The 144,179-nt window shown below is 40.8% G+C and overlaps 1 long non-coding RNA gene across 1 annotated transcript; it reads right to left on the reverse strand.

The window, feature by feature from the left end:
• Window positions 1–64,958: 64,958 nt before the first annotated feature.
• Window positions 64,959–111,922, reverse strand: LOC106998392 (uncharacterized). Its single transcript, XR_001444842.3, has 3 exons — window positions 111,655–111,922; window positions 78,267–78,425; window positions 64,959–66,392 (listed from the first exon to the last, which is right to left on the reverse strand). It is a non-coding gene; the product is annotated as an uncharacterized LOC106998392 (long non-coding RNA).
• Between the last annotated feature and the right edge of the window lie 32,257 nt (window positions 111,923–144,179).

A 144,179-nucleotide genomic window follows, 5' to 3' on the forward strand; every position in this document is an offset into this window, starting at 1 on the left:
TAGGCTGAATAATTGTACTTAAATGAAGTTATATCCTATCTGTTGTCTCTGACCCATTCCTAAACATAGGGAATGTACTCAGATTCTGGATAGCCAAAATGAATGATCATATCTAAAATAATTATTATCAACTAATATACTGTGCTTGGTAAAGGAAGAGTCTTTAGGAGGATGTATTAGTTTCCTGTGATTGTTGATACAAATTGCCACAAGCTGGGTGGCTTCAAACAACAGTAATTTATTCTGTCATAGCTCTGAAGGCCAGAAGCCTGAAATCAAGGTGTCGGCAGGGCCTCGCTCGCTCTGGAGGTTCTAGGAAAGAAGCCAGTCTTTGCCTCTTCCAGCCTCGGCTGGCTGTTAGCTTTGCTGGACTTGTCGCCACTTTACTCCAACCTCTGCCTCTGTGGTCACATTGTCTCTTCCTCTCCCGCCTGTCTTCTTTGTCTCTTTTTTTTTTTTTTTTTCCTGAGATGGAGTCTCACTCTGTCACCCAGGTTGGAGTGCCGTGGCGAGATCTTGGCTCACTGCAACCTCCACGTCCTGGGTTCAAGCGATTCCCAAGTAGCTGGGATTACAGGTGTCTGCCACCATCCCTGGCTAATATTTTATATTTTTGGTAGAGATGGGGTTTCACCAGGTTGGCCAGGCTGGTTTCGAACTCCTGACCTCAAGTGATCCACCCACCTGGGCCTCCCAAAGTGCTGGAACTACAGGCATGAACCACCGCGCCCAGCCTCTGTTTTTCTCTTATAAGGACTTTTATCATTGGATTTAGGAGCCATCCAGATAATTCAGGATGATCTCATCATCCCAGGATTGTCAACGTAATTATATCTGCAAAGACCTTTTTTTTTTTTTAATAAGGTAACACTTATCGGTTCCAGGTGTTAAGACAGGAACATGTCTTTTGGGACCACCATTCAGACCAGCACAGAGGACTGTACATTCATTTAGATACAGGTTCATTAACTCCTCCAGGTGAGCTGGTTTATGAGGCTGTTTCCACTCTTTGGCAGTGATGCTCAGGGGCTGACAGTATGTCCCCCTGGACTTAGGAGGCTGAGGGATGGGGAAAGACACTGACAGGGTGGGAGGAAGCCAAGACAACCACCCTTATCTGTACACTGTTGCTCAGTGTATTTGAGAATAGATGCCAACTTTCTTTTTTTAATTTTAATTTTTATTTTAAGTTCCAGGATACATGTGCAGGATGTATAGGTTTGTTACATGGTAAACGTGAGCCATGGTGGTTTGCTGCACCTATCAATCCATCACCTAGGTATTAAGCCCGGAATGCATTAGCTATTTTTCCTGATGCTCTCCCTCCCCCACCCCATCCCCTGACAGGTCCCAGTGTGTGTTGCTCTCCTCCCTGTGTTTGTATGTTCTCATTGTTCAGCTCCCACTTATGAGTGAGAACATGCTATGTTCGGTCTTCTGTTTCTGCGTTTTGCTGAGGATAATGGCTTCCAGCTTCATCCATGTCCCAGATGTTAACTTTCAAAGTAGGTCCCACCTTTTCTTACTCTTTCCTTCTCTTTTGTTATGCATGTGTTTTAATTTTTTGTAGCTTTTTAACTTCCACTTCTTCATTTTAGAATTTCTCTTGTACATGCTGCCACGTATTACATGTTGGCATGTTTCACAGTGAGTTGACATGTTAACTTTCTCTTCCATATAGTGAAAGAAGGTCAGAGATACCCTATCCTCTGTATCCCTCTTCTCTGTATCCTCCTCCACAGTACACGGAACAATCCTCTACAGAGTATTTAATCCTGCTATTGTGCTAAAGCTTTGTTTATAATGGTGGAGGATCAGAGACGGTGTCTGTCAAGTTTGCTTCAGGAAACAATCATTTTTATTTGCCCAAAAAAGTTGAAAACATGTCCACACACAAAAAAACTGTACATGTTCATTTATAGCAGCTTTATTCATAATTGCCAAAACGTGGAAGCAGCCAAGTCTTTCAATTGGTGAATGGACACACAAACTTTGGTACATCCAGACAGTGGAACTTTGTTCAGCACTAAAAAGAAGTGAGCTATCAAGTCATGAAAAGACATAGAGGAAACTTCAAAGCATATTACTCAGTGAAAGAAGTCAGTCTGAAAGGGCTACATCCAGTGTGATTCTAACTATATGACATTCTGGAAAAGGCAAGATTATGAAGACAATAAAGAGATCAGTGGTTGCCAAAGGTTAGAAGGAAGGGAGAAATGAATAGATGAAGTGTGGAGAATTTTCAGGGCAATAAAACTATTCAGGAAGATAGTGAGATAGGCCGGGAGCAGTGGCTCATGCTTGTAATCCCAGCACTTTGGGAGGCCGAGGCTGGTGGCGTAGAAGTTTGAGACCAGCCTGGCCAACATAGTGAAAACCTGTCTCTACTAAAACTACAAAATTAGCCAGTTATGGGGGCACACGCCTGTAATCCCAGCTACTTGGGAGGCTGAGGCAGGAAAATCGCTTGAACCTGTGAGGCGGAGGTTGCAGTGAACCAAGGTCTCACCACTGCACTCCAGCCTGAGCAACAGAGTGAGACTCTGTCAAAAAAAAAATAATAATAATAAATAAATAAAGATAGTAAAATAGTGGATACTTATTATTATACATTTGTCAAAACTCATAGGTTGTGCACCACAAAGAATGAAGGATGACAAAGACTATAGACTTTAGCTGATAATGAAATGTCAATGTTGGTTCATCTATTGTAATCAACGTACCACTCTGCTGCAGGATGTTGATAGCAGCGGAGGCTGTGTGTGGCGAGGGGTCTAGGGAATATGTAAGAACTCTACTTCCTGCTCAACAGTGCTGTGAACCTACAACTACTCTAAAAAATAAAGTCTCTTTATATTTGTAAAAGTCTAACCATCTTTATTTTTCCTCCCAGAAATGTCAGGGATTCCTAATGACAATTCTCATCTCGGAGGTGTCTCAAGTAGATTTTGATCACCTTTTCTTTTCTCTCTTGAGGATAAAAACCAGGGTTGATATTCAGATCATGGGATAAAAAATATTTCTGGATTAAAAGGTGAAACTAAGAAGTCGTTAAACGAGCCCTTCTTCTGAAATGTTTGTTCTGGACAAACTGAGAATGTTGCCCTTTCGGTAGTGTTCATTGGAAAGGAGAGGGTAATTCACAGCCTGTCTCTTAAGGGCAGCCCGTGGAGGGAATAAAAATGCCTTCACATAGGTGTTACAAAGAAGGCTGTGTTCCCCTACAGGACGTGATTTCCATGGCTGCGGGGCAGAGTTCTACAGGGTTATTCTATGGTAACAGAATTTAGTGTTTGGCTTCCAAAAGTGACATCATACCCACCTAACTTTTGGTAAATCATGGGTTTGGTTAAGTTGCTTGCATTTCAAGACCATGAGGAAAAAAATGAAGGATAAAGTTGATTCCTTTTGATCCCAACCTGGTGCACACGGACAGAAATCAAATAGAAAAACCGCTGTCAGCAAGTAGTGAAAAAAATCAGGTTAAAAAAATAGACCATGAGAGAAGAAAATAGACAAGGAAATTCTATAAGGCTGGATGAGCGGCAGTCAGCCGCCTGCCAGGGCTTATCTCTTCTGCTCTCCTGTAAGTACTGCCATCCTCAGTAGGGTTGAATCAGGACTAAGTGGGCCTTTGCAACCTCCTGAATGCCTGAGACTCACTGAGTGGTCTCAAATAGCCCCACACACTCAGGTACTAACATACTTGCCAAGCCCAAGGCCATGCGAATCTGACAATTCTGACAACCATGACAAAAAAGGGATTTCTTCATCTTGTTCATTAGCTTTACACTTTTCAGATGAGCTTCAGAGATGACATCTTCATAATACAGATAAAGTGAGGAAGTGGGTCATTTAATAATATCTCAGGGCCATCACTGTGCTGGGTGCTGGGATAAATCAGGGACGACTTAGACACAGGTTACACTGTCGGAGACTCCAGGCCAGGTACAAAGTGGGACATACTCCCAAGGAACGATAATGGGAGGTGGAGAGGGGTAAATGCCGTAAGAAGCTCGAACGACAAACAGCAGGGGTGGGGATGATTCCCAGGTGAGGGAACAAAGGAGGTAGTATTTATAAAAGTTATTAAAAATTATTTTAGGCAAATAAAAAGCAAAAGGAGTCCTTGGAAAGTTTTTATTTCTTTTAAACCAGCTCTAGAAATGTTTCTTGTCTAACAGAACAGCCTGGCTCTTAAAGCCAGACCAGTAAGCGTTAATATGCAAATGCTGGCCAGGCACAGTGGCTCACACCTGTAATCCCAGGACTTTGGGAGACCGAGGCAGGCAGATCACGAGGTCAGGAGATGGAAACCATCCTGGCCAACATGGCGAAACCCTGTCTCTACTAAAAATACAAAAATTAGCTGTAATCCCGGCTACTCCAGAGGCTAAGGCACGAGAATTGCTTGAACCCAGGAGGCGGAGTTTACAGTGAGCTGGGATCACCCACTGTGCTCCAGCCTGGGTGATAGAGCAAGACTGAATCCCCCTCCCCGCCATCCAAAAAAAGGCAAATACTGGCCTTTAGAAGCTGGGTCCATCCAAACATGGCAATTCCCACGTGTTTTCTCTCTTTGCTTGGAGCCCCCCTCCCTCTGTCTCTGTACCAGGGAGCTTCTTCCTTCTTTCTTGCCTATTAAACTCTCCACTCCTTAAAACCACTCCACATGTCATAATATTAGTAGTCAATTTCAGAGGACAGGATTAGGTCTGTGGACAAGAGAGGTGGGAGGACAAATAGCATCCCAGGTGTCATTATATCACTAGCTCCAGTGGAGGAGACGTACCTATGTTTGAGTGTGAGGTGAAGTGGGGCTAATAGAGGAGCCTGGGAGACAGGAGGAAAGGCAGGTCTAGCCCTACAAGAGATCAGGCCTTGGGTGGGCACTGCAGAAATGGAGACAACAGGGTTCTACTGTACTTCCAAGAGGAAATTTGGTGAATAAGGGAAGGAGATAGGAAGAATGGCAAATAGGTAGTCTATGGTTGAATGAAGATTTTTTTTTTCTTTTAAGTTAGAAGAGTTGTAGCCCTGTGTGTAGGCTGAAAGGAAGATAAAAGGGGAAAGGGAGGGTTTGAAAACTAGAGTGGAGAATTGGTAGGGAAAACCACTAAGAGCACATAAAGACTTGAACAAGAATGCTCATAGCAGCTTTATCTGTAATAGCCTCAAACAGTAAACAAATAAAATATCTTTCAGAAAGGGAATGAGTGCATAAATTATGACATATTCATTCATACAACAAATGTTACAAAGCAAAGAAAAATCAAAATGATGATATTTTATGAATAACATGGATGAATCTCAAAGACATGATGCTGAGTAAAAGAAGTACAAAACTAAAATAGTTTAAACGCAAGAGTTGCCATTGCATGATTGCATTTATATGAAGTTTAAAAATAGTTAAAAATAACCTGTGGTGATAGAGGCCAGAATAACAGTCATCCCCAAAGAGGCAACTAACTGGGAAAATCCACAGTGGAGCCTTCTAGGTGCCAGGGATGCCATGTCATGGCTGGATGGTGGTAATGTAGGTGCATGCCTATGTCAAATCTCATCAAGTTCCCCATATAAGATTTGTAATTTATTCCTCAATAGAGAAAGAATGAGAGATAATAGAGAGAGGGAGAGAGAGAGAGTGGGGATAACTGGGACAGAGCAAACAGGTAGATGAGATGAGGAGGAAAGGAGGAGAAGGAAGGTGTAGATACACAGGGACTTGGAGGTAGAGGGAGGTAGAGTGAAGGCAAATTGCAGCGTTACTTCTGACTCCTTCACCCTCCATATGTGAGGAGATAAGTGCCTTACCTGGAGTGGTGGTGATGACAGATAGGAGGGGAAAGGTTGACTTTGCAAAGGAGTAATCTACAGGAAATGGTAACTGAGTGCGAGGCTCCAGGGAGGGGTTGGTGGGTATCCAAAGACAAGAAGGTGGACAAAGATGCTCCTGACTCCAGGACCTGAATAGATGCCTGAAATGGCATAGGATCCACTAGACAGTCACTAACTCACCTACCAGGGGCTTATCCCATTTATGGAACACAGGCACATGTCTAATTAATACGATCCAGTTCGTGACAGTCTAAGTCTTTATTCAGCTGCAGGTTCTAGCTGAATCACAAGGAGTGTTCAAGGTATTAAAGCAATATCTCTGGGAATATCTCAATTTAACATCCTCTCCATCTTACCCTTATTAAGACTGAACGGGATGGAATTTGGGCTTGCCCACATCCAGTTAAATGCAGTCACTCACAATGGAGTGGATGAAGGAGGACTATTCAATGGATGTTCAAAGGGTGTTGTTAACAATGGATTAACAAAGGAGGTTAACAATGGGTAACAAAGAGCCTGTTCCTCCCAATACTGATCTGTGAAGCCAACTCAGAAGCCCAGGGCAGAAAGCAAAGGTAGGGAGAGGCGGCAAGCCCACCTGGGCATGAGCTTCATCTTTCCTGGGTACCATCAGAAGAGTCCAGGGAAACAAAATTTGCTTGGTCATGCTGTACTGTTGGCCTCATGTCCTTGCTAAGACTCTTTGAGTTCCAGTCTGATGGTGGCCTCTCACAGGTAATAATGAGATGCAGAAATGTCAGCCACTTGGGAAAGTTCAGGAAAAATGGACTTTCAGGGATACTGGAGAACAAAGATGTTGTCCAGGGTATACTGGGCACTGCTTCATCATTTCCCACCGCAGATGAGGATGTGGTTTCACTGGTGCTAAGTACGGGTCAGACCCAGGAGAGCCTGATGCTTGTAAACAGTCCCTCAAATGGAAGTACATGGATTGTTAGTGTAAGTCTTTCCTGCAGACTGGGGTGAGCTGAGGCTAAAAGGACAGTGGCCAAACAAGTCCTGTGCTATTTTCTCAACTCTGTCAGGGTCCCATCTGCACGGAGGGCTGCCGGCAGCTGTGCATCAGAAGGGGGCCCAGGAGGGAAGGAGAAACCACATCAAGATGAATTGCACCTGCTCCTGTTTGGCATGTCCCCGTCTTTATCATTGGTATCCTGGCTAAGGGAGCTGGATTGTAGCATGTGCATGCTCATGGAACACGTGTGTGTTTGTGTGTTAGAGCTCTTTAGGGGGTCCATAACTCACTGAGGCAGTGCTAAGAAGGACTGTGATCACACTGCAGATGGAGGAGGGAGGTGGGCATGAAGGTGATGAGGGTGTGGGGGGAATCCAGGGACATAAAGAAGCATGAGATGCACCACTGGCCTTCAAGATATGTACAGCCTAATGTGGCCAAAAGGACAAAAACGTGAGGCAACGCAAGCCTGAGTGGTACAAAAAGAGGTGCTGAGAATTAAAGCAGTGAGGGAGACTGAAAGGGAGAGGGGAGCGAGAGAAGAGAGCAGAGAGAACTGCCAGCAAGTGTGATCTGAGAAGGAAGGCGTCATGATGAAAGGACACTTGATTTGAGTCTTGGAGGAAGCAGCTTGAGTTTAGGATAAGCAGACAAAAGGGAGAGCATTCCAGAAAAAAGAACTGGTAGGTACAAAGGCATGCAGGTGGGAGGTAAGCAGAACACCCAGGCACTGGGAAGGAGCAGAGGTTTCCCAAGCTGGGAGCTGCACCATGGCCAGTAGACTGTGTCTGGGAGAGTCCATATGCCACTCCATGTGTCAATCAGCCAGTAATCACTAAAGCACACCCAAAGGGTTTTATATATATGTGGAAGGCTGTGAGCTAAGTAGGAGGTGGAAAGATTAAGAAAACATTTTTAAAGGAGGGGTGAAACACAGCACAGAGATTTGCCAACTCAATACTGCATGTCTAATAAATGTAAAAAGGAAGACAGGGCACCCTTGCTGCCATATAGTCACTGTGCTTACAGAAGGAGCTGAGTCCTCCCCTCAAGCCCCTTCAAGCACAGCATAGCCATGGCGTCCAGCAATCATGAAGCTTGGATTCCCAATGGACAGATCTGGTTCAAATTCTGGTTCTGCAATTTTCCAGCCTGGTGACCCTTGGAAAATTGCTTGACCTCCCTTGAGCCTTAGGTTTGCATTTGGAAATGGGAATGCTATCATAGAACCAGGGTCGAAGAGCTGTTGTGAGGTTTGATGAATCTGTAATGAACCAAGCCCAGAGCCTGGTATGTGCTGAGCACTAAGTAAATGTTAACTATTTTTGTTTTTATTATAAGATAAAGGAGTGTTCTCTGCTTTTGCCACATGGGTACAAAAACTTGTATGACTTACAGAGCCCCTGTGGTAGAGAGTGCTAGTTGCCTACCCACATCCTTAGTAATTATCCCTCCATTTTATTCACTTTAACAGCACACCTATATCACACACACACACACACACATATACACGCAGACGCACGCACACACACATCCCTATTTTTCCCAGCTGGCCTTACAAGTAAGGGTTATTGTGTTCTGGCTAGTGAGATGTAAGCACTAGGGTGCCCTCTCTGAAGCTCTGTAAGTAGGCTAGTTCAGCAGGCACTTGCCATCTACCCTTCCCACGTCTCATCTTTCTTCCTGCCTGAATTAGAGATGTGATGGCTGAAGCTTCAGCATCCTGGTTGAATCATGTGACCATCTTAAGAATGGAATCCTTGGACTAAGGCTGAATTGACAGATGAAGGGCAGAAGGATAGATTATGCCTGAATCCCAGGTGATGATGAGACAGCATAATACTCTTAGGCTGGCTATCTCTTAACTTCTCATTACATGGTAAATATAAGCACCTGTATTGTTGAGGTCACTGTATCTTTGATACTCACTACTAATGGCAAATGATGCATTTCCCCTTGACCAAAAAATGTGATTAGAGGCTGGCCTGATTGATGATAGAATCTCTGTGTAGGCAACTGGTTCCTTCCCTGCCCTGTCCTCTCTTTTTCTCTCCTATGTTAATACACACCTACAGTGGACTGAATGGTGGCCCCAAAAAGATATGTCCTTGTCCTGATCCCTGGAACCTATGAATGTTACCTTATTTGGGAAAAGGGTCTGCAAATATAATTAGGTGCCAGGCACGGTGGCTCACGTCTGTAATCCCAGCACTTTGGGGGCCAAGATGGGTGGATCACCTGAGGTCAAAAATTTGAGACCCGCCTGGCCAACATGAAGAAACTCTGTCCCTACAAAAAATGCAAAAATTGGCCTGGTGACAACGTGGCGTGCACCTGTAATCCCAGCTACTTGGGAGACTGAGGCAGGAGAATCACTTGAACTGGGAGGTGGAGGTTGCAGTGAGTCAAGATTGCACCACTGCACTCCAACCTGGGCTACAGAGCAAGACTCCATCTCATATATATATATATATATGATATATATATATATATCTCATATATATTTATATATATAAAAAACATATTATATATTATATGTAAAATATATAACATATATAATATATAATATATATTATATATAACATATATAATATATAATATATATTATATATAACATATATAATATATAATATATATTATATATAACATATATATATATATTTTTAAGTAGTTAAGAATCATAAGATGCAGAGATCATCCTGGATCATCTGAATGGATCTTAATTTCAACAACAAGTATCCTTATAAAAGACACAAAGAAGAGAAGACAGACAGAAGAGAAAGAGACAATGTGACCACAGTCACAGAGATTGGAGGGTGCAGCTGATCCAGAAGCTGGAAGTGACAAAGATTGTCTTCTTCTCTAGAGCCCTCAGAGAGAGTGTGGCCCTGCCAACACCTTGATTTCAGGCTTGTGGCCTTCAGAACTATGAGAGAATACATTTCTGTTGTAAGCCACCCAGTTTGTGATCATTCGTGACGGCAACCATAGGAGCCTAATGCATGCCCATTGTTACACTGCATTCCAGGCTTGTGTTGGGGCTTCAAACCCTCTGTGACTGCTCAGTAAATTCTTCCCAAACCTGATGGATGTGTTCTCACGTCAGACACTCTCGGGCCAGACTGTTCTCCCTTCCTGAGGGAGAAAGAAGCAGTCCGATGACATCGACATTCCCTGCATATTCCTTTTGCAGACTCTGTAAACAGCTGTATTCCTGTGGTAGCTGCAAGCCAACCAAACATGGGAGAGTAAAACCATTTGTAACCATCTGGAGGACACAGCCAGATCCTCTTTGCTCTGAAATGCCTCTGAGTTCAGAAATCTAAACACATATTCCAGTTTGTCAAACTTCCTGAAGGACTGGGATATATTATATGGTTGCACAACACAGCTCGATGACTGCACTCACTGCCTGCATCTTCCTCCACCCCCATGCTAGGACCCATGTTAGGAGAGAAGGTGGGCTGCAGAGGGCTGGAGTCAGAGGATGGAAAACAGAGGAGCCTGGTGAGCAGGCTTAAGAATCAAGAACCTTCCACTGGGCTGTAGAAAGAAAACCTGTCATGCTCCTGTCATCAGAGCTAAAAAGCAGTATAGGGTGGTGGTTACATGTTGGTGCCAGTGGCCCCAGATTGCTAACCAGCTGTGTGTCTTTGACCAATTCAATCTCTAAGATCTGTTTTACTTATTTGCAAAATGGGGATAGTAACTACACCTACCTCTTAGAGTATTGTGCGGATTACGTGGGCTAAATGCATGAAAAGTACTTTGGGCAGTACCTGGTTCAAGGCAGGTATATATTCACAGAAACAGCTACTGTGAAACGCTCAGGAGAATCCATGATAAAGGCAGTAGTTCTTCCTAGCCACAGAAATCTGTCCACAATGCATCCGTTTCCTGTGAACGAGTTATTAAAAACTTCCACAACTTATCGTTGTATTTTTTTTTTAGTTTGTTTTTAAACAAACTAAACAGGGCTGGCCAAAGCCTCATACCACAAAATTCCTCCATGCCTTCACTCATGCCTCCAATTCCACTGCTAAAAGCTTCACCCTCTAGAATCAAGGGCGCTAAGCAAACTATCTGCAAAGGGCTAGAGAGTAAATATTCTTGGTTTTATAGGTTAATGTGGTCTTACATATTTTTCTCATTTTGAAAATTTATAACAATATTTAAAAAATATGAAACACATTTTTTTTTTAACTGGAGAGGGTAAGCAGGCGACATTTGACTCAAGAACCATAGTTTGCCAACCTGCGTTTAATGAGACTCAGTTTTCTGATTAAATTACCACCTGCATAAAAGAGGCTCTGGGAGGCGTCTGAGGGGGGAAGCGGTTTTCTGTGTTCTCTGCCTCTGTCTCTGTCAGGAGAGGAGAGATGGCAGTGATGGTCACAGAGGAAAGGACCCACTGAAGGGACTAAATGGCTGAAAGACATAAAACAGACCTGGATGCCTGAATCAAATCCCCACACTGTCTGACTCTGCCTGAAGCCAGCCTATTTCAAAGTATTGAACCATTAGGGAGGAACAAGTGAGATCTAGACTCACATCTGCACTTTGCAATGCCTTTCATTCCGCGACTCAGAGGTGCTGTCATTTTTCAGCAATCCAATCCAGCAAGATGCTCAGAAGTTAAAATGCTAAAATCTTATTTCACAAATCATTTATTCCCATTGACAGACTCTCTTCATACCATAACCTTTCATTACAAGCAGCAGAAGAAAGAGCTACAGTTCCACTCCGACAACAACAAAGAACCCCCTGGATGATAGAATGAGATCAGTAAATGCAGACACCATGGCCAGGAGACTCCCATCTGCGTTTGGCAGAAAACTGCCTTGTGAAGATGCTCGTCACTGGGTCCTGACAGATGAGACTTCACAGAGGAGAGAAGGAAAGGGCTGAAGTTTAATAAAATTGAGCCTGGAAGGAATGTAGGCTACTTCTTCATCAAAGAGATGAAGATGACAGATCAAGTTTTTCTTTAGCCAAAATATCGAAAAGAAAAAAATTACAAACATGCATAATAACATTTGGAATGATAATCCTTAATGGTTTCTACTATACTGAGGCATAAATCTCAAGGACTCCTTGTTTCCTGCTAAAAGTTCATTCTTTCCCTGCGTTTCTTTATATACAGTGTATTAGTCAGGTTTATCCAGCAAAACAGAACCAATAGTTACACACATGTGTAAGATGATTGTGATTGATGGATATATAAGATACTTATATATAAGAAAATCTATGCATTCTATTGGTGGGGTGTGTGTGTGTGTGTGTGTTTGTGGAGAGAGAGAGCGAGAGAGATAAAGAGAGACAGAGAGTTTTGTTTTACAGAAGAGGCTGGGTGCGGAGACTCATACCTGTAATCCCAGCACTTTGGGAGGCGAAGGCAGAAGGATCGCTTGAGCCCGGGAATTCAAGACCATCTTGGGGAAGACAGTGAAACTTCATCTCTACAAAATTAAAAATAAAAACAGCCAGGCGTGGTGGATGTCTGTGATCCCAGCCACATGGAAGGCTGAGACAGGAGAATTGCTTGGGCCCAGGAGGTTGAGGCTGCAATGAGCCATGTTCATGCCACTGCACTCCAGCCTCAGGGACAGAGTGAGACCTCGTCTCAAAAAACAAAACAAAACAAAACAACAACAACAACAACAACAACACAAAAAGACTCACACAATTGTGGGCTGGCAAATCTAAAATCTACAGGTGCCAGCCGGCTGGAAACCCAGGAAACAGTGGCTACTGCGGCTTGAGTCCAGAGTCAGTCTGCAAGCAGAATTCTCTCTCTCAGGTGATGTCAGTCTTTTTCTCATAAAGTCTTCAACTGATTGGATGAGGCCCACCCACATTATGGGTCTGCCTTACTTGAAGCCTACTAATTTAAATGTTAGTCTCATCTAAAATTATTTCATAGCAACAATATCTAGACTGGTATTTGACCAAATACCTGGGTACTACTATGGCTTAGCTAAATTGACACATAAAATTAACCATCATGCTCATCATCCTATTATTTTTCTTTGGCCTCCCCAAATAAGCCACAGGTACTAGATAATCAAATTGTGACTCTGTCATCCTTTACTAGAATGGCCAAAGAGAACAGCAATGGATTATCCCTAAATGGCATATCCTATCCATTAGAAAAGCACTTGGCTATAAGTGACAAAAATCAAAAACAATGAATTGAAAAGAAGAGTTTATTTTTCTCTCATATCAAGAAACCCAGTGAACCCATTACAGGTGCAGTGGCCCACACCTGTAATCCCAGCACTTTGGCAGGCCAAGAACAGAGAACTGCTTGAGCCCAGGGGTTTGAGACCAGCCTGGGAAACATGGCAGGACCCCATCTTCAAATAATAAAAATTAGCTGGGCATGGCAAAATCAGCCTGTAGTACCAGCTACTCAGGAAGCTGAGGTGGATCACTTGAGCTCAGGAGATTGAGGCTGTAGTGAGCCAGGATTGCACCACTGCACTCTAGCTGGGGTGACAGAGCAAGACCCTGTCAAAAAAAAAAAAAAAAGATAAAGAAACCCAGCAATGCCATAAGAGACCCACACTCTTTCTATCTTTTGCTTTGCTATCCTAATGTGTCAGATTTTCCCAACACATTTATTGTCTCATAGTTTCATATTAGCTGCAATAGCTCCAGATATCACAAACAAGTACTTCTCAGGCACATTGATGTTCCAAACAGAACTAGAGCATGACTGGCAAAAAAAAAAAAAAAAAAAAAAAAAAAAAGGCGGGGGTGGATATAATTATTGAGAGGGTAACTCAATAATCATATTGAGTGAATTATTGTAAACTGTCCTTGTCTGCCACAAGGACAGTTTACATTGATATTTACCTGGATTTGAAAAGTGTCTCTTGAATTATGCATTTAGTCATTCTTTCAGAAAAAATCTTCCATATGACGGTTTTGAGATACCATGTTGTGTAAGACAGTGCACTTACTCTTAAGAAAATTAAATCTGTACCGGAGTTTTCCAAGAACAAACCAGTTATTAGGAGAGAGGTGTTTAGAAGAGGAATACCGAATCCACCCTTCAGGTGGTGGAGAAACTGAGACGGCTTCCCAGAGGAGATGGTGGTAGAACAAAGATGGTGGAACAAAGGATGACTAGGAGTTGGCCTTGAGGATGAGGAGGCTGAAGTAAGGCAAAAGCCAAAGGTCCGAGGTATGAGAGTGTGCTATGCAAACCAGTCAGGGTCTCTCCAGGAAAACAGGCACCTCTTTAAGGATGTACAGCGCAGGGAATGGAAAGCAGGGGATTGGCTATACGGTAGAGAGAGTTGCTGAGAGTTAGCTTGTGTGATGAGGCAATGCAGAGATTAGCATCAAGAAGCAGGAAGCCACTACCGACTCTGCTAAAGCAAAAAAGAAGGAACCAGAAGCTGAACCACAGTGGACCTGTTTGGCAAGAGCTGGAACTACAGAGAAGACAGTCACTGCTGCAGAAATCACCCAAGGAAACAAGGAGAGAAATACCCTGGCTTCTCCCTTCTTTCTACCCTCCATTTTTTGCCAGTGTGTCTCCCTGGCCTAACCCAACCAGCTGGAAGTCTGAGACACAAGAGCCTGTGAACTGCAGCCTGCAAGGATCAGCCGTCGTGGACGAAAACACAGCAGGCAGAGGGAGGATGGATGCAGGGCAAACAGATCCAGGACCAGTACTGCACCTTTAGGGAACTGTGAGTATAACTAGTGTGCCATAATGACAGTCGTGTATAATAAGCCTTTACTAAATGCCAGAAATGATGCCAGATGTTTAGCATTTTCTGTGCATTAACCTATTTACTTAGTGTAGGTAAGGCACATAAAGAGGAGTGGGAGGAGATGACACTGCGATGTGGAATTAGAGCCAGGCTCACATAACAGAGGGCTCATGTGCCATGCCAACGGGTTTGCACTTTGTCCCAAAGGCACTTGGGAATCGGCGAAGGGTTGGAAGAACTATACAGTCCGAGTAGAATTTCCAAAATATCATTTTGTGATCGTGTCTGGTGTTGTGAGGATTGCTAATTCATCAAATAAATAATGGAGGTCTGATGAAGAAGAACTGGGAGTGGCACCAGCTTCCCTTCCTGTTCCCCTCCTCAGAACAAACAGCCTCACTGCTGAACACTTGTGTCATCTGTTGACATAACTCGGATCTTCGTTTACTTTAGCTCAACAAAACTGGAGTGGCAGACCTTTTTAAAACAAAATATTTATTACTAATCTATACAATAGTTACCATAGTTAATGTATTAATATATTACTCACCTCATTAATACACTTCCAGAAAAATCTACATCCTAGCAATGTTTTACAGAGTTTTTGCTCTATCTTCTAGTTTCTAAAAGCATATTATGGTCCTTTTAGTTTTCAACTTTTAAGACAAATCAGTGTCGTTTGTCACTGGGTTGTGGAGGTGGCAGTTGGAGCCAGAACCTCAGATTAACTTGAAGTGTTGACACAATGTTATCACAGAGCCAAGACTTATGGCCTTCAAAAGGACATTAAGAATTTCTCTCTTTCATAGATGAGAAAAGTGAGCCCACATAGATAAAGCGATTAGCCCAAGGATGTGAAAGTAATGAGTGGAGGTACGACTACAACCCAGACTCCCAAACCAGTACTCCTGCCACTCTTGGTGTTATTGCTAAAGTGTTCAGAGCTAATAAGAAGCTGTCATTTAAAACAATATTGCTCAGGTGGTAAAAATTCATCTCACGTTGAATTATGCAGAAAAGGCTCTGGAAATAGTTTTAGGGTGATACCAATTTCAGGCATGAGTCAGACTAGGGAGTCACTATTGTCATCAAGCCTAAGCCATGTGCTGTTTCTTGGAAGACCTTCTAGGCTGCTTTCATTCAGGCATGCTCAGCCAGGATGGAGCAAGGTTGTAACCAAAAGTCCCAGGCTCTCAACTCGTCAGCTCGGTATCTTCAGTGGAAAGGATGTATTTCTTTTCCAAGAATGTGAAAGTCTAGGTATTTTAGTTTGGGCCATGTGTCTGTTCTTGAACCAATCACTGTAGCCAAAGTGAATGGATGGTTCTGATTGGCCAGGTCTGGCTCCTCTGTCTGCACTAACTTCAGGGGACGGCCTCCACATCTCCATTGTGGAATTATATATTTGGAGAGTGAGGGTGGTAAGATTTCCTGAAGGAATATCAAAGTTCCATCAATGCGAAAAGGCTAAATGGGTACTGGGCAGGCACAAACAACTGAAATATACTCCAGACACTGAGACTTATGTCAAGTACAGTGGATTTCTAACATTGGCGAGGTTTTCCTATTGGCTATTATCTTGCTATAGGAAATAATCCCATTTGTGTAAAATGGACTTCTCTTGTGCAAAGTGCATGCCCCTACTACGAAATTCAGAGAAGCCAATTGTTCCACGACTTTTAGTCTGTGAAAAGATGATGATCCTGAGTTGAGGTAATATACCTCCACCACCCCCTATGGATCCATGACTGTTGCATCCTAAACAATTCTCTGGGAAACACTCTGTTAACAAGGAAGTTCTTGCCTCAGCTCCGCTTTATAGCCACTCTAGTTAAACAAACTGCATTTAGAATGCAAGGTGCTCAAGGAAGCTCAGAGAAAGGAGCTTGAAGTCAGGAGAGTTTGTCTTTTCAGAGCTCCCCCAAAGGAAACGGATCCAAATGAATCTGAGCATTGAAATGAAGAAGAATAAGCATGCATGTCAGCATCAGTGTATATTTGGCAGCTTCAGTGGACTTGTCATAATCTGTGACAAATTAGCAAAGCAAGTCAATCTCAGTGAGCAAAAACATACAGGATGTTGTTCCGTTGTAATTTAAGCTTTACTGCTCCTATTTGCTGCCTCTGCTCTTTTAGTTCAAAAGTGTATCAAGAATAGTCATGGAATTTTGACAAAGCATTGTTCATAGTTCATAGGCTTGTTTAAAAGCTACCATCTCCTCCTGGAGAGCAGAGATAAGTGGAGAACTTTGTAAGCATGTTTACAAGGGCAGAAACCATTTTTTTAATCCGAAAAAATAACTTGAACATATATGGCAAAAGCACTATTTAAAAGGTAAAGGGAAAATGACAAAAATTGAAGAAATATATAATGTATTAAAATCTGACAAAGAATACCTTTTATCTCTTTGATATACTGATTTCTTCCTTTTGGTGTATATTGCTGTGGGATTGCTGGATCATACAGTATTTCGTTTTTAGTTTTTGAGTAACTTCCATACTGTTCTCCATAAATGCTTGAGGCAATGGATAGCCCAATTGCCCTGATTTGATCATTACACACTGTATGCTTGTATTAAAACATTGCATGCACTCTATAAATATGTATAACTATGTGTACCAATAATAATTAAAAATAAAAATTTATTTTAAAAAGAATATATTTTATATACAAAGGGTTCTCACAAAGAAATAGATGAATACCACAACAGAAAAATGGGATAAAAGCATAAATAGCAAATTAATAAAAGAAAAAGAAATGGACAATATATATATGAAAAATTATTTGACCTCACTAATAAAGAAACAAAATTAACACAACAATGAGACACCACTTTTGCTGTATTGAATTAGCAAAAGACTGACAATACCCAGGGTTAGTCATGAGTATAAGAGAAGGGAGTATAGACTGATAAAACTTAGAGTGGGGGTTAAGTGTTGAGAAAGTTGCAATTGGGCAACACTCATTCTAAGAAGCCACATATCATACATATCTTTGACTCAACCCCTCTAAAAATTTATTCTAGGGAAATAAGTTAGGAAATATTTAACTACAGGGAGTTTATGATAAGAAAATACTGGAAATAAGGCCGGGCATGGTGGCTCACGCCTGTAATTCCAGCACTTTGGGAGACTGAAGCAGGCGGATCAATTGAGGTCAGGAGTTCAAGACCAGCCCGGCCAACATGGGAAAACCTAGTCTCTACTAAAAATATAAAAAATTAACTGAGCGTGATGGCACGCACCTGTAGTCCCAAATATTTAGGAGGCTAAGCCAGGAGAATCACTTGAACCCAGGAGGCAGAGGTTGCAGTGAACCGAGATCGCACCACTGCACTCCAGCTTGGGTGACATAATGAGACTCTGTCTCAAGAAAAAAAAACAAAAAAGAAAGAAAAAGAAAGAAAAAAGAAAGAAAAGAAAATACTGGAAATAACCAAGCTGTCCAATTGAAAAGTAGTGAAATATATTATGACACTTTCATTGCATGCATCATTAAGTGAGAACAGTATAAATAAGAGGTTAGTGTAATCTTCTATTTGGTTTTATATGAAAAGACTGAAGAATATTCAAGAAATGTTAACAGTGACTTTCTTTTTGCCCATTTGTAATTTCTAGTTTATCACAAATGAACTTAAACGGGAAATATAACATTAAAAAAGAAAGAAAAGGAATGTTAAACTGTCTAGGTTAATAGAGGCTTTTCTCTAGCATCTCTCTCTCCTTCTTCTGGGAAAAGGAATAGTACTTCTGCTCCTTTCTGGGATGCTTCCACAAATTCCTCAGGAAGATAGAACTGAAACATCCATTTGCCCTGCACAGAGAGGCTTCTGATTTAATGACGGGGATCTGTGCTTGGCTCCTCCTGAGTTTGAGAGAGTCTCTGAGCAGTGATAAGCAAACTTGCTCAAAAAGGAGACGTTTGATCTTTATGCCTAGACAAACAATTCTGAGGCTGAACTAAGGCTGGCTCACTGTATCAATGCTAAGGAAAAAAAACTTTTCACATGCAGTAGGCAAGATTTCTGTTTATTTTAGAAAGAAAATGTTTCTTGAATTCCCCACTGTCTTTGCACACAGATATTTATCAGCTTTTATGAAAAAAGAGAAAAAATAAAGAGAAGACAAAAGGAGTTCAATAAGCCCAATTTGTCTACAGACCCTATCTTGAGTATGTTTTAAGACTGCTACTTCCAATCTCCTTCTGAATTTTAAAACTTCTTGATAAGAGTCCTTTTTGGTATCTCTAGGTTTTTCGGGAAGAGAGACTTGCGCTGATTCAAGTCCTTTCATGTCTGACTGATAAAGCTGCATGTTTATTTCGATTCAGTCATACTGAATTTATGTTAAAAATTACATATTATGCCCTGCCCCTGATCAATGCATGCTCTCTTTCCCCATCTTCTTAAGCTCACTCTTAGACTTCCAAGGAGTTTAAGAGATGTGAATCAGAGCTCTGGGATGGAATAATAGAAAAGCAATATTTCTAAGGCCCAGGAGTAAATGGAATTGACATATTTTCAAATGCTTCTAGCTTCCTGAAACCCTCACTCCAACCTCAGTTCATCTTATTCGATTTCATTTTATTTCATCTCGCTCTGTTTCATTTTTCAACCTAGACCCTTCGTTTTTCTAATGGTGTCTCATGTGAATGGAATTGCAGTGCTATCCTCTCCCACCTGATGGATAATTTCCTGCATTGCACGTTGCAAGACAATCTGGTGAACACTCTTTCCTCCTGCTGAGCCAAAACATTTCATAATTCTTCAGTCTTTCACAAGAGGCTCCAGCTCAGAAGCTGCAGTGACTCAGAAAAGGATGAATGTTTCCTTTGGTCTTATCATCTTTTTGTTCTTTTAGTTTCTAAGTACATGTCTTGACCTTTATCTGGGACTGTTAGGTCTTGTTAAGTTCTGCTTCAGAAGTCAGGGGACTTTGTCTTCACAGCCCTCCACCTCATTGGTGACTTTATGTGACTCCAAAAAGGTCACTGAGAGTCAATGGACTTTGCTTTTAAAATATTTATTTATAGTATGACTCCCCCATATTTGTTTATAATATGACCTCAAAAAGTCCCATCAGGTGGGATGAGCACAGTATATGGAGTGTTCAGAAATCCTTCAAGGTCATTCCTTCCCCCAAACGTCCTTTCTTCTTTCTTTTTCTTTCTTTTTCCTTCTTTTTTTTGAGACGGAGTCTTGCTTGTCGCCCGGGCTGGACTGCAATGGCACCATCTTGGCTCACTGCAATCTCCGCCTCCCAGGTTCAGGCAATTCTCCTGCCTCAACCTCCCGAGTAGCTGGGATTACAGGCGCTCACTACCACACCCAGCTAATTTTTGTATTTTTAGTAGAGATGAGGTTTCATCATGTTGGCCAAGCTGGTGTCAAACTCCTGACGTCAGGTAATCTGCCCACCTCGGCCTCCCATAGTGTTGAGATTACAAGCGTGAGCCACCATGCCTGGCTCCAAACATCCTTTCACAGTTAGCTTAGCAGAACTTCAGCTAGGAAAGCAGACAGACACTTGACCTAATGGGGTGAATAATCGTTCCTTTCCCAGATCTAGGAGTCGGTTTTGTGAAAGAGTTATCACCCCACTCTTAGATTCTCACTAGCTTTCCCAAATATGTATTAAAATCTTTGCTTCCAGTTATAAAGAAATAGTGTCTTTTAAAAAAAACTTGGAAGGAATGGATAACATTTTAGGAGTAGAGAAAAGAGAAATCACAATGCCATAAAGAACTTCTGGAGGGTGATTTGTATGTTCTTTTTGTTTATTGTGGTGGTGATTTCACAGGTATATGTAACATATAAAAACTTAGCAAAGTTGACACTTTCAATGTGTGCAGTTGATTGTATGCCAGGCACACCTCAATAAAGCTGTTAAAACAAAACAAAACAAAAACCTATATCCAACATTTAGCTTTCTAGTCCAAGAGTCCCTTCTACTGCCTAGCATTGTTACTAATAAATACGTGTTTAAGTTTTAAACATTCCGTAAGGAAATAACGTTGGCTTAGGCAAAACTTTCCAAAGTGGTCCAGGGTCTTGCTTTATCCAACTATTTGGCCTACTTTCTGACTCTAAGAACTTAAAACCAGATTCTGTTTCTGAGAAAAGAGATTTAGGAGCAATTTGACATCGGAAAGATGACAAAGTGATAAAATACTATCAGAAATTATTTAAGACAAAGCTGTTTGCAGGAGACAGCTGTGAATTTACTCTTAAAGAAACTCTAAAATATTAAAGATTAGCTTGGCTACCATCTTAATTGTTATCATATGTTAACTTGTCACCAGTTTTTGTGGCCTGTGACTTAGGCAGTATTTATTAGTCAATTTTAAGGCTAAAATTTTGAACAAGGTTCTGTGGATTGGAATAGGAAATATGAAGCAAGAAAAGAGGAGTCAAATATCATCTAAATGGTGAGAAATTGTCTTTTCTCTCTATCAGAAGTACATGAGTTTTGCTAATTTATTTAGATAAAATGTTAGAACTATTTGCAGACAGGAACAGACCAACTGAGCACTTGTAGAGACTGGACATTCAGGAGTAACACTGGATTACATTCACTGGGAAGGGAATCACCTGTAGGGTTGTGGTCTACCACAAGATCTTTGTTCACTCTCTCCATGGTAGGGGCCCAGGAATGGGGTCAGGAGTTGTAAAGCAAATACATTTTCCACCTTATAATGGCTAATCTTATTTGTTTGCAATATGCTTGGTGCTCTATATGTGCTATTTTAACCTAAACCTCACACTTTGAAATAGGTATATTGTTCCCATTTTATAGAGGTACAACCAGAAGATGTGATACAACCTGTCCAAGGTCACACAATACTAATATGAATGCTAATAACAATAAACACCTATGTAGTATTTGCTGTGTGCCAGGGACTATACTGACTACTTTACATATATGGATACATTTACCCTCTCAAAAATCTTATGAGGTATGGAATACCATTATTCCCATTGGAGATGAGGAAACTGAAATAAGAAGAGGAAGAGTAACTTGCTCACGGTCACTGTCTTAGTCCATATTGTGTTGCTATAACAGAGCACCACAGATTGGGTAATTTATAAAGAAAAGAAACTTATTTCTCACAGTTTTGGAGGCTGGAAAGTCCAATATCAACCTGCTGGCATCTGGCAAGGGCCTTCTTGCTGCATCATCCCATGGCAGAAGGTAGAAGGGCAAGAGAGTACACAAGAGCAAGAGAAGGCTGAACTTACTTTTATAACAACCGACCCTGAAAATAATAAACCCACTCCGGCAACATTGACATTAATCCATTAATAAGGGTAGAGCTCTCATGGTCCAATCACCTCTTAACAGTCCCACCTCTTAAACAATCACAATGGCAATTAATTTCAACATGAAGAGGACATTCAAGCCATAGCAATCCCAGGTAAGTTGTAGAGTCTGTGTTTCATGAAACGTAACATTGTGCATCTTTTTAGTATATTGTAGGCACTCACTAAGTATATATGTAGGAGTGTGTGTGTGTGTGTGTGTGTGTGTGTGTGAGTTTTTTGGGTGTATAATTGGGAGAGTAGGCTCTGGCAACATAAATTTTATTTCCAGCCAAAATCTCCTATTTAGCTCAAATGATTAAAGCTGCATTAGAGTTGACCCTGACATGATGCTTATGTTTCTGCAAAGGTCACAGAATGCCCCATATGACACTAGAGAGTTTCTACTTACAGCTACCAACTCTCTTTGGCATACTGTGCCTATTCTCACTGCCCATCATTCTAGAAGGGCTGTTAATCACAGTGCTCACCTCTTGACTACAGGAGTGAGCCTGTGTTTTATGCCTGGCCAGTTGAAAACCTCCCCAGTGACCATGATGATTGGCCAAGCATTAAACACTTGAACAATGGAAATCAAGTAGATCCGTCCTTGGGATAATTTATTTTTATGCTTAGTGAGAGAACCCCAGTGATATGATTTGAATGTTTGTTCCCTTCAAATTGCATGTTAAAACGTGATCCCTAGTATTGGAGATAGGGCCTGGTGGAAGGTGTTTGATCATAGGGGCGGATCCCCCATGAATGGCTTAGCACCATTTCCTTGGTTATAAGTGAGTCCTTGCTCTATTAGTTCACGTGAGAGCTGCTTGTTTAAAAGGAGCTTGTCACCTTCTCCTCTGTCTCTTGCTCCCTCCCTCGTCATGTGACAAGCTGCCCCCTTTAGCTTCTGCCAGGACTGTAAGCTTTCTGAGGCCCTCGCCAGATGCAGATGCTGGCTTTATGCTTCATATACAGCCTGCAGAATGGCGAGCCAAATAAGCCTCTTTTCTTTATAAATTACCCAGTCTTATGTATTCCTTTATGGCAACACAAACAGACTATGACACTTGCTTTCCTCTGGGAATTTTCATTAGCAGTGATTATGCTTGAAACTGTTTGAGGCCATGCTCCTCTTCCCTCTGCCCCTGCCCATGGCAGAGATTCAACCATAATGGGAGAAACTGTGGCTCAAATGCCAGAGAAGCAGAAACAGATGGTGGGGACAGAGAAGGAAAGAGGGAGAGAGGGGGCAAATGACATCATTGAGTCTTAAGAGTTTCTCAGGCCCGCTCAACTCCTGAGTTTCCTAGTCATATGAACTAATACATTTCCTTCATTACTATGGTGGTTTTATTTGAGTTTCTTTCATTTGTTACCTTAAAAATACTGACATATATGAAATATTTTTCCCTTTTTAAAAAGTATTAAAACTATATCCACTCTAAATGCACTATTAACAATAAGAAGCATTACATGTATAATATTATGAGGGAAACATTATAATCCTTTAACTACTCATAGTGAGAATATTGCTCTTTTATTTGTAGGTGAGCCTTGGAAATGTAGCATCAATAGAAAGGAAATATGAATTTAAAAAAGTCAATATCATCCTCTCTATTGTAATCAAAACAGGGACAAATTAGAGCAGACATGATTTGGAAACAACTATTGAAATCCACTGGACTTTGGAATAAAAATAGATTCTTTATTATAGTTAACCGCCTTAGGCAAGAGATTAGACAGAATCAGTAAAAACCAGGGCAACAGGCCACCATTTTCACTAAACCAGAATACATTTGAGTGTTCCTTACAAAATTTGTCCCAATCACATAGATTTCAAAGACTGGGGACTCTGGAGCAGAGAAGTTTCCACAGAGTACTATTTACCTCCAGATGCCTCCCTTAACCCTCAAATACCCGAGTTCACCTTTAGGGGGTCATCCTTTTGGAGTAAACATTCCCTCTTTCTCTGATTTTCTTTTTAAAAAACATTTTTTGGCTGGGTAATATTACATCACTTTTATCTTAAGACAGTAATTTGATAGTGGTTAAATGCATAGATTTGTGCCAGACATCCTGGGCCAAACCCTGGCTGCACCATTTCTGAGCTATGCGTCTTTCCCTTTCTCCTTACTTTAACCCCCTCTCTCTGTACCTTATTCTCCTCCTCCGTAAAATGGGTATAATAATAGTCACATCAGAGGACGGTTGTGGTATTATAGGAGACAACACATGTATAGCTCTTAGCTCGGTGTCTGGCACATAGTACCTGCTTGATAAATGTCAGTTCCTATCCTGAGAGTGAGGCATCAAGGCTGTGTGGAAAGGGCATTGAGAAACCAGCCAGGAGCCCTGATGCTGAGCCTGCTTCTCCGAATGCTTTCCACGTGACCCTGACCAAACACACCTCAATGTCTCTCACCGATAAATGGCAATATTAATGCCCTCCATGTCTAGTTTCCAGTGGTGGCAAACATGAGACAGGTGTCTTGAGGATAATGTGAGGTCATCAAGATGAAAAAGGTTTGGAAAGAATAAATGGGTTTTTACAAATCATCAGATTCTCAGTGGAAAATTGTCTATTCACTCAACCAATATTTACCAAGTGCCTACCAGGTGCAAGGACCAAAAGACAGTTTGATTTTCAAGAAGCTGGTCAAACCTATGATGGAAGAAATTCAGAAGAGTGAGCAGGCAAGCTGGTTAAAAACAGGAAAAATGCCAGAAATGGGAGAGGAAGGAAAGACCAATCTCACCTTCTTCACATTTGTGCAACAGACTAACTCCACAGCGTTTTCCTGAGTCTTTCAGAGTGAGCAGCCTGGAGCCTGCTATAATGTGATCTGTTTCTCAAGCTGGCCTCAGCTGAAGTTAACTTGGTCACATATTTGTACACAGCTTAGTAGAGAAGCCATTCCCACAGTTCATGCCCATGGCTCTGATTTAATGCGAGCCGCTTTCCAAGAAGCAGAACTTGTTTTGAAAAGGTCCAAGATAATTTTCCGGGGAAGTTTGGAGTTTGGGCCACATTCTATCTCCTCCCACCCCCCAGGCCCACCAGTTTGTTGCAAGTCCTCTCTAGGTTTTCAATGGCACCCAGGCTTCAGTTAAAGGGTGGAAGGTGCCATTCCATGGTTCTGTTAGCTTCTGCTCACAGCATCGGTGTCTGGTTTCTCAGATTTTGCCTTCCTTTTAGCTGCTCTCCCTTTTTCTCCAGTTTCCACATAAACAAAGCCTTTAGGGGAAATGGGGCTAAGTGACATGAGAGCCATGGCCCCTTGAACACTTTTGTACAGGGAGTTTAATGGAGGCTTTTGAAGTTTTGTAAAGCAAAGTGAAAAACAACAGCTGCTCATCCTCTCTGAACCTCAATTAATAATGAGATATGCATTTTGTCATAAGGATAAACATAGTCTAAAATAGAGTATTGGAAAGACGCTTGTGAGAGAGACTTATCAGCAGGGGCAGAGGCAATGATACACATTGTTGGTTACACTGAGGCCAATAAGTGGGTGCAATGCTAATGTTGCCTTAGGAATAGACCTCCTTGCCCAAAGCCCCAGAAAAAGACGGGGTCTACAAATCCCTCATCTGCTAGGCATCTGGGCTTCCTAGGTAGGCTCTCCACTCAGCAAAGTCCACCTCCTTTTCACAACTAACTTTCTTAAAAATAAAAAACATGTATTCCAGAATTTATACTTCAGTGTGGAGGTTGTCTTCTTCAAAGTCACCACTCCAGTGGGGACATCATCTTGTCCATCAGAGCACTTGGAATTTGCTTTGGGAACAGGCCTGCAAGGAAAGGTTAAGTCTTGTGAACGTTCTCAATGGTGGCAAGCCAAACCTGGGCTTGAATCTTCAGAAAGATGCTTAGATTTGATAAATGAAGCATATGATGCATCATTTATCAAATGAGGGTTTAGAATGGGGTTTAGGATGGAAAAAACAAGGCACAAGTTAACATAACAAATAGCTAGTGTTGACTGAGGCAGGCCAGGTACTAACTCTAAGTGTTCTGGATGGATGATCTTATTTAATTCTCACAGTAACCCTGTGAGTTGGCTAGTATCACCTCTGCTTTACAGATCAGGAAACTGAGGTAAGGTACATTAAATAAGCACTCTCCAGTGACTAGAATGGGGAAAATAATCTGCTATTTTACAGGGTTTATCTTTATCATTCTAAAATGCTCAAAGAGCTGGGGACTGGGAATGAGGATCAGAGGCTTCTTCCTCTTAATTCATAAACCTCACAGCAGCCCACATTTAACTCTTTATATACCAAAAAATGTCAAAACATTAAACGAAGGTACCTTAAACAATGTGCCCAATGTTGCACAGATACCACTGATTCCAGAAGCCTTGCTCTTAAGTAAGTAAGAAGTACAGTGTCTCCCTGATTTACTTGAGTGACTTATACATTGCTGAATTGAGGAGTTATCAAAGGGACTTCCTGACTCAACCTCTTATTTTTTCACAGATCCATAAGGCCTGGAGTCTTACCATTAGAGTTAAGTCTCGGGCATTTTATTTGACAAGGGCTCCTATGGAAATCTCATATGTTAATTGGGAGAGTATTTATTTAAACATGCTTAGTAAATTCAAAAGACTCAGAGAGCAGAGAGAAGCATACATGGAAAATAAGACCAATGAATTTTGATGGTAGAAAAATAGCAAAAGACTCAAATGCTACAATTCCATGAGATGACAATAGTAGTGTAGTTACCTCATCCATCCATTCATCTGTCTGTCCACCCATCCATCCATTTATTCCACAAATGTTTATTGAAGGCTTGTGATGTTCCAGACATCATGCCAAAAACTGGCATACAGTGTTGAGCAAAAGCAGAGCAAGCCCCTCTGAGAGATGGGAGTCTAGTAGAAGAGAAATAAAATTTGAACTGTGACAGTGTCTGAGACAGAGAAGAACAAGGTGCTATGAGAACAGGTAACAAGATGCTGGAATGGCATGATCTGAGGGCACTGGGTGATTGAGAGTGGGGAGAAAAAGATGTCAAAAGAGAGGCAGGGAAGGAGCTTAGTGTGGTAGATGGTACTGAATGCTGAACAAAATTTAACTGGATCCCCAAGTTTAATTCTCCCTCCATGTTTGGTGATGGACCAGTGCGTACATGTGCAAACGGCTTTGGTCCATGAAGGAAGTTGTAATGGTCACGTAGCATGCTGTTATTCAGAAGTGAAAAAAATACAGTCATGCATCACCTAATGAAGGGGTACGTTCTGAGAAACACGTCTTTAGGTGGTTTCATCACTGTGCAAGCATCAGAGAATATAATGACACAAACCTAGGTGATATATAGCCTACTGCATACCCAGGCTATATGGAACAGCCTCTTGCTCCCAGGCTGTCAACCTGTACAGCATGTTATGGTATTGAATACTGTAGGCAGTTGTAACACAATGGTATTTATGCATCTAAACATAGAAAAGGCACAGTAAAAATTTTGTGTAAAAGATATTTAAATGGTACGCCTGTATATGACATTTGCCATGAATGAATCTTGCAGGACTGGAAGTTGCTCTGGGTGAGTCAGTGAGTAAGTGGTGAGTGAATGTGAAGGCCATTATCATACACTACTGTAGAAGTTATAAACACTGTACACTACACTTATAGAAAGGATTTTCTTTCTTCAATAATAAATTAACCTCAGCTGACTGGAGAACCTTTGTCATATATGGGGTTGGTTGTTGATCAAGACCTCATTACGCAGCGCATGACTGTAATGACTTAAACATTCACTCAGCTTTGACTGTTTTCCTCCTTAACTTCACTGCTACCTGTTGCTTCAACTCTCTTGACTTTGCTGCCTCATGTATAAGATGATGGTCAGATAAACAATGTCTCTAAGCTCCCTCAAGAATCTGCGTGTAGCTATGGGAAGAGTCCAGAGGGCTGTAGCCACTGCCTATCTTCGATTTTCCTGAGGATCTGCAGAACCTGAGCAACATCTGCAAAGCAGCACGATGACAGCAAAGGCATTTGGTCTAGGGTCAAAGATGGGGTGGAGGGAGCAGGGAGGCATTTCTTCCTTCTGCTTCTGGAGAAGGGAGAATCAGGCACCAAAGTCTCAATACTTCATAATCTAAAAACTGGGCTCATTTAACAGGGCCAGATCAATTCATTTTGGAAACATTCCAGAAGACAGGGTTTGCCTAGCAAATTTATAATATAAAGAGGAGGACAGTGCAAACAACTGCTAAGAGTGCAGGCAGGCATTAATTCATTAATAATGTTGATAATAGTTAATATTCATTGAGAATTTACTACGTGCTAATTGCTTCACATCTGCTTTCTCATTGGCTTCTTATATTAATTATAAGTAATAGATACTGTGCTGTTATTAATCCAGTTTTACAGATGAGGAAAGAGAGATCTAGAGATGCCACATGACTTGCCCGAAATCTCACCACTGTAAGCAGTGCAACCAAGGTTGGAATTGGGCTGATCACAAATCCCATAAAACACTACTTTCCAAGCTCTTAAACACTACTGTCTACTGCCTCCATTGTAAAAGACATTGAGATACTAATAATTATCAACCTATTACTCGTTCACTTAAAAAGGTAGATCTCTAAGTAAGTGAGCCCAACATTGTTAAATTTTATAGATGAGTGAAATTTTAAAAATACGTAGGAGATGGACAACATTGTCAAGCTTTTACTTTGCAAAGTAAACAGTTTTTAAAAATGTATTGCACAGCCGAATTCTACCAGAGGTACAAGGAGGAGTTAGTACCATTCCTTCTGAAACTATTCCAATCAACAGAAAAAGACGGAATCCTCCCTAACTCATTTTACGAAGCCAACATCATCCTGATACCAAAGCCTGACAGAGATACCACAACAAAAAAAAGAGAATTTTAGACAAATATCCCTGATGAACATGGATGCAAAAATCGTCAATAAAATACTGGCACACCGAATCCAGCAGCACATCAAAAAGCTTATCCACCATGATCAAGTGGGCTTCATCCCTGGGATGGTTCAACATACGCAAACCAATAAATGTAATCCAGCATATAAACAGAACCAAAGACAAGAACCACATGATTATCTCCATAGATGCAGAAAAGGCTTTTGACAAAATTCAACAGCCCTTCATGCTAAAAACTCTCAATAAATTTGGTATTGATGGAACATATCTCAAAATAATAAGAGCTATTTATGACAAACCCACAGCCAATATCATACTGAATGGACAAAAACTGGAAGCATTCCCTTTGAAAACTTGCACAAGACGGGGATGCCCTCTCTCACCACTCCTATTCAACATAGTGTTGGAAGTTCTGGCTAGGGCAATCAGGCAAGAGAAAGAAATAAAGCGTACTTAGTTAGGAAAAGAAGAAGTCAAATTGTTCCTGTTTGCAGATGACATGATTGTATATTTAGAAAATCCCATTGCCTCAACCCAAAATCTCCTTAAGCTGATAAGCAACTTCAGCAAAGTCTCAGGATACAAAATCAATGTGCAAAAATCACAAGCATTCTTATACACCAGTAACAGACAAAAAGAGAGCCAAATCATGAATGAACTCCCATTCAAAATTGCTTCAAAGAGAATAAAATACCTAGGAATCCAACTTACAAGGGATGTGAAGGACCTCTTCAAGTAGAACTACAAACCACTGCTCAGTGAAATAAAAGAGGACACAAACAAATGGAAGAACATACCATGCTCATAGATAGGAAGAATCAAGACTGAAAATGGCCATACTGCCCAAGGTAATTTATAGATTCAATGCTATCCCCATTAAGCTACCAATGACTTTCTTCACAGAATTGGAAAAAACTGCTTTAAAGTTCATATGGAATCAAAAAAGACCCCACGTTGCCAAGACAATCCTAAGCCAAAAGAACAAAGCTGGAGGCATCACGCTACTTGACTTCAAACTATACTACAAGGCTATAGTAACAAAAACAGCATGGTACTGGTACCAAAACAGATATATAGACCAATGGAACAGAACAGAGCCCTCAGAAATAATACCACACATCTACAGCCATCTGATCTTTGACAAACCTGACAAAAACAAGAAATGGGGAAAGGATTCCCTATTGAATAAATGGTGCTGGGAAAATTGGCTAGCCATAAGTAGAAAACTGAAACTGGATCCTTTCCTTACTCCTTATATGAAAATTAATTCAAGATGGCTTAGAGACTTAAATGTTAGACCTAAAACCATAAAAACCCTAGAAGAAAACCTAGGCAATACCATTCAGGACATAGGCATGGGCAAGGACTTCATGTCTAAAACACCAAAAGCAATGGCAACAAAAGCCAAAATTGACAAATGGGATCTAATTAAACTAAAGAGCTTCTGCACAGCAAAAGAAACTACCATCAGAGTGAACAGGCAACCTACAGAATGGGAGAAAATTTTTGCAATCTACTCATCTGACAAAGGGCTAATATACAGAACCTATAAAGAACTCAATCAAATTTACAAGAAAAAAACAAACAGCCTCATCAAAAAGTGGTCAAAGGATATGAACAGACACTTCTCAAAAGAAGACATTCATACAGCCAACAGACACATGAAAAAATGCTCATCATCACTCACCATCAGAGAAATGCAAATCAGAACCACAATGAGATACCATCTCACACCAGTTAGGATGGCAATCATTAAAAAATCAGGAAACAACAGGTGCTAGAGAGGATGTGGAGAAACAGGAACGCTTTTACACTGTTGGTGGGACTGTAAAGTAGTTCAACCATTGTGGAAGACAGTGTGGTGATTCCTCAAGGATCTAGAAGTAGAAACACCATTTGACCCAGCGATCCCATTACTGGAGATATACCTAAAGGATTATAAATCATGCTGCTATAAAGACACATGCACACATATGTTTATTGCAGCACTATTCACAATAGCAAAGACTTGGAATCAACCCAAATGTCCATCTATGACAGACTGGATTAAGAAAATGTGGCACATATGCACCATGGAATACTATGCAGCCATAAAAAAGGATGAGTTCGTGTCCTTTGTAGGGACATGGATGCAGCTGGAAACCATCATTCTCAGCAAACTATCGCAAGAAGAGAAAACCAAACACCGCATGTTCTCACTCATAGGTGGGAATTGAACAATGAGATCACTTGGACACAGGAAGGGGAACATCACACACCAGGGCCTATTGTGGGGACTGGAGGTGGGGAGGGATAGCATTAGGAGATACACCTAATGTAAATGATGAGTTAATGGGTGCAGCACACCAACACGGCACATGTATACATATGTAACAAACCTGCATGTTGTGCACATGTACCCTAGAACTTAAAGTATAAAAAAACAAAAAATTCAAAAAATATATATTGAAAAAAATGTATTTCACCCTCATTTTATTGAAGATTAACTTAAAAAACAAAAGACATAGGAATTAATATCAAAATATAAAAGCTAAATAAATTTAACCCCTTGAACAAATCACTACATTGCTCTTCTTTTTCTCATTTTGCTTCAAACCAGTGAAAACAGGGCCCCAAACCCTTAATAGGCACCAATGCAAGAACTAATATTTGGAAGCACCTATCCTTTGACATCTTCTTATCAACACTTTGACTTTAAATATAGCTGGAAAAAAAACCAGGATGGTATTTATTATACTCTTTTATAACTCAGACTTTCCACTAACTTCATCTGGTTTCTATCCTCCCCCACTGCACAATTAGTCTGAATATTTGAGGTTTCCCTATTGTCTCCAGTAAGGTTCTTGGAGACAAGGTCAAATCACGGGCAAGGCTTGCAGGTCAGAAGTGTGTTTTGAGCCATATGAATGTGCCTCTAAATAAGTTTTAAAAAGTAAAATCACTGTGTGACTGAAGTTATTGAGTATTTAAAACCTATGGTGAGTAGGTCTTGGGCCAAGAGGAAAGAGCATATTTTGAAGATGACCAATGACTTAAAAATGATAATTTATCACATTACAAATGGGCAGAGAGAATTAACTTCACCCACGAGGCAAGGGCATGGCTCTGATCTATGTTTGGGTGGGTCTGATTTGTTTGGGGCCATTGACCTTTCCCCATTCCAGTATTTTTTTCAGACTTTTTTTGATCATTCAGCATTTCACAGCTCTTCTTAGTTTATGAGTTGCAGGTTATCTTGAGGGCAATGTCTCTTTTTCTGGGGCTATCTATGAAAATTCAACAAGCAAGCTGTAGATCATCACCTTACTTTATTATTTGCTTCTTTGGCATTCTGGGGGCAATCAATCAAAAGTGAGTGAAATGTCTTAGTATCTTCCTTTTAAAATAAAGCAAAGCATGCTGTTAGAAAATACTACCTCAATAAAACCTTTTAACATTAAAAGTAAAATGCTGCACATGATACACTTATAAAATCTGCGAGTCTTAAACTGGGTCTCCATATCTTTGAATCACCTAGATAATTTTGACAGTGGAGACAATTATTTTAAACATTTCAGGATTTGGACTGCCCAACTCCCCCTCAGTTTTCAGAATGATTTAGATGGCAAATCAAAATAAAGATAAGAACATTGAGGTTTTTAGTAAAACACGTCCCATCAAGCCTAGTGGCTATGGACTTCAGGAAATAGGTATGTCTGAACCTCCATATGAGCTCTAGCATTTATATTCCTATGACCTTGAGCAACTTAACCTCTCTAAGCCTCAGTTTCCACATGTGTAAAAATAGGACAAAGCAAGACACTGTATGTGAAGTTCTTAGCAGTGTATCTAGCGCATAATGAGAGTTCAAGAATATGGAAGAGAGACTCTGAGCTTGCCAATATTCTGTGTGCTCCCCTGCACTTTCCAAAATCCCCTGATGTTAGTTGAAACCAATGGACTATAAGCCTATGTGTCACATCTGGGCTGAGGCAGTTAAAAGCCGGTGCATGTCCTCTCTCTCCCTCTGCCACAGTGACCTTGAAAGCCCCATGTTGATATGGCAGCATCACAAGATAGAGGGATACTGGATCCCAGAGTTACTGCCTGGAGGAAAATTCCTGCTGAACCACATCATAGTTTGTATAAAGGCACTTCAAACTTCTCCATGTAAAGGCACCGAAGTTTTCCAGATTGTTGGTTGTGATAGCTCACATTAATTATCCTGGTACACCTAGTGACTGAGATACATATATATTTTCATGCTACTCAACAAACCATAGTTTTTCTACCAGGAGCCCATTTTCATGATGCTGACTCACAGTTTCTCTGGGTAGGAAATTCAAAGAAGCCTTTATAGCTCATGCATAACTTGTCTCCTCTTGACCTGTAAGAGGCAAATCTTTTTTTAAGGGTCTGATTTCAAACCAGCTAGTTACCAAGTCATTGGGAAGAATCTGATTACCTGATGGTTATGAGCTTGCTCTGTGTCTGCCAAGGTTTCCAAATTCTCTCCTCAGATTATTCCTTCATACCACAAGCATGTATAACTTTCCATAGTCAAATGTAATATTGTTTTGCTTAAATAGTAACTGTAAGACCTGAATGAAAGTAGGGTGTATTGATGTCTTAGGGTTTCCATAACAAAGTACCACACATGGGTGACTTAAACAACAGAAATAGATTTTCTCACAGTTCTGGAGGCTAGAAGTCCGAGTTCAAGGTGTCAGCAGCACTGATTTCTTCTGAGGCCTCTATCCTTGGCTTATAGATGTCCACCATTTCTGTGTCCTCACACCATCTCCCTCTATACCTGTCTCTGTCTGAATTTCGTCTTCTTATAAGTACAAGAGTTGAATTGGATTAAAGACCACACTAAACACCTTATTCAAACTTAATTACCTGTGTAAAGACCGTATCTTTGAATAAAGTCTCATTTTGAGGTACTGAGGATTAGGGCTTCAACATATGAATTGTGGGGAGACACATTTCAGCCCGTAACACTGGCAACCAAGATTTCCATGAGAAGTGAGGCCCCTATATATTGAAGTTCCTACCTTTGGACTCACTGTGTGAATCTGAGACAGGCACAGTGAGTGAACATAGTGTGGACTAACAGCCAGATTCTTGAAGCCAATTACAATTGCAGCTAAGTCAGTCTGCAGCGTGTTAAAATCAGCTAATTTAAATATCTCAAGATTGATCATTGATATATCTGGAGCCAGTTTGAAGGATACAGCATTTAAAATGTAATTTAAGAAATAGGAGTACAATTTGCACTTTCACTTTCATGCTTTCGTTTAGTTTGTTTTCATCACTCAGCTGGAACTGGAAAACAAAATCCGTAGATTTACTGATTTAGCTTGAGTGGTTGGTGGACATGCCTTCCTCAGGGCATGCTTCCAGACGTGCTGAGGAACAACTGCATCCACATAAATAAAGCTTAGGCCATAATCTTTCCAAATGAGAGGAAAATATTTCCATTTAAATTGGGTTTACTGCACTTTTTAAACATGTAAAAGACCAATTTGGGGTTTCAACATATCCTTTAGGGTAATTTCCCTATTTCAAACTCGTGCATATGTGTAAAAACATGAAAGGAAGTTAAATCAAGAGTCTTGGAGCAGGGAGATGTGATTAATTGCTGGTCTTTTTAAGACAAGTCACTACACAAAGCTAAGTAATAAATTAATAATGCCTCAGATCATGAGCTAACCAAGATGGCTTGCCTGAGAGGCAGATGATAATTTGTAAAGGGCTTTGCAGGCAAAATGTCTCAGACAGCCCTTGGGAGGTGAAACAACTGGGAATAACATCCACAGACAGCCTTTGCTCATTACTGTAACAAATTTAGCAAATGAGTCTCAGATCCTGGAGGTCATTCCAGGTTTGATTAGAAAGAAGACTCTTTTCTTTTGACCAGCACAGAGTTTGGGCAGAGATGGGGGATGAGGGGGTAGTGACTATTTTGTTTTGGTGTTGGGGAGATTGGGGGCAGGGGCTCCTACAAAAGCCTAAGCAGTCTGAGCTAACATTCTAAGTACTTGTGGATGGTTCAGAAGCCTGCAAGCAAGCACTGTGGAAAAAAAAAGCAGGGTCAGGGTCTGTGAGATGAAGGAAGGGGTTATGCTGCAGTTTGCAGCTGGGGAGTGAGTCTGCAACCTCCTGGAGTCTACAGAGCAGCCCAGGCCCTGCTCATCCAACAGCTAGGAACATCCCCTCTGCACCCACACTCCCCCAGCAGCCTCACCCTGGTCAAGCAGGCTCTGCTCCCAGGCTGGCGGCTGGGTCAGTAAGGCTGCAGAGAGCCCTCATCCCACCTGGAGGTGAAACCTGGAGGGACTTTCGTTTCACTGGTTGAGTTTGCCTCTTTTCCCCACATGCACCAAAGAGAAACAAAATCCCATTCTGATATCAGGGCCCAAGCATCAGTGGCTTTCTTACAGCTAGCTACTCATTGCTACTCATTCCCTGAGGTCGATTGTGCTTATCACAGATGCATAACATTTTTGTGCCTGGGTTACCCATGGGGTTGCTATGGAGTTTTAATTGGGTAATATTTATAAAACGCTTAGTATATGCCTGGCATGTTGTAAGGGCCAGAGAGGTGTTTCTCAAAGAAATAAGTCACAGAGACAAATAAGATCTGCCTGCTCCTGGAGTCCACGGATGGCTTCCAGCAGGGCAATAGGGGCCAGGCTGTGGGCCTGTGGTGCACAGTGACAGCAGCAGATCCCTAACCCAGCCTCACATCGTGTTGCTGAGCAGAACAAGCCCAGAGCACTGTGGAAACAGCACTGGTCTCAGGATTGAGAGTGCTGAATTTGAGTCCTGACTTTGTCAAGAATGCATCCTGTGCATGTCAGCCAGCCACGCAACTTCTGTGGGCCTCCATTTACTCATTGGTAAAAGGAGAGCTGGAGAGTAATTTTTCAAGTGTTTTCAGCTGCCAAACCTTTTCTTCAACCCAAAATTGAAGTGGAAGCCCAAGGAGCTGAGTCTTGTGTTAGGAGCAGGAATGAGGGTGGCCCCACTCCCCACCCTCCACCTACCCAAGGAGCTTGCCCAGGCAGCATAGCTTAAAATCTGCAGCCTAAAGCAGTGCTGCTCAAGTTTCAATGTGCTTTGACATCAGCTAGATCTTGTTAAAACACAGATTCTGATTCAGAAGTTGAGGAGAAGTCCAGGGCCTGAGGCATGAGATTCTGTATCTCTATTAAGCCTCCAGGTGATGTTGGCACTGCTGGTTCACAGACCCCTTTTGCAGAAGTGAAATAATCTCTATTTAGCTCTTAATCTCCATACATTCTTCCAACCCTAACCCAGGGCACATCACTACATGGATTCCCCTCCAGTGATGGTTCTCAATGGAGTGCGGAGATACTAAGCATTGGTGCTCACTCCCTTTCTCTCTGTTTAGAAATTTATAGGGGCAACTTTGGATGCCGGTGTGATTCAATGAATACTGGCACTGTAGATTGAAGCTCAAGAAGGGATAGGTGTTCCACGAAACATAGAGTTGTCCTACCCACATGGCAAAGAATTGTCCCCCATTCTTTTCTTTGACCTCAGTAGAAAAATCTTTTCCCCCTCCCTTCTTTGACCTTTTATTTTGGAAAATATTCATACCTACACAAAAGTTACAAGAGTTCAGGGAACAGATACAGTTTTTTCGCCTCTGTTCTCCAATTGGTGATATTTTGGCACATTTGCCTTATCGCTTTCTCTACGTGTGTATATACAAAAGTTATCTTTTTCTCTGTGGCTGAATCATTTGAGATTTAATTACAAGCATCATAATACTTCACTCAAACATTTCAGCTTATCTTTCCTAGTAACAGGGGCATTTTCTTTCATAACTACAGATACTAAGGAAATTTAATCTTAATACAATTCTATTTTACATTAATAAGTTACAGCCTATACTTATAAATTTTCCAAATTAACCAATAATATCCTTTCTAGATTCATTTTATTACATATTGACAGACTATAGTTGTATATATTTGTGGGATACAAAGTGATGTTATGATTTAAAAATAAAAGGTAGAATGATTAAATCAAGGTAAATAGCATATCCATCGCATCAAATATTTAACATTTTTTTGTGATCAGAACGTGAAATTTACTATCTTAGCAATATTGAAAATTATAGTAATAAATTGTTGCTATATTCACCATGCTGTGTAATAGATCTCCAAAAAAAGAAAAAGAAAAAATCCAAACTCTTATTTAACTGAGGCTTTGCAATCTTTGACCATCATCTCCCCATTTTCCCAACCCCCAGCCTCTGGTAACTAACATTCTGCTCACTGCTTTTATGAGTGAGATTGTTTCATTATTCCTCATGTAAGTGAGAATATGCAGTATTTATCCTCTTGTGCATGGCTTATGTCATTTAACAAAATGTCCTTCAATTTCATCAATGATGTCACAAATGACAGGATTTCCTTCTTTTTAAAAGCTGAATAGTATTCCATTGTGTCAATATACCACATTTTCTTTACTCATTGATTTGTTGATGGACATTTATGTTGATTCCATCTCTTGGCTATTAGGAATAGTGCTGTCATCAACACTGTAGTACAGATATCTCATCAACACATAATGGATTTCAGTTGACTTCAATTATTTTCAATTGATTTCAATTCCTTCCAGTAAATACCCAGAAATGAGATTGCTGGATCACATGGTATTCTACTGTTAATTTTTGTGGAACCTCTCTACTGTTTTCCATAATAGCTGTCCTAATTTACATTCCCACCAACAGTGTACAAGGATTCTTGTTTTACTGCATCCTTGCCAACACTTGCTATCGTTTGTCTTTTTGATAGTAGCCACTCTAACAGGTATGAGGCGATATCTCAGTATGGATTTAATTTGCATCCTTCTAATGATTAGTGATGTCAAGCATATTTTCATATATCTATTAGCGATTCATGTCTTCTTTTGAGAAATATCTATTCAGATTCCTTGCACATTTCTTAATTGGATTGCTTTCTTTTTTAAGAGTTGTTTGAGTTCCTTATTTTGAATATTAATCCTTTATCAGATGTATGGCATGCAAATGTTTTCTTCCAATCTGCAGGTTGTCTCTTCATTCTGTTAATTGTTTCCTTTGTTGTATAGACACTTTTTATTTGATGTAATCCCAATTGTCTATTTTCGCTTTTGTTTCCTGAGTTTCTGGGGTCTAAAACATCTAAACAATCTAACAACATTTTGCCCAAATAAATGTCATATAGTTTTTCCCATGTTTTCTTCAGTAGTTTTACAGTTTCAGGTCTTATGTTTAAGTCTTTAATCTACTTTGAATTGATTTTTGCATATGGTGTGAGGTAAAGGCCTACTTTCATTCTTTTGCATATGGATAGCCAATTTCCCAACATCATTTATTTTTTCCCATTTATATTTCTAGCACCTTTGTCAAAAATCACTTGACTGTGGATGCATCTCTGAGTTCTCTATTTGGTTCCATTGGTCAATGCGTCTAGTATTATGCCTGTACCATGCTGTTTTAATTACTATCATTTTCTAGTATAGTTTGAAATCAGGTAGTTTGATGCCTCCAGCTTTGTTCTTTTTGCTCATGATTGCTGTAGCTATTCAGCATTTTTTTGTGGTTCCACATACATTTTATAATTTCTTTTCACATCTATGAAAAATGGCATTGAAGTTTTGTTAGGAATTGCATGTAATATGTAGAACACTGGGTAGTATGAACATTTTGATAATATTGATTCTTTTCATCCAAGAACACGAGATAGTTTTTCATCTATTTATGTCTTTTTTGATTTCTTTTATCAACGTTTTATAGTTTTTTTTTTTTACATATCTACAACTTGCTTTTATTGTATTCAATGTGATGTCTTTTTGTTTCTGCTGTTGTTTTTTAATTATACTTTATGTTCTAGGGTACATGTGCACAATATGCAGGTGTGTTACATATGTATACATGTGCCATGTTGGTGTGCTGCACCCATTAACTCATCATTTACATTAGGTATATCTCCTAATGCTATCCCTTCCCCCTCCCCCCACCCTACAATAGGCCCCGGTGTGTGATGTTCCCCTTCCTGTGTCCAAGTGATCTCATTTTCAATTCCCACCTATGAGTAAGAACATGCGGTGTTTGGTTTTCTCTTCTTGCAATAGTTTGCTGAGAATGATGGTTTCCAGCTGCATCCATGTCCCTACAAAGGACACAAACTCATCGTTTTTTATGGCTGCATAGTATTCCATGGTGCATATGTGCCACATTTTCTTAATCCAGTCTGTCATAGATGGACATTTGGGTTGATTCCAAGTCTTTGCCATTGTGTATAGTGCCTCAATAAACATACGTGTGCATGTGTCTTTATAGCAGCATGATTTATAATCCTTTGGGTATATCCCCAGTAATGGGATGGCTGGGTCAAATGGTGTTTCTAGTTCTACATCCTTGAGGAATCGCCACAGTGTCTTCCACAATGGTTGAACTACTTTACAGTCCCACCAACAGTGTAAAAGTGTTCCTGTTTCTTGATATCCTCTCTAGCACCTGTTGTTTCCTGGTGTTTAAATGATTGCCATTCTAACTGGTGTGAGATGGTATCTCATTGTGGTTCTGATTTGCAATTCTCTGATGGCGAGTGATGATGAGCATTTTTTCATGTGTCTGTTTGCTGTATGAATGTCTTCTTTTGAGAAGTGTCTGTTCATATCCTTTGCCCCTTTTTGATGAGGCTGTTTGTTTTTTTCTTGTAAATTTGATTGAGTTCTTTGTAGGTTCTGGATATTAGCCCTTTATCAGATGAGTAGATTGCAAAAATGTTCTCCCATTCTGTAGGTTGCCTGTTCACTCTGATGGTAGTTTCTTTTGCTGTGCAGAAGCTCTTTAGTTTAATTCGATCCCATTTGTCAATTTTGGCTTTTGTTGCCATTGCTTTTGGTGTTTTAGACATGAAGTCCTTGCCCATGCCTATGTCCTGAATGGTATTGCCTAGGTTTTCTTCTAGGGTTTTTATGGTTTTAGGTCTAACATTTAAGTCTCTGAGCCATCTTGAATTAATTTTCATATAAGGAGTAAGGAAAGGATCCAGTTCCAGTTTTCTACTTATGGCTAGCCAATTTTCCCAGCACCATTTATTAAATAGGGAATCCTTTCCCCATTTCTTGTTTTTGTCAGGTTTGTCAAAGATCAGATGGCTGTAGATGTGTGGTATTATTTCTGAGGGCTCTGTTCTGTTCCATTGGTCTATATCTCTGTTTTGGTACCAGTACCATGCTGTTTTGGTTACTGTAGCTTTGTAGTATAGTTTGAAGTCAGGTAGCATGATGCCTCCAGCTTTGTTCTTTTGGCTTAGGATTGTCTTGGCAACGTGCGGTCTTTTTTGATTCCATATGAACTTTAAAACAGTTTTTTCCAATTCTGTGAAGAAAGTCATTGGTAGCTTAATGGGGATAGCATTGAATCTATAAATTACCTTGGGCAGTATGGCCATTTTCACAATCTTGATTCTTCCTGTCCATGAGCATGGTATGTTCTTCCATTTGTTTGTGTCCTCTTTTATTTCACTGAGCAGTGGAAAAGTGTTAAAGTCTCCCATTATTATTATGTGGGAGTCTAAGTCTCTTTGTAAGTCTCTAAGGACTTGCTTTATGAATCTGGGTGCTCCTGTATTGGGTGCATATATATTTAGGATAGTTAGCTCTTGTTGTTGAATTGATCCGTCTACCATTATGTAATGGCCTTCTTTGTCTCTTTTGATCTTTGTTGGTTTAAAGTCTGTTTTATCAGAGGATTGCAACCTCTGCCTTTTTTTGTTTTCCATTTGCTTGGTAGATCTTCCTCCATCCCTTTATATTTTGAGCCTATGTGTGTCTCTGCATGTGAGATGGGTCTCCTGAATACAGCAAACTGATGGGCCTTGGCTCTTTATCCAATTTGCCTGTCTGTGTCTCTTAATTGGACCATTTAGCTCATTTACATTTAAGGTTAATATTGTTATGTGTGAACTTGATCCTGTCATTATGATGTTAACTGTTTATTTTGCTCGTTAGTTGATGCAGTGTCTTCGTAGCATCAATGGTCTTTACATTTTGGCATATTTTTGCAATGACTGGTACCAGTTGTTCCTTTCTGTGTTTAGTGCTTCCTTCAGGATCTCTTGTAGGGCAGGCCTGGTGGTGACAAAATCTCTAAGCATTTGCTTGTCTGTAAAGGATTTTATTTCTCCTTCACTTATGAAACTTAGTTTGGCTGGACATGAAGTTCTGGGTTGAAAATTCTTTTCTTTAAGAATGTTGAATATTGGCCCCCACTCTCTTCTGGCTTGTAGGGTTTCTGCCGAGAGATCTGCTGTTAGTCTGATGGGTTTCCCTTTGTGGGTAACCCAACCTTTCTCTCTGGCTGCCCTTAAGATTTTTTCCTTCATTTCAACTTTGGTGAATCTGACAATTATTTGTCTTGGAATGCTCTTTTCTAGGAGTATCCTTTGGCATTCTCTGTATTTCCTGAATTTGAATGTTGGCCTGCCTTGCTAGGCTGGGGGAGTTCTCCTGGATAATATCCTGCAGAGTGTTTTCCAACTTGGTTCCATTCTCCCCATCACTTTCAGGTACACCAATCAGATGTAGACTTGCTCTTTTCACATAATCCCATATTTCTCAGAGGCTTTGTTCATTTCTTTTTATTCTTTTTTCTCTAAACTTCTCTTCTCACTTCATTTCACTTATTTGATCTTCAATCACTGATACTCTTTCTTCCAGTTGATCAAGTTGTTTACCGAAGGTTGTGCATTAGTCACATGGTTCTCATGTCATGGTTTTCGTCTCTATCAGGTCGTTTATGGACTTCTCTGCACTGGTTATTCTAGTTATCCATTCATCAAATCTTTCTTCAAGGTTTTTAATTTCTTTGCGCTGAGTACGTAATTCCTCCTTTTGCTCTGAGAAGTTTGATTGACTGAAGCCTTCTTCTCTCAACTTGTCAAAGTCATTCTCCATACAGCTTTGTTGCATTGCTGGGGAGGAGCTGCATTGCTTTGGAGGGAGAGAGGCACTCTGATTTTTTGAATTTCCAGCTTTTCTGCACTGCTTTTTCCCCATCTTTGTAGTTTTATCTACCTTTGGTCTTTGATGATGTTGACATTTAGATGGGGTTTTGGTGTGGGTGTCCTTTCTGTTTGTTAGTTTTCCTTCTAACAGTCAGGACCCTCAGCTGCACATCTGTTGGAGTTTGCTTAAGGTGCACTCTAGACCCTATTTGCCTGGGTATCAGCAGTGGAGGCTGCAGAAGAGAGAATATTGCTGAACAGCAAGTGTTGCTGTCTGATTTTTGCTCTGGAAGCTTCATCTCAGAGGTGTACCCAGCTGTGTGAAGTGTGAAGTGTCAGTCTGCCCCTAGTGGGGGATGTCTCCCAGTTAGGCTACTCAGGGGTCAGGGACCCACTTGAGGAGGCAGTCTGTCCGTTCTCAGATCTCAACCTCCATGCTGAGAGAGTCACTACTCTCTTCAAAGCTGTCAGACAGGGACATTTACATCTACAGAGGTTTCTGCTGGATTTTTGTTTTAGCTATGCCCTGTCCCCAGAAGTGGAGTCTACAGAGGCAGGCAGGTCTCCTGGAGCTGCAGTGGGCTCCACCCAGTTTGAACTTCCTGGCCGCTTTGTTTACTTACTTAAGCCTCAGCAATGGCGGGCACCCCTCCCCCAGCCTGGCTGCCACCTTGCAGCTAGATCTCAGACTGCCATGCTAGCAATGAGGGAGGCTCCATGGACATGAGACCCTCCAAGCCAGGCACAGGATATAATCTCCTGGTGTGCCAGTTTGCTAAGACCCTTGGTAAAGCGCAGTATTAGTGTGGGAGTGACCAGATTTTCCAGGTGTTGTGTGTCAGGGTTTCCCTTGGCTAGGAAAAGGAATTCCCTTCCCGCTTGCGCTTTCCAGGTGAGGTGATGCTTCGCCCTGCTTCTGTTCTCACTTGTTGGGCTGCACTCACTGTTCTGCACCGACTGCCTGACACGCCCCAGTGAGATGAATCCAGTACCTCAGTTGGAAATGCAGAAATCATCCATCTTCTGTGTCGCTCACTGTGGGAGCTGGAGACTGGAGTTGTTCCTATTTGGCCATCTTGGGTGCCCAATGTCTGTTTTATAGTTTTGAGTGTACAGATCTTTCACTTCCTTGATTGAATTTATTCCTAAGTATTTTATTTCATTATTTTTTGTAACTATTTTAAGTGGGACTGTTCTCTTGAGTTCTTTTCTGGAAAGTTTGTTGTAAGTAAAGAGAAATGCTATAGATTTTTGTATGTTGATCTAGTGTCTTGCAACTTTACTTAATTTGTTTATCAGTTCTAACAGGTTTTTTTGTGGAATTTGTAGTGTTTTCTATATGTAAGATCATAATGTAAGCAGACAGTAACAGTTTTACTTCCTTTCCTATCATGATGCCTTGTTTTTTTTTTTTCTTTTTTCATTAGATTTCCAGTACTACGTTGAATAGAAGTGTAGATTAGATATCCTTATCTTTCTCTGAGTCTTAGAGGAAAGAGTTTTGATTTTTTTTATCATTGAGTATAATCTTAGCTGTGGACTTATTATATATGGTGTTTATTATGCTGAAGTACATTCCTTCTATACCTAATTTGTTGAATATTTTTATCACGAAAACAGAATTTTGTCAAATACTTTTTTGCATCTAATGAGATGAACATATGGTTTTTCTCTTTTCATTCCATCAATGTGGTATATCACATTTATTGATTTGCAAATCATAAATCATTCTGCATCCCAGAGATAAATCCTACATGATCATGGTGAATGATCCTCTTAATGTATTGTTGAATTCAGTTTGCAAGTATTTTGTTGAGATATTAACTTGTAGTTTTCCTGTCTTGTTATGTCCTTGTCTGGCTTTGAAATCAGGGTAATGCTGGCCTCATAAAAAGAGCTTTATAGTGTTCCCTCCTTTTCAGTTTTTTTGAAAAGTTTATAGCGAATTAGAATTAGTCCTTCTTTAAACATTTGGTGGAATTCAGCAGTAAACCGCCCCCCCCCGGTCAAGGGCTTTTCTTTGATGGGAAAGTTATTACTGATTCGATCTCACTTGTTATTAGTCGGTACAGATTTCCTATTTCTTCATGATTCAGTCTTGGTAGATTACATGTGTCTAGGAATTTATCCATTTCTTTAGGTTATCCAATTTTTGGCATGTAATTATTCACAGTAGTCATTTATGGTCCTTTGTATTTCTGTGGTGTCAGTTGTAATGTCTCTGCTTTCATTTAGAATTCTATTTACTTGGATCTTTTCTCTTTTTTCTTGGTTAGTCTAGCTTTTGTTAAGGTTTGTCAGTTTTGATAATCTTTAAAAAAAAAAACTCTTAGTTTCATTGTTCTTTTATATTGTTTTATGAGTCCCTATTTCATTTATTTCTGCTCTGATCTTTATTATTTATATCCTTTTGCTAACATTAGGCCTACTTTGTACTTCCTTTTCTATTTCCTTGAGGCATAACCCTAACTTGTTTATTTGCAATCTTTCTTCTCTTTTGACGTAGGTATTTATTGCTTTAAACTTTTCTCTTAGAACTGCTTTTGCTAAATCCTGTAAGTTTTGGTATATTGTGTTTCTATTTTCATTTGTCTCAAAATATTTTTAAATTTCCATTTTAATTTCTTTATTGAACCATTGGTTATTCAGGAGCATGTTGTTTAATTTCCATGTATTTGTGAATTTTCTAAAATTCCTTCTGCTATTGATTTCTAGTTTTATACAATTGTGCTCAAAAAGGTACTTGATATGATTTCAGTTTTCCTAAGTTTTCTAAGACGTGTCTTGTGGCCTAACATATGATCTATTCTGGAGAATGTTTTATGTCCTTGAGAAGAATGTGTATTCTCTTAATGTTAGATGGAATGCTCTGTATATGTCTGTTAGATCCATTTGCTCTTGAATGCTGTTTAAGTCCAACGTTTACTTGTTTATTTCCTCTATGCATGATTTGTCCATTATTAAAAGTGGTATATTGAAGTCCCCTACACTATTATTGTATTGAAGTCTATATCTCCTTCAGATTTTTAAATATTTGCTTTATATATTTAGGTGTGCTACTATTGCATGCATATATATCTATTTTTATATAATACCATATAAAAATAATATATATATTTATATTTCTTTTTGAGATGGAGTCTCACTCTGTCACTGAAGATGGAGTGCAGTGGCTTGATCTTGGCTCACTGCAACCTCTGCCTCTTGGGCTCAAGCGAGTCTCTCAGTAGTTGGGACCACACATGTGCCACCACACGTGTGTTCGTATTTTTGGTAGAGGTGGGGTTTTGCCATGTTGCCAGGCTGGTCTTGAACTCCTGACCTCAGCTCAAGTGATCTGCCTACCTCAGCCTCCCAAAGTGCTGGCATTACAGGCATGAGCCACTGCACCCAGCCATCATGCACATATATTTGCAATCATTTTATCCTGTTGATGAATTGATCCCTTTACCATTATAAAATGTCCTTCTTGGTCGCTTTTTACAGTTTTTGACTTAAAATCGATTTTGTTTAATTTAACTATTGCTATCACTGCTCTTTTTTGGTTTCTATTTATATAAAACATTTTTCTATTCCTTACTTTCAGACAATGTGTGTCCTTAAAATTGAAGTGAGTCTCCTATAGGCAGCATAGGGTTGAGTTTTGTTTTTTAATCACATTAATTCACTCTGTGTCTTTTTTTTTTTAATTAAGACAACATTCATGACACATTTAATCAGGAATTCCAAATCAGTGCTACAAACACTAAAAGCATAATGTTTTATTAATATAAATATCACCCCTCACTGATATAAGCAAAAAAAGCTCAATTTTGTGGAAAGAAGTATTTACCCAAATAGATACCTTCCACTTATAAACACAGACTATATAACATAGCATATCAGTTCTCAAAAGGAAGTAATTCTAGGTCTAAAGCTTCTTCTGTAGGTAACATCAGATATATGGACCTGCATGGAAAAAAGTGGCTACACAAAAAGGACATGACTATTTTTCTAATATCGTTGTCACATGCAAACATTAGCATAAGTTTTACACATTCTTCAAAATACACATACATGCACAGAAAAGTCACATTTGCCTTAGACTTTCTAAGATTGTGCTACACTAAGTTATGGATAAAAGACTATGTGTTGCTTCACCTTTAAAATAAAAAGATTTTCAGTACAAAGAAGAAAATGACACACTGACTCTGCATCTGGATTCAGTGTGATAAATAGTAATTGTATCTCATTACAGACAGACTTTCTCCAACCATTTAAGAAGCTATTTCCTATCATAATTCAATTTTTTAATTCCAAACTTTAGAATTACATATAACCTCAGGATTTAGCTGAAATTGTACTATCTGATTATTTTGTAAGTTAGCAAAGCTAAAAATTCTAGCTTGAATAATTTCTTCATAGTATAAGGGATAGTATTTTATAGTAATAAAATTATTCTTAAAGTCAATAGCTACCATTTATTGAACACTTTTTATGTGTGTTCTACAAACTCATTTACTCTCACCTCAATGCTCAGAAATAGACACTATTGTCATTTTAGGAAAAACAGATTCAAAAGTTAAATAACTTGCTTAAAGTCAGAGACAGCAGAGGTAGTTAGGATTCAAATCTTAGCCTTTCGCACTCCAAAGTCAAGGCTCCTAATTGTGCTTGAGGGCACGAAGCTTTGTAAAAGAAATCTTCAGGGTTAAAGTGGTAAAAGGGTGTTCTGCTGGTAAATGCAGTGCTGAGATCTGCTTTAGAGAAGTGACCAGTACCAGAAATAAAAAAAGGTTAGTAACATCAAAGAAGTCCTGCCAGAGAATTTATGTGCAGCACATATGTTGGGTTCTGTAAACTTGAATGAAATTTGAAGTATGGTGTTACCAGAGGCCTTCCAAACTTCTATTTCTTTTTATTGAATAACTTAATCCATTTACAATCAAGGTAATTATTGACAAGTAAGGACTTGCTACTGCCATTTTGTTAATTATTTTCTGATTGTTTTATAGAGACTGTTTCTTCATCTTTTGCTGTCTTTTTTAATGGTTTGATAGTTTTCTGTAGTGGTATCTTTTGAATCTTTTTCGTTTTGTGTTGTGTGCTTCTTATAAATGTTTGCTTTTTGGTTACCATGAGACTTACATAGAATATCTTATACTTAACATTGTATTTCAAGCTGATAACAACTTAAATTTGATTGTATACAATAACTCTACATTTTTACTACCCCCCAACATTTTTTTGTTTTTGATGTCTGAATTTACATTATGTTATAATATGTATCCCTTGACCATTTATCTTAGGTAACATTGTTATTAATAATTTTGTCCTTATACTAAAGATAAAATTATACTCGAGATAAGCACTTATACTAGACATAAAATTACTTTATACACCACTATGGTAATCCCAGAGTATTCTGAATATTTCTCTATACTACTTATACCATTAAGTTTTGTACTTTCATAAGTTTTATGTTATTAATTAGCAGATTTTTGTTTCCATTAAAAACATTTTTAGCAATACCTTTAAGGAAGGCCTAGTGGTGATGAGCTCTCGTAGCTTTTGTTTGTGTAGAAAAGTTTTTATTTCTTTCTCATTTCTGAAAGACAGTTTTGCTGGGGAAAGGACTCTTGGTTGGCAGTTTTTTTCTTTCAAAATTTGAATGTATCATGCCTCTCTCTCCTGGCCTGTAGGGTTTCTGCTGGAAAGTATACTGATAATTATATTGGGACTCCTTTGTATGTGGTACATTTATTTCTTTTACTTCTCTCAGAATTTTTTCTTTGTTTTTGATGCTTGGTAGTTTGATTATTATGCATCTTGGTGAACTCTTCTTTGGGTTGAATTTGATGGGAGACTTCTGCACTTTCTGTACTTCGGTTTTGGCTTCTTTTCTCAGATTAAGAAAATTTGCATCCATTATTCCTTTAAATATGCTTTCTGATCTTATTTGTTTTTCTTTTCCTTCTTGAATTCCTATTATGCATAGGTTACATCTCTTGATGGTGTCCCATGATTTTCATAGGCTTTCTTTGTATTATTTCCTTTGCTCCTTTGATTGAATCGTTTCAGATATTTTGTCTTCAAGCTTATTAATTCATTCTTCATTTGATTGAGCCAGTTATTGAAGTTTTCTATTGCATTTTTTATTTCAGTTATTGTATTCTTAAAGTCTTGAATTTCTACTTTTTTATCATCTCTATTTCTTGGTTTAACTTCTCATTGTTTTCATGTATTGTTTTCCAAATTTTATTTAATTTTTAATCTGTATATTGAGGTTCACAAAACTTTTAAAAGCGGATTATTCTGAATTATTTTTCTGTCATTTCCATAGATCTCCCTTTCTTTAGGGTCCATTATTGGAGCTTTGTTAGTTTCTTTTTGAGATGTCGTGATTTTCCTAGTCTTTGTCTTCCCTGTGTACTTGCATTGGTGCTTGCACGTTTGCAGAGACAGCTACCTTTCCTAACTTTTATAGGTGTTTCTTGGCAAGGATAGACTTCCATTATTTAGTCCAGCTTATAATTCTGGATGGGCCAGGTAGTAATAACCCTGGCTTACTTTCAGGTTATCTAGATGACTGGGTTGCTGCCTTTGCTCTGAATTCAGGTGGGGCACGTGACTGGGCTCTGCTACCTGGCAAGATCACTGGTTGAGCTCTGCAATTAGGCTGAGCTTCTGGATGGGCACTGCAATCACCTCTAATCTGACAGGGCCACAGGATGAATTCCCTGGTCAAAGGTGCTGCCATTTGAGTTCAGCAATTGAGGATCCCCAAGATTCAGTGGATCAGGATAAATAGATCAGCTGCTGTGTTCAGTAGAAATGCATGGTTGAGATTTGCCTCCCTCCCTGGGCAAGGCATGAGGAGGGCTTTGAGGACACAAGGAACACTGACTAAGCTCCCAGGTGCGGTAGAACTAGTGCCTGGCTTTTTGTCAAAATTTGCTGACGTAGGGGGATCTTCTCCCTCCCTGGGCAAGGCCCTAGCATAGGGTCTGAAGCTGGTCATCTGGGGATTGAAACCAGGTTGCACTTCCTAATTCTTCTGTGAGCTATCAGCTATGCTTGGTAGATGTGCTATGTTGTTAGCTGGTACTACTGATCAAACACCTCTGCTGGCAGGTACATTGAGCTGTCAGAAAAATCTGTGCTCTCATCTCTGTGGGCTCTGCCTTCTTGCTTTGTTTCTACCTGATCTCAGGTGTCACTGAGAGGTGTGCAATTTACCTACATTTCTCGTTCTCTGTGAGGTGACAATAAATAGGTTTCCTGGGAAGTGTTTTGCAATGCTAGGGAAGCTGGATGTCTGCTTCCCCAGATGGGGGGTGTATTTTCCCACTGTAGAAATCATGGGCCCTAGGGAATCCTCTCTGTGTGGTGCTGTGCCAACTTGGGGGCAATGCAGTCAAAGCAATAATGTTTCTCCTGCCCTTTCAATATGGATTTTTATTCAGCTTTTTGGTACACATAGCTGACTCTGGCGTATTTTATGTTTGGGTGGTTTTTACCTAGATGTTTTTGTCTGTGGATAGTTGCCACTTGATCTTTCCATCGAGGGAGTGAAGCATAGGACCACTTATTTTACCATCTTCCTGATTTCACTTCCTTTCCAGATTTTTTCAAAAGTTCTGAATATAATCAAAAGACTTGCCCATATGGCTTCCTAATGTCCTACTAGATGTTAATGTAGGTAAAAAAGAAAAAAATAAAGCTTTTGGTTTAAGCCTAGAACGTAAATTTATTTAATAAGTAAGCACAAAGAAACTTTTCCATAGTATAACTAATCATTAAATTTTACACAAATGCAATTATGGGTAAATCAAGAGAAAATGTAGTATGTTTTGTCTGGAAATGTAGGTAAAGTTGTTTGCCGTTTTGAAAAATCACATCTCTAATGGCAATGCTGCTTTTGGTGTTGGAGTTGCCAAACAGCACACCTGTATCAATCTGTCTCTCACTGAAGCATCCATAGTTATCCTACATGCAGGGAGAAGTACTGACTATTTTATATGTCATCCATTTTATGCCTACTTATTTACTTGATTAAAGATGCATGCTAAAACACACATTATTTATTGAAAGTTGTTTTATTTTTGTTTCTCTTTTACTTTACGGTTGGAACACTGTGTTCGGTTTTTAAAAGTAATGTATGTAGGTATAAAAGCAATAAATTTTATTTCAGGATAATAGATACAGTGGTATGATGCCATTATTATAAAGAAGAATTGTTGACCCCTACTAGAACGTCTAAAATTAAAAATACTGACTATACCAAATGTCGGTGAGCATGGGGAGCAACTGAAATGCTCATACACTGCTAGCGGGAATGTAAAATGGTACCATCTCCGCAGAAAAGAGCATGATAATTTCTTTGAAAGTTACACATACACCTACTGTATGAGTGAGACATTCTTTTCCTAGAGACTTATTCAAGGGAACTAAAAGCATTTGTTTGTTTGATGACATCTACATGAAAGTTCATGGCAGTTTTATTTGTAGTAGCCCAAACTGGAAGCAACCCAAATGTCCATCACCAGGTAAATAGATAAACAAAATTGTGCTATATCCACACAAGGGAATTCTACTAAGCAATAAAAAGGGATCAACTATTGGTACACACAAAGCATAAGTAAATTTTAAATAATTTTGCTGAATGAAAGCAGTCAAACAAAAAGAATACATACAAACAATTATTCCATTTATATAAATTCTAGAAAACACAAACTAACCTAAAGGGATTGAAAGTTAATTAGTGGTTACCTTGGACTGAAGCAGTGGGGTGGGATGGGTGGGCAGGGGCATAAGGGAAAGATTATGAAAGGACAGGAGAAAACTTTTGGGGGTGATGGCTATGTTTATTATAATATCTTGATTTTGATGACAGTTTCACATATATATATATACACACACACACGTCAAAACTTATCAGATTATATACTTTAAATGTATGACATTTTTAATATGTTGATTATATCTGAATAAAAGTATTAAAGTAAAAAAGGGGATTTTTGTAAATACCCACCCTAGTAAATAGCGCTCATACAACATCCTCCACAATCTAGATCCTTACTGCCTTTGTTTAAATAACCATTCTTCTGGGTGGCAGATCTCAATAGTCTAAGTTAATTAGGGTGATTTTATTCCGTGTTTCCCTAGGGATTGGATTAGGTGTGGCCATAAATAACCATTCTGGACAATGAGATATGAGGGAAAGTCATGAGGAGGCTTCTGAGAAACGTTTACTTCCTTAGAAGAAAGAAACAGAAAGGGAAGTACCCTTTTCTTTCTCTTGACATAGGTGTGTCCAGATGTGATGTGTGAAGTATTTGCAGCCATCTTATGCCCGGGAGGGATAGCAATTTGGGAACATAGCTAATACATGGAGGAAGGCAAAACAGAGATGAAAAAAACTGGGTCCATTATAACAGGAGTCTCCAACCCTGGGCCACGGACTGGGCCACACAGCAGGAAGTGAGCAGCAGGCGAGCAAGCATTACCACCTAAGCTCCACCTCCTGTCAGGTCAGTGGCAGTATTAGATTCTCATAGGAGCACGAACCATATTATGAACCGTGCTCCTTATGAGAATCTAACTAATGCCTGGGGATCAGAGGTGGAACAGTTTCATCCCGAAACCATCCTACAACCTAGATTATGGAAAAATTGTCTTGCACAAAACCAGTCCCTGCTGCCAAAAAAGATTGGGGGCTGCTGCTTTATAACATTGTCCAACTGTTGAACTAACTAGCCTGCAATATCTCTAGACTCTATATTATGTTATATAATAAGTACCTTTATCATGTAAGGCTATTGAGTTTAGGTTTCTACTACATGCAGCCAAAAGCATTCTAACTGATATATGCCTGATCTTTTTAAGACTCAGCTCAAGCACTGACTCTTCCAAGAAGACTTCCCTGATAGCTGCTTCCTTCTGTGCCTAGACTGGGTTACACACCCCTACTCTGTGTTCTCAGGAAATCCTCTTACGGCCATTTTTTTGTGGTGTGTGTAATTATCTACCTAAAATTCTCCCCCTGCATTGGACTGGCAACATCTCAGGACAGGACCACGTTTTCTTTATCTCTGTTTTACCAAAACCTAAAGAGTAATTAACACATAGTAGGCATGTAATGTATACAGATGAACTGAATTGAAACTCTCCTGCTCACCTTATCCTACACCAACCAATAGGTCTCGCTGCCTCCCAGTCATTCCCAGCCTACATAATTCTCATACCTAAGAATTTCTTTCTCCTCTACCTCAATCTTTTCTAGTTTCTTTTCCCTGACATATTTAGAACATGTAGTTATATTTGAGGTCCCCCTGAACCTACAAAAGGCCTTACTCCAGGTGTGCCCCTGCAGGCTAGGAGGGAAGAAGGGAAAGGGGCTTGTCTCTTTCCCCACGTTTTGGGCATTGCCTCTCCAATTTCTACCCACAGTGACCTTGACTCTTTGTGGGAGCATCAGCTGTTCTGTCCCCAGTGTGACAGCAGACTGAAAGGATCTTGAGCTTTCACCTGTTTTCCCCTGTCCCCTCCTTCAGGGCCCCGCGGCATTATGTTACTGCACATCTTGGACCAAGTTCGCCAAGATTGCTAAGTTCTCAGTATTTGATTCTTTTCTATATCTTGCTATTTCGCAACAGCACCAACTCCAATGACACTGACAGGTAATGTTTTCCTGCCTCCCAGATCATTACCCGGGAAAAAGACGTAAGCCCAGAACAGGCCAAACTCCCAGCCCCCTACTCCCAGGGGCTTCCGCTGAATATTTTCCTTTCCGTCCCTGGAACCTCAGGCAGAGGCAACACCATTCATCATTTTTTTGGCTGCAAATTCTGCAAGATTATGGTTTCCATTTTTAGAAAAAAAGACTTCTCTTTAAAATGTGTAACGTAAAATGGTGTATTCTCTTTCCCCTTCCCTTTTTTATTCCCCTCTCTCTGTCTTCTATATCTTTCCAGATTAGTGCCTAAAAACACAGACTCTGAAGTGAAACGATCTGATTTGGGGTCCTTGTTTTATTACTGAATAGCTAAGTAGTCTTTGGAAATAAACTTTCTGTACCTCGTTTCCTTCATCTCAAAAGTGGTGATAATTTAGTGATTTTAAGTGTTAAAACAACATGAAAAGGGCTTATAAGGATGCTTAGTACAAGGTAAGTACAATATAGGCGTTAAGTGTTATATTACTATTACCACTACCACTGATACTGTAGCTAGCATTATTGAGGGCATAATATTTATCGTGTGCCTGGTATTTACTATGCTAAGCTCTTTAAAAATACTAGTCTCTTACATTTGTATTAAGTTTTAAGGGGTGCTTGAAAACAAAGTTTTTGAGTGCTCTGTGGAAGGCACTTTTATAAGCTCTTTACTCTGATTTTATTATGTAATTTTCACAACAATCCTATAAGGTAGTTACCATTAAGGTGCAGCCATCACAGATGATGAAACTGAGGTACAGATTAAATGGTTTGCCAAAAACCAAGTCTTAAATTTAGATCTGTCTAAACCGGTGGTTCTTAAATATTAATACATATCAGAATCACCTGGTGGGCTTATTAAAACACAGATTGCTGGAACCCAGCCCCAGAGTCACTGATTCAGTAAGTCTGGGTGGGGCCTGAGAATTTGCGTTTCTGTTAAGTTCCTGGGTGATGTTGACACTGCTAGTCTGGGAGATGGGGGGTCCTATTCTGAAATCCACTGTATATTATTTTATTTTTTAAATTTTGTTTATTATTTTTTATTTTTTTGAGACACAGTCTCACTCTGTCACCCAGGCTGGAGTGCAGTTGTGTGATCTCAGCTCACTGAAACCTCTGCCTCCCAGGCTCAAGCAATTCTCATGCCTCAGACTCCTGAGTAGCTGAATCTACAGGTGTGCACCGCCTAGCTAATTTTTGTATTTTTAGTAGAAATGGAGTTTCACCATGTTGGCCAGACTGGTCTCGAACTCCTGATCTCAGGTGATCCTCTCACCTTAGCCTCCCAAAGTGCTGGGATTTCAGGTGTGAGTCACCATGCCTGGCAGACATCCATTGTATTAATGGCAAGTGCTGCTTTACCTTTAAAACAGGCACAATCCATGTCTTGAATTTTGCCAAGAATCTTAACTAGGAGTCATATTTCTCATTACAGGAACTGAAGAAAATAATTTATGTTCATCACTCCACTCACAGTGTCCTGGGGACATTATGATTTCAGTTCAGTCTTCCTTACATGCTGGTTTCAAGCTAGTACTCAAGGAAATGGACTCTCCCTTAACATCCCATTCACTGGTTATGGTGATCTCTGTTTTGATTTATATTATTTCATTATTTTCTGTCTTTTTCCACAAAGAGGTTATTTATTTCATGAGCTGTGCCTGCAAAAAGCCCATGAATCCGAGCACTGAAGCTGCTGACATTGTAGATTTTAAAGACCCATACGTGGAGAGGCACAGGAAACCCGAGAAAATGAAGCACCACATTGGTTAAAGGGTTTGGGTGTTTCCCTTATTAACAGTGGATAATTATCAAATATAAGAGATCTCCAGACCTTCAGAATAGAGATCTTGAAACTGGCAAATGTAATCCATACTAGTTGTGCCAGTTATCAACTCATTTCTTCTCAGCTCCAAATGCAGCCATCTTTGCTCTATTAGTGGTAGTGGGGCTGGACCGTGTAAACATTTCTCCTTTTCCATCTGCCACAGTGTTACCCTAATTGTCAATAGAGGGTACTGGGGTGTTGCTGTAAGGTCATAGCAGCAGAAGAGGCTTATCTTCAGTTATGGTGCACTTATTCTCTTACGGTACAGCTGTCAGCAAACAGGCAGACAGGAGGCCCAAGTCGTTCACTCTCCAGTGAGTTTCTCCTGCACCCAGCAGACCACTTCCTGTAGACGAGCTCTGACCCGTCAGCTGCCTGCAGGTTGTTTCTTATAAGTCAGCTCCAGTCCCCTGGTACCCCAGCTGGCCATGTCCTGCTCTCCGGCTCAGCCCACCAGCTTGCTCCAGTGAACTTAGCTACCCAGCTTCAGTCCCTGCAGAACAGCTGCAGCTTGCCTGCACCTTCTAGAGTGTCTCAACCACCTAGCAAGCTGTTCCTACAGACCAGCTCTGGCCAAACTCTCTGACAAGTTTCTTTACCACTGGGAGGCTACATGTTTCTGTGTCAGCCACAAGATACCCACTGAGGGCTGAATTCAGCCTTGGAGGAGGGACCTTCTTTCTTGTTCTTAATTATTTATGTTATATTCTCTCCATTCTAGAGGTAGGAGTTTCTTCGTGTTACTCCTATATTCTCTAGTTCTCTTTTGCCTCTTTTAGTAGTTAATTGCAGTTTACTAGCTTATAATTCTGTATATTACATTTTTTTCTGTTCAAATTACTGGTGAATAGCTATCTCCTGACTAGACCTTACAGAACTCATATCAGAAGTGATCCTCCTAAAAGACAGACCCTCACACATGAGATTTGATACTAGTCTCATCATGATTTTAGGCTTCAGTACAGAGACAATTTCTTTGCCAGTGGAAAATTGATACTAATAATCCATGGCAGGTAGTAGCTTTGCAATTAATCAAACTATGGTAATTGTGATGAAGTGCAAACTAAAGCAAGGACTATGATGTTGGATGGATCCTCTGGAGGGTACCGTAGCATTTACAGAAAGCAAATGACAAGCTAAAATTCATTTAATTTTCAGTTCAGGTCATGAGTGGGGAACCAGACATTTCTAGGGCAGCCCAAAAATAATCTTTTATTTATTATGGCCACAGACTGATACTGATAAAAATCAAATGTAAAATTTAATTGGGAGGCTTGCAGAACTACAATTTCAGTTGAATTCACAGCCTTGCCAAATTTCTGATGTAAAAGATAGGAAATCGATTGGGAAAGCATGAGACACTGAAACTTGGAGTGAGGCATCAGGTTAGAACTGATTCTAAACACACCCACGTCACTCTGAGCCTCCCTTGCTTGTTCTTCTGTGTCTGGGGAGACCACACTTTCTTTGATTGAAAGCCCTGCAGTAACCTCCACTGGGATAACAATGTTCTGAGGAGATGCTCATTTTCCACAAGACCTACAACTGCCCCTGCTGCCACTAGACCAATAACTAGGTTCAAATCACAGTGTACCCCAGATCAGGAACATATGATGACCCAGGAGGAAATGGCTTGTATACATTACAAGATTTTGCTCATATATATGAGCAGAAACCTGAAAAACACATGTGGAGTAGATTTTGCAAAATATAATGCTAGATCATTATCTCTATGTCTTGTCTTTGAGGTATAACCAGGGGTCCTTTTTTAAAATGAATAAACAAATAAGCAAACTTTATTTTATGGAAGTTATGTGAAGATAGCCCTAATAGAAACTAGTAATGTATTATGATCCTGCAGTATTTGAGACAAAATTATATTAGTACATGAAGAGACAGAATGATTACTGGAACAAAATAGAGTTCAGATAAATACTTAACTGTGAATGGGAATGTGATTTGTAAAAATGGTGACACTTCAGGTAAGGGTCAAAGAATAAATAAATCAATAAATAGTGTGACAATAGACTAGTGATCGGAGTGGAAAAAAGAGAGGAGAGAGAGAGAGAAAGGAAGCTGAATCCTTACATCATTTCTTACCTAAAATAAATTTCATCTTGGTCTATTCTTTGCAACATAAAAAAATTTATGAAAGCATTAGAATAAAGGCAGTATTTTATTTTCTTGGAATGATAAAGGTCTCTTAAAGTGTGACATAAAACCCGGAAGCTATAAAGAGTAGATTTATAAATTTGATCACATAAAAATGTAACAGAGCAAAACAAAGCCCAAAGACAAAATAATAAACTGAGAAATGTTACTGTCACCCATACTGTAGACAAAGATTGATTTATTTAATTTTACAAAGAACTGCTATAAGCTATGAAAGGAAAATAAATCTTGGGACCCCAAACTCACTAAGCCAAAGGGAAAAATGAAGCTGGGAACTGGGTCACGCAAACCTGCCTCCCACTTTGGTTCCTAAATAAGATGGCTACAAGATGAAAAGCTACACATCTCTCTCATAGCCCCAAGATCTTTACCTCAAAGCATTTCTGTTAAAATTCACCATGGCAATACAAATCGATAGCTTATCTTCACAGGTGTGGGGACATAGAACAGAACTCAAAGCCATCCCCCTGCCCACCTGACGCAAATGCATATCTTATTCTTTCCTCTGCCCTATTGTCTATGCTATCTTGTGTAAAAATTCACATTCACTGAGCCAGACGAAGGCATGTCACTATTTTTTCCCTACTGTCCCTCTTGCATGAAAACTGTGTATTTCTCAGTATCCCCCTCTTTTCCCCTTTACATTTGAAGCCCTCAAAATCATCTTCGAAGAAAGGCATAGACCTGTCTCCCAGGCATGCATCCTTAGCTTCAGCAAATAAACCCCCTAAAATGATTCAGACTTGTCTCTGTCATTTTTCTTGACTGATAAAGCCAAAAAGAAAAACAGGTGAAAACCGAGGAGAAAAATGGACCAAAGATAAAAGCAAGCAGCTCATAATCAAAGACAGCTCATTATAAAAGAAGTACAAGTGGCAATTCACAATACAAATGGATGCCCAACTGTACTTGGAATTCAAGAACTTCCATGAAAACAACATAAAGACAACTGTATGAAGATGGCTGGCACCCAGTGTTGATGAGGGTAGGGAAAGGAAAACTTTGGGTGAAAGTACAAATTGATTCAGTCGTTGAAAGTATAGTGAGTCAAATCAATTAAAATTTAAAATGTGTATGCCTTTTGACCCAACTCTAAAACATTTATGAAAGATATGCTCACACACATGCACAAGGGTATTTGAACAAGATACTTACTGCTGTTTGTATTAGTGAGAAAAATGCTGGAAACGAGCTGAATGCCCATCTCTAGAGAACCAGTTAAATAAATCATGTTATACCCACATGATGAAACACAGTAGATCCATTTTAACAATGAGCATAAACATCAAAAGGTAGTTGCAGCATATTAAGTAAAAAAGTAACTTTCTGAAGAGTATGTATTGTGTAATCTCATCTATGTTTTTTAAAATGTATATAAATGTAAATATTTAGGAAAAGTCTGAAAGACATACTAAAAATTGTTAACAGTTTTTACCTCTGGTGAATAGGATGGGGGAGGCTGTGTTTAATAAAGAGCATGAGATTCTTCTTATTTTTTATAGTTCTAAACTGTTTTAACTTTTTTTTAGTAAGTATGATTCAATTTTATATTTAAAAAATAACTTGTTCCCCCATTTTTTAAAAAAAGAATTTTCCTTTCTCTTCCTTCCTTGACAGTTTCCTCCTTTATGGTTTTCTTCTCCTTGCTCTGGATAATTGCTCAGAATAAATACTCTCAAGCCCTGACCAGGTGAGATGACCCCAGGAGATACAGGAGAAGCAACTGACTGGGCTAGAGGCAGAAGACCTGAGTTCTTTTTCTTAGTTTTGCCTCCATCTCGCAGTAGATCTCTAGCAACTCACTAATCTCTGCTAATCTCTGCTAGCACAGTTTCTTCCTGTGCAAATGAGGCTGTAGGGCAAGGTTCCTCTCAAGGTCTCATCAGCTTGGTGGCCAAGCAGTGACCTTCTGTTCAGCAGCTTTCCAGCCCCACTCCCCGGCTCCTGAACTCCATCTCCTGCCTTATATGGGAGGCTCCAGCAGTGCCACCTTTCACACGGAGGTGCCGCTGACACTAATGGACAACAGAGGGCTTTTATTCCACCCCACACCTGCTCTATTTGGGGGCTGCTATCAGCCATCTCACATCTGGGATTTGCCTTTGTTATCTAAATGGGCTCTCTGGGGCTAGAAAGCAGATGCTCTGAGCCATCAAGGAGAGCTGTCTCTGTCTAGGTTTGAAGTGGGTTTCTCTGAATAATCCTGTCACTCAAACACCTGGGTGGCTCCTACATTGAGCCTACAGATGGTTAGGACATCTGCCTGTGGAAGGACTGTAGTCACAGGCCTAATGTTCAACTATATAAAGATGACATGCACAAGTCCATAATCAGGACATGGTGTGTGCTTGTGTGAACACGTGTGTGTGTGTATGTGTGTGTGTGTGTGTGTGCATGCACTACCTTTTACTAAGCACTCCCTATGTGCCTGCCAGAATACTTAATGCTTTATGTGGGATACATCATCTAGTCCTCTAACAATCTTAAGAACTATGTATTATTAATCCCATTTTACAGATAGGGAAAAGCGGTACTGAGAGAGAGAAAGCAACTTGCAAACTCAGTTACAATAGACCAGTTTGGTTTTGAGATATTGAGTCAAACGGTATACACAAGCTTTCCCCATCTATATCAAGCCTGTGCCCTTTGTTTTGCTTTTGGCAAGGACATAACAGGTCACCCAAGACACCCCAGTGTATACTGTACAAGGATGAAGTTCATTGCTGACGTCTCTTGATTCTTCCCCATCCTGCTCCCCATCACCTGCCCAACCACAACCCAAATTTGACTATTCCACTCCCTTTCTTCACCAAATATTTGTTTAAATAAATAAAAACCTTTTGGTTGTCAGTATTTGCCAAGTTGTGGTAGTTGGGTGGGGGAGACAAGGGCCAGGGCTGACGAGACGAGGTACAACATCAGTGTTTACATGTCATTTAAAATACGGTCTGTGCCTGTGTCAGAAGTCTGTACAAATCTCTGAATCAATTTTGTTGATTCGGGCACTTTTTGGAGGATAACCAACATATCTTGAAATATGGGGCTAGGAAGCAATTTCACTGGGGTTCATTTTTCAGCGATAGGTTCCACCTTATCTCTAGTGCCTCCATTCCGAAAATCATAAGCATATGTCCTGCTGCTGTTGAGAATAAATTTGTTGAGACAACAAGCTGGCATAGACAAGGACAGTGTGCAAAACAGGAAACCATTGCAAATGCTTCCATACTCCTCCAGGAGACAAATTACTTTACATTTTTCACGAGGAAAAACTATAGAAGTTAGTATTTTATTTCCTAGACCTATAAAAGCCTAACTGGTGCCCATATGTCATACTGTAAGATTTCTTCCAGCCCTTTCAAGTGTGATGCAAGATTAGGATAGGGGAAAAAAGAATAATTGAGCTCTCCTGTGGGTGAGATGACTCCATATGAAAATATACAGACTCCATTTCTAAACCGTTTGGGTATCACGTTGACTTTTTCTTGATTCTCTTTCAGTCCTCTCTCATCCTCACAACCAAAACCCCACCAAGCCTTTGCACCCTCCTCCACAATATAAAAGCCACAAATCACGTTTTTGTGAGCCTTAAGATTATTCTAGAACCCTTGGTTAGTTTTGTAACATCCCAGAAGAAGGTACACATAAGCTTTTTAAGAGGACAAAAGAAATAAGAAATTCATTATTATTGAATACAAAGAACTTTTCTGGGAAAGTGCAATGGACAGAATGTGTGTGTGTCTTCCCCTCAGACTCTTATGTTGAAATCTGCACCTCCACAGTGGTAGTATTAGGGGATGGGGCTTTTCTTAGATGAAGGTGGAAAGCCTTCTCCATGAAGGTGGAACCTTGATGAATGGAATTAGTCCCTTATAAAAGAGGTCTTAGAGAGCTAGCCAGCCCCTTCTGCCATGTTAAGGGCACAGCTAGAAGGCGGCATCTATGAACCAGGAAGTCGGTTCTCACCAGACACTGAAATTGCTGGTAACCTGATCTTGGACATCCAGTCTCCAGAGCCATGAAAAATAAATTTCTATTGTTTAGTAGCCGCCAGTCTATGGTATTTTGTAATAGAAGCTCAAATGGACTAAGATAGAGGGGAGGGATTTTTGTCAATTTTCTTCACTCTACATCTCCAACATCTAAGAAAAAGCCAGGCACATTCTTGGTGCTCAATAAATATTTGTTGAATTAATAAATAAATAAATTATAGTGGACATTTGTACTTGTTGCCTGTCTGCATTCATTCCTTTCTTTCTGCTAAGAGCACCCTAAGCCTTATTTGGGGAACCTCTCTTTTCCCACCCTTAATGCACATGGCTCAGGTACAACTGATCCACCCCAGCTGCAAGGCAGAGCGCATGTCCCAGGTCTGAGCCACGGGCCACTGTGATTGGTTAAGAGATGGTACATGATTCAGTGAAAGTCCAATGAGGGCCAATCTCCAGTTCTGATGGGAACTCTGGGGATATGGAGTTATTTCCCACTGGAACTGCTATCTCTAAGGACAGTATAAGCCAGGAGCTTTTAGGGTTCACCTCATAGAGAGATTCTTTCTAGGAGTCAACACAGTACAGAAAAAAGCAAAGCCAGAGATGGAGATAAAGTGAGAGTTCTACGTATGTTGTTTAACCCTTGCATTTAACTGTATCTGGGACCCAAAATCCTTTGGAGTTTTTAAGTTATATGACCCAATAAACCCCCTAAAGCCAAATGAGTTTCTGAAAATTTAATGTTTAAAAAAAATAATAAAATTAACAAATGAATTAGGGAAATGTCAATGATTTTACCATCCTGGTAACTACAGTTTCTCTTAACGTGTGTTAGTACTTGACTAATACTAATCAAGAATAAGACTGCTGTTTCAAAGAGACCCCAAAATACCACAACTTAAAGAAGATGGACATCTTTCCCCCATGCAGAAATCTGGGAGGCAATACAGGGCTTTAATTGTGGCTTAACTAGGACTTGATCTTGTTACTTTGTCATCCTCAAAATGCAGCTTCTCTTTCATGACCCAAGAGTGCAGTTCAAGTTTCTGCTATCAGGTGTCTTCTTGCCAGCTGTAAGGGAAAGGGGAGGAAGAGGAAGATGTGTACAGATAAAGGCATCATCAACTTGGAGAAAGGTGCAAGTGGGTGGACCAGAAGAGAAATAAAAAATAATCCTTCTTTCCTCTCTCTCGTTTTCTTTCTCCAAGCATTTATTGAGCACTCACTATATACCAGGTTCTATGATGAGTGCTGGGAATATAACGTAAAATAAGGCTGACTCAGTCCATACCTTACTGGAGCTTATACTTCTGAGTAAGTGTATTAGTCTGTTTTCACACTGCTGGTAAAGACATACCTGAGACTGGGTAATTTATAAAGAAAAAGAGGTTTAATGGACTCAAAGTTCCACCTGGTGGGGGAGGCCTCACAATCATCGCGGAAGATGATAGGCACAACTTACATCACAGTAGGCAAGAGAAAGAATGAGAACCAAGCGAAAGGGGTTTCCCCTCATAAAACCATCAGATATTGTGAGACTTATTGATGACCATGAGAACAGTATGAGGAAAACCGCCCTCATGATTCAATTATCTCCCACTGGGTCCCTCCCACAACACATGGGAATTATGGGAACTACAATTCAAGATGAGATTTGGATGAGGACACAGCCAAACCATATCAGTAAGTTATTTTAAAATGTCAGAGGTCCGATTTTAGATGGTGGCAGCTTCTGGGGAAAGATATGGGCTTTTCTCTTTTATAAGATTTAGAAAACTCAGTCACCCCCAACTACTAAGACCTAGTGGCTTTCAATCTTCTGTCCCAGTGGCTACCAAAACAGCAAAAGATCTGCTACCTCCATTTCCATTTTGTGTTGTACAGTCCCACGCATACACAGTTATGCACCATATAACAACATTCCAGTCAACACTCAACCACATACATAACAATGGCCCCATAAGATTATAATACTGTATTTTTACTGTATTTGTTTAATGTTTAGACACACAAACACCATTGTGTTACAATGATCACAATATTCAGTACAGTTACATGCTGCACAGATTTGTAACCTAAGAGAATTAGGTTAGGATGAGAATTACAACCAGCTAGGATGTGTGGGTTCTGTGATGTTTACACAGCAACAAAATCATATAACAACACATTTCTCAGAACATATTCCCATCACGAAGTAATGCATGACTATATTAATTTTCTCTGTCATGTGTATGTGATAAATCTTTTATATTTAACTATGCTATTAAAAGCTGTCTCTTTTCAAAGGAATTTCAGAAGATTGCAGGATGCAAGAGATTTTTTTTTGTCTACAAAATGGAGCTAATGAAGCTTCCTACTGCATAATATGTTGTGAAAATTAAATGAGATTATATATGTAAACTTCTAAGCATAGTAAATATGTTGACTCTTTCTAAAATCATTTTTATTATATTTTCTGATCAGAGATCATTATTTCTCCCTCCCTAATTCTATTTAGGGCACCTGGAAGAGAAGGTGTCTGGATTTTTTTCCAATGAGTACATATTACTTTTATGTTTAACAATTTAATATGCAAGAATAATAACTTTTTGTGTTTTAAAAAAGGAAACAGCTCATTATAAAGTAAGCAATGAAGAAAAGTAAAAAGAATTTTTAGTAATAACCCCAAATGATTAGTATAGATGAATATTTGACATCTTTCTAAGTAGATATATAGATTACAATGTTTCAGTTTCAAAAATATATGTAAAATCCAAATAGAATTGCTTTAGCACATAGAAATGTGTTGATTTTTTGTAATTGACATCCAGAGACAGAGTGATCTTCAGGGTTGGCCTCATCCAGCTTCTAGTCGTTGTGTATGGGGCAAAAGTCTTCACTTGCAAAATGTCTGTAGCAGCTCCATGTTTTGCACCTTTAAACAGACAAGTCCAGAGGGAGAGAGGGAGTTTCCTATGGTGAGCTTCTCTTAAAAGCTTGGAAGCTCCTTCTTCATAAGTTTCCACCAATCCTTCCTTCATGTTTCACTAACCTGAGCTGGGTCACAAGCCCATTCCAGATTCTACTGCAGGAATATGCCACACCCTGGTTGGTTTCGACCTGAGTTCCCTGGGATAAGGGATTATCTTCAGCCCAATCATTCCACCCTGGCCCTGGAGCTGGGTTCACAGTCCCCTGAAGTACTTAGGTTGCCTCTCAGAGAGATGGAAATCTGTATGAAAATCCAGTTACTATTTAGAAAGGTGAGGAGAGGAAAGGGAAATGTATACTGCATTAGTCCATTCTCACCCTGCTGTGAAGAAATACCCAAGACTGGGTAATTTATAAAGAAAAGAAGTTTAATTAACTCACAGTTCTGCATGACTGGGGAGGCCTCAGAAAACTTCCAATCATAGCGGAAGGCACCTCTTCACAGGGCAACGGGAAAGAGAATGAGTGTCAAGTGAAGGGCGAAGCCCCTTATAAAACCATCAGATATTTTGAGAACTCACTCACTATCATGGGAATAGCATGGGGGAAATCACCCCCGTGATTCAAGTATCTCCACCTGATCCCTCCCTTGACATATGGAGATTTTAAAATTCAAGGTGGGATTTGGGTGGGGACACAGAACCAAGCCATGTCATATGCTAAAGAGAGATTGAAAGAGAAACAGACATAGATAGGCAAAAATATTTTTACACAAATATGAGCATATTATGCACACTGTTCAAAAAACTAATGGATTTAATGTTACTTGAATTGAACATTAGAAAAGTAAAACTAACATAAAACAGAAAAATTGCTGCCCTTTCGTTAAATATCCTTTACCACAGGAGATACTATTTGCTAAAAATTCCTTCTTGGGGAAATAAGGTTAAGAAAAGATACTATGAAAAATGTTAAAAGGTTGGAGTCTTTTTTTTTAGCAACATGTTTCAGTTTTAGACAATATCGAATGACTCACACATCGGAAAGATGAGTAAATCTTTAGACTTGTACTTCCTCCCATCTCCCCACCCCTCACTTCCCAATTTTGGCTCTAATATTACTTTTACGTTATCATTGTTTATAATATTCACATTCTGTTGTGGAAACATTAATCTCATAATTGTTTAATACCATCAGTTCCATGTTCAAATGAATTATGTGTTCCTAATAAGTCTTTTTTATCCCAGACTCTATATTTCCAAATATTTTATTTCTATTTATCTCTAAATCGACTGTTTCATCACTGAACAATTCCTCTCAAGCAGGACTCATGAGTGTGTGTTCCCTGAGTGCTGCTGTGGGCCAGAATATTTATCTGTGACTTTTCTACTTAAACTCATTCTGGATGGGTGAAATATTTTTGAGTCACACTTTCCCTTGGAAATCCTAGGTGGTGCTTTATTATATCTTGGCATGCAATATTGATTATTAGTGTCAAAGGCAACCCTAACTGGCTTCCTTTACTTTTTATGTCCTATGCCAAAATACTTTTTTAAAAAAGTCCTTGAAGTTTGATAAGTTAATGGGGATATGTCTCAGTGCTGATCATTTAGTATTTGTTTTTCTTGGGTCATGGTGTGCTCTTTCAATCTGCAGATTCGTTTCTGCATTTGTCAGAGCAAATTTTTTTGTTTTATAGCTTTGAATATTTTATCTGTCCTATTTGGAGATTCTTTACAACCAGGCTTAACAACTAGGCTCAAATTGCTATGTGCTTTTCACTTGCAATCACTACCTTTATCTTAAGCATTTTTTCTGTCTGTAAGCTTATTTTGAGCTGTGTCTATTTAGTTTTTTTTTTTTTTTGAAGATTTTTTATCTATTTATCCATTCTATAATAATGTCATTTTGAATGAAAGCACTTGGACACAGGGGGGAACATCACACACCCGGGCCTGTCAGAGGGTAGGGGGCTGGGGGAGGGATAGCATTAGGAGAAATACCTAATGTAAATGATGAGTTGATGGGTGCAGCAAACCAACATGGCACATGTATACCTATGTATCAAACCTGCATGTTGTGCACATGCACCCTAGAATTAAAGTATAATTTTAAAAAAATAAAAATAATGTTTTGGTCTTTAATTTGTTTCTATAGGACAGCAGAAAATCACTTTTCCAGGTCATTCTCTTGTTTCATTTCCTCTTTGGGACCCACCATGTTGAATTCATATTCTTATTAACCTGTTCTCTAACCTAAAGCATTTAGGGAAAACAATATGCTCTGCTAATTGGTTTTTTTTTCTGATTTATAGCTTTTGATTCGATTTTTCAATATTTTGGTAATTTAAGGCTTCCAAAGTGAGCACAGAGTTAGAAACTACTTTTCTAAAATCTCTTTCCTTTCTTTGTCTTCCCCTTTTTGAAGTCTATGACATTAGGTTGCTGCCATTTCCTTGTGTTCTTGCTGTTGCTGTTTTTTTGTGTCTGTTTTTGTTGTTGTTGTTGTTGATTTTTATTATTTTTATTCATATTTTAGATGTTGGAGAAGGATAGTCTCTATTTTGCCTCTATTCTGCCATCCTTCTTCAGAAGTCTATATTGTTTATATTTATTTTCATTTGTTTAAGCCAGGAAAAAGTGACCTCCATTTTTTAAAAAAAGAATCAATGAGATCATGTATGTAAAGTTCATTAAAAACTTTAAAATACTATGCAAACATTATTTTTAAAAGATAAAATCATAGAATTTTTAAGATTGGACTAAACCTAGGGACTTGTGTTTTAACCCCATACTCAACTCAGAAATCCACTGCAGCATTCCTGATAGTGGCTTCTGCTGCTCTGTGTGATGGGGAACTTGCTCCTTGGCAGAGCATATCATTTAGTAAATGCGCAGCTTTTGCGGTTCATAATTATCTATTGTAAGGCCAAATGTGCTTTCTGGAACTTTCTGGAACTTTAGCCATAATTTCTAGCTCAGCCCGACTTAGTAGGTGATATAATGGTCACATTCAAAGTTGTCACGATGTAGAGACACTGGCATCCTGAAGAGAAAAAATAAAAACTAAAATATTCAGTGTGTTTATATAGGAACCATACAGATCACAATAATTTGTGTGAACTGTTTTCTATTTGTACCCAAAGACATGCGCAGAAAAAAAAAAAAGTTTTTAACAGTGAAAACGTCTGATTAACTTTGTAGCAAGTTTTTCTCTGATTTTAACTGTCACAAAATCCTTACTCAAAGCTCATAGATAGCTGCTCCTAGAAATGTTGGCAACCGTTCAAAAAATTAAATGGAGTGTTGCTGATATCTGATCATGATCACCTTTCTGTGCCACTCAAGCTGCTGAATAAGCACTTGTTGAGGGAGAAACACATTTCCCAGTGTTCAAACCACTTCTCAGGAGGAAGCAGCTCAAGGACCACTTCCTAGTCTGCACACTCCGGCTTGGGGGACCACACAATCCAGTTAGAAATAGGCCGGGCGCGGTGGCTCACGCCTGTAATCCCAGCACTTTGGGAGGCCGAGGCGGGCGGATCACAAGGTCAGGAGACCGAGACCACGGTGAAACCCCGTCTCTACTAAAAAAAATACAAAAAATTAGCCGGGCGCGGTTGTGGGCGCCTGTAGTCCCAGCTACTCGGGAGGCTGAGGCAGGAGAATGGCGTGAACCCGGGAGGCGGAGCTTGCAGTGAGCCGAGATCGCGCCACTCCAGCCTGGGCTGGGCGACAGGGCGAGACTCCGTCTCAAAAAAAAAAAAAAAAAAAAAAAAAGAAATAGTGTTTGCACAAATAACTGTTCCTGTAGCCAAACGTTTTAAAAATACTTTAAACAAATCTTTTCAAGATTTCTAATTCTAGCCTGTATCAGAAATGTATTAAAATTCTGCAGACCTTTTTGCATTTTGTATCAGCTCAAGTTTCCCTTGAAAATGTTTCGGAATTTCTGATAATCTTTTGCTCTCCTTTTGAGAGTGAATTTTCTGGCATCAGAAGTTTCTAAGGCAATTGCATGGCACTTCAATACTGACCACTTAGGAATTAGGTAAGAGGCAGTTAATGGAAGCATAAGGGGAGCATGGAGATCCAAGGACCCCTGACTCTCTCCTAGTGTCACCTTCACCTCCATTGAAGGCCAAGTGCTTTGCACATTCTTCTCACAGCCTCCATAATAAACAGTGACATTTCTGTGCTTATGGAAGCCCGTAATACCCTTCGGTGGGGTTTCATTTTTAGATCAACACACACAAACTTTAAATCATCCTCATCGAATTCTATAATTCAAAAAGCCTTCCTTCCTTCCTTCCTTCCTTCCTTCTTTCCTTCCTCCCTTCCTTTTTTTTTTTTTTTTTTTTTTTTTTTTTTTTGACAGGGACTGGCTCTGTCATCCAGGCTGGAGAGCAGTGTCGCAATCACAGCTCACTGAAGCCTCAGCCTGCCAGGCTCAGGTGATCCTACCACCTCAGCCTCCCGAGTAGCTGGGATTACAGATACACGCCACAACATTAGGCTCTTTTGTTAATTTTGTAGAGACAGAGTCTCTCTATGTTGCCAGGGCTGATCTTGAACTGGGCTTAAGCGATTCTCCCTCCTTGGCCTCCCAAAGTGCTGGGATTACAGGTGTGAGTGACTGCGCCCAGCCCAAAGAGTCTTTGTTAGAATCTTAATTTTTATTTTTCCTCCTGAGGACTGGGTCAGTATTCTCTTTAGTTACCTCAGCCTTTTCCTCATCCTCCTTCCCTTTTTCACTTCTGGGAAGGGGCGAGTTTATCCTGATGGGCTTTTGTGCCCCTACCCCGACCTTGTGTATGCATCTATTCTGTAGCCCAGTTCCTTTCCCTGAAACAAACGAAGGTGAAGATTTATCCAGAGCACAACGCAGGCCCGGCCCTTTGCAGACATTACCTCGTCTACTCTTTTCCATGACTCCCTGAGATAGGTTACATCATCACCCCGATTTCACATACTGGGAAAAGAAGAGTTAAGTGGCTAGCCCAAGGATACCCAACTAGGAAGCAGAAGAAACCAAATTTAAATCTAGATAGTCTGATTTTAGAGCATATACTCTTAAGCCCCACACAATGCTGCAGGAGCCACTACACCGTGTGCATATGATTGTACTGGGTACCTTCACACAAGCCACATTATCAGCAGGCTTTGCTGCGCTTTCCTGGAAACTCACCCAAATGGTCACCTCCAACACACATCCTGTGAGCACCTCTCAAGGTGCTACTCTAGGTGATAAAAGTGGCAGAGGAAGCTCTCTGTGGGTGGCACATGGTGCTGGCATAGTCTTACATGGGGTCTCACAGGCCTAATGGAATTTCCATTTGGGGCAATGTGGTGGATTGCATTACATGAAACCCTCCTGCTATGAAACACCTGGAAAAGCAGTATAAACTAGAACTGGCGTCCCTTTAAATGTCCCAACTGAGCTCAAAAGAAAGAAAAGAAAATCCCAGGGGCCAAAAATGAAATGGAAACTAAAACCAGAGAATAACCTGCACACTGAAGCTGGGGCCACCTGGGGGTATTTGACGATCTCACAAACCAAGGAGTTTGGGATTTGATGGTTAGTCTGGGACAGAAGGAAAAATTGATATCCCACGTAAAGTTGCTACCCTTAGTGAAAGAGGAAAAGCGGGGAAAGGCCTCCTTCCCCTAAAAGACCAAAGGAAATGATAGAGAAACTTGCATTCCTTGGAGTGAGCTCTGAGTGGGGAAAATTTTTGAAACTCCAGGCCTGCCTTCACAAGCTTTGGGGTTCAAAGTTGTACTCCCTCTGTGGTACAGGAGACCTCTGGGTGTTAAATCAGTGTAGAAACAGTTTTTAGATGTTCCTAAAATTCCTGTCAAAAGCAGCACCAGAGAGATGCCCTCAAACTTGGAGACCCGGGATTCCCATGGTTTAAATGCCATGTAAGATGAATTCACAATCCAAGATTTTTTAAAACCCCAAACACATGAGCCAATGCCAGCAGACCTATCAATAGAAGATATAAACCCTCCCCAAACTCAGCTTTGGCTAGGGACTATAAAATAAGAACGTTTAAGGTGATTAAGGTAAGAAAGAAATAATGAGAGACAAAGAAGCCATAGAAAAGACTAAGCATATTGTACTAAATAGAACTTTGAGAATAAACAATATAGTAATTAAGATTAAAAATCCAAGGGCAGCTGAAGAGAGAATCAGTAAAGCCATTAATCCAGTTCTGTCTGGTGCCTGAGACATATAGAAATGAGGAAAATTCCGGAAGGCAGCACGGAGAAACAATAAGAAGCTCCCAGGAAAGCAATCTTGGGTCTTCTACCAGAAAAAAAAAATTGACAAGAAGAGTTCTTTGTGCGCTGGAGCTGCGATGTCAGTAAACATTTTCTAGAAAGGGCCAGATAATAATAATTTTCAGCTTGGTATCCATACATCTCTGTCTCTGCCACATAGTCTTCTTTGCATTTTTTATAACCCTTTAAAAATGTAAATATTTTCCTTCGCTCACAGGCTGTACACAAACAGGCTTTGGGTGTGATTTGGCCTGAGGGCATGGGCATTTTCTACTGCGTGAGGATAATCTGTCTGAGAAGGAAACCATTCAAAGGAGGTCCTGCCAGGAGGAGGAAGAAGAGAACACAGATTCCCAATGACGTGATTTGAGTGCCTGGACCCACTAGATACAAAAACCTAACCCAGGAATTTTTAAGTTTGTGAACCAATAAATGTTCTTTTTTCAAAAGTCAGTGTGCCCTAGTTTTATGTTACGTATAAACAAAAGAACAACTGGCAAATGTAGCAATGTGCTTGAATCTCTAAATCCTTTCTGTGTGATAGTCTGCCTGTTTTAATATCATCTAAATTGCAATTGCTATTGTTCAGGAATTACTAAAACAGTTAAACCCAGATTAATGCAATATTTTTTACAATCAGTTGTTCTCTGAAGTGGAAAAATAGAAGAAAGAAAAACAATATTTTTGTGTGTGTCAGGCATTGCACTGACTGTCTTAGATGTTGTCCCACTGAACAGACACAACTCCTTTGTGAAATATGCATTAACTCCCTTTTATAGGTAAGAAAACTTGATTGTGAGAAGTAAAGTAACTGGTCTAAGGCCACACTTAGAGTTGAGTCATTGTGGCAGAGATCTTATGGCTTAGAAAGCCAATTATCTGCTATCTCACCCTTTACAGAAAACGTTTGCTGCCCCTGCTCTGGACAGAAGGAGATATTACTATTATCTTAGCTGCTGGCTGAGATCGTTCTCAAGAGGGAAACTGTGCTTGGGAAAATACTTTGCTAAGTGTTTGGGTTGGAGATCCGTGAAAATTCCAGTATCTGGAGCAGCTCTAGCAGGAAGGAAAAGATGTACCATTTTACAGGAGAAAATAAGAGGAATATTGGGTATTGGCTCCTCTCAAAAAAAAAGGGGAGGGGTAGGAGGAGGAGGACAGAGGGAGGGGGCAAGCAAGGAGGCTGGCAGAAAAAGAATTGGAGAGAAAGAGGCTGGAAAGTTTTCAGGAAGTAGGAATGTAATATTAGGGCAACAGGATTGCAGAAAAATCTAGTACCAGGTTTTAAGCTATTTGATTTTTGGTATATCATGCTTCCTGGGATCCCCTGGTCTTTGGTAAAATGGCTTGTTTGTGTAGCTGGTTTTGGGATGAAGGGAGAGTCAAAGAGAAGTTATGTGGGGGCCCAATGTCAGAGCTGAATGGAAAGAAGTAGCTCTAAGACACAGAGAATAGATTTTGACAAAGTTAGGACATGAGAATAGAATTAACCATAAGACCATAAACCATAAGAACTTCCCCCAGAATTTGGAGAGCCCTTGCAAAGTGCTTTAGGTTTCCCTAATCAATGTAATTTCAATCCAAATCAATCTTCCGTAGGGTTTAAGGACCAGGAGACCTTAGGTAATAGCAGAGTCAGCCACTTGCTCGACAGGGATTGAATAAGGCATTCTCCCTGTGTCTGGGAGCTCATACCCTGTGGGAAAACAGACCTCAGAACAAATGTGTAATAATTGCTCTGACAGAAAGATGAACAATTAAAGCACAAAGGACAAAATGGTCGACTCTGCCTAGGGTGTGAGGGAGGACTTCTCGTAGGAAGTGATGTTTGAGCCAGGCTTTGAAGGATGAGAAGGAGGTAATCACTCAGACAGGAGAAGGGAGAATCTTCCCGCCAGAGGGAAGAGGAGGTGCACAAAGGTGAAGCCAGAAAGAGGGTGTCAGGAAACAGAAGGCTCCCTGAAAGACGAGAATGAGAAAGGCAGAGGAGGGAGCGTAGAGAAGTGGATCAGGCTCCTAAGGTTGCACACTTTCTTTTTTCTTCCATAAAGCGTATTTACACGAGGAAGGCAATCAGTGAAATTTGCTTTCAGATTGGTTATCACATCAATTATTTAAAAAGAATTGGGGTTTGATGGGGTGGCTCTTTTTCTTTCTTTTTGCTCTTTGGAGCATTTACTCTTTGGTGGTCTTACAGCTGCTCTTCTTACTGTGAACACGTCTTGACTGAACATCATGATATGGACTAAGGAGTCAGGGAGGTTTAACTGATTATACTGCCAAGGGAAGCAATACTGCCACGGGAAGCAACAGCATGTGTTAAGAAAAGCACAGCCTTGAGTTTAAATGCTGTTTCTGCCACTTCTTAGTGAAGCACAATTTATTTAAACATTCTGAGCCTCAGTTTCCTTCTCAATAAGAAAGATAGAGACCAGGTGCAGTGGTTCACATGTTTAATCCCAGCACTTTGGGAGGCCGAGATGGAAGGATCACTTCAGCCCAGGAGTTCAAGACCAGCCTGAGCAACATAAGGAAGCCCCAGCGCTACAAAAAATTTAAAAATGAGCCAGGAGTGGTTGTGCATGCCTGTGGTCCCAGCTACTTGGGAGGCTGAGGTGGGAGGATCATTTAAGCCTCAGAGGTTGAGGCTGCAGTGAGCTGTGATCATGCCACTGCACTCCATCCTGGGTGACAGAGTGAGACCCTGTCTCAGAAAGAAAAAAGAAATAAAAAAGGTAGATAATAGTATCTATGTGGCAGAATTGTGGTGAGGAGTAAACGACATGAGAGCCCAGTGGCTGTTACCTAATAGGTGTTCAGTAAATATGAGTTCCCTATTTTCCAGTTAGATGAGATTCTTTTTGTACCTGACTTTTTTATGATTGTTTTGAGTTGTGATGTTCAATATGATTGATAGCCACTAGCCATGTGCTGCTATTGAGCATTTGAAATGTGCCTCATCTGAATTAGGATGTGCCATATGTGTAAAATATATACCAGGTTTCAAAGACGTAGGATGAACTGAAGAATGTTAAGTATTCCATTAATAAACTTTTATATTAATTGCCCATTGACATGGTAATATTTTGGATATATTGGGTTAAATAAAATATGTTCTTAAAATAATCTTACTTGTTTCTTTTTCATTTTTAAATATGGCTACTAGAAAATTTAAAATTAATTTGTGGGTTGTATTATATTGCTATTGGACAATTGCTGGTTATAGAGGAAAGATGGAATGAAATTCCAAGGCCTCTCTGAAGCCCAGGTGACCAATAAAATATTTCAATTTTTTCAACTTTGTTATAAGATCTAGTTGCCTAAAATTCAATGGAATTTTGAAAATAGGATGAGACACTTAGTCACTGGAAATTAGGTTAAATTGACTTTGATGGGAAAAAAATGCAGTTGTCAAAATTTACTTTCATTGCATTTTCACCACCAACTGAGTACCTTGTCCTCTAATGTTACACGTAAGTGTGAAGGTTAAGAGCTGTCTTTCTAACTCACCTCTGCTGGCCGGAATCCTGAAGCCACATGCTACACTGCTTTGTCTCTCCTGGATTGCACAGTGAAATTGTTTTCTCTTTATGTACGACAGAGTCTTCACTTCTTGAACTCCTCATCCTTCTCAGAAACCACACAGAGGTGTCCCTGGACTGCAAAGAAGTTTCTTTCAAATACTTTAAACCAGTAGGAGACCTCAAATTTGACATTAAATACACATATGTGCATGTGCACGTGCACACACACACGCGCATGCACACACGGAGAAACCCAGCACAGGGTGAGGCGGTGCAGGGGGCAGTGGCAGGGTATGGCCTCCCTTAAAAAATTCCAGTGAACTCACTAGCTTTGAGATACAGAAAAATGCTGAAGCATTTCTTCACACACCATGGTTTCTTTTCCTTGACATCATCTGTAAGCCAGTTTGCTGGGGAAGGAGGTGGGTGACTGGGGCTCCCAGTAAGCACTTGTGTAAATGGAGGCAGAGAGGCAAAAGAGAGTGCAGCCAATGTTCATTGCAACACCACATCATTGGCCCAGTTTCTGCTTCCTTCTCTTCCAATTCCCAACTCTCTCACCTGGGTTCCAACCCCAGCACTCCTCGCAAATGGATGCCTCTCCCTAAGTATGAGCTCCAGGCTGCTAAATCCAATAAATATTTTTAGCCACATCACAGGAATAACCCTTAACATCTGCCTCCCCCGATCCAGCATTGACCACAGCTATGGTGTACCATAGCCATGGGCACTGTCCCCTTTCCTCTCCTCCTTACCCACACCCTGCAGCAGGCTTCCTCCTGCCTGGCCTAGCAGCCTTCGGAAATGGCTCATTCAGAGGCTCTCAAGGCATACATAATGCCACATCATAGATATTGTTCAGTTCTCATCTTTACTAACCTCTCAGCAATACACCACTCCTCCCATCTTGAAACACTCTCTTCTTTGACTGTTCAATGCCATTTGATATGGTTTGGCGGTGTCCCCACTCAAATCTCATCTTGAATTTTAACTCCCACAATTCCAACATGTCATACGAGAAACTTGGTGGGAGGTGATTGAATCATGTGGGCGGGTTTTTCCTGGGCTCTTCTCATGATAGTGAATGAGTCTCACAAGAGCGGATGGTTTTTAAAACAGGAGTTTTTCTGCACAAACTCTCCTCTCTTGTCTGCTGCTATGTGAGATACCTTCTGCCATGATAGTGAGGTCTCCCCAGCCACATGGAACTGTAAGTCCAATAAACCTCTTTCTTTTGTAAATTGCCCAGTCTCAGGGTATGTCTTTATCAGCAGCGTGAGAATGGGCTAAGACACCATCCTTATGTGGTTTCTCCTAGGGCTTTGCACCTTCCCTTTCTATCTCCTTTGCAGGCTCAATTTCTACCTTCTGACTATGAAATGTTAGATTTCCAAGACTTGGTCACAAGCTCCTTCTCTTCATCTGTTCTAATACTTTCTCCCTCGACACTCAGGAATTATTATTACCAGGGTTATCAATAAATATCCAGGGCTTCGACATCTGATAATGCTGGTAGCTTTATCTCAACTTGCATTTCTCAAAGACCTTCAAAGTAAACTCGAACAAACCTAAACTCTGAAGCCTGGTTTCTCCTTAAGTGTTTTATCATTCAGGGGATGATAGTTCATCTCTTGCATAAACCAGCAATCAAAGAGTTCCTTTGAAATCTCCCTTTCCTCCACCTTTACCACCTCATCCATTATATCATCAAGTCCCAATGATCTCATGTGCCAATAATCTCTCAGATCCAGGGAGTTCTTTTCATCCTCCCTGCCAACCCCCAGGCCAAAAGTACCATCATTTCTTGCTTGGACTGCCTCAGTAGCCCTTTGTCTTCTTTTTCTCTCACTTCCCTCCAAATATAGCCACCAGAGTAAGGTTGGATTTTACTTCCCAGACCTGTCGAGTCTTCCCTAACCTAGTTCTCTTCTAAAATGTGAAAGACGTAGGCCATCAGGGATGTGGCTTGGAACGTCCATGATTGCTAAAAGCACTAAGACTTTGCAAGAGTTCATAGAAGGAGAAAGTTACTTCCAGCAAGTAGGTCAGGGCAGACTTCACTGAGGAGGGTTGTTGAACTCTGGGTGGTTTGTACCTGCCATGTGAATGTTAAGAGGGTCATTTTAGGCCAGGTGTGTCCGCATGCCTATAATTCCAGCACTGTGGGAAGACAAGGTGGTAGGATTGCTTGAGGCCAGGAGCCTGAGACCAAACTGGGCAACAAAGCAAGACCCCTGTCTCTACAAAAAAAATTAAAAAATAGCAGGTATGGTGGCACACGCCTGTAGTCCCAGCAACTTGGGAGGGTTAGTGTGGAGAGCCACTGCACTCCAGCCTGGGGTGATAGAGCAAAACCCTGTATCTTAAAAACAAAACAAAACAAAACACCCCATCATTTTAGGGAGTGAGAACAACAGGAACAAAGGCAGGGAGGTAACAAAAGAGAGGTATTGGTTCACAGTTTCTTTTAACAATTAATTATGGAGCATTTGTTATGAGTGAGTCACTGTCACAGGTGCTGGGAATATATTGACTAAAAAAACAGACACGGGCCTCATAGAACTTACAGTTGAGAGGTGCTGTGTGGGGAGTGTGTTGGATCCCAGAGAACATGAAGGGAATCGTGGGACGTTTTGCTGGAGAAGTAAGTGAAGACCAGATCAAGGAAGGGACTTAAACAGATAATAGGAGTTTTCGATTTTATAAAGTCGAGACTTATAAAGTCAATGCCTTGAGGGGACAGGTGGAAAATGTAAATTAGGGGAGTGGCCTGGGTGTGAGGTAAGAGGAAGAGTGGGGATTTGGGCAAACTAGAAATCTCAAGCCCTATCCAAGGAGTGAGTGATTATTCAGCCGCAGCTAATTATCGCCATTCTGAAATGTGGATCCAGAACTTCTGCTATTGAAAGAAAGAAATGCAAGCATGCAAGCTTTTAGAGCGACTTTTGGTTTGTTAAATTTCGATAATTAGTTTGATTCTTTTTTTTTTTCAAAATGCCATGAAAGTATCAAACTATGAATTTGGGTTGGATTCAGCTTGCAGGACAGCAGTTTATGAGCTCTGCTTGATACAAATGGGAGCCGCTGAAGGCTCCTTGTCTTAGTCCATCTGGCTGCTATAACAAAATACCTTATACTGAGTGGCTTATAAATAACATAAACTTATTGCTCAAAGTTCTGGAGGCTGAGGAGTCCAAGATCAAGGTGCTAGCAGATTTAGTGTCTGGTCAGGGCCTGTTCCTTATAGAGAGTGCCTTCTATGTGTCCTCATGTGGCAGAAGGAGCAAACAAGCTCCCTCAGTTTTATTTCATAAGGCAATAATCCCATTCATGAGGGCTCTAACTTCATGACTTAATGATTTCCCCAAAAGCCCCACCTCATAATACTATCTCATTGGGGATTAGGTGTCAAAGTATAAATTTTTCAGGGACACACATATTCAAACCACAGCACATTATGTGGAAAATGTGTTGAAGACAAAAACTCTTTAGGCAGAAAGCCCATTGGAAGTGGCCTAGGAGACAAAGAATGAGAGTCTGGTTTAGATATTAGGCAAGAAGAAAGGAGATGGGCCTCTTCCAACAAACATTTTCCTTTTCTTTTTTCTTTCTTTCCTTTCTTTCTTTCTTTCTTTCTTTTTTTTTTTTTTGAGACAAAATCTCGCTCTGTCATCCAGGCTGGAGTGCAGTGGCAGCATATCAGCTCACTGCAACTTCTGCCTTCTAGGTTCAAGCCATTCTCCTGCCTCAGCCTCTCAAGTAGCTGAGATTACAGGCACGCGCCACAACGCCTGGCTAATTTTTGTATTTTTAGTAGAGGGAGCGTTTCACCATGTTGGCCAGCCTGGTCTCGAACTCCTGACCTCAGGTAATCTGCAGTGGCCTCTCACAGCGCTGGGATTGCAGGTGTGAGCCATCGCACCCGGCCTCCTCTTTTTTCTTAGTAACTGAACTGCAATGTACCAGGCTGGAAAAGAAAACTACATTTGCCAGCCTTTCTTGTAGCTAGGTTTGGCCATGTAAATAAATAATTCTGTCCAATGTGATGGCAAAAGATTGTAGGATGGGGCTTCAGGAAAAGTTTTTAAAGCAGATATGCCTTTTTGTTCTTCCATCCTTCTGTTTTTGTCATTCTGAGATGCGGATACAATGGCTGAAACTTCAGCAATTATCTTAAGTCAAAAGTCTAAGATAATTTTTAAAAAAGTAAGATGGAGGAACTAGGGGTCTCTAAGGTGCATAGGGCACCATCTCAGCCCTGAGTGACTTGCCTGCCTCAGGATTTCTACTTGAAAGAAAAAATTGGTTTTATATGTTTAGCCTGATATATTCTGACTTTTCTGTTACATGCAGTCAAACCCAACCCTCACTAAGAAAGCAACTAATTAAATGCAGAGAGCAGGAAGGTAATAGGAGCCCAGGTTTGGGTATACAATATTGGAAAGACAGGCATAGCAAGAATCTAGACGCACATCAGCAGGAGCAAGAATGCAGACGCCGAGGACCTATTGAGTGTTCACCATATCCCAAGTGCTATTCTAAGGGCTTTGTATGTGTTAACTCATTGAAATCTACCAACCAGTCTATGAAATACTAGTCTATAACCATTTTACAGATGGGAAAACTAAGGCACAGGGAGACTAAGTGACTTAATCAGATCTCCAGCTAGCAAGTGGTAGAACCATGTGTCATCCAACTGCTCTGTCCCAGAGCTGGTACTTATAACTTCCACCCTATGCTGCCTTTATGCGCTGTCTGTCCCCACCTACCACACTTCCACTCTCTCTCTCACTTCTGGCCTCTAGCCACAATGCTTCCTTCTGCCCTGAAAATGCAAAGGCTCTTCCTGCCTCAAGGCCTTTGTCCTAATGAATTCTCTGTCTAGAAGGCTCTTCCTCCAGATTGTTATGTGGTTTGCTCCTTCTCCTAATTCTGGCCTTAACTATCGCCTCCTCAAACAGACCTCTGACTCAGCAGCTGGGGGACTCTTGCAATGCATGTTTCTTGTGCAGAATTATAACCTGTGTTCACATTCTCAGACGTCTATGGTTATGTTTCCACATTTAAGCTAAACAGAATGCTCTATTTAAAGAAACAAAAATAAAAACCTGGAACTGTCGGTGCCAGAGAGTCATCCATGTCCTCAAGAAATTATCTGACAAGTGGGGAGGCACAGGAGAAGAACCACGTGTACAATGCAGGATCAGCGCTCTTCAGGAGGTCCTGGAGTGAGATGCAGACACTTCAGCCCAGGCCACTACAAACAGCTGAGGGTGGAAGTATCAGAGACTATTAGTTGTCCCCAGTTTATTTTATCTACTGTTTCCTTCAGAATAGGATCCCCAATTTGTTGTTGGACAAATGGTTGACAAAAACAATAACTACATTTCCCAATCTCTTTTGCAACAGATGTGTCCATGTGACCAAGTTACATGGAAACGAAATGGGAGTTCCTAAGTGGAACTTCTTGGATGCCATCAAAAAAGGGAAGGGCATGACTTTCTTTGATCCTCCCTTTGTTCCATGGGTTAACATGGGGATTCGAGAGCTCAATCTCCAGCAGCCACCCCGGCCAATGACATAGAAGCAACATGGCGAAGGAAGTGGAAAAATAATCTAGAAAGAACTTGGATTCTGGATGTCTGAATGATACCACCCATATGTAAAGAAAAAGAATCAGCTTTCTAATAGTTTATACCACTGGTATTTTCATTTTTCTGTCACTTGTAACCAAATCTAATCCTGATCCAGAGAATGTTATATAATAAATGATCCTGGAAAGATAAAACCAAATCAGTGAAGTCATTATAAGGAATATTAGGAAACTTGAACTTCATCTTGAAGTAATGAAAAGAGGGTGAACATTTTTTAGTAGCGAATGAACAGGATTCGTTACACCTTTTTTTTTTTTGAAAAATCACTGTTGGGAATGAAAGCATTCTTGGGAAGTGAACTGGAGGGGGCAAGACTGGAGGCAGAGACGCCAGTTAGGAGGCTGCTATAAGTAGCACTGCAAAATGGCACACTCTGAACTGCAGTCATGGATGCAGAGCTAAAGAAGGTGGATTGCAGGGAAATCAAAGGAGTGGAATCTCTAGAACTTGATTTATACATGTGCCGGCTGAGAAAACGGGAGCATTGGAATAACTTTCAGGTTTCTGATTTGGGCAGCTGCATCACTCATGAGTGAAAGGCATTAGGAGGAGCAGTTTACTAGGCTTCCAAAAAAAGACCTCCTCTAAGAATAGGGAAACTAAACAGTAGAAGATTTTAGAAATAGGATATTAACCCAGTTTCCAACTGCAAGTCCATCTGTCAGGTTTTTGGTGTAGTCAAAAGCAAGAACCAAACAGATCTTATTCAAAGTTTAGACAAACCATGCCCTTGCTTGACCTTGGGCCCAATTATTTAACCTCCTAGACCATCAGTTTCTTCATCCTTAAAGTGGACACAATCACACTAAAATCACTGGGCTTTATGGAAAATAATGAAATTCCAAGCTGAGCGCAAGGACATAGTAAATGGACAATATGTGTAGCTGTTGTTATTTACTGCTTGTTAAGTATTCAGGTCATCTATATGGGAGCATTTTCTCTTCTCCTGCTTAGTCTCTCAAAGATTCTTAGTACAGAGCACAGCATTCTCAACTAAGTCCCATTGGAAAGTACATTCTCCATAAAAACAAAGGGAATTAAAGAGTCCAGTGTGTGCAAGCTAGCCCAAGGAGAACTTACTCAAATTGACTTTCACTTTGATTCTCTGCCTGCCCTGAGATCTCCCTCGCTTCTCCTTCTGGGTATCCACTCCACCTAGCAGCTCCAGCAAAAAATTTTAAAAATAAAATGCTCTTGATCAATATCTTGATAAATTTCTTAAAGTCTTAATGTGGTGGACAAATAATTCTTTTTTTATAAGCCTTTTTTTTTCTTTGAAAGAATCTCAATTGACATGATTGAACCAAAAGAAAATCGGCATGACATATATAATATTAAGCAGTTACAAATCTGAAAGAGATTCAAAACCCAGACAGAAGGCTTTGATTTTTTTAAGCACATTTAATCATGTTTTAAAGCAAAATGAAAAACCACAAATCTGTTTAGACATTCCAAACATGAATAAATAATATTTTTATCAAAATCTTGTAAACGTACTCACACCAAAAGAAATTGTTCCTAAGCAGCGCTGACAAGTCTGTCTAAAATGTGAATCTGAAAACACTGCGTTTTTAAAATTATGCTTTGGAAGCATTGAATACGCTCAATGAAATTCCAGAATTAATCCACTCCAGTTTTGCAAAAGGCACTGACTCATCTACATTTCCTTCCCTCTTCCCTTTTAGCAAAGCTACCCTAACACACACACACACACACACACACACATACACACACACACACACATCCCTTCAGTTAGAACCAATGGGTATGATACATCAAAATAGTCACAGTTAATCCAATAGACACTTTTTTCCGTTTCCTGCCTCTGTTTTTTCACGTTAAATGGAGGAAAACATCTCAGTTATCACCTGGAACATCTCCCAGATGAACCAAGATGCAGAGAAGCTCTGATTTAGGAACAATAGGCTGGCTCTTCATGCTCATAATCCATACTGTTTAGCAGTCTCTCGTAGAATGCCAAGAGAACTGCATGTTACTGATCCCCACAAATGCCAAAATTGCAATGGGTTGACATTTACTGTGCAGTAATATAACAAATGATTTACCTAGAAAGAGACGCAGTCTTCCAGTGAGATGACAGTTAATCCTTCTTCCAGGCTTGGAGAGGTAGAGAGATTCCAGGAAACAAATTAGCTTTAAAAAGTCTCCGGTTTTAGCTGAATCATACATAGTTCTTTTTAAAATATAACTTTCTAAAAGATATAATTCACATACATAAAACACATTCTTTAAAAGTGTACAATTCAGTGGTTTTTAGTATATTCACAAATTTGTACAACCATCACTGTTATCTATTTCCAGAACATTTTAATCACTCCTAAAAGAAACACCATACCCACTAGCAGTCACTCCCCATTACCCTCCAACCCTGCAGCGTTAGGTAATTGCTAATCTCTTTCTGTCCCTAGAGATTTGCCTACTCTTGACATTCATATATAAGGGATTATACAACATGTGGCCTTTTGTGTCTGGCTTCTTTCACTTAACAATGTTTTTAAGATTGTAGATGGGAGTTTCTGCTGATATATTGAATTTCTCTTCTGACAGCACTAACAGTTATCATATTTGGAGTGCTTCTCAATGCTAAAGTGCTTTGCATGCGTAATCTCACTTCATCCTCACAACAGTAGAATGAGACATATACAATTATATCCATTTTACAGATGGGGAATTGATGTTTATAGAGAAGTCAAGTAACTCATCCAAGGCCAAACAGCTAGTAAGTGATTGAGGAAGAATTTCAATCCAGGCCTGTTTGACTCCAAAGCTTGTGATGTTAACCTCCAGGATCCACTGCCAGAATTCTTAGAGATGAGTTCTGATTTTGTTGCCCTTTCCAGGGTCTTCTTTTAAACAGGAAAATGTGTATTCCTACGATGCTTGAGAGTTAAGGCAATTCCCCAGGGGCTGGACTCATATGCAATGGGTCAGTGAAATGCAGCATGGCCACGTGTGCAAGCTGAGGAGCAGGGAGTGGCAGCTAGAAATGTAAGGCCTCAAGAATCCCAAGATTTCTAAGGAGAATGACCCCAGAGCTATAGCACTCAGCATACTGGATGGGCAAATAGAAAGTGTGGGGTGTCTGGCTAACACTTGGAATGCCACCGACATCCCTGCCTTGGTCACTCATTGATGCGCTAATACATCAGATTATTCATATAATAATTAATAAATCATTTATTCACAAAAATTGGTCTTGACAAACATCGGAGGAATATAAGAGTCATGTTGCTCATCACCATACCCCCACAGCAAGGTTCAATCCTAAGAATCTGGGCATGGGATTCTTTGAGGAGTGACAAAACATTAAAGCAGAGATTCATTAAAAGCTATTGATTTTTATGTTTCTCCAGATGAAATGACTTAAATTGCAGCTAAGATGCACAGTTCAATCTTTAATCTCAGCCAACCACTTCTTTTACTGCCTACCCTGAAATTTCAAGAAGCCACATGGTCAAGGAGAAATCAGCTTCACTTCTCCTGATTTCCATTCTAGCAAACCCTTGAGGCCCTTATCTCCACAAACTTCGACGTGGTTAGAAGTGGAATGCATGGATTGTGAAGAAGCAAAACAGAGCATCTGAGTAATTCTTCCTTAAAACACTGGACCCTGGATGCATTTTGGATGCAGGTGCAGAGGAAATGGTCTTTAAATGATGACAAATTTTTAGGCACATGGTTAAAATGAAGCCAACCAACCTCAAATGCTCAGATCTTCATCCCACTGTGATTTTCAACTTGAGTTGAATCCTTCAAAGGGGAAAAAAGAGCATCATTCTCTTCTCACTCCAAAGGGAGGCCTGTTCATCAGCTTGGCTCTTACCGTCTTTCCTGTTGTTTCTGGCGGCAGGAGCCTTTGTCTCAGGCTGAGCCCTGCTCTTCTGTGACCTCCACTATCACAGAGGTAAGCACGGTGCTTACTCAGTGCTGGAGTCAGACGAAAGCACACCTGAAACCCCACTCTGCTGAATTCAAGGTGTGAGGCCAATTACTTAACCTCTCTAAGCCTGTGTTTCCTCACTTGTTAAATGGGAATGTGAGTACCAACCTCTTAGGGGTTCTATGAGGATTCAGTAAAATTTCCAAGTAAAATTTTCTTAAATTTGGTATGACAACAACTTTTTATAGCCTTCTCTTAAATGCTGTAGAAAGAAAAAATATTTATAGCTGAAAAAATAAAAATAAAGCACTTGGCAGAGTGGCATGTAAATATCCCAGTAAACATTAGCTATTGTTTTTACAAATTTCTCTCAGATCTTTGGAGACACATCCTGGCGAGAGGTTACACAGTCTTTATTTGAGTGTACAGAAGGCACACATGATTCAGAGAGGTTGGGAGGGTTGGGAGGTGAGCTCTCTCTAGTGGGTGCTTTCTGGTACGAGCACTCTATCTGAAGAGAAAACCTTTCCAAAGGCTTAGAAACTGAAATGTTTTTGTGCTTAGCTCAGGAGATCACCTCCTCTTGGGGGCAGAAAAGATGAGAAGGCCCAAATGAAGAGTTCAAACAATGGAAGGTGCTGTGGCAAGAGGCAACAACAGCAAAGGCCAACACTGCTCAGGAGAGCAGGGTTCCAGAGGGTAGGAGCGGGAAGTGGGGATCCACGCCACAGGGGGATGGGAAAGCAGAGACAGCCATGGCCACAGCTAGCCACACAGCTGCTAGGGGCCAGTTAGGACCAGTAGACTTTCTCTCAGGCAGCACATCCCTCACCAGGACCCACGAGTTAATGAGTGGAGCACAAGCTGGATTTCAGTTCATCTCCTCAAATGGGTCCTTGAGCAGGACTCAGACTTCACTGCCTTCAGCAGTGCCCCTGGGCTGGGGGTGGGTGTCTGAGTTTGGATATAACCCAAGAGTCCAGCACCAAGAAGATGAGAGCAAGGAAGCTGATATCTGTGTGTGTGGGGGCGGGGGGGGGGGCGGGGGGAGCAGGAGAGGAATGAGGGAGGATCTCAGGGAAGTGTTTCTCTATATTTTGCCACATCTGTGAACCACTGTAATTGGTTAACTTCTTCAGAAATGGAAGCTGAAATGAAGGTTGGGATACAGGATGTTGATTAGGGATTAGCACTTTAGAGGAAACAGGAAAGAAGTAGGATTGAGCAGAAGGAGAAAACAAACTGCTGTGCAGGCCTGACAAAGCCTCAGTCAATATAATGAGATGGAAGGGGGATCTGGAGCAAGAGGAAGGATTGGGACCCCATTTGAGGTTCCACCATCAGAGAAGGACATGGCCTCAGGAAAGGTAGCTCTCTGAAGCTGAGGCAGACCCTGAAGGAGCTTCCAGCCGGAGGCTGTCTGCTGACCACGTTCCCCAAGGCTGCAGCAAGGCCCTCCTTGAAAGGAGATCTGAGTGGCACATCTCCATGTGCACCAAAAGCATCTCAATGTCTATTCATGGTCAGTTCTCATTATTCACACTAGTTATATTCTATAACATCTCTGCAAATACTGAATTAGCAAATACTGAACCATTGCTCCCAAGTGAAATACAGGGTTAGGTACCTGTGAGCCTCTAGTCATAACATTTTCATCAGTCAGTCAATATATGACCTTGTTTTATATGTGTTTCCATTTAAAGACACCTTATTTAATATATATTGTTGACTCATTAGCATTGAACTCATGACCAATAGCACACTGTAGGCCTGAAGGAAGAGTGTCTAATACATGTAGGTTCTCCCTAAGGCACATCACAGCTTTCCTGTGCTTAGGAAAGCTAGATAGCACAGTGGCTCTACACGTGGGGGTCATTTTAACAGTGAAATTACCAACAAAAAGTGCAGAAATGCCAAAAAGTGGCACTAAATCAACCACTTGATTATAGAAACTTGTTTACAGTATGAGAGCTGAACAAAATAGAGCATTACCTTGCTGGGCCTCAGCTGAAAACTTGTATAGCTGGCAACTCAAATGTTTGTGCTCCACACATGTCTACAAACAATAGCAAAACCACTGCACATATTGACTTTGGAGTTACAGATACATTTTAGCAAGTAGGCAAATTCACAAATACAGAATCTATGAATAGTGAAGATCAACTGTACTTAATTTTTTTTTTTTTTTTTTTTTGACACAGAGTCTTGCTCTGACATCCAGACTGGAGTGTAGTGGTGCGATCTTGGCTCACTGCAACCTCTATCTCCTGGGGTCAAGCGATTCTCATGCCTCAGCCTCCCAAGTAGCTGCCATTACATGCATCACCAGGTCTGGCTAAGTTTTTGTATTTTTAATAGAAACAGGGTTTCACCATGTTGGCCAGGCTGGTCTTGAACTCCTGGCCTCAGATGATCCACCCACCTTGGTATCCCAAAGTCCTGGGATTACAGGTGTGAGCTACCGCGCCCATCCCAATCATACTTAATATTTTTAATTGCCTCCTTTCTTGTAACATAAATCTTTGTTCTAATTTTAGATACTATTATTGATGAAATCATGGTTTCATTGGGTTGGGTATATTTTTATTAACATACATTAATTTAAGAACATTCCTGTTAATAATAAACTGTTCTTCTTTATGCCATCTAAAATTGTCTCATGCACCCCTAGTTGTACATAGGTTTAAGGAATTAATGAACCTGGTAGGCTGGATTTTGTGGGTAAGAAGGGATTCGATACATGAATGGCTTGTTTCCACCCAATCTCAGGAAAATCTTCTCTCCTTGGGTTTCCGTCAGAATCATTCATTTGTTCAAGGATCACTGGGCTAGAGGAAACCAGTTTGTCTTCCATATCCACTCAGTGTAAGCTATGTTTACCCTTCACTTGCTAATAAAACAATAGCTTGTGTTTAATGTGGATTGATTCAAATAAGAGAATTCAGCAACTTTCCAAGTCCACCAACTTCTTCCTGTGTGGTTAAGCATTCCCATATTTGATGAAAATGGAGAAAGGAAATTATGAAGGATCTGAATATTATCCTGAAAGTTATTTGTTTGCTTTTAAAATTTTAATAAAATATTTCTCCAATTTATTTTTCATAACTTTGTGGAAAGCAAGAATAATTTCTGTGAAAGAGCTGATTAGTAAGGCAAAAACACCATTTTATCTCAAAATACACTGTTAATCAATTTTAAGTGTTACCTGGCATTTGTAAATTATGATGTCCAGGGTTAACAACATTGCAAAGATTCTCTGACGGTGCAATAATCACGGGATGCAAATTGATTTCTTTCAGTGGGGTATTCGTTAAAAGCATATGAGCTTTCTTTTTTTTTTTTTTTTTTTTTTTTTTTTTTTTAATTTATTTATTATTATTATACTTTAAATTGTAGGGTACATGTGCATAACGTGCAGGTTTGTTACATATGTATACTTGTGCCATGTTGCTGTGCTGCACCCATCAACTCGTCATTTACATCAGGTATAACTCCCAATGAAATCCCTCCCCCCTCCCCCCTCCCCATGATAGGCCCCAGTGTGTGATGTTCCCCTTCCTGAGTCCGAGTGATCTCATTGTTCAGTTCCCACCTATGAGTGAGAACATGCGGTGTTTGGTTTTCTGTTCTTGTGATAGTTTGCTAAGAATGATGGATTCCAGCTGCATCCAAGTCCCTACAAAGGACTCAAACTCATCCTTTTTTATGGCTGCATAGTATTCCATGGTGTATATGTGCCACATTTTCTTAATCCAATCTGTCACTGATGGACATTTGGGTTGATTCCAAGTCTTTGTTATTGTGAATAGTGCTGCAATAAACATACGTGTGCATGTGTCTTTAAAGCAGCATAATTTGTAATCCTTTGGGTATATACCCAGTAATGGGATGGCTGGGTCATATGGTACATCTAGTTCTAGATCCTTGAGGAATCGCCATACTGTTTTCCATAATGGTTGAACTAGTTTACAATCCCACCAACAGTGTAAAAGTGTTCCTATTTCTCCACATCCTCTCCAGCACCTGTTGTTTCCTGACTTTTTAATGACTGCCATTCTAACTGGTGTGAGATGGTATCTCATGGTGGTTTTGATTTGCATTTCTCTGATGGCCAGTGATGATGAGCATTTTTTCATGTGTCTGTTGGCTGTATGAATGTCTTCTTTTGAGAAATGTCTGTTCATGTCCTTTGCCCACTTTTTGATGGGGTTGTTTGTTTTTTTCTTGTAAATTTGTTTGAGTTCTTTGTAGGTTCTGGATATTAGCCCTTTGTCAGATGAGTAGATTGCAAAAATTTTCTCCCATTCTGTAGGTTGCCTGTTCACTCTGATGGTAGTGTCTTTTGCTGTGCAGAAGCTCTTTAGTTTAATGAGATCCCATTTGTCAATTTTGGCTTTTGCTGCTGTTGCTTTTGGTGTTTTAGACATGAAATCTTTGCCCATGCCTATGTCCTGAATGGTACTACCTAGGTTTTCCTCTAGGATTTTTATGGTATTAGGTCTAACATTTAAGTCTCTAATCCATCTTGAATTAATTTTCGTATAAGGAGTAAGGAAAGGATCCAGTTTCAGCTTTCTACTTATGGCTAGCCAATTTTCCCAGCACCATTTATTCAATAGGGAATCCTTTCCCCATTTCTTGTTTCTCTCAGGTTTGTCAAAGATCAAATGGCTGTAGATGTGTGGTATTATTTCTGAGGACTCTGTTCTGTTCCATTGGTCTATATCTCTGTTTTGGTACCAGTACCATGCTGTTTTGGTTACTGTAGCCTTGTAGTATAGTTTGAAGTCAGGTAGCGTGATGCCTCCAGCTTTGTTCTTTTGGCTTAGGATTGTCTTGGAGATGCGGGCTCTTTTTTGGTTCCATATGAACTTTAAAGCAGTTTTTTCCAATTCTGTGAAGAAACTCATTGGTAGCTTGATGGGGATGGCATTGAATCTATAAATTACCTTGGGCAGTATGGCCATTTTCACAATATTGATTCTTCCTATCCATGAGCATGGTATGTTCTTCCATTTGTTTGTGTCCTCTTTGATTTCACTGAGCAGTGGTTTGTAGTTCTCCTTGAAGAGGTCCTTTACATCCCTTGTAAGTTGGATTCCTAGGTATTTTATTCTCTTTGAAGCAATTGTGAATGGAAGTTCATTCCTGATTTGGCTCTCTGTTTGTCTGTTACTGGTGTATAAGAATGCTTGTGATTTTTGCACATTAATTTTGTATCCTGAGACTTTGCTGAAGTTGCTTATCAGCTTAAGGAGATTTTGGGCTGAGACAATGGGGTTTTCTAAATATACAATCATGTCATCTGCAAACAGGGACAATTTGACTTCTTCTTTTCCTAACTGAATACCCTTGATTTCTTTCTCTTGCCTGATTGCCCTAGCCAGAACTTCCAACACTATGTTGAATAGGAGTGGTGAGAGAGGGCATCCCTGTCTTGTGCCAGTTTTCAAAGGGAATTTTTCCAGTTTTTGCCCGTTCAGTATGATATTGGCTGTGGGTTTGTCATAAATAGCTCTTATTATTTTGAGGTACGTTCCATCAATACCGAATTTATTGAGCGTTTTTAGCATGAAGGGCTGTTGAATTTTGTCAAAAGCCTTTTCTGCATCTATTGAGATAATCATGTGGTTCTTGTCTTTGGTTCTGTTTATATGCTGGATTATGTTTATTGATTTGCGAATGTTGAACCAGCCCTGCATCCCAGGGATGAAGCCCACTTGATCATGGTGGATAAGCTTTTTGATGTGTTGCTGAATCCGGTTTGCCAGTATTTTATTGAGGATTTTTGCATCGATGTTCATCAGGGATATTGGTCTAAAATTCTCTTTTTTGGTTGTGTCTCTGCCAGGCTTTGGTATCAGGATGATGTTGGCCTCATAAAATGAGTTAGGGAGGATTCCCTCTTTTTCTATTGATTGGAATAGTTTCAGAAGGAATGGTACCAACTCCTCTTTGTACCTCTGGTAAAATTCAGCTGTGAATCCATCTGGTCCTGGACTTTTTTTGGTTGGTAGGCTATTAATTGTTGCCTCAATTTCAGAGCCTGCTATTGGTCTATTCAGGGATTCAACTTCTTCCTGGTTTAGTCTTGGAAGAGTGTAAGTGTCCAGGAAATTATCCATTTCTTCTAGATTTTCCAGTTTATTTGCGTAGAGGTGTTTATAGTATTCTCTGATGGTAGTTTGTATTTCTGTGGGATCGGTGGTGATATCCCCTTTATCATTTTTAATTGCGTCGATTTGATTCTTCTCTCTTTTCTTCTTTATTAGTCTGGCTAGTGGTCTGTCAATTTTGTTGATCTTTTCAAAAAACCAGCTCCTGGATTCATTGATTTTTTGGAGGGTTTTTTGTGTTTCTATCTCCTTCAGTTCTGCTCTGATCTTAGTTATTTCTTGCCTTCTGCTAGCTTTCGAATGTGTTTGCTCTTGCTTCTCTAGTTCTTTTAATTGCGATGTTAGAGTGTCAATTTTACATCTTTCCTGCTTTCTCTTGTGGGCATTTAGTGCTATAAATTTCCCTCTACACACTGCTTTAAATGTGTCCCAGAGATTCTGGTATGTTGTATCTTTGTTCTCATTGGTTTCAAAGAACATCTTTATTTCTGCCTTCATTTCGTTATGTACCCAGTAGTCATTCAGGAGCAGGTTGTTCAGTTTCCATGTAGTTGAGCGGTTTTGATTGAGTTTCTTAGTCCTGAGTTCTAGTTTGATTGCACTGTGGTCTGAGAGACAGTTTGTTATAATTTCTGTTCTTGTACATTTGCTGAGGAGTGCTTTACTTCCAATTACGTGGTCAATTTTGGAGTAAGTATGATGTGGTGCTGAGAAGAATGTATATTCTGTTGATTTGGGGTGGAGAGTTCTATAGATGTCTATTAGGTCTGCTTGCTGCAGAGATGAGTTCAATTCCTGGATATCCTTGTTAACTTTCTGTCTCGTTGATCTGTCTAATGTTGACAGTGGAGTGTTGAAGTCTCCCATTATTATTGTATGGGAGTCTAAGTCTCTTTGTAAGTCTCTAAGGACTTGCTTTATGAATCTGGGTGCTCCTGTATTGGGTGCATATATATTTAGGATAGTTAGCTCTTCCTGTTGAATTGATCCCTTTACCATTATGTAATGGCCTTCTTTGTCTCTTTTGATCTTTGATGGTTTAAAGTCTGTTTTATCAGAGACTAGTATTGCAACCCCTGCTTTTTTTTGTTCTCCATTTGCTTGGTAAATCTTCCTCCATCCCTTTATTTTGAGCCTATGTATGTCTCTGCGTGTGAGATGGGTCTCCTGAATACAGCAGACTGATGGGTCTTGACTCTTTATCCAGTTTGCTAGTCTGTGTCTTTTAATTGGAGCATTTAGTCCATTTACATTTAAGGTTAATATTGTTATGTGTGAACTTGATCCTGCCATTATGATATTAACTGGTTATTTTGCTCATTAGTTGATGCAGTTTCTTCCTAGCCTCAATGGTCTTTACATTTTGGCATGTTTTTGCAATGGCTGGTACCGGTTGTTCCTTTCCATGTTTAGTGCTTCCTTCAGGATCTCTTGTAAGGCAGGCCTAGTGGTGACAAAATCTCTAAGCATTTGCTTATCTGTAAAGGATTTTATTTCTCCTTCACTTATGAAACTTAGTTTGGCTGGATATGAAATTCTGGGTTGAAAATTCTTTTCTTTAAGAATGTTGAATATTGGCCCCCACTCTCTTCTGGCTTGTAGAGTTTCTGCTGAGAGATCTGCTGTTAGTCTGATGGGCTTCCCTTTGTGGGTAACCCGACCTTTCTCTCTGGCTGCCCTTAAGATTTTTTCCTTCATTTCAACTTTGGTGAATCTGGCAATTATGTGTCTTGGAGTTGCTCTTCTCGAGGAGTATCTTTGTGGCGTTCTCTGTATTTCCTGGATTTGAATGTTGGCCTGCCCTACTAGGTTGGGGAAGTTCTCCTGGATGATATCCTGAAGAGTGTTTTCCAACTTGGTTCCATTTTCCCCCTCACTTTCAGGCACCCCAATCAGACGTAGATTTGGTCTTTTTACATAATCCCATACTTCTTGCAGGCTTTGTTCGTTTCTTTTTCTTCTTTTTTCTTTTGGTTTCTCTTCTCGCTTCATTTCATTCATTTGATCCTCAATCGCTGATACTCTTTCTTCCAGTTGATCGAGTCGGTTACTGAAGCTTGTGCATTTGTCACGTATTTCTCGTGTCATGGTTTTCATCTCTTTCATTTCGTTTAGGACCTTCTCTGCATTAATTACTCTAGCCATCAATTCTTCCACTTTTTTTTCAAGATTTTTAGTTTCTTTGCGCTGGGTACGTAACTCCTCCTTTAGCTCTGAGAAATTTGATGGACTGAAGCCTTCTTCTCTCATCTCGTCAAAGTCATTCTCCGTCCAGCTTTGATCCGTTGCTGGCGATGAGCTGCGCTCCTTTGCCGGGGGAGATGCGCTCTTATTTTTTGAATTTCCAGCTTTTCTGCCCTGCTTTTTCCCCATCTTTGTGGTTTTATCTGCCTCTGGTCTTTGATGATGGTGATGTACTGATGGGGTTTTGGTGTAGGTTTCCTTCCTGTTTGATAGTTTTCCTTCTAACAGTCAGGACCCTCAGCTGTAGGTCTGTTGGAGATTGCTTGAGGTCCACTCCAGACCCTGTTTGCCTGGGTATCAGCAGCAGAGGCTGCAGAAGATAGAATATTTCTGAACAGCGAGTGTACCTGTCTGATTCTTGCTTTGGAAGCTTCCTCTCAGGGGTGTACTCCTCCCTGTGAGGTGTGGGGTGTCAGACTGCCCCTAGTGGGGGATGTCTCCCAGTTAGGCTACTCAGGGGTCAGGGACCCGCTTGAGCAGGGAGTCTGTCCCTTCTCAGATCTCAACCTCCGTGTTGGGAGATCCACTGCTCTCTTCAAAGCTGTCAGACAGAGTCGTTTGCGTCTGTGCAGAGGTGTCTGTGTGTCTTAGTTTACTGTGCCCTGTCCCCAGAGGTGGAGTCTACAGAGACAGGCAGGTTTCCTTGAGCTGCTGTGAGCTCCACCCAGTTCGAGCTTCCCAGCAGCTTTGTTTACCTACTTAAGCCTCAGCAATGGCGGGCGCCCCTCCCCCAGCCTCGCTGCTGCCTTGCCGGTAGATCACAGACTGCTGCGCTAGCAACGAGGGAGGCTCCGTGGGTGTGGGACCCTCCCGGCCAGGTGTGGGATATGATCTCCTGGTGTGCCTGTTTCCTAAAGCGCAGTATTGGGGTGGGAGTTACCCGATTTTCCAGGTGTTGTGTGTCTCAGTTCCCCTGGCTAGGAAAAGGGACTCCCTTCCCCCTTGCGCTTCCCAGGTGAGGCAATGCCTCGCCCTGCTTCAGCTCTCGCTGGTGGGGCTACAGCAGCTGACCAGCTCCGATCGTCCGGCACTCCCCAGTGAGATGAACCCAGTACCTCAGTTGAAAATGCAGAAATCACCCGTCTTCTGTGTCGCTGGCGCTGGGAGTTGGAGACTGGAGCTGCTCCTATTCGCCATATGAGCTTTCTAATTGGCCTTCAGCGCCACTGCCACATTGTGATATAACTACATTGTCCTATAATTTGTAAGCATTCACTGAGTTATTTATAGATGACATGAAATATTTGTTAGTTCAAAGTGCATATGATTTAAACCAAACCAAAGACAGAGTGTATAAATGTTAAAATCTTGAACCTATGTTAAAATGTTCAAGAGCCTATGTTCTGTTTTCTTTCCTCTGTTGTGTCCTCTGATGAATATTAATACCCATGTCTGGGTTTCCTTTGTAATTCTCTTCCAATTAATTACTCCAGAGAGAGAAGAAAGAGTTGCTACAAATATAACATAATTAAAACTCACTAGTTTTAAGAGTGTGGACTCCAGATGAAGGGAAAATCTGTGGTCCCTATGCTTTATTATCTTGCAGGGTCCTTCAGGACAATTCTGCTGCCCTTGGCTTTTACAGCACCTGGTTTCCCTTTTTGTTTTATCCCATGATGGTGGCAGTAGGTTTGGTCTTCACAGAATGCACATCTAATCCACGTGTCACTTGCTTTGTTCTCTAGACCTCAACATTCCCACCTGTAAGCTGCAGCACCTCAGTATGTTGCAAACAGATTACCAGCCATTAACCCTGGACATCCTGAATGGCAAATGTCATAAGATCCTCAGCCTTCACAGTGGCCAGGTGGCCACCTGGAGTGCATGGGGCCTCCTAACTCATGTATCACCTCTGGCCTTGAATAACCTCATCCAGAGAGTCTAATATACAGTACAAGAATGATCCTTTCCTATGTGTGCCATGACATGAAAGAGGTTGGGGAACACCACCCAAGACCAAGGTTCATCATGACTTTGGGAACCTCGAAGAGTTCCTTAATGCATGTTTACTTGACTTTCTAGTACCCGCTGACTAGTTCCCCAGAACACCTGGCCCATCTTTAGACTTGTAGCTGGCCAAGCTTACTTCATTCCTGCAAAGATTGACTAGATGTTTACCTAACCCACTTTCGCTTCCTGGGCTTAGATGCAAATTACATTGCCAGACCCCTTTCCTCTAGATATATGCATAAGACTAGCTCCTGCTGATGCAGTGTAAGTGGAAGGATGTGTCACTTCTGGGTGAAGGCCATGAAGAGTCTAGTGCCTTGTCCACACTTTCCTTCTGACTTCTCCTTCCAAAATATCCATGGACACAACATATGTTGAAGATGGCAGCTAGGTCTTTGAATGACTACATTTTCTACAGCCATCCAATGGCTTCTGGCTGATTGAAATGGACTTTCATGTGAGTGAAAAACAGATTTTGTTTGTATTATGCTCTAAGACTTCAGAATGTATCAGTTATAACAACTAACATAATTTACCATAATCAGTACAATTCTTTGTCCCCATAGACATACACAGTGTTATGGACTGAATCTGTTCCCCCCAAATTCATGTGAAGTCCCAACCTGCACCCCCTCCTCGGCCGGCATATTCCAGAATGGAATACTTGGAGAAGAGGTCTAAGGAAGTGATCAGGCTGAGGTCATTAGGGTGGGGCATTAATCCAATATGACTGTCCTTGTAAGAAGAGAAAGATGCCAGGGGCTGGTGTGCATAGAGGGATGACCTCAAAGAGGCAGGAAGAGGTCAGCCATCTACAAGTCATCTACAAGCCACCTACAAGCCATCTACAAGCCAACTGAGAGACCTCGGGAGAAATCAGCAGGCACTTCGGTCTTGGACTTCCAGCCTTCAGAACTGTGAGAAAATAAATGTCTGTTGTTTCAGCCTCCCAGTCTGTGGTATTTTGTGACAGCAGGCCCCAGCAAACAAATGCACACAATGAAGTCACCTCATGTACCATCTCATTCCTCTCTTATTTCCCAACAGATCTGCATGAATTTTTAACCTGTAGGCATCTGCTGAATCCTTGAGGATGCTAGTTTGCTAGTTCTCTTCTCTCTACCATAGATATCTTTCATGATCCATGATCGATTTTGGAAACTCCTCTTCTCAGGCAAACTCAAACACACAGCAAAGCATGCACATACGTACACACACACACACACACACATACACACATGCACACACACAGTATATGTTGCTTTCCTCGATATTTTCCACATTCCATAATTGTCTTGATCACAGAAGTTTATTCAATGAAATTATACCAAGGGCTGCCCTAGATTTGAACTTAGCCCAGTCCGAGACCCCACAGGCAGCTAGATGAGTTAGGTGAACAGAAGCTCCAAATATTTGTGCAAGATTCTCCTTTCACTGCATCTCTTTCCCAGCCAGAGCCCTCAAAACTTGTCACTAATAACTCCCCTAAGTTATAGGTTTCTCTGACACAGAATCTATCTCCAAAGACCATGAGCATGAGCGCCACCTGGTGTGTGCAAGGTCAGCGGAATTGCCCACTTCCCTCCCGCTCCCAGAGCCAGGGCTACCTGTGGAATCTACAGACCTGTCTAACCATGGAATTGCCATGTGGAGCCAAGATCATGCTCTGCTGATGGAAGCAAGATGCATGATCCTGGGCAACCCACAAAACCCAAGACACCACCTTGCAAAAGCTGTGTTCTGGCTCAGAGCTTTTGAATAGGCAACCATCTGTTAACACACAAGTTTCTGAATTATACACAGGGCTACCTGCTTGGCTGATTGTATTTTACCCTTTAGCTTGGAAATCTTGTTTAACACAGCTCCCTCTACTGGGCTATTGGTTACTCTGAAGCTTTTGGTGTCCCAATTTAGGAGAAAAGAACCAGTCCAGTTCGCTGTTGAGAAACCAGCTGATAGAATGAAGGTGAAAACGGCATTGTCTGATGCGAGAATATTAAGGGCTGTATACATGGGGCCCTCTGGGTTTCTGCCAATCCTGCTTGGGTGTTTCCCTACCTTAGGTCCCTTTTGGCATCTTAGTAATCCGTCTTCTGAGAAAAAAAGGGGCAGTAATCCTGACCTGCCTTCTAAGGGTTCCAGGATAATACGGTTGCAGCATATTCTTCTAGGGAAACATACGATCCCAAGTTCAGCTCCACAGGAAGTCAAGCATGAGAAACAACAGGGCAAAGGTGTTCCTGAAAGCCAAGCCAGAACACATTGACAGAAGGGCCCCTTCCAAAATAAAGACAGCCCGAGAGGACAGCAGGCAGCCAGGCAGAGTCTTATCTGGGACATCAGTGGGTGTTCCGGGCTCAGACCAAAGGATGTTCATGACCTTCGTAGAACTGCCGTAGACTCTGAAAAAGGGACCATACAGATTTTCTGTTTTCATCTTAGATGTTCTGTTTCCTCTCTTGCTGCAGCGCGGGTTCAGAAGGAAGCTTTCAAGCAGGGAGTGAGGCAGGGAATGAGGCAGGGAAGTCCCTGAAAATGTGCCTCCTCTCTCTGCAAAGCTTAGCACATGGGATGTAGATGACTCCCAGCCAGGCAGAGAGGTGAGTCCATCCCTGTCACACACATAAATATCATGTATGATGGGATTCAAGGGAGTCCAATAAACAGTACATTTTGTCCGTGTTACAGGAATCAGGCAAATGAAGATCAAAATCGACAATATTGATAAAAGTCAGGCTGGAGAATGTGGCTTTCAATATCTTAGCTAGGTGGACATTTCAATATCTTCTCTTGAACTAAACTCATTCACTGGGCTACAAGCAGCACCTTCCTGGCCATGGCCAACTTCTGTAAAGTTTAGGACACAGAGCAGTAGAAGGAAATTATCTCTACCAGGGAAAAACCAGAGCCACTCTCTCCTAGCTCCCTCTCCTGAACTAACTCTCCAATCAGATAAGCCATTCCTCGTCTCCTAGGGAGATGGGTCAAAGAGGTAAACAGTGACCAGTTTCCTTTAGTGGAGATCTTTTCACAGGGAAGGAAGCTCAAGAGAAGGAAATAAGCATCCTCCAGCAATCTCCTCTGGAATTCTCTATGGACATTCACCCTCCTTCCTTCTGCACAGGAACAGGTGGGCACTCACACTGCCTCAGCACCTGGCAGGCCGACCAGCTCAGGGCCTTTCCAAGCCTGCAGTTTACATTCATAGCTGGCCTTGTCATCCTGCACCATAACTATCTTCTTCTCTCTCCCCCACATTACAGTACGAACTCCTGAAAGGCTGGGACCATATTCCATTCCTTTTAAAATTCATTTCTGTAACCCCGGTGCCTAGTATTAGCACATAGTGGATGCTCATGAAATGTTTCTGGATTGAACGGATGGATGAATAAAACAAGTGAATAGACAATAAAACCAGGGGAACCTCGCAGGAGTAGGACTTTTTTCTAGAGATAAAGGAAGGCTTTGACTTGGTCTAAAGTGAAAGCCAACTCCACCCTGGGGGCATCATTTGAGAGCCAGCCTCACAGTAACCCCCAGAGTGAAGAGAATGCAGATCTGAGCTAAACTCCTCAGCATGCCAGAGCTAAACTCCTCAGCATGCCAGGGTCTCCCAAGCTCCATTAGCCCCTTGCTGGGTCAACACAGCCTGGTTCCGGCCCCTTGCCTAAGCGTGGGCCTTTTTGAAGGATCCTCTTGTTCCGCAGATCCTCAAAGCTCTCCACATCACTTCCGCTCCTTCCCATCTTCCCCCCTGTAAGTTGATAGGACTTCTAGCTCCATTCAACCCAGCAATCTCATTACTGGGCTTGCTCAAAGGAAAATATGCCCAAAAGAAAACATGCCCAAAGAAAAAAAATCATTCTACCAAAAAGACACATGCACTTATATGTTCATTGCTGTACTATTCACAATAACAAAGACATGGAACCAACCCATGTGCCCAACAGTGGTAAGACTGGATAAAGAAAGTGTGGTAATACACACATTTGGAATACTATGCAGCCATAAAAAAGAATGAAATCATGTCCTTTGCAGCAACATGGATGCAGCTGGAGGCCATAATCTTAAGCAAATTAATGTAGAAACAGAAAACCAAATACCACATGTTCTCACTTTTAAATGGGAGCTAAACACTGAGCACACATGGACATAAATATGGGAACAATGGATGCTGTAGACTATTAGACAGTGGGGGATGGGGGGGCAGCAATCAACTATTTATCAGGTACTATGCTCACTACATAAGTGACATGATCCATACTCCAAACCTGAGTCTCATGCAATATTCCCATGTAACAAACCTGCACATGTACCTCTGGTATCTAAAATAAAAGTTGAAATTAAAAAAAAAAATTAAATTAAAGAATTTCTAGTTCCAGGCCGGCCATCTGGTTTGAGGATCTCCAGCCCAGAGAAACACAAAGTCCTCTCACAACCAAAGTACAACTGTTGATACAATAGGAGCTAAATATTCACATAGTATACATCATATGTTTTTGGTTTTTTGGTCTGATATAGTCTCAAATAGCAACTTGCCCAGAAAACATAGTCATTAAATACTGATTGGATAATTAATTGATCAATGACATGTTTAATGACATTGACCACGGATACAAAAGCATGGCCTTTGAATAGAAGAAAGACCATGGAAAGGAGGAGATGTGTGTCCTGCCATCTTTTTCACCGGACATGGAATGCAGAGGTTGAGACACAAATACTAGACTGACTGTTCCACCTCTGCCACGTCTTTGACAAGCTCTATAATTTTTCCAAACTACAGTTTGCCCTTCTGTCAGCTGGAGATAATTATTGTACCAATCTCATAATACTGTTCAATATGAAATAAAATAAAACACATAACATGCTTAGCCTTGTATCAGGCACATAGTAAGTAGTTGACATAAATACGTTTTTATTGCTAGTGTTGTTTTTGTTATTTTTGTGAGTTAAGATCCTGGGGAAGTGTGGGAGGTCAAAGGGAAAAGATGATAATAGCTTCCAGTGGCCCATGTTGAGTGGCAAGGCCCAGAGTGACCCCGTGCTGTGGCACGGATCTGTGACTCTCCAGATGTTCACGAAGGAATGGTTTTCTGCAGAATGAAGGAGCCGAAGTGCAAATGGGGTCAGGGAATTTTATAGGAGCTTGGAGGAAGAGTCAAGACTAGAGTGTTCAGTCGTTACATCAAGTGAAAATAGAGACCCTGACGAAGAACTCGTGCCCTTACCTGGAGAGTTTGCCCTTAAGAAAGAGAGAGACAGAGACAGAGAGAGAGAGAGAGAGAGAGAGAGAGAGAGAGAGAGAGAGAGAGAGAGAGAGAGACACGCAGGCACACACAGAGAGAGACACAGACACAGAGAAAAAGCACCATCCCTCTTGTGCCGGCTGCTGACCAAACTCCACTGTACCTCAGCCCAGCTTCCTGCCTCCCTGGGGAGGGGAGGCTTCCTGCCTCCCTGGGGAGGGGAGACATGTCCCTTGGCCAGTAGCCATCAAAAGTCTTAGAAGGATGCTTTGTGTCTGACCCGCCAGGGAAAGCAAACGAGCCCCGCTTTATGTTCCCCAGGGAACTGGCCTCTTAGGGACACTGGCGAGAGGTGTCTGCACATGTGGTCAATGGAGGGAAGCAGCTAGCACACAAGGGGACCAAGAGGGATGGCGGAGAAACTGCACAGTGGTAGGGGGAAGTCCGCAGGCTATTTTAGGCCAGGCTCAGAACTGGAGTCAATGGAGGTTTTGTTTATGTAACATCTGCAGAAGGCCCTTCGGAGCAAATAACCCCGGGTCTCCAGGCCAGGGCTGCAGCGAGCAGGGGTGGGGCCGCGAGCTTCCTGTTGTTCTTGGCACGGCTGCCCAGCTGTCTGCGTGGCTCCTCTCAGAGACTTTTGCCGCCTCACTGTTTGCTCCCTACCATGCTCTTTTCCTAGGGGCGAGTAAACAAAGTGCAAGAAGGAGTGCAGGCAGAGCCGTTCCTCAGAGAGGTGGCTCGAGCACTGTGCCCCAGAGAGTTGCCTTCCAGACCCCACGGCTCCCCGGCCACCCCGCAGCCTCGGGAGACCCCAGAGCATCCTTTCTGCACATCCCCTTAGCTGAGCGGCTTCGCTGTCAGTTTCAGTGTGGTAGGGAAAGGGGCCTGGCTCTCAGCTCTGCCTGGTACAGGTCTGAACCCAGAGCTGCGTTTAGCAGTTGCTTAATCTTGTGCTAATTGCTCAGTCCCCATTATTTATTACAGGGAGAAACATACATATGTAAGAGATAAATAATGTATGTTAATTTCCTTTCTACCAGGCCTGTTTGAAGGCATGAAGACTATGTTATGTTTTTGAAACACAGATTCCATTGGGAAAGATGGGAATAAGAAGGCCTTTTTCAAGTTTAGGAAAATTTATATGCACAAGAATGCACAAATCTGGAACTGACAGTTTGACAAACTTGTTCACCTGTGTATCCAACCACGTAACTACTACCCTGATCAAGATGCAGAATGTATCCATCGCCCTTATGTGGAAAGCTCCTTTATGTCTCTTTCTGGTTAATAACATGCTTACCCCTACTTTTGTTAGTCTGCCAGGGTGGCCATAACAAAATACCAAAGACTGGGTGATTTCAATAACAAAAATCAGTTTCTCACAGTTTTGGAAACTGGATGTCCAAGATCAGGGGGCTAGAATCGCTGGTGAGGGCCCTCTTCCTGGCTTGCAGATGGCTGCTTTCTCAGTAGGTGCTCACATGGCCACTACTTTGTGCACCTGGAGGGAAAGAGCAAGCGCTCTGGTGTCTTTCCTGAAAGGACACAAATTCTGTCAGATCAGGGCCCTCACTTTGTGACCTCATTTAACCTTAATTACTTCCATAAAGGTCTCATCTCCAAATATATTCACACTGGGGCTACAGGCCTCAGCATACGAATATGGAGGGGACAGGATTTGGTCCATAGCACTACCACGGTGCCTTCCTTCCCCAGTGATGTGGTTTGGCTATGTTCCCACCCAAATGTCCACTTGAATTGTATCTCCCAGAATTCCCATGTGTCATGGGAGGGACCCACGGGGAAGTAATTGAATCATGGGGGCTGGTCTTTCCCATGCTATTCTCATAATAGTAAGTAAGTCACATGAGATCTGATGGGTTTATCAGAGGTTTCCGCTTTTGCTTCTTCCTCATTTTTCTCTTGCCACTGCCATGTAAGAAGTGCCTTTTGCCTCCCGCCATGGTTCTGAGGCCTCCCCAGCCATGTGGAACTGTAAGTCCAATTAAACCTCTTTTTCTTCCCAGTCTCAAGTATGTCTTTATCAGCAGTGTGAAAACAGACTAATACAGTAAATTGGTTCCTGTACAGTGGGGCATTGCTGAAAAGATAGCTGAAAATGTGGAAGCGACTTTGGAACTGGGTGACAGGCAGAGTTTGGAACAGTTTGGAGGCCTCAGAAGAAGACAGGAAAATGTGGGAAAGTTTGGAATTTCCTAGAGACTTGCTGAATGGCTTTGACAAAAATGCTAATAGTGATAAGAACAATAAGGTCCAGGCTGAGGTGGTCTTAGATGGAGATGGGGAACTTGTTGGGAACTGGAGCAAAGGTGACTTTTGTTAGTTTTAGCAAAAAGATTGGTGGCATTTAGCCCCTGCCCTAGAGATCTGTGGAACTTTGAGCTTGAGAGAGATGATTTAGGGTGCCTGGGAGAAGAAATTTCTAAGCAGTAAAGCATTCAAAAGGTGACTTGGGTGTTATTAAAAGCATTCCATTTTAAAAGGAAAACAGAGCATGTAAGTTCAAAACATTTGCAGCCTAATGATGTAGTAGAGAAGAAAAACCCATTTTTTGAGGAGAAATTCAAGCCAGCTGCAGAAATTTGCATAAGTAGCAAGGAGTCTAACATTAATCCCCAAGATCATGGGGTAAATGTCACCTTCACAGCAGCCCCTCCCATCACAGGCCCAGAGTCCCAGGAGGAAAAAGGGGTCTCATGGGCCAGTCCCAGGGTCCCTGTGCTGTGTGCAGCCTAGAAACTTGGTGCTCTGTGTCCCATCTGCTCCAGACATGGCTGAAAGGGGCCAACATAGAGCTTGGGCTGTGGCTTCAGAGTGTGCAAACCCCGAGCCTTGGCAGCTTCCACATGGTGCTGAGCCTGCAGTCCACAGAAGTCAAGAATTGAGGTTTGGGAATCTCCACCTAGATTTCAGAAGATGTATAGAAATGCCTGGATGCCCAGACAAAAGTTTGCTGCAGGAGAGGGGCCTCATGAAGAACCTCTCCTAGGGAAGTGCAGAAGGGAAATGGGGGGTCGGAGCCCCCACACAGAGTCCCTACTGGGGCACCACCTAGTGGAGCTGTGAGAAGAGGGTCACCGTCCTCCAGACCCCGGAATGGTAGATCCACAGGCAGCTTGCACTGTGCAACTGGAAAAGCCACAGACATGCAATGCCAGCCCATGAAAACAGTGGGAGAGAGGCTGTACCCTGCAAAGCCACAGGAGTGGAGCTGCCCAAGACCATGGAAACCCAACTCTTGAATTAGCATGACCTGGATGTGAGACTTAGAGTCAAAGGAGATCATTTTGGAGCTTTACAATTTGACAGCCCCACTGAATTTCGGACTTGCATGGGCCCTGTAACCCCTTTGTTTTGGCCAATTTCTCCCATTTGGAATGGCTGAATTTACCCAATACCTGTTTTTCCATTGTATCTAGGAAGTAACTAACTTGCTTTTGATTTTGCAGGTTTATAGGCGGAGGAACTTGCCTTGTCTCAGATAAGACTTTGGATTATGGACTTTTGGGTTAATGCTGAAATGAGTTAACACTTTGGGGGACTATTGGGAAGCATGATTGGTTTTGAAATGTGAGGACATGAAATTTGGAGGGGCCAGGGGCGGAATGATAAGTTTGGCTGTGTCCCCATCCAAATCCCAACTGGAATTTTATCTCCCAGAATTCCCACGTGGTATGGGAGGGACCCAAGGGGAGGAAATTGAATCATGGGGGCCGATTTTTCCCATGCTATTCTCATGGTAATGAATAAGTCTCACAAGATCTGATGGATTTATTAGGGTTTCTGCTTTTACTTCTTCCTCATTTTTCTCTTACCACCACCATGTAAGAAGTGCCTTTTGCCTCCTGTCATGATTTTGAGGGCTCCCCAGCCATGTGGAACTGTTAAGTCCAATTAAACCTCTTTTTCTTCCCTGTCTCGAGTGTGTCTTTACCAGCAGCATGAAAACAGACTAATAGACCCAGCCACTAGCTGGTAACTACTACTTCACTTAATGTCTCAAAACTGGAAGCAATCCAAATGTCCACCAACAGAGAAATGTACAAGTAAACTTTGGTCTATTCATAAAATGGAACACTTTGCCTCAGTGAGAAAGAATAAAGCCAGGCATGGTGGTTCGCACCTGTAATCCCAGCATTTTGGGAGTCCAAGACAAGCAGATCACTTGAGGCCAGGAGTTTGAGACCAGCCTGGTCAACATGGCAAAACCCTGTCTCTACTAAAAATACAAAAATTAGCTGGACGTTGTGGCACACACACCTGTAGTCCCAGTTCGGGAAGCTGAGGTATGAGAATTGCTTGAGCCTGGGAGTTGGAGGTTGCAGTTAGCCAAAATCACACCACTGCACTGCAGCCTGGGTGATAGAGAGAAACTCTGTTTAAAAAAAAAAAAAAAAAAGGGCTCCTGGTATATAGGATCCGTTTTCAGCTTTCCTCTGAGCAGGTTATGAATAAAACACAGCAAAGGCCTTTGGATTTTGACAATTCTGATCTCTGCCTAGACTGTCCTGAAAGTTTGTTTATTCCAACCAAGTTTTATTATTCCCTCATGTTTGTAGCAAAAATTTCAACTTTTTAGGGACCTTGCCTAACCACTGATAATCTTCCCACTCTACCAGGATAGACAATGGAGACCCCAGCTCATATCGCAAGTGTCACCAGTAGAGCCTTTTAATATGAAACATATCTTTCTTTGGGGAGAACTTGACTTCAAATTTGGACTTTCTGTTATTTTTATTAAAGAACAATAGGGTAGCCAGTTGGCTAAGGAAAAAGCAGTTGTTTCAAATTAGGTGTAATTTTGAATTCAGCCAACATTGGCTTAACAGGTTTTACACAAGATGTTTTTCTATATATAGGATGTTTGACTTAGTTTTAAAAAGACTGTGGTGGGTTTCCATGTCCATTGTTATTTGGCCTTATGCTTCTGAAAGTAACAAAATAAGTTTATTTTTAACAATTATGCTGCCAGTTTGAGTTAAACTGTTTAACAAGGGAGAGTTTTTACAAAAAAAAAAAAAAAAAAAAATCTCTTTGGAGGCAGAGAGTCTTAACTCACTCAAATAATAGGTTTTAAAGTGAAAGTGCTAGAACTTGAGATCTGAGATCATAAGCCAACTGCTTGCACCTCCAAAAAACATGACACTTCTCAGGCAGTGAATTGGGCTTTCTATTGCCAAAGGTTTCATTCTGGTTTCTATGAGTCTGATTTCTATCCAGAGACCCTGCTTGCCTGGTGCTCCAATTAGCTTTTTTTTTTTTTTTTTTTTTTTTTTTGTGCAAGAGGGATATTAAAATGGCCAGAAGCAGAGAAGCCAGTGAGATGTAGAAGAAGAGTTTTTGTGTTAACATCAGAGAGACCTGGGTTCAAGTACCATATTCTCCTCACCTGGGTTTGTGACCAAAAACAAGTTACTTTTCTGAGCCTCAGTTTCACCATTCATAAAATAGGCATGACAATGCCTACCACCAAACATTTGATAAGAATTCATTGTAGGAGGGCACACCCAAGATGGCCGAATAGGAACAGCTCCCGCCTCCAGCTCCCAGCGTGAGCGACACAGAAGACGGGTGATTTCTGCATTTTCAACTGAGGTACCGGGTTCATCTCACGGGGGCATTTTGGACAGTTGGTGCTGGTCCATGGGTACAGCCCAACCAGCGAGAGCTGAAGCAGGGAGAGGCATCACCTCACCTAGAAAGTGCAAGGGGGAAGGGAATTCCTTTTCCTAGCCAAAGGAAATTGAGACACACAACACCTGGAAAATTGGGCCACTCTCACCCTAATACTGCGCTTTACCAAGGGTCTTAGCAAATGGCACACCAGGAGATTATATCCCACACCTGGCCCAGAGGGTCCCACGCCCAGGGAGCCTCCCTCATTGCTAGCACAGCAGTCTGAGATCTAACTGCAGGGTGGTAGCGAGGCTGGGGGAGGGATGTCCGCCATTGCTGAGGCTTAAGTAGGTAAACAAAGCCACCAGGAAGCTCCAATTGGGTGGAGCCCACCACAGCTCCAGGAGGCCGGCCTGCCTCTGTAGACTCCTCCTCTGGGGACAGGGCGTAGCTAAACAAAAAGCAGCAGAAACCTCAGCAGAGGTAAATGCCCCGTCTGACAGCTTTGAACAGAGCAGTGGATCTCCCAGCACAGAGGTTGAGATCTGAGAACGGACAGACTGTCTGCTAAAGTGGGTCCCTGACCCCTGAGTAGCCTAAATGGGACCCACTAGGTGCAGACCAACACCTCACACCTCACATGGTGGGGTACACCCCTGAGATGAAGCTTCCAGAGCAAGAATCAGACTGCAACACTCGCTGTTCAGCAATATTCTATCTTCTGCAGCCTCTGCTGCTGATACCCAGGCAAACAGGGTCTGGAGTGGACCTCAAGCAAACTCCAACAGACCTACAGCTGAGGGTCCTGAGTGTTAGAAGGAAAATTAACAAACAGGAAGGACACCCACACCAAAACCCCATCAGTACATCATCATCATCAAAGACCAGAGGCAGATAAAACCACAAAGATGGGGGAAAAGCAGGGCAGAAAAGCTGGAAATCCAAAAATAAGAGCACATCTCCCCCTCCAAAGGAACGCAGCTCATCGCCAGCAATGGAACAAAGCTGGGCAGAGAATGACTTTGACGAGTTGAGAGAAGAAGGCTTCAGTCGATCAAACTTCTCAGAGCTAAAGGAGGAACTATGCAACCAGTGCAAAGAAACTGAAAACCTTGAAAAAAGAATGGATGAATAGATAACTAGAATAATCAATGCAGAGAAGACCTTAAAAGAACTGGTAGAGATGAAAAGCATAACAAGACAACTATGTGACAAATGCACAAGCTTCAGTAACCGACTCGATCAACTGGAAGAAAGAGTATCAACAATTGAAGATCAAATGAATGAAATGAAGCAAGAAGAGAAGTGTAGAGATAAAAGAGTAAAGAGAAATGAAAAAAGCCCCAAGAAATTTGGGATTATGTGAAAAGACCAAATCTATGTCTGATTGGGGTGCCTGAAAGTGATGGGGAAAAAGGAACCAAGTTGGAAAACACTCTGCAGGATATCATCCAGGAGAACTTCCCCAACCTAGTAAGGCAAGCCAACATTCAAATCCAGGAAATACAGAGAACGCCACAAAGATACTCCTCGAGAAGAGCAACTGCAAGACACATAATTGTCAGATTCACCAAAGTTGAAATGAAGGAAAAAATCTTAAGGGCATACAGAGAGAAAGGTCAGGTTACACACAAAGGGAAGCCCATCAGACTAACAGCAGATCTCTCGGCAGAAACTCTACAAGTCAGAAGAGAGTGGGGGCCGATATTCAACATTCTTAAAGAAAAGAATTTTAAACCCAGAAATTCATATCCAGTCAAACTAAGTTTCATAAGTAAAGGAGAAATAAAATCCTTTAGAGACAAGCAAATGCTTAGAGATTTTGTCACCACCAGGCCTGCCCTACAAGAGATCCTGAAGGAAGCACTTAACATGGAAAGGAACAACAGGTACCAGCCATTGCAAAACCATGTCAAAATGTGAAGTCCATCGGTGCTAGGAAGAAACTGCATCAACTAGCAAGCAAAATAACCAGCTAATATCATAATGACAGGATGAAGTTCGCACATAACAATATTAACCTTAAATGTAAATGGACTAAATGCTCCAATTAAAAGACACAGACTGGCAAATTGGATAAAGAGTCAAGACCCATCAGTTTGCTGTATTCAGGAGACCCATCTCACGTGCAGAGACACACATAGGCTCAAAATAAAGGGATGTAGGAAGACCTACCAAGCAAATGGAAAACAAAAAAAAAGTAGGGGTTGCAATCCTAGTCTCTGATAAAACAGACTTCAAACCATCAAAGATCAAATGAGACAAAGAAGGCCATTATATAATGGTAAAGGGATCAATTCATCAGGAAGAGCTAACTATCCTAAATATATATCCACCCAATACAGGAGCACCCAGATTCATAAAGCAAGTCCTTAGAGACTTACAAAGAGACTTAGACTCCCATACAATAATAATGGGAGACTTTAACACCTTACTGTCAACATTAGACAGATCAAGGAGACAGAAAGTTAACAAGGATATCCAGGAATTGAACTCTGCATCAAGTGGACCATATAGACATCTATAGAACTCTCCACCCCAAATCAACAGAATATACATTCTTCTCAGCACCACATCACACTTATTCCAAAACTGACCACATAGTTGGAAGTAAAGCACTCCTCAGCAAATGGACAAGAACAGAAATTATAACAAACTGTCTCTCAGACCACAGTGCAATCAAACTAGAACTCAGGACTAAGAAACTCACTCAAAACCATTCAACTACATGGAAACTGAACAACCTGCTCCTGAATGACTACTGGGTACATAACGAAATGAAGGCAGAAATAAAGATGTTCTTTGAAACCAATGAGAACAAAGATACAACATACCAGAATCTCTGGGACACATTTAAAGCAGTGTGCAGAGGGAAATTTATAGCACTAAATGCCCACAAGAGAAAGCAAGAAAGATCTAAAATTGACACTCTAACATCACAATTAAAAGAACTAGAGAAGCAAGAGCAAACACATTCAAAAGCTAGCAGAAGGCAAGAAATAACTAAGATCAGAGCAGAACTGAAGGAGATAGAGACACAAAAAACCCTCCAAAAAATCAATGAATCCAGGAGTTGGTTTTTTGAAAAGATCAACAAAATTGACAGACCGCTAGCAAGACTAACAAAGAAGAAAAGAGAGAAGAATCAAATAGACATAATAAAAAATGATAAAGGGCATATCACCACTGACCCCACAGAAATACAAACTACCATCAGAGAATACTATAAACACCTCTATGCAAGTAAACTAGAAAATCTAGAAGAAAGGGATAATTTCCTGGACCCTTACAATCTCCCAAGACTAAACCAGGAAGAAGATGAATCCCTGAATAGACCAATAGCAGGGTCTGAAATTGAGGCAATAATTAATAGCCTACCAACCAAAAAAAGTCCAGGACCAGATGGATTCACAGCTGAATTCTACCAGAGGTACAAGGAGGAGCTGGTACCAATCCTTCTAAAACTATTCCAATCAATAGAAAAAGAGGGAAACCTCCCTAACTCATTTTATGAGGACAACATCATACTGATACCAAAGCCTGGCAGAGACACAACAAAAAAAGAGAATTTCAGACCAATATCCCTGATGTACATCGATGCAAAATCCTCAATAAAATACTGGCACACCGAATCCAGCAGCACATCAAAAAGCTTATCCACCATGATCAAGTGGGCTTCATCCCTGGGATGCAAGTCTGGTTCAACATACACAAATCAATAAACGTAATCCAACATGTAAACAGAACCAAAGACAAAAACCACATGATTATCTCAATAGATGCCGAAAAGGCCTTTGACAAAATTCAACAGCCCTTCATGCTAAAAACGCTCAATAAATTTGGTATTGATGGAACATATCTCAAAATAATAAGAGCTATTTATGACAAACCCACAGCCAATATCATACTGAATGGGCAAAAACTAGAAGCATTCCTTTTTGAAAACTGGCACAAGACAGGGATGCCCTCTCTCACCACTCCTATTCAACATAGTATTGGAAGTTCTGGCTAGGGCAATCAGGCAAGAGAAAGAAATCAAGGGTATTCAGTTAGGAAAAGAAGAAGTCAAATTGTTCCTGTTTGCAGATGACATGATTGTATATTTAGAAAGCCCCATGGTCTCAGCCCAAAATCTCCTTAAGCTGATAAGCAACTTCAGCAAAGTCTCAGGATACAAAATCAATGTGCAAAAATCACAAGCATTCTTATACACCAGTAACAGACAAACAGAGAGCCAAATCATGAATGAACTCCCATTCACAATAGCTTCAAAGAGAATAAAATACCTAGGAATCCAACTTACAAGGGATGTAAAGGACCTCTTCAAGGAGAACTACAAATCACTGCTCAGTGAAATAAAAGAGGACACAAACAAATGGAAGAACATACCATGCTTATGGATAGGAAGAATCAAGATTGTGAAAATGGCCATACTGCCCAAGGTTATTTATAGATTCAATGCCATCCCCATTAAGCTACCAATGACTTTCTTCACAGAATTGGAAAAAACTGCTTTAGAGTTCATATGGAACCACAAAAGACACCGCATTGCCAAGACAATCCTAAGCCAAAAGAACAAAGCTGGAGGCATCACGTTATTTGACTTCAAACTATACTACTAGGCTACAGTAATGATAACAGCATGGTACTGGTACAGAGATATAGACCAATGAAACAGAACTGAGCCCTCAGAAATAATACCACACATCTACAGCCATCTCATCTTTGACAAAACTGACAAAAACAAGAAATGGGGAAAGGATTCCCTATTGAATAAATGGTGCTGGGAAAATTGGCTAGCCATAAGTAGAAAGCTGAAACTGGATCCTTTCCTTACTCCTTATACGAAAATTAATTCAAGATGGATTAGAGACTTAAATGTTAGACCTAAAACAATAAAAACCCTAGAAGAAAACCTAGGCAATACCATCAGGACATAGGCATGGGCAAGGACTTCATGTCTAAAACACCAAAAGCAACGGCAACAAAAGCCAAAATTGACAAATGGGATCTAATTAAACTAAAGAGCTTCTGCACAGCAAAAGAAACTACCATCAGAATGAACAGGCAACCTACAGAATGGGAGACAGTTTTTGTAATCTACTCATCTGACGAAGGGCTAATATCCAGAACCTACAAAGAACTCAAACAAATTTACAAGAAAAAAACAAACAACCCCATCAAAAAGTGGGCAAAGGATATGAACAGACACTTCTCAAAAGAAGACATTCTTACAGCCAACAGACACATGAAAAAATGTTCATCATCACTGGCCATCAGAGAAATGCAAATCAAAGCCACAATGAGATACCATCTCACACCAGTTAGAATGGCAATCATTAAAAAATCAGGAAGCAACAGGTGCTGGAGAGGATGTGGAGAAACAGGAACACTTTTACACTGTTGGTGGGACTGTAAACTAGTTCAACCATTGTGGAACACAGTGTGGCAATTCCTTAAGGATCTAGAACTAGAAATACCATTTGACCCAGCCATCCCACTACTGGGAATATACCCAAAGGATTATAGGTCATGCTGCTATAAAGACACATGCACACACATGTTTATTGCGGCACTATTCACAACAGCAAAGACTTGGAATCAACCCAAATGTCCATCAGTGACAGATTGGATTAAGAAAATGTGGCACATATGCACCATGGAATACTATGCAGCCATAAAAAAGGATGAGTTCGTGTCCTTTGTAGGGACATGGATGCAGCTGGAAACCATCATTCTCAGCAAACTATCACAAGAACGGAAAACCAAATACCACATGTTCTCACTCATAGGTGGGAATTGAACAATGAGATCACTTGAACACAGGAAGGGGATCATCAGACACTGGGTCCTATTGTGGGGTGGGGGGAAGGATAGCATTAGGAGATATACCTAATGTAAATGACGAGTTAATGGGTGCAGCACACCAACATGGCACATGTATACATATGTAACAAACCTGCACATTGTGCACATGTACCTTAGAACTTAAAGTATAATAAAAATAAAAAGAAACATTTTATTAGTATTTGGTTTGAATCCATGATAATTAGTATTTATGAGAAAGTAATAAAACTATATTCATTTAAAAATAAAAAAAAAAGAATTCACTGTGAAGTGCCTGGCATATATGAACAGTAGCTCAGTCATTCAACCAATGTTTATTGAGCACCTACCATGTGTCAGATGCTTTAACAGTGGGGACACAGTGGTAAACAAATGATACCTGCCCTCTTGGATCTCACAATTGCTCAATAAATAGTTGCCATTCCAATAGGTATATGAAAAGGTACTCAACATCACTAATCATCAGGGAAATACAATCCAAACTACAATGAGATATCATCTCACAGCTGTTAGGATATCTATTTTTTATATATATATAAAGAACAAAAACAAAGATAAGTGTTGGCTAGGCTGTTGAGAAACTGAAATCCTGGCACACTGCTGGTAGGAATGTAAGATGGTGCAACTGCTATAGAAAACAGTATGGAGGTTCATGAAAAAAATTAAAAATAGAAATACTGTATGATCTAACAATCCCATTTGGGGGATTTATCCAAAAGATTTGAAATCAGGACCTCAAAGAGATATTTGCACTACCATGTTAATTGTAGCATTATTCACAGTAGCCAAGAGGTGGAAATCACCTAAATGTTCACTGCTGGATGAAAGGATAAAGAAAATGTGGCATACTGTACCCGCAGTAGAATATTATTCAGCTTTAAAAATATTCTACCATATGCTACAACTTGAAAGAGCCTGGAAGACATTATGCAAAGTGAAATAAGCCAGTCACAAAAGGACAAACACTGCATAATTTCACTTACATAAGGATCTAAATGTATCTAAGGTCAAACACATAGAAACAGAGTAGAATGGTGGTTGCTAGCATATGGGGCAGGTTAAATGGAAAGTTATTATTCAAGGCATATGAAATTTTAGTTATGCAAGATGATTAAGTTCTGGAGATCTGCTATACAAAATTGTGCCTCTGGTTAACAACACTGTACCGTACACTTAAAAATTTTTAAGAGGTAGATCTCATGTTACTTGTTCTTTAAAAAAAAAAGAAAGAAATATTATAAATCTAGATCATGGTAATCTAGATCATGTTTGCATAACTCTGTAACCTTACTAAAATGTATTGGATTATACACTTAAAAGGATGAGTTTTATTATATATAAATTACACATCTCAATAAAGCAGTTTTGCAAAAATAGTTGCCATTAATTTAACAGTCCCATTTCTTTCAAGCCTTCGTTCAATATTACCACTCCCCTCCCTGTTTCACTTTTTTTCATAGCCACCTTCTAATATACTATAGTTTATTTATCATATGTAATCAATTCTAAGTTTCACATTTTAACATACATAAAATCAAGATGCATTCTATAATGGCAACAATTTATTAGCAGCATTCTTTCTTTCTTTAGTGGCACATAGACTAACAGTGCATCTTGTATCACTGCCATCTTACAGACAATAAACTGTGCTGTTGTGTTATAGTTTCTTGCCCTTTTTCCCCTCTAGAATGTTTGCTTCACACTGGTAGGGATCTTTATTTCATTCACTGCTGTATTCCAAATGTCTAGAATAGTGCCTAGAATGTCATAGGTTATTGATAAACATTTGTTGAATGAATAAATGAGTGAATGAATGGGTGTCATGCCTAGCATCAAGAAACTGATACTAAAACAAAGGAACTGAAATTAAAAGATGAGTTAATAATAGAGCAACCTACTTTCATCATTTCCTCTTCTGTTCTATCTGCAGGACACTGGGGAAATAGCCTAGTTTTGAAGAATGTCAGCAGGGAGCCGCCAGGGATCATCCTCCCAGGTAAAAAGAGACCTCCAGAGACCTTCAGGAAGCTGGAAAGAAGCCTCCAATGGTGAACTCAGTCCCAGAAGCTTCTGTCCATGCCATCTCACCCTTGAAGTGCTAATTCACCACTTTCACTAGAGATGCTGAAGGTAGCCCTGTCTTGCCTGGAAAGTGACTGGAGTGGTCCCACCAGCAGCCAATCTCTTTTAAACACTCCCTAATTGTCCAGGAATCAATCCCCTGCCCCCAAAAGCAGGCTGAATCAGTTCCTTTTGTCCTGTGAGTGGTGAATGACCTGCTCTCCTGATCTGCCTGGAGGTCCCTGAGGTTAGGTTTTGGGTGCAAGCGGTTCCCTTGAGAGTCCGGAGAGGCTGTGCAGGCATTCATTATCCATGGCCCCAGGCAGAACCCACACCAGGCCAAGGTGTGTGTGGATGGGAATGTGTAAATTCCTTGTTAGACAAGTCCTGTGCTCTGTTTCACATTAGCTAATGTCCACCAACCCAGTCACCGACCGTTTATGGTTTTCCTTTAGTTTCATAGAACAAATTTTATTATTGTCCTCTGGAAGGGATTGAAGAGTCAAAGAGCCAGGAAAACCCATTTGAGGGACGAGTAAACCCTCCCATAGAAGCAATATCCCTTCCTTGAGCAGCTTTGAGTTCTTGGACTTTGTTCTTCACATTTTTGTTTCTCTTTCCATCATTTCTCATTAGGCACAGTGCCTAGGGTTCATGGTACTCTTAGGGACCCACAAAAATGTGTGAGTTTATTTTAAAATCAAGAAGGAAAAAAACAAACTTTTGGGGTTAAAAAAAATTCCATTATTGCTCACATCTAAAATAATGAAATTTTCAAGGTCTAGGAAAATTTAGACTTTGTCTAAAATAAAAATTAAATACAATGTTGAATAATTTAAAGTTGTATCAAAAATCATGTAAAAATCAATATCGCATTATGGAGGAAAGGGCCCGTAAAACTCACCTTGCAGCCTTGAGGTTATCAGATGAGAAAAGTGATCTTGTCAGACTGAGAAACCTGGTGGACCCACGACATTCAGATCCCTGGCAAACAGCTGAGAGAATTGTTAGGGGAAAAGACAATTGTTAAGGGAAAATGCTGGGACTAACATTTCTTGAGTGTCACTCTATGGTAGGCTTGGTGCAAGGCATTTTAGGGATATTATCTCACCGAAGCCCTACAGCAACTGTGAGAAATCATATAATCATGGAGCTTTACAGAGAGTTTAAAGAACTGCTACCTGACCGCCCCCATCTCTCTGTACATTTCTCTTTCTTAAAAATAAATAAATAAGTAAATAAATTCACATGCTAATAAATCCTTCTCAAATTACCTTATCCAAATGTTGATTTTGATTTTTTTAATGAAGATTTTTAGTCTTTAATTTTTTAATTTTTTTGAGATGGAGTCTTGCTTTGTCTCCCAGGCTGGAGTGCAGCGGTGCGATCTCAGCTCACTGAAGCCCCACCTCTTGTGTTCAAGCGATTCTCCTGCCTCAGCCTCCCAAGTAGCTGAGACTACAGGCGGGCACCACCATGCCCGGCTAGATTTTCTGTATTTTTAGTAGAGATGGGGTTTCGTCATGTTAGCTAGGCTGGTCTCGAACTCCTGGTCTCAAGTGATCTGCCCACCTCAGCCTCCCAAAGTGCTGGGATTACAGGTATTTTTTATCTTTAAATTAGAACCAGAAAGACAGACATTGACTATCAAAGACGTGATTTGGGTTTCACACAGGTTTGGACTGCATTCTAGGATGCACCTGGGGTCTTGAGGCACTCAGTTGCCTAAGGCAGCCCGCCTTGGAGAATGGGTGGTTTTTACTTATTTTTTGAAACACGTTTCCTGTGTCCAAAGGTAATTTAAAGAAAAACGATTTCACAATCAAGTTTTGGTTGTGTTGGCCCTCATGCAAACACCCACGCTGTCCTCAGAATGTGGCCTAAGGGCCATTCAATTAGAAAGCACAAAAGATAAAGCTTACCCACTGGAAACAAAATGTTGCAAAATCTCTCCTGCAATAGTTTGGATATGGTTCATTTGTCCCCACCAAAGCTCATGTTGAGATTTTATCGCCACCATGGCAACATCGGGAGTTGGGGGCTAGTGGAAGGTATTTGGGCCATGGGGGTGGATCCCTTATGAATGGCTTGGTGCTGTTCTCATGTTAGTGAGTTCTCACTCTCTCAAGACTGGATTAGTTCTCCCAGAAATAGATTAGTTCCTCAAGAGTGTGTTGTTACAAAGCCAGGACATCCCTCAGGTTTCCCCCTCTTCCCCCTGTCTGCTTCTCCTTACTGTTGTTCGCTAGGTTGTAATGCAGCATGAAATCCCTTACGGAAAGCAAGAGCCATGCCCTAGCACTTCTCAGCCTGCAGAACCAAGAGCCAGGTAAACTTCTTTTCTTTATAAATTACTCAGTCTCAGACATTCTTTTATAGCAACACAAAACAGACTAAGACATGGCCCTAGAAAAACAAACAGTGCTGACTTCAGAAGCTGTAGCTTCTTGCTGAGACAACTTGCCTTATTTGTTTATTCAGTGCCTTTGAGCACCTATTGTGTTGTGTGTGGGGCACTGTGCTGGAGGCTGGAGGTTAAAACATAAATGGGATCTAGTCCCAGATCTCAAGTCACTCGAGTCTAATAAGGACAACCATGCTGGCCCGAGCCACTATAGCACCTTGCCTGGACTGTGGCAGGAGCCTCCTCGCTGGTCCCCCTACATTTACCCTTCTCTTCAGGACACAGGATGCTGTTTAAACATGCGTGAGCCCACACCCCTTTCTGCTCAGTATCCTCCAACACGCCCCACCTCACTCATGCCACAACCTCAAGGCTTCCATTGCTACTCTCTGACCCCATCTTATGCTTCTCTTTCCCTTGCTTGCTCTGCTCCAAGCACAGTGGCCTTTGTGCTTTTTCTAAATCAGGCCAAGCCCACTCCCACATCAATGGTTCTTTATTTACTATATTTTTGGCCGAGAATACTCATCTCCAGATGCTCCTCACCTGCTCAGGATTTAACTCAAATGTCATTGCAGTGAAGGCTTCCCCAATGCCCTAGTCAGTATGACAGCTTCCACCCATGTGGGAGCCTCCATGTGCTCCGTCTCTGAATTATTTTGTTTCATTGCACTCAGCATCATCTAACCATTGTGTATTTTACTTATTTTTCACTGACTCCCCTTTGCTTCTTTTTTTTTTTTTTTTTTTTTTTTTTTTTTACATAGAGTCTCGCTCTGTTGCCCAGGCTGGAGTACAGTGGTGCAATCTCTGCTCACTGCAACCTCCACCTCCCAGGTTCAAGTGATTTTCTGCCTCAGTCTCCCAAGTAGCTGGGATTACAAGTGCATGCCACCATGCCCAGCTAATTTTTTTGTATTTTTAGTAGAGACAGAATTTCCCCATGTTGGCCAGGCTGGTCTCAAACTCCTGAGCTCAGGTGATCTGCCCACCTCGGCTGCCCAAAGTGCTGGGACTACAGGCATGAGCCACCGTGCCAGACCATCCCTTTGCTTCTTGAAAGCAAATGTTTTACCTGTTTTGTGTCCAACGGTATCCCTAGTGCCTAGGATAGTGCCTAGCATATAGTAGTTGCTCAATAAGAATGTACTTATTTTTTGAATAAATAAACAAGTGACTGAATAAGACATTCAGGTAAAACAACAACCATAAAAATATTAACCAGATATGGTTTTTTGAGAACGCAGAGGGTGAATCCTCTTTGCTTTCAGAAATTGGGAAGAGGTGATTTTGTGCTTAATCTTAAAGAATAAGTAGTACTTGGCCAGGCTTTAAAAAGAGAGAAAAGCACTCAAGTAGAGGGAACAGTGTAAGCAAATGAATGTTTTCATTTGGGAACGTCAAGTGGCCTGGGTTCAATGGATACAAATTGTCTGGGTACATAGGACATATATGGAAGAAAGAGTGGCATGAAACCAGGTTGGAAATACAGACAGACGCCAGATGACATCATAATATGGAGTTTTGGCTCTCTTCTTCAGGTGATGGAGAGCTACTGAAGCCTCTTAAGCAGAAGAGAGATCCAATTAGACTTATGTTTTAAGACTTCTCTGGAAGTGGTATAGAGAAAAAAATTGTGGGAAAGGTGGGAATTGGAGGAAAAGAGAGGATGGATTTAAGAGATATTGGGAGAGTAGGCCAAAGGACTTGCTGACCCATGGTTGTGGAAGAAGAAAATGTCTTGAGCAGAAAAAAACTAGAATGACTCCCTGTGTTTCTTCTCAGGTAATTAAGGTAAACATATAAATTCACCCAAGAAATGTGTATTGAGAAGCTATTATGTAGTAGATACTAATCTAGGCACTGAGAATACAGCTTTGAACAAAATTTTAAAAGCCCTAATTTTAGGACCTTACATTCCACTGGAGGACTGTCAGTAAATATATGAAGAGATAATGTAATTTCAGCCTGCGAGAAGCTTTCTGAAGAAGAGTAAAGCATGATATAAGGATAGGGCACAATGTTTATTTTATGCAGGAGTCAGACTTTTCTGAGGAGGTGATGTTAGAGCAGAGACTAAGGGAGAAAGCTATGAGAAGTCCCGGGGAGAAGATATCCAGGCAAAGGGGATAGTGAGCATATAGATCCTCTACTAAAACAAGACATTCTTGTTCAACAAACAACGAAAAGGAAAAAAGCAGGCAGGGGCTGGATTCTTATAGCCTTGACCACCATAATAGTAAGTATGAATTTTATTTATTTATTATTTATTTATTTATTTATTGAGATGGAGTTTGACTCTGTTGCCCAGGCTGGAGTGCAGTGATACTATCTCGGTTTACTGCAACCTCCGCCTCCCAGGTTCAAGCAATTCTTCTGCCTCAGCTTCCCAAGTACCTGGGATTACAGGTGCCCATCACCACGCCCAGGTAATTTTTGCATTTTTAGTAGAGATGGGATTTTACCGTGTTGGCCAGGCTGGTCTCTAACTCCCGACCTCAAGTGATTTGCCTGCCTTGGCCTCCCGAAGCGTTGGGATTACAGGTGTGAGCCATTACACCCAGCCATGAGTGTGGATTTTAATCTAAGTGTGATGGGAAGCCATTGGATGGGTTTAAGCAGGAGAAAGACATAATTTGACTTATGTTTTTGTTGTCATTTTAAATCACTCTGGTTCTGGGGAACAGAACAAATTTGAGAGACACAGAGGAAAAAAAAAGATGGTGGCTGAGACTTGGGTTGTCACAGTGAAAGCTGAGAAGGGGATTGTCTTTTCATCTTTTTAAGGATAGAAAAATTAGGACTTGCTGATGGATTGGATGTGGGAAAAAACAGGAATCGAGAATTACTCTTGGGTTCTTCACCTGAGATCAGGTGGGTGTTGGTTCCCTTTACCGAGCTTGAGAAGTGTTTGGGAGGAATAGGATTTAAAAAGGTGGAGGAGGAAATCAAAGGTTTTATTTTGGACATATTGCATGTGGAAAGTCTTCTGAACACCTAAGAGGAGAGGTGGCTAGATACCCAAGCCTGAAGTTCATGGGTAAGGTTTGGGTTGAAATACAAATTTGAACACACTTGACATCACAAGCATGGATAAGATTACCCAGGGAGCTGTATATGGATAGGAAAGTGAACGTAGACCTGGATGGATCCTTGGCCACTCAAGATACAGTAGTTGAATGGAGGAGGAGGAGCAGCCAGTGAAGGAGACTGAGAAGGAGCTGCTGGTGGGAGAAATTAAAGAGCGTGGTGTCTCAAATGCCAAGAAATTGTTTCAAGTAGGAAGAAGTGATCTTATGTGCAAAATGCTGCTGAGAGATCCAGTAAAATGTGGCCAGAAAGTTGACCACTGGACATGGTAAAATGGAGATCACTGGCAACCTTGACAATAGTCATGCTGGCAAAGTGGTAATGACAAAAAGAAGAAAGAATGGGAGGTAGGCAAATGAAGATAAGGACTACAGACGACTTTCAAAAATCTTGGCATTGGAACTGTACAGAGAATGCAGATGAGACCTGGGTGGCGGCTAGGGGGAGTCAAAAGGATTTTACTTCATTTTTTTTGGAGCATGTTTATGTGCAGATGGAAAATATTCAGTGGAAAGGGGGAAATTAATGATGCAGGACAAAGAGGAATGAATTGTAGGCATCAAAGCTTTGAGTGGGCAGAAGAGACAGTGCACAAGTAGAGAGAGGTTAGTCTTAGGAATAGGTACGACCTCACTCACTGGAAGAGGAGGAAAAGGAGAACATAGAGACTCAAGTGCTTGAAGTGTGGTGGATTTGGTCCTACCAAGAGAAGTTCTTTCCAGTTGTCCTTATTTTCTCAGCAAAATATTCAGCTGATAGTAAGGATGTGGAAGGGCGCTGAAGTTTTGAGAAGTGGGGAGGAGATATGGAGAAGTAGCCACGAGATCAGGAGAGGAAGTGGGATAGAAGATGTGTTTGAATTGAGGAGCAATGGTGGCTGTCCACCTGAGATGTATGGTCTTTAATTTAAAGTGAGATCAGTCAGTCGTGGGTCTAATGTCAACCAGTTTAGCGACATGGGAGGCAGGTGTGAAGTAGGCAGTGAGAATCAAATGAAGACACTTTGGTGGAGGAAGACACTAGAGATGAAGAGTTCAGCTGGATGTGTGTTGGGTTTGAACTACCTGAGGAGATCCAGGTGAAGCTGTCTTGTAGACAGTTGGACATGAGGAATTTATGCTATAAATAAAGGACTGGGAATCACTTTTAAAATCAAATTTTTAAAAATTTACAGAATGTTTCCTGTGCACCAGACACTGTTCTAAGTCAAACATTGTTCTGAGCACTGGGCACAACAGACAATGTAAGACAGAATCTCTGTCCTCATATAAGGCTTGTGTGCTGGTGAGGAGGGGCATCATGAAGAGTTCAGTCATTTCCAAAGAGAAAGATCTGCAGCCCAGAGGATGTGCAAGATGATCCCTTGAAATGTGAGGAGGACCTATTTGAACTCACACTTACATTTTTCTTATCATCTTTAATATCTATTTTTATATGTGTCTCATTCATTTTCTAAAATGCTAACACAGTAATACATATATTATTATATAAATAAATATGGATATGTCCAGAGACACATGCTCAAAAAGTATTTACTGATAGAGATGCTTGATTAGAAACATTTGAAAACCACTAACCATGTGTGAGATAGTAGAAGATGAAGAAGATGATGAAAAGTCTCCCAAAATTGACATCAATAAAGATGTATATAAGAAATTAGATTAGCTCTCTGTAGAGCACAGTCTGTGAATTATTCCATCCTGGGTTAACGTTTTTAAGTGTTGAACCTTCTAGAAATGAGACCAAGTAAAAATATCAGGAGGAACCTTATAATGATTGTGCTGTCAAAAAATAGAACAGGCTGCCATGTGACAAAGTAGACACATTCAGCAGAGGCAAGATGCCTGCTGGTGAGACAGGCTGTGGAGGAAGTCCTCACCAGGGCCCCACTAATTTCAGAGGGAAGATTGGACCACAAGACCCTCAAGGGCCTTGTAACTCTAAGCATCTATGAGTGTATGAAGAATAAGCTGGGAATTTGGAATTATAATAATCTCTTTATGTAAGAAGTTGGATTGAGGAAGGGTGAATCATAGCCTTGCATCTACAAACAGAGGGGTGATGGTTGGCCCAGATTATAGCCAAGGGAGAGCTGGAGAATGTGTCAGCATTTCCAGCTTGCTTCGTGGGAGAGGGTGCCTGAGTAGCAGATGTGAACATTTTGGTTTCTGTGGTTGGTATTTTCCTATAGTGGAGAAGAGTGACTCATGAGGTCCACACAGCCAGATGAAAATCGCCCTGGAGAGGCAGCTCAGAATAGTGGAAATTTACTCCATGGACTGTTGTCTTCAGTGCTTGCAGGTAAAGAAACTGAAGCTCAGAGAGACTAAGCAAGTAGGCTGGAGCCACCCAGCTGAGAAGTGGTGGAGATGGGATTCAAAGCCAGGGTTATCTAGCTTCAAACTCCATGTTTACTCTGCTACATGGTAAATTTAAGAAATGCTTTAGGAAAAACTCAAAGGGGTGTAGATGATCAAAGAAGTAAGAATATATTTCTTTTCTTTTCTTTCTTTTTTTTTTACTTTAAGTTCTGGGATTACATGTGCAGAATGTGCATGTTTGCTACATAGGTATACATGTGCCATGGTGGTTTGCTGCACCTGTCAACCCATTATCTAGGTTTTAAGCCCCGCATGCATCAGGTACTTGTCCTAATGCTCTCCCTCCCTTTGTCCCCCAACCCCTGACAGGCCCTGGTGTGTGATGTTCCCCTCCCTGTGTCCATGTGTTCTCACTGTTCAACTCCCACTTATGAGTGAGAATATGCGGTGTTTGGTTTTCTTTTCCTGTGTTAGTTTGCTGAGAATGATGGCTTCTAGCTTCATCCATGTTCCTGCAAAGGAGGTGAACTCATTGTAAGAAAGTATTTCTGAGGATACAGATTGGCTACTGTAACAAAGACAGCCAAGAATTACCAAAACCAAACAGAGGTTTAAACAAGATAGAAATATTTTTTCCTCATACATAATGGTCTGAGGACAGGGAGTCCAGGGCTAATATGACAGGTCCATTTTGTTGGGGCCCAGGTTCCATCTAACTCTTGGCTCTGCCATCTCTTATGTTGTTGCCTTTATCTGCATGACTAAAGACAGCATAGCTCCACAACACATCACCTTGGTCTGTATTTCATCTAGTGGAAAGAGGGAGAAAGAGAGGGAAGATGTACTTCCTTCTCTTAGATGTGACGCAGTTGTTGTACACCTTGCTTCTGGTCACAGCTCCTTGGACACTGAGTTATGATAGAAGCTGGGAAACGCCTTCATTCCAGGGAGTTATATGCCTTGCAAAACTCGAAGATTCTCTTTCTAAAAGGTGAAAGGGAAAGTAGATGTTGACAGGCAATCAGCAGCTTCTGGCACATTAAATTATATCTATTAGAAGAACAAGGAAAAAAAAAAAAAGGGTATTTTAGACTGTTCTAAAGGAAAGGGAAGGAGGGCTCTCCAGGTCTGGGAAACAGCCTGGGAAAAGGCAGAAGAAACAGGCTCTTTTTAGGGAAGTCTTTGCAGCCAAGTTTGGCTGAAGAGTTTAGGAGTGCAAGGAACTCTAAGAAACAAGACTAGAAATTTTTGTCATGGACATTCAATACCAAGTGAGGAATTTGTACTAACCTCAGTCAGCAAGAGAAAGTGATTGCAGGTTTGTAAGCAGAAAATATTATGATGAGGGTGGTACTTTACAGAGATTGTCCTAGTAGTTGTATGCATAGTGGGCTGGAGTAAGGCAAGATAGAAAGCTGGGTGGGATTGTGGAAAAGCATTGGACTGGGGTCAGGAGGTCTGGCTGCAAAACCCAGTACTTCACTAATGACTACTGCATAGTGGTTAAGAGTCATGCTCCATAGCTACAGTCCCTGCATTCATGTCTCATCTCGCTACTTAGTAGCCATGCCTGAAAACTGGAAGATCTTCAGAGAGTGCTTAGCCTCCTGGGCACATAGCAAGTTCTACCTTGACTGTTACCTTGAATAAGCCTTCTCTCCAGGCTAACTGCTTCCTGAGTTCAGTGTAAAAACTCCATGAGTATGATACAAATGTTTAACACTGGCTAAAGAAACCTGAAAATCACACTTTAGAATATTTTTCTTTCCGGTAGACAACATATTAATTTTGTTAAACTCACCTTGGCTCTCCCAGAGCAAATTATAATGATTTGTTGGTTAGAGAAAAGAATTATATGCAAATCATATTTTACTTAATGCCAAAAAAAAAAAAAAAATGCTAGTAGCCCAGGGCATTTGAAGCCACACTGCTGCTTAGCTACCTTCTTCTCTCTCCTGTCTTAGAAGAGGAATGGGGACTCCAGGCAACTTGCTAATCTTCTTAATCAAATTGGGAGTAGGTTTTTTACCATGGCCTTTTGGGGAAGCCACTAAAGAGATCCCTAGGTTCAACTATGCCTCCTAGAGATAATTTCTACTTCTTGGGGGCATTTCTGGGACTCCTGGCTCCCAAGTTCCAGAGAAGATGGTTGTGCAGAGAGGCTATTCTCCTATAACTCAAAGGGATGGATACACAGGACATGATCAGCCAGTCTGATATTGCTTAGTCCATATCATGGATTATATGCCTCCCAAATTCATATGTTGAAATCCTACCCCCAGTACCCTAGAATGTGACCTCAATTAGAGACAGAATCTTTATAGAGGTAATCGGGTTACAATGAAACCATTAGGGTAGACCTTAATTACAATGTGACTGATGTCCTTACAAAAAAAGAAAATTTGGAAACAGACACACACACAGGAAGAACATCGTGTGAAGATGAAGGCAGAGATCAAAGTAATGTTTCTATAAGCCCATGAATGCCAAAGATTGCCAGCAAAGCACCAGAGGCTAGAGGAGAGTCATAGAACAGATTCTCTCTGACGTCCCTCAGAAGGAAGCAACCCTGCCGACACCTTGATCTTGGGCTTGCAGCCTCAAGAACTGTGAGACAATACACTTCTGTTATGTGAGCTACCAGCTTGTTACAGTAGTCCTAGCAATCGAATGCAGCCCCGCCCAACAGAAGACGAAATGACCAGCACCTGAAGTGCCTGGCACATATTAAGTGTTTGAGAAATATTTGTTGGATGAAGGAATGAATGCATGAACGTATGGTTTTGCATGAATGAATGACTTCTCCCCTCACCTCCTCTCTTGAGGCATGCTCCCTCTGTGGTAAGCTGTGCTGATGGCACCCTTGCTGGAGAAGAGGGAGGGAAGAAAGGTCATGAGAGCAGAAAGAAGCAGCTGCCAGCAATAACCCACAGTTCCTAGAAACTCTCCCGAGACCACGGGTGCCTGGGTCCTTGGCCCGGCCTGTTACAATGAGGGAAACTCACCTAAAAGGGTTGAAAACCTACCAGTTACTGTTATTTATTCTTTGTGCTAAGAACATATTCAAGTCTATAAATTTACTTAGTTTTTAAAAATCAGCAACATAGCTTAAAATCTGTTTGGATGAATTGGGGCTCAAAGGTAACCTCTGGTGTGTATTTTCAGAGCAGTTTTCCACTTCATCGTGAAAGACATTTGAGTTTCTGGGAAAATGTAATCCATATGTTTCTGGGTCATTTATCCTGGAAACCTTGGGAAGACTTGCTTTGTCAGCACCAAGGGAGGGAGAAGAAATGCAGGGGACTTGCAACCCGTTCTTTCTGAGTGAGTACGTTTCCTTTTGCTAGCTTCACCCTCAAAATCCTTCCATTCAATCCTAACCTCAGTTTACCCATCTGCTGGAAGAACTCATCATGGATCTTTGTGATCATTTCTGTTTAAGGGCACAGCTCCATCTCTTAACTCCCAGACGTGCTTTGAGTGAGTTCACACCGAGGCTGGAGGGACCCAGTCCCCGGCCGGGCTCTCATTTCCTAAACAGCAGAGCTTTGCCTTGCTTCCCTTCTCACACCCAGCTTCCCTGATGTATGTCTTTATGAAAGGCAGTAAAATAATTTCTTTTAGTGTTTGGGGTACAAATAAAATAAAGTAAAACAAGCATGTAAAGAATTGGCTGAGATAAGGACCAGCTTCACGTTATTAGGAACAAAATGTCCCGTGCAGATCAGAATAAGAGAGTTTCACAATAAATACTTGCATGTCTCCTGTTCAGAGAAATGTGAAGCTCTATTCCAGGAAAGCTTCAGAATATATGAACCACATGGGACTGAGCCCCTTCCATTCAGTGCCTCTTAATGACCGGCCTCTTTACTTGGGATTTGTTTGATTCAGTTTGTTTATTGCATTATGTATGTAGGTAACTTCATAAACTCCCAAAAAGCCCATAATTGATTTTAAACAGCAAAAGAAGTTACATGATAATTTTGCCCTTGGTTTAAAAATATTCTATTGGTAAAAGAGAGGGAAAGAAACAGCTTAGGTTAGAGACCAAAAATCTATCAATCTTGGGACAAATTAAAGAGCTTGAAGAAATAAATTGCAGAGCTGGCTGACTTAGCTGTCACAGCAATGCTATAAATCACTTGCGGACAAGGGGCATCACAGTGCCCCTTCATGAGGTGCAGTCTTGGGTCTTCTAAGTCTTAGCTCCTACATCAATTACTCAACCTGAACCACAAATTCCCCACCTGAGAAGTTAAATCACAGTAAACTTCTGTTCTGATCCACAGAGGGGAAGAGTAATTTGAGTTAGTGAAAGTTCTGAAATGCATTTTTTAACCTCACATGCCTTGTATTGAATTAATTCCTATTCCTCATTTCACGATGCATGATTTTAATTTGTCTTTGGGAAGTCTGTTGCATGCTTTCCCTTCCTTCCACTTTTCTTTCTTCCTTATGTGTTTCCTCCTCTCTCCCTTCCACACTCACATTGTCCTTCCCTACCACCATCTATCCTAATATGTTTAATATATATTTTTGCATGTATGTGTGCTTGCAAAATGTATATTTTTTGCGCATATGCATTTTAACTTTTACAAATTGTATTATGTTATATATCTCATGATATACAACCTCAACACTTACCCACCACTGTCCCAATTATGGAGACAGATTGCCTTCAGCAACCCAATCCACAAATAATACCACCATGAACATTTATTCATTGATTCTACAAATATTTAGGAGAGCACCTGCTGTGTTCCAGGTGTGGTTCGAGGTACTTAAAATGCATCGTAAAACAAAACATAATAATTCCTCTGCTTTTGGAGTTGACAGTTTAGCAGAGGGAGATAGAAAATCAGCAAAAATGACTTAAAAATAAGTAAATTACATAATATGTTAGAAGATGATAAATGTGATGCAGAAAAATAACAAGTAGATCAGAATAAGAAAGATTGGAGGTGTGGGGAGTGGGTGGGCAGCAATTTAAATAGCACTACCAGAGGAGTCTTTTGAGCATAGATGTGAAGGAGGTGAGAGCAGAGCAATGGTGCGGGTACCTGGGGAGAGGGAGTTCCAGGCAGGGGGAACTGCCATTGCAAACGCTTAAGGCTAGAACGGGCCTGACGTGTGCAAGGCACAGCAAGCAGCCACGTGATTGGGGCACAGGGAGTGAGGGAGAGGGCCGTGCCTTACACCCTGTATCCTCTTTAAAGGACTTTGGTTTTTATTTTAGGTGGGGTATCCTTGGAAGGTTTTGGGGAAAAAAAATAAAAAGCAAAAAACATGTCATGATCTGATTTATGTTTTAAAAGGATCACTCTGGCCACCGTGTTGAGAAAAGACTGCATTCAAAGCATGAAGAAAAGCAGGGACTCTAGTTGGAAGGATTTTGTAATAAAGCAAGTAAGAGATGATGCTGGATGAGATCAGGATGCGGGTGGTAAAAATGGTGAGAAGTGGGCAGATTTTGGACAAATTTTATATTTAAAACAGCTAAGGTTTCTCAAAGTTCTGGCTCTACTTAGAATATAGAAAACCGCAGGAGTACATTGCTCTCCTACTAACAGTGAGAAAAATCTGGATAATCTACAAAATCATAACTTTTCTTAAGCCCATCAGAGAGCTGAGGTCTCAAGACAACCAAAGAAATTGAATTCCAAAAATTGACAGGACTTTCCTAGGAGAAATGAGATACACAGACTGTTTCATTTTTTTTGGCAATGCATAGGGAGAAAAGGTGGCTGCCAGAGAAGTGAGTAAGAAGAAAGCCAAAATGTTAACAAATTCCTAAAGACTTAGTTTGGGCTCATGTATCAGGAGCTGTAGACACAAGGGAAGCTCTCTCTCTCAAGGTTTTCATGGGCCTCTAACAGGGGCTCATGGAGACTGAAGGCAGGGTAGGAGACCAGAGACAGTACCTCTCAGTTGCGCAAGTTTGTAGGAAGGGATCAAGTGCCATTGGAGAAGAGGTAACAAGCACTACATACTTCCCCTAACCGTTCTGTCATACAAAGCTAAAGTCTTATGCCACTGGGGAAAACGCAGCAAAACCTTCTCCGAAGAGCTCCTGGGGAGGGGTAAAAGGAAAACCCATCTGCCTCTGGGTGAGACTATATAAAAACTTCCTTCCTGGCCCCGGCAACCAGGCAAAGATCTACTGCTTCTAGGGGAAGAATAGAAACAAAAACAATCTGCCCCTAGAGAAGGAGCAAGGAAATCTCTTGGCGCCAGGATCTTGTACCAAAACAAGGCAGAGTTCTGCTGCTTCTGGGGAGGGTACAGGAAAAATCTCTCCTACCTAAGGGTGCACACCAATAGGAGACAGAGTTTGGGACCATGGGTAGTAAAGGGAGAGGAAGAAGCCAAGGTGCACAGTTTCTACCTAAGACTGAGGCTGGGCTAGAAGACTTGAGAATGTCCCATCCCCATCCAATCAAGAACCTAGCACCAAGTGAAAAGCGACAGTAGTCTACTGCAAGAAGAGGACCAAGAACAGGGAAAGCAAATCCCTCCATGGAACCACCATGCAAGGACAGTTGAAATCTGAGAGTGAAGCAAAAGCAGAAAAATGTACTCTAGTATCCAAGGCCTCCCACTGAGCAAGAGCTAAAGACAGCATCCCAGCAGAGGAATCCAAAGTCTGTGGCACACTACAAGTAACGATAGCAGTAACAAAACCCAAACCTATCTCAACTCAACCACACTAACAACTTGACAGAAGAAGAGGCATGGCCATTTCTGGGCATGAATACCATTCACTTCAGCCCCTACTGTTCTTCAAACAAATGCTTGGCATTCAGTAGAAATTATGAGACATAAACAAGAAAGGGGGGAAAAAGGTCCAATGTTAAGAGATAAAGCAATCAACAGAGAGACAGCTTAGAGATGCTGGGATTATCATAAAGGGACTTTTTTTTTTTTTTTTTTTTTTGAGACAGAGTTTCGCTCTTTTTTCCCAGGCTGGAGTGCCATGGTGCGATCTCGGCTCACAGCAACCTCCGCCTCCCGGTTCAAGCGATTCTCCTGCCTCAGCCTCCCGAGTAGCTGGGATTACAGGCATGCGCCACCACTCCGGCTAATTTTGTATTTTTAGTAGAGACGGGGTTTCTCCATGTTGGTCAGGCTGGTCTTGAACTCCCGACCTCAGGTGATCCACCTACCTCAGCCTCCCAAAGTGCTGGGATTACAGGTGTGAGCCACCGTGCCTGGCTATAAAGGGACTTTAAAATAACTAGGATTCATATGTTGAAGGTGCTAATAGAAAAGGTAGACTATGCATGAATAGATGGAAAGGGACCATTTCAGTCAAGGGAAATATGATTAGCATTATTCTTTGAATACTTATAGATCATTTCTTGTGGCTGGAGGAGGGGCCTTCATTTTATTAGCACAAACCGCCTCAACTATCAGAGAAAAATATCAGGGTTCAGCTAGGAAGGAAGGACGAGGGAATGACTATTAGGTAGGCAATCAGCAGCAGTATTGTGAGGGTACACATAGAGCATGGAAATCATTGCTCTTTACAGGACACTTTTCGAAGACCTAAGGAAAACTCTTTTCTTATCTTACCTCAACCATCTAGGGATATGTATGGGTCATAGTTAGGGTAACATAAGAAAGGCTGGCCACAAGGACATCAAAACCACATCACTGATTTCCCTGGACTGAGTCAGATTTCATCATACAATAGATGGACAGGACAGGCTTCTATAGACTCCAGGAAGAAACAGAGGAAGGAGGAAAAATTCAAAATGAAAATGAAATCAAATAGAAACACTGGATGGGAAAGGGATCAGGATAAACAGAGCTGAGAGGAGAAACAAATGGACTGAGAATACAGTAAAGGAGAGGAAAAGAAGAAAAAAGATAGACTGAGCAGAATTAAAACCAACTTCAGTGTCATTGTGAGTTGTATCAATTAGGATAACTACAAATAACAAAATCTGACTATAGGAACTTAAACAATGAGTTGCTAGTTTTATTTATTCCTAATATGAAGTTTGGAACTTGGCAGTTGCTGACACAGGTTCAGAAGTTCAAGGATGTCAAGCTTGACAGTTAGTTCAGACAGCTGCTTACATAGGTTCAACAGCTCAGTGATGTTACGGCTGACATCTTCACCACTGCAAGATGGTCGTAAGAGCTCCAGCCACCATATCTGGGTTTTAGGCAGAAAGAAGACGCAGTAATGCCAGCTATCTCTGTTCCCTTTATCAAGAGAGCAAATGCAGTGTCAGAACCACCTCTCTATAACAGTATCCTTCTACTCACTGGCCAGATGGTGGCACAGTCATCTTTGACACAGCTAGGTCTACCAGCAAACGAGGGTGGGAAAAGCAAGTATGCATCTGGGTCCATTTCTTCTGCAAAATTCAAGTTTTGTTAGTAAGAAATAAGGAAGCATGTGATATTGGATAGACAATAACAACACAGCCTACTCTTGTGTTTTAAGTAAGACAATGTATGCAAAACAGTCTAACATCACATCTGCCACAAGGTGCTCAATAACTGTATGTTTATTTTTTTAAAAAGCTGAAGAAAGAAAACTTTGAGATGGAAGGATAAGAGATAGACTGTATATCAGAGGTCAGATTCCCACACTCCAAGAGTGACAAATTAAAAGTTTAGATTTGATTTTATGAATCCTTAACATACTCAGCAGAGACCTTGCCATCCATTTTAAGAGCAGTATTAACAATTAGAGGGGGTGGCTGTCCATATCTCTCTAACGGGTGGGATGGTTATTATAAACTATGAGAGAAGAAACGGGGCCAGATGCAGAGAAATAGCAAATGTCACAGGAAATAAGCAAATGCAGAGATCTCTGGTTCTGAAGAGGACATTGGAGAGGTGGAAGACAAATCATGCACAAAGTCTGTAAGTGTGTTGTATATACACACATGTGCACTGTATAAATAGCTCGTGGTCTGCCAGGCCATTCTTCAGAATTGCAATACAGGAGAGGTTTCCATCCACCACATCATAAATTGTCTCAACATATCCCTTCTATCAACTTCAGAAATTATTTCAATAATATTAACTTTGTTGCTTTTATGAAATGTTAAGGATATATTTTACTGTCTGTGTCTGCATAGTCTGAGAACTGACTTAAACCTTTAGTTCCTTATCAAAGACAACCAACTAGCATAATAAATTTAAGCTACTTCAAAAATTCTGTCCATCATCATAAATTCTTTTTTTGATGTTTCTGAGGACAACAGTTGTGAATCATGATTTTCATGTCCCTGCTTAGTTTCTTGAGGCTGTGTGAAACTACAAATTGGAAGCATCACAGACACAATGAATACCTGTCCTTTTCCAGGCAGACAAGCTTAATCTCCAGTACCATCTCCTTTTCTACAAAATGGAAGATGAAGGAGCAGGTAGCTACAAGAAAGCACTAAAACATCACTGTTGGGATACTAGTTTGGATAGCATATATTTAGTGGCCATCACTTTATTTCAAATAATTGTTTATGTAATTGATATTCTGTTAGGGATCTTAATTGGGTTGTAAGCCAAAAAGTATGTTTTAAAATGATTTATTTCACTATGGATGCACTATTAACTAACATTACCAGACAGTTAAGTTAAACACCATAGCTAATTATAAACATACAACATAGGAATGTTTCACTTTGAACCAATCCTTCTTTACAAAGGAGGGTTGCTGTGTTAATTTGAATACATGCTTTGAGGTTTTAATAAAGACCTCCAAATAACAGAAGCTTGTGCACTCTCATGTAGAACTTCAGAAAGGTAATCCAAGGTTGGCATGGCAACTTCACAGCCACCATGAACCTGGGTTCCTTCTAATTTTGTTGTCCTGTCATCCTCAATGTGTGACTTCTATCTCATGCGTGTATTACGCTGCCATAACAGAATACCACAGACTTGATTGCTAAAACAACAGAAACTCATTTTCTCACTGTTCTGAAGGCTGGAAGTACAAGACCAAGGTGTCAACAGAGTTGGTTTCTGGTGAGGTCTCTCTTCCTGGCTTGCAAATGGCTACCTTCCCACTGTGTCCTCACATGACCTTTCCTCTGGGTGCCTCTTCTTAAAGGATACTAGTCCTATTGGATTAGAGTCCCACAATTGTAATTTATTTAACATTAATCATTTCCTTATGGGCCATATCTTCAAATACAGTCACATTGGGACTTACGGCTTCAACATATAAATTTGGCAGGGACACAATTCAGTCGATAAGACAGCCCAAGAGAGCTGCTGTAACTGCCCCCACCATCCACATTCCAGTCAGAAAGCAAGGGAAGGACACAGTTCTTCCCTTTAACATGCCCTTACAATGAGAGAATGTGAGAGAAATTAACACACATCTCTTTCACTCAAATCCCATTGGCCAGATCCTAGTCACATGGCCATCTTTAATTGCAAAGCAGGCTGGGAAGTAGGTTTTGTGGCTGAACTTCCACATCCTGGCTTAAACTTCTATTTCCATCAAAAGGAGAGAAAAGATGTTAGGAGATATATTAGTTCATTTTCATACTGCTACAAAGAAATACCTGAGACTGGCTAATTTACAAAGAAAAGAAGTTTAATTGGCTCACAGTTCTGCAGGTTGTGTAGGAATCGTGATGCTGGCATCTGCTCAGCTCCTGGGGAGTCCTCAGGAAACTTTCAATCATGGCAGAAAGCGGAGGAGCAAGACATCTTACACGGCTGGAGAAGGAGGAAGAGAGGCAGAGGTGCTATACACTTTTAAACAACCAGATTTTATGAAAATTCAATCACAATAATAGCACCAAAGGGAAAAATTTGCCCATAATCCAATCACTTCCCACCAGGCCCCCACCTCCAACATTGGAGATTACAATTTGACATGAGATTTGGGTGGGGACACAGATCCAAACCGTATCAGGAAACAACCAGCAGTACCAGTCACAGAAATGTTCTATTTTCTGGTGTAACATGTCAGCATCTCAATTTTGTCCTTTCTTTCCACTGTGCACTTTCCTTTTGTACCCCTTTCTTTCACTGCCAGATTATTGGTTCCACTCAGTGCAACCTGGGAGGAACATGGTGCATTCTTGTAATGGAACAAGACTTGGATAAATTATTATACCAAAAGGTCCCTCTCCTTCTCCCTTCAGGGATGAGGAGATACGATAGGGTAAAGGGCAATGCCATTAGCCATATAATGGTAATTAGAGAAGGAAGCAGGGTCAAATAAGAGAACTTTTGGTTGGAGACATTAGGACATTGTGTCTGCTGGTGAGAATGATAACCTTTAGTTCTATTTTTAAAAATCTCCAGCAAGAGCAGAACTTTTGTGGGGGAGAGGATGTTTAGAGGCTGTTGACTTCCTACATTATTTCACTCTGAGCAACAACAGGCTCTTGCCTCTTACTTCACATCTCTTAAAAGTAGAATATCTCCTTCCCTTAGCATTTTTAATCTGGCTCTTACAAAATTGTGCAATTTCCTGATATTTCTCCTGTGGTAATCTGGCCAATTTCTGCTTTGGGGGACTTTCCCCTGTTGCTTTAAGGTTTCCCAAAAGCTTTATACTAGTCTTGTGCTCTTCCGCTCCTTTATGGGAACATGTTGTTCTGGCACTCGTGGAACAGCTTTTTCAAAGTGCATCTTGTCACCTTGGCCCCATTTCAATCAACAAGCATTTATTGAGTGCTTTTCTTGCTCCAGTGGTGTTCTAGATCATGTAGAATACAGACATTAAAAACTTGGAGGTGTGAAAGGACCTAAGAGATAACCACTCATTTTCCAGGTGAAGAAACTGAGGTCCAAAGAACAATCTGCCCCAGGGCCATGAGGCTATTTTGAAGAATAACCTGCTGCATTCTCTCATTTCCTGTTCTCCTTAGAGTTTATCTTTGATTGGAAGATGAAATCATATGGAATAATAGGGCATCCTCTCTGAGTCAGGCATCATCTTTTCAATATGTTATGTAATTGGTATCATTCCTCCTAAGGACTTAATAATAAGATTACTTGTGAGAATGTGACAAAACAAAAACAAAAATTATCTAGGCAGTTACATACAATGTTTATAAGAAGACATGTAAGAATATTTACAATGTAATTATTCATAATAGCAGAGACTAGAAACAGCCTAAATGCACAAAAAAAGGAGATAGTTAAGTTGCAGTTATTTATACAATGGAGTATTACACATCAATAAAACTGAATAAACTAAAAAATATGTATATTAATAGTTGCAAATTGATGGATCTAGTATGGTTCAATTTATTCAGACTTATAAAACACAAAATTGTACCACATATGTTTATAGATGCACACATATGTAGCGAAAGTATAAATAAGTATGGAAGTAATGAATACAAAACACATGATGCTTAATATATGCCAGGCACTGTTTTAAGCACTTTACATACATCAACTCATTTATTCCTCATAACAACCTTATAAGGTAGATACTTTATCCTCATTTCGCAGATGAGAAACTGGACATAGAGAGGTGAAGTAACTTGCCCAAAGTCACATGGAAAGATCATCCAGGACTTTCATTCACTCAACAAAGATTTAGTAAGTGCTCTTTTTTAAGGAGGTAGATGGAATGGTGAACAATGTCGACACAGTTCATATTCAGCCTCTGAAATCTGACTTTCTTTTTAAAGTATTTAGCTTGTTTAATTCAGTGTTTTCTAAACTTTCTTGATGATGGCACCTGTTTTATAGTAATGCCTATTAACTTCCAATAGTACTATGTGCTCTTCCTAAGATAATTTAAGTAGAAGCCCTGTTGCATCCTAATGAGAAATGTTAACGTATACAAGTCTGGGCACTGTAGTGGCAGGAAGAAGGTGGGGGTGGTGATGGGGCATGTGGTGGGGAATAAAAAGACAGGAAGAAGGTGGGGGTGGTGATGGGGCATGTGGTGGGGGATAAAAAGACGAGGTTTATTCATCCAGGCACTGTACAGAAAAAAGGCTGCCTTAATCTGTACACTCCAGCATTCAGTCCATGAAGCAGCACTATCCCAATTGGGACGGTGATTGCCCCCAGCCTATCATGGTTGGAAGACATGAATCACTATGATTACCCAAGACAATCCAGCTCTGTTTCCAGTTCACTGAGGAATATCCTGCTTACAGGTTACTTTCCCTGAAGATTTACTGACCAGCAAGATAAGTTATAATTTTTATTGTTTATTAAACTGCATTCTAGTTTATAGTTCAGTCTCTAGTGTGTTTTGGTAATATGAGTATATTCTGCAATACCAATACTTACCATAAGGCCCTATCTAAATGAACTAATAATCCAAATTCTGAACTTACAAAGCTAAAGATCTTATCCTGGAACATCAGGGCACTGATGATTTTAGAGACCTCTAGGAGAGCAGCTACCTAGGGGGTCTATCTTACTCTTGGCCTTCTTTAAACTGCTACATGTATCTCATTTTATTTTCCCAACAACCCTGTGAGGAAGATATCACTCTTCTCACTTCACAGATAAAACATCAAGGCTTAAAGGGAATGTCTTGGAAGGAAGTCACAAAAAAATGTAACTAGTTGTCATCTTTGGGTAGAAGGTTTTGGTGATTATTACTCCCTTCTTTCTACTTTTTTGTGTTTTTGTTTTAAAATAGTGAACTGGAATTATTTTTTAATCATAAAAGATGGGATTTGTGTTTTATTTTTTATTTTCATCTGGGAAACAAAGAAACCACCACATGTATCCACTGTTTGAAATCCTTCAAACAGGATTTCTGTCTCCAAGATGCTTGGAAGTCTTAACATGGGCCTGTACACAAAATGGTATCCTCTGGCCACACAAGCAAATTAAGTAGAAATGGAAGAAAATATGCTCTATGCTCAGTTTTGGATCTCAAGATGTGTCTGTGTTGTACAAGTTATAGATCATACCCTTTCAGGTGCCAAGAACAGGCCATCTGATAGCTCATGTCTCCATGCAGTATCATCTTCAACTTTTACAGCTATTTGCTCACTGCCCCTTAGGGCAAAGGGAGCTATTTATGACTGATTATGATTACCTGGGATCTAGTATGAGAAGCTCACAGAACAAATATGGAAGCTGACTGAGGCTTTTTAAAATCATAATCCAAGAAGAGAGATGATGACCAGCTGCTCCATAGTGAGTACCAGGAAGTAGACAAGAACCAAAATGCCTTCTGAGTAATGTAGAGTGAAGCCAATTAAATGTTGACCTGAGGTATGGAGGAAAACTGGGGATTTCCTTCTCTGGAGGCTTAACAATAAATACGTGACTATCTAGCAAGATTTGTTTACGTGATTGTCCTCATAAACCCAAAGAAATAGACTCAATTGATTTCCAATGTGTGGTGACAGAGAGTTTATATTTTACTTTATTCTAAGAGGAATTAGCAACTGGTAAACAACCCAATTCTTCCTCTCTACCCCTACTTCCAATGAGTGTGGTATGTTTTATATTTCCTGGCTGTGTCTGAAGGCTGTAGTCTGCAGAGTCCAAGTTATCCAATGGTTCAGGGACTGAAAAGGAAACCCAGGTGGAAGGAGTATGGGGATGTGACTCTCCTCCTCCAAATCCTTCCATGGGGTCTTCTCTGGAGAAAGATTACTTTTCCTAAATTTGCACTGTCCAATAGAGTAGCCACTAGCCATGTGTATTATGTACACTTAAATTAATTAAAATTAGGTACAGAAGTTTTAGAGAAACAGGAAGGCGAACAGGGAGTCCTGAGCATAGACCATCTCTTTCCGTGTGTCTTTCAGCCATGTTGGAGAGTAGTAACAAAAGGTATCGATTGCCTCAAAAACACTTGGTGAGAGATTTTTTCTTTTAGAATACTCTATTCTCTTTTCATGTGCGTAGAAAAATGTTTAGATACACACAAAATTACTAACAGTGCTTACTTCTGCGAGGGGGACAGAAGGGTCACAGAAAGGGGGGAACAAGCAGGGGAGATGGAGGGGCTAGGAAACATTTTGCTTTTCCTGATATCCACTTCAGGATTGCTGAAATTTTGTCTTTGATGAAGATGCTTTCATTTTTTAATGTGAGAAAACAAGTATAAAGATATTTAAAAATAAACATACTACTCCAAAATTCTGGCCAATCTCATTTTTTTCCCGCTGAGAACAAAGATTATAAAGAATAATAAGTGAACGTTTCAGAGGAAATCTTGTCTACCTTCACCTGCCATATGTTTTGTCTGTCCAAAGCAGCTGGCATGGCACTGTTTACCCACAGTGTTTGCTTGACTTCGGTTGGTTTCTTGTATTGGGCTCTGCAATTCTAAAATTAGCACACAGCTAACTGGAGACTTTTCCCTCCTTCACCTTCAACACTAGAGGAGCAGAGATTTGCTTTGGCCTGGCAATTTTTTTGGCTTTCAAGGACTAACTCTTGGTCTTATTTAGGAGTCAAATTCACTGAGATACTGAGTTTGCTCTTTATAAATATAGTCAAGCAGAAATTGAAATGTTCTAAACTAAGTTTAGCTGGTCCATTCTGTGGCCTACAAGAACTTAACCCTAACTTCTAGCAATGTTTAACCAATTGGTTTTATCATTCCCTTTGTCAAGTTGTCTATTTTTTTCTTATTTAAATGGAATCCATGGAGTTGTGTAGCTCAGAAAATGATATTCTGAAATATTTTTTCTCAACTATGCATCAACTTTCATTTGCATTTAGCTTTTGATGAATTGTAATGTTCCATACTATTAATGTTCTATAATTATGTGAGCCAATTCCTAGTACACACTGGCTGGAAAGCCTATATGCCAGTTTTAAAAATTTTTGGTGGTGGATATGGGTCTCTAACTATATTCGTATGTATTTCCTGTGAAAGATAAAGGAGGAAGGAGCTGGAAAAGGTGAAAGGAGACTTCAATTTCAATTACAGGGTAAAACCTGTAAAAAAAAAAAAAAAAAAAAAAAGAGCAAGATACAAGGAGAACTAGATAAGAGGAGCTTCCACCTGCAGTGCAGCTTAGAGAGTTTCTGCCAGGTGGATGGGGAATCCTGAGCAAAGGCTGTCTATTGGAGAAGCCCATGTAGGGCAGGAATGGCTTGACTCTAGTACCCACCCTGCACTCAGCCATTGGCAGGGAACAGCCCCCAGGAAGCATGGCCCTGGTGTGAATGCTCCAGTAGATCCGAAGGTGGGGCAGCTGCAAGCTGTCAGTCAACTGTGCCCTTGTGATGGTTAATTTTGTGTGTCAACTTGGTGAGGCCACTGGACAAGTCAAAGCTCTCCAGAGAAACAGAAAAAGGGAAATAAATAATGAGAGGAAAAAAGAAGAAGAGGAAGAAAGAGAGAGAGAAAGAAAGAGAAGAAAAAAAAAAGAAAAAGTAAAAGATAAATAAAAGGGAAGGAAGGAAGGAAGGAAGGAAGGAAGGAAGGAAGGAAAAAAGGAAAAGGAGGAAGGAAAAAAGGAAAGGGAGGAAGAAAGGAAAAAAGATATACTATAGGAGTTGGCTCTCACACAATTTTGCAGGCCTCGAACTGTCACAATATGCCATCTATAAGCTAGAGAACAGGGATAGGGAGATCCACCCTCACCAGTGTGGCGGGGCTGAGGGAGCAGGACCTGCTACGGTAAGTCCTAGGGTCCGAAGGCCCAAAAATCAGGAGCTCCATTGTCTGGGGGCAGGAGAAGATGGATGTCCCACCTTAAGAAGAGAAAGAGAATTTGTCATTCTCCCACCTTTTTGTTCTATTGCAGTTTTTAACAGATCAGATAATGCCTACCCACACTGATGAGGGTGGATCTTCCTTACTCAGTCCACAGATTCAAATGCTAATCTCTTCCAGGAACACCCTCACAGACACAGCCAGATGTAATGTTGTACCAGCTCTCTGAGCATCCCTTAGCCCAGTCAAGTTGATACATAAAATTAACCATCACACCCATGATACCCTGATATTTGGTAAAACATTACTCTATTAGGTTGGTGCAAAAGCAGTTGTGGCTTTTGCCAATAAAAGTAATGGCAAAAGCCAGTGGCTGGCAAGATGGCTAAATAAGAACAGCTCCAGTCTGCAGCTCCCAGTGAGATCAACGCAGAAGGTGGGTGATTTATGCATTTCCAACTGAGGTACCCAAATCATCTCAATGGGACTAATTAGACAGTGGGTGCAGCCCACGGAGGGTGTCACCTCATCCAGGAAGTGCAAGGGGTAGGGTAAGCCCCTCCCCTAGCCAAGGGAAGCTGTGAGGGACTGTGCCATGAGGGACGGTGCAGTCTGGCCCAGATACTATGTTTTTCCCATGGTCTTTGCAACCCACAGACCAGGAGATTCCCTCTGGTGCCTATGCCACCAGGGCCCTGGGTTTCAAGCACAAAACCGAGCATAAAATTGGGCAGACACTGAGCTAGCTGCAGGAGTTTTTTTCATACCCGAGTGGCACCTGGAAAGCCAGTGAGACAGAACCGTCCACTCCCCTGGAGAGAGGACTGAAGCCAGGGAACCAAGTAGTCTAGTTCAGGGGATCCCACCCCCATGGAGCCCAGCAAGTGGAGATCCACTGGCTTGAAATTCTCACTGCCAGCGCAGTGGTCTGACATCGACCTGGGACACTCAAGCTTGGTGGGGGGAGGGGAGTCCACCATTACTGAGACTTGAGTAGGTGGTTTTCCCCTCAAGCTTGGTGGGGGGAGGGGAGTCCACCATTACTGAGACTTAAGTAGGTGGTTTTCCCCTCACAGTGTAAACAAAGCCACCAGGAAGTTTGAACTGGGCAGAGCCCACCACAGCTCTGCAAAGCCACTGTAGCCAGACTGCCTCTCTAGATTCCTCCTCTCTGGGAAGGGCATCTCTGAAAGAAAGACAGCAGTCCCAGGCACAGCTTATAGATCAAACTCCTATCTCCTTGGGACAAAGCACCTGGGAGAAGGGGCAGCTGTGGGCACAGCATCAACAGACTTAAACATTCCTGCCTGCCGGCACTGAAGAGAGCAGCAGATCTCCCAGCACAGTGCTCGAGCTCTGCTAAGGGGGAGACTGCCTCCTCAAGTGGGTTCCTGACCCCTGTGCCTCCTGACTGGGAGACACCTCCCAGCAGGGGTCGACAGACACCTCATACAGGAGAGCTCCAGCTGGCATTTGGCAGGTGTCCCTCTGGGACAAAGCTTCCAGAGGAAGGAAGAGGCAGCAATCTTTGCTGTTCTGCAGCTTCCGCTGATGATACCCAGGCAAACAGGGTCTGCAGCAGACCTCCAGCAAACTCCAGCAGACCCGCAGCACAGGGGCCTGACTGTTAGAAGGAAAACTAACAAACAGAAAGGAATGGCATCAACATCAACAAAAAGGATGTCCCCACAGAAACCCCATCCTAAGGTCACCAACATCAAAGACCAACGATAGATAGATAAATCAATGAAGATGAGAAAGAAACTGTACAGAAAGGCTGAAAATTCCAAAAACCAGGACACTTCTTCTCCTCCAAAGGATCACAACTCGTTGCCACCAAGGGAACAAAATTGGAGAGAGAATGAGTTTGAAGAACTGACAGAAGTAGGCTTCAGAAGGTGGGTAATAACAAACTCCTCTGAGCTAAAGGAGCATGTTCTAACCCAATTCAGGAAGCTGAAACCTTGAAAACAGGTTAGATGAATTGCTAACTAGAATAACCAGTTTAGAGAAGAATATAAACGACCTGATGGAGCTGAAAAACACAGCACGAGGCATATACAAGTATCAATAGTCAAATTAATCAAGTGGAAGAAAGGATACCAGAGATTGAAGATGAACTTAATGAAATAAAGAGTGAAGACAAGATTAGAGAAAAAAGAATGAAAAGGAATGAAGAAAGCCTTTAAGAAATATGGGACTATGTGAAAAGACCAAACCTACATTTCATTGGTGTAACTGAAATTGATGGGGAGAATGGAACCATAAGTTGAAAAATGCTATTCAGGATATTATCCAGGAGAGCTTCCCCAACCTAGCAAGACAGGCCAACATTCGAATTCAGGAAATACAGAGAACACCACAAAAATACTCCTTGAGAAGAGCAACCCCAAGACACATAATTGTCAGTTTCACCAAGGTTGAAATGAAGGAAAAAATGTTCAGGGGAGCCAGAGAGAAATGTTGGGTTAACCACAAAGGGAAACCAATCAGACTAACAGTGAATCTCTCTGCAGAAACTCTACAAGCCATAAGAGAGTGAAGGCAAATATTCAACATTCTTAAAGAAAAGGATTTTCAACCCAGAATTTCATATCCAGCCAAACTAAGCTTCATAAGTGGAGGATAAATAAAAGCCTTTACAGATAAGCAAATGCTGAGAGATTTTATCACCACCAGGCCTGCCTTATGAGAGCTCCTGATGGAAGCACTAAATATGGAAAGGAAAAACAAGTACCAGCCACTGCAAAAACATACCAAATTATAAAGACCATCGACACTATGAAGAAACTGCAGCAACTAATGGGTAAAATAACCAGCTAGCATCATAATGACAGGATCAAATTCACACATAACAATGTTAACCTTAAATGTAAATGGGCTAAATGCCACAATTAAAAGACACAGACTGGCAAACTGGATGAAGAGTCAGGACCCATTGGTGTGCTGTATTCAGGAGACCCATCTCATGTGCAAAGACATACATAGGCTCAAAATAAAGGGATGGAGGAATATTTACCAAGCAAATGGAAAGAAAAAAAAAAACAAAAAACAAAAAACAGAGGTTGCAATCTTAGTCTCTGATAGAACAGACTTTAATCCAACAAAGATTAAAAAAAAAAGACTAAGAAGGGCATTACATAATGGTAGAGGGATCAATACAATAAGAAGGGTTAACTATCCTAAATTTATATGCACCCAATACAGAAGCACCCAGATTCATAAAGCAAGTTCTTAGAGACCTACAAAGAGACCTAGACTCCCACACTATAATAATGGGAGACTTTAACACCCACTGTTAATATTAGACAGATCAACGAAACAGAAAATTAACAAAGATATTCAGGACTTGAACTGAGGTGTGGACCAAGTGGACCTAACAGATATCTACAGAACTCTCCACCCAAAATCAACAGAATATACATCCTTCTCAGCATCACATTGCCCTTATTCTAAAATTGATCACATAATTGGAATAAAACACTCCTCAGTAAATGCAAAAGAACGGAAATCATAACAGTCTCTCAGACCACAGTACAATCAAACTAGAACTCAGGATTAAGAAACTCACTCAAAATCGCACAACATCATGGAAACTGAACAACCTGCTCTTGAATTACTACTGGGTAAATAAAGAAATTAAGACAGAAATAAATAAGTTCTTTGAAAACAATGAGAACAAAGACAGAATGTAACAGAATCTCCGGGACACAGCTAAAGCAGTGTTCAGAGGGAAATTTATAGCACTAAATACCCACAGGAGAAAGTGTGAAAGATCTAAAATCAACACCCTAACATCAAAATTAAAAGAACTAGAGAAGCAAGTGCAAACAAGTTCAAAATCTAGCAGAAGACAAGAAATAACTAAGATCAGAGGAGAACTGAAAGAGATAGAGACACAAAAAACCCTTCAAAAAATCAATGAATCAAAGTTGGTTTTTGAAAAGATTAACAAAATAGACTAGTAGCCAGACTAATAAAGAGAAAAGAAAGAAGAATCAAATAGACATAATAAAAAATGATAAAGGGGATATCACCACTGACTCCACAGAAATACAAATTACCATCAGAGAATACTATAAACACCTCTACACAAATAAACTAGAAAATCTAGAAGAAATGGATAAATTCCTGGACACATACACCCTCCCAAGACTAAACCAAAAAGAGGTCAAATCCCTGAATAGACCAGTAACAAGTTCTGAAATTGAGGCCCAAATTAATAGTCTACCAACCAAAAAAGGCCCAGGACCAGATGGATTCACAGCCAAATTCTACCAGAGGTACAAGGAGGAGCTGGTACCATTCCTTCTGAAACTATTGCAAACAATAGAAAAAGAGGGACTCCCTCCTGACTCATTTTATGAGGCCAGCATCATCTTGATACTAAAACCTGGCAGAAACACAAGAAAAAAAGAAAATTTCAGACCAATATCCCTGATGAACATCAATGTGAAAATCCTCAATAAAATACTGGCAAACCAAATCCAGCAGTATATCAAAAAGCTTATCCACTCTGATCAAGTAGGCTTCATTTCTGGGATGCAAGTCTGGTTCAATATACACAAATCAATAAATGTAACCCATCACATAAACAGAACCAATGAGAAAAACCACGTAATTATCTCAATAGATGCAGAAAAGGCCTTTGATAAAATTCAACACCCCTTCATGTTAACAACTTTCAATAAACTAGGTATTGATGGGACGTATCTCAAAATAAGAAGAACTATTTATGACAAACCCACAACCAATATCATACTGAATGGGCAAAAGCTGGAAGCACTCCCTTTGGAAACCAGCACAAGACAAGGATGCCCTCTCTCACCACTCCCATTCAACATAGTATTGGAAGTTCTGACCAGGGCAATCAGGTAAAAGAAAGAAATAAAGGGTATTCAAATAGGGAGAGAGGAAGTCAAATTGTCTCTGTTTCCAGATGACATGATCACATATTTAGAAAACCCCATCGTCTCAACCCAAAATCTCCTAATGCTGATAAGCAATTTCAGCAAAGTCTCAGGATATAAAATCAATTTGCAAAAATCACGAGCATTCCTATACACCAATAATAGACAAACAGAGAGCCAAATCATGAGTGAACTCCCATTCACAATTTCTACAAAGAGAATAAAATTCCTAGGAATACAACTTACAAGGAATGTGAAGGACCTCTTCAGGGAGAACTACAAACCACTGCTCAATGAAGTAAGAGAGGACACAAACAAATCGAAAAACATTCCATGCTCATGGATAGGAAGAATCAATACAGTGAAAATGGCCATTCTGCCCAAAGTAATTTATAGATTCAATGCTATCCCTATCAAGCTACCATTGCCTTTCTTCACAGAATTAGAAAAAACTACTTTAAATTTCATATCGAACCAAAAAAGAGCCTGTATAGCCAAGACAATCTTAAGCAAAAAGAATAAAGCTGGAGGCATCACACTACCTGGCTTCAAACTATACTACAAGGCTACAGTAACCAAAACAGCATGGTATTGGTACCAAAACAGATATCTCAAAATATCTAACTCATTTTATATAGACCAATGGAACAGAACAGAAGCCTCAGAAATAACACAACACATATACAACCATCTGTTCTTTGATAAACCTGACAAAAACAAGCAATGTGGAAAGGATTCCCTATTTAATAAATGGTGTTGCAAAACTGGCTAGTCATATGCAGAAAACTGAAACTGGACCGCTTCTTTACACCTTTGACAAAAATTAACTCAAAATGGATTAAACACTTAAATGTAACACCTAAAACTATAAAAACCCTAGAAGAAAACCTAGGCAATGCCATTCAGGACATAGACATGGGCAAACACTTCATGACTAAAATACCAAAAGCAATGGCAACAAAAGCCAAAATTGACAAATGGGATCTAATTAAACCAAAGAGTTTCTGCACAGCAAAGGAAACTATCATCAGAGTGAACAGGCAACCTACAGAATGGGAGAAAATTTTTGCAATCTTTCCATCTGACAAAGGGCTAATATCCAGAATCTACAAGGAACTTAAACAAATTTCCAAGAAAAAAAAAAACCCATCAAAAAGTGGGTGAAGGATATGAATAGATATTTCTCAAAAGAGGATATTTATGCGGCCAACAAACATGAAAAAAAGCTCATCATCACTGGTCATTAGAAAAATGCAAATCAAAACCACAATGAGATACCATCTCATGCCAGTTAGAATGGCAATCACTAAAAAGTCAGGAAATAACAGATGCTGGAGAGGATGTGGAGAAATAGGAACGCTTTTACACTGTTGGTGGGAGTGTAAATTAGTTCAACCATTGTGGAAGACAGTGTGGTGATTCCTCTAGGATATAGAACCAGAAATACCATTTGACCCAGCAATCCCATTACTGGGTATATACCCAAAGGGTTATAAATCATTCTACTATAAAGACACATGCACACGTATGTTTATTGTCGCACCATTCGCAATAGCAAAGACTTGGAACCAACCCAAATGCCCATCAGTGATAGACTGGATAAAGAAAATGTGGCACATATACACCATGGGATACTAGGCAGCCATAAAAAAGGATGAGTTCATGTCCTTTTCAGGAACATGGAGGAAGCTGGAAACCATCATTCTCAGCAAACTAACACAGGAACAGAAAACCAAACACCGCATGTTCTCATTTATAAGTGGGAATTGAACAATGAGAACACATGGACACAGGGAGGAGAACATCACACACTGGGGACTGTCAGGAGGTGGGGGGCTAGGGGAGGGATAGCATAAGGAGAAATATCTAATGTAGATGATGGGTTGATGGGCACAACAAACCACTATGGCATGTGTATACCTATGTAACAAGTCTGCACATTCTGCACATGTATCCCAGAACAAAGTATAATAATAAAAAAGTAATAGCAAAAGCCACAATTATTTTACACCAACCTAATAGAATAATGTTTTACCAAATAGATATTTCTCTGAAGGTTTTTTTAAATGAGATTAACATTTAAATCAGTAGACTTTGACTAAAGCAGATTACTCTCTGTAATGTGGATGGGCTTCATCCAATCTGGTGAAGGCATTAATAGACAAAGACTGACTTCCCCAGAAGAATAGGGAATTCTGCCAGCAGATGGCCTTTGTGCTTGAACTCCAACATCAGCTCTTCCCTGGGTCTCCAGCCTACCAGCCTCCATAATTGCATGAGCCTATTCCTTCAAATCAATCTCCCTCTCTTTCTCTAAATATATACAGAACTCCCCCACCCTCAACCATCACCTCAGCAGGTGCTGACAGCTTGCCTGACAGTGTGTAATCAGTTCACCCTAATTTATTCTCAGTCAGGTTGCCATTTAGGGCAGTGTAATCTGAAACAAAAATTTTGGTTTCTACCAAAACTGCTTTCAAGATTTTATTCGCTTACATTATATTCTATCCAAACAGAATATGGATCCTGTTTTCCAATAGAAGTATGCAGAAGTCAGGACCATTCTGAATTTTTAAACTTCCAAAGTATAAATGACCATCTCTTGATGAATAGTGACATAAAAGTTTGAAAACTAGTTGTGGTAAAAGTACAGAGCAAAATATACACCTCTTGGTCCATGGCAGGGGGTACTTCCAATTCATATTTCTGATTTCCCCTTATTTCAACAACTACTGCTAGGCCTTTGCACAGCCAAATAAATTAGCACTTTTTGAACTAGGTTTCCCCCAGCTTAAAACAAGTGAATTAGTTTTTTTTCATTTGTACTCTTAGTAAAATTCATTTTAAAATGACTCAATTTTTCATTAATAATGTTTTCTGTGTTTGCAGCTCAAAGAACAGAATGAAGCAGGAGTCTGATTGTTGTATATGAAATGTGTGCTCTGTATTCTTACAGGGTTTCCCAGCTCCATTTAAAATACAGTTTCAAAATACTGAGATTACAATTCATTAAGTATTCTTGGAGGCATAAAGTAATAATGTTTTAGTTAGG

The sequence above is a fragment of the Macaca mulatta genome, chromosome 5 (assembly GCF_049350105.2).
Source record: "Macaca mulatta isolate MMU2019108-1 chromosome 5, T2T-MMU8v2.0, whole genome shotgun sequence".
NCBI lineage: Eukaryota > Metazoa > Chordata > Mammalia > Primates > Cercopithecidae > Macaca > Macaca mulatta.